This window comes from Thamnophis elegans, chromosome 1 (assembly GCF_009769535.1).
Source record: "Thamnophis elegans isolate rThaEle1 chromosome 1, rThaEle1.pri, whole genome shotgun sequence".
NCBI classification, from domain to species: domain Eukaryota; kingdom Metazoa; phylum Chordata; class Lepidosauria; order Squamata; family Colubridae; genus Thamnophis; species Thamnophis elegans.
In genome coordinates, this window is record NC_045541.1 from 173,374,085 (window position 1) to 173,497,715 (window position 123,631).

General features: G+C 44.5%; 1 protein-coding gene across 4 annotated transcripts; it reads right to left on the reverse strand.

Annotated features, from left to right (window-relative positions):
* Window positions 1-2,134: 2,134 nt before the first annotated feature.
* CRTC1 (CREB regulated transcription coactivator 1) lies at window positions 2,135-108,794 on the reverse strand. 4 transcript variants are annotated; one of them, XM_032217375.1, is made up of 14 exons: window positions 108,647-108,794; window positions 36,647-36,763; window positions 36,089-36,226; window positions 35,464-35,525; window positions 32,655-32,749; window positions 30,814-30,899; window positions 29,585-29,628; window positions 27,761-27,981; window positions 24,948-25,084; window positions 23,276-23,530; window positions 19,655-19,756; window positions 8,682-8,768; window positions 4,918-5,098; window positions 2,135-3,664 (listed from the first exon to the last, which is right to left on the reverse strand). In XM_032217375.1, exons 1-14 carry the CDS (start codon window positions 108,776-108,778, stop codon window positions 3,453-3,455), a joined length of 1,869 nt encoding a protein of 622 aa, XP_032073266.1. In that variant the 5' UTR covers window positions 108,779-108,794; the 3' UTR covers window positions 2,135-3,452. The 4 variants fall into 4 exon arrangements, with proteins under 4 accessions (XP_032073266.1, XP_032073193.1, XP_032073437.1 ...); XM_032217302.1 differs by having other exon boundaries at window positions 4,918-5,113; XM_032217546.1 differs by lacking the exon at window positions 19,655-19,756.
* Between the last annotated feature and the right edge of the window lie 14,837 nt (window positions 108,795-123,631).

Below are 123,631 nucleotides of genomic sequence, written 5' to 3' on the forward strand. Positions count from 1 at the left end.
AACAAAAACACAAAGTGGAACCCGAAAAGGTAGAATGCAACTTTGGGGTTTCTAAGCCCTACGCGTAACAAGATTCTTTTGCCTTCCTCCCACCCTGCATCAGTTTTGGCAAATTGCAGATCCCGTAACTTGGAGCTCTAGTGCATTTCTTTTATTATATTTCTCCTCCCCGCCCCCCCAACCTCCTTAATCTTTAATGCAGATTTTACTCAAGAATTGAAAGGGGGGGGGGGAATTTTCCATTTTATAAAGCAACAGAAAGTAAGGTGCAGTAAAAAGAGATCACCATCGGGCCCATAATTACTACCTCAACCAGCAAAATCAGATCCACAACACCAGCTTGGTTGCTGTTTAAAGTCTTCCATTTCTTCCTTGTTCTACGACTTTTTTTATTTTATTTTTAACGTGTACTTCCAGCTTCCCCCAGCCTAACAAGGGAAAGCTGAAATAATATTTGTTGAAAGCAAATGGTCCCTGATGCTCACTATTTCAAATTAAATTGCATTCAGATCAGGTTTTGTCTGTTTGTGTGGATGTCTCTGTGTGTGACTGTGTGCACTCATAGACATGCACAATCACACACCCTTATGTATATACATAAATAGTAAATTAAGGCCATTTTGAAAAACTACTTACAATTTATCAATACACAAGTTTTCCTATGTACATGTGTAAATCTAAAAAATGAGAGAAAGAAAATAGCCATTTATATCTCCATGTAAAAACAAAAACAAAATCCAGCTCAAGAAACAATGAATCTTTCCCAAACCGGAAAGGGATTGAGTCAAACTGAGAGGATTCTGCATTTTTGCTTTCCAATTGCCCCCCCCCAAATTGCAGGTCAAAGTTCAAAGGAAATTTTTGGCATGCTGATGAAATAAGACAAGAGACCTGACTGAAAACAAACTAACTGTGTTGTCGGAAACCAGAGAGAGTTGCAAACGGCCTGCTTAGTACCTAGGGGCCCGTGTTTAAAGCAGGATAAAGCAGCTTTTATTTTAATTTTTCAATCGGTGAATTTCCTCTGAGAAACAGCCATAGAAAATTTGAAATAAGCAGACCACTAGGGGTATTTAGAGGCAGTCAAACTAAAATACTGACAAGGGTTATGAAATGGAGAGAGCGGTGTTTTTTTTTTTAATCTTCTAGAATTTAGAAGATGGGGCGGAGGAAGGGGGAGAGGAACACATCACAGCAAAAACATTACACAAAGAACCTACAACACTTTAAAAAAAAATCCATCTTTTTTTAGTGCAAAAATTATAAACTGACCATGGCACAAACAAAACGCAACCGAACACGTACTCAGAATGGATTTCCTTGCTACCTGCACTTGTGAGTGTGTATATATACACACAAATATCCAGCTATAATTCAATGGGGAAGGAGAGGAGTAGAAGTCTGAAAATAGGGGGAGCAAAGAATAGTAGGAGGCATTTGGGGGGGGGGGGTGTAAGAGAGAAAGCAGGGGCCTCAATTCTTAGATTCAGAACATATTGTGTGTTTGTGGGTGAGTTCAGTCTGGAGACCCACCCTCCAGCTTTGGCCAGAAAGATGGTACTACAAAGCTAGAAAAAGCAGAGTTGGAAGGAACCTTGGAGGTCTTCTAATCAAACCCCCGGCCCAAGCAGGAGACCCTATGGTGGCTGAGGAATTTTGGGAGTTGCAAGTCTGCAAGTTGTAAAAGTTGTGAAGATTGGAGACCCCTCGGTTTATGGGCCACTGAATCCACCACTAGCCAGACAAATCTCAGGTTGGTTAGCCTAAGGGATGCCCTAACCTGAACATGCCTCCTTGGATGAGCGAAGCCACTTGACAGGATTTCCATCTAACCAATTTGGAGCACAAAGATAATAATAACCAGACCCTGATTTGGTCAGAGGCAGATTATTTCATGCACGAAAAGGGTTTTGTTTTTGTTTTAATATACGCAGAACAAGAACTTCTTCCTAAGCAAAAGGGGTGGGTGGGAGGAAGAGGAGGGGGAAAGATTGCTGCCTTAGACCAGTGTTTCTCAACCTTGTCAACTTGAAGATATCTGGACTTCAACTCCCAGAATTCCCCAGCCAGCATTCGCATTCGCTGGCTGGGGAATTCTGGGAGTTGAAGTCCAGACATCTTCAAGTTGACAAGGTTGAGAAACACTGCCTTAGACAAAGTTATTTAAAAAAAAAAAAAAAACGACCTGCAGGAGGCGACCCAGATCTCATTCCTTCAGACAAATTGCAGAATCTCCATGTATAATTAGGAAAATGTTTGTGCCTCCTTTTCCTCCCTTGGCTTGCCTTGCCTCTCCCTGAAAATTCTTTGAAGGAACAACAACAACGATAAAAAAAAAAATAAGAAGGAAAAAAATAAAACAGAAACAGTTTTTACACGGTCAGTTTGCCGAGAGGAATTATGTGTCTCATGCAACTAGATCTCCCAAACGGGGGGGGAGGAGGGGCGGGGGGGGGAGAGGTGGCGGTCAGACAGCTGTTTCTGAAAGCTGCTGCATGCACACAGGCAAATGAGCTAACAGGCCATGATGGGATTCCAGAAAACAGTCAAGGATCGGAGAATCAAGCGGAGAAATTGCAAGCCACTCTTCCTCAACAACCCCATCCACCCCCACCCCCCCAATGCAAGCGGCGGCTTTATGGAGTTTTATTCGGAGAGCCACAGCGGGCTTTCCTCCACCTCTCCAAGTCCAGTCCTTCTCCCTGGAAAGGCAGTGGTATTCACAAAGCAGCTTTAGAAATCATGTCCTCCTCTTTCTCCCCGCCCCCAACCCCCGCCTCCCCATTTTCATTGAACGGTCCACCCCAACTCCCCCGGAGGGTGGGGGGGGGGAAGCTTTCAGCTCCATGCGGGATGTCTGTTTTTTTGTAACAGAAGCCAAAGGTCGGATAGTTTACGTACACAGGAAAACAAAACGATACACCTATTTTATCTTCTGAAGAGCTCCTCTGCCTTGGAAAGAGGAGGAGGAGGAGGAGGAGTGGGGGAAATATAACTTTCGCTGCCACGCCACTTCCCGAAGAACACAAAGCCCAAAGCTTTTAGGGCGAAGGACGAAGAAAGAGGACCAAAAATGCTGGAACTTTGGTGACAGAGGGAGGGGGAGGTAAGGGGGAGGGGGAGGCCTGGGGTAGAAGAGACGGCTCTTTTGAGGAACGTTCTCCCAACAGCAAGGCATGAACCTTTTAAGTTGGTGCTGGGGGAGGAGAGGCGAGCAGGACGGCTGCCGGGCAAGTTGTAGAACGAGCGATCGCTAAATTGGACACACTGTGGAGCCGCGGCTCTCCGGGGACCCTGATGGGATGCAAGAGATCCGAGATGGGCTCGGCCTGATCTCCCTCCAAGCACCAGAGTGGCGTGGACGTTCCGGGACTTGGTGATTTGGAGGTGCTCCTTTGGACTGCGCGGCACACACGCCCTTTCCGTTCTCCACCCCCACCCCCCACCCCCCACTACAGCCGGTCCATCCGGAAAGTGTCCTCTGTGGCGGCATCCGCAAGGACCATGTCAGGGTCGTTGAGCATGTGAAGCCCATCCAAGGTCAAGGGGTCGATTTTTAGTTCGTCCAGAGGGAACTGGGAATCTGAGTCAAAGCCGACATCCCCCACCCCGGCCAAAGAGCTGGTGAGATCTTTCGACAGACTGGGAGGCGATTCCCCGGTCACTACAGAGAGAAAGAGAGAAAGAAAAAGAGAGCAGGGGAGGGAGGGAGAGGGAGGGAGGGAGGGAGGGAGAGAGAGAGAGAGAGAGAGAGAGAGAATTTTGATCAAGTCTGCTCAGTTTCTCTTTCAATCTGAGCTATTTATTCTCAACTAATGAAGCCACTAAAGAAAAAGAAATTAGTACATGGATTTTTTTTCTTGCCTAGCCTATCTCCCCACCCTCCCCAAATGGCATAGGGCAGGGATGGTGAACCTTTTCGATACTGAGTGCCGAAAAGGTCACACGCAAACGTTGCACGCCCGTGCTCTCGTCGGGGCCGCGCTCCAGAAAAGCTGAACTTCTGGGTCCTGGCGCACATGCACACCCAAAAACCAGCTGACCGGCACGCATGCGCACCCTGGTTTTCAGCACTGCTGCACACATGAAGGACAGCTAATTGTTGCGCGCGCACATGCACCAGAAACCCGAGAGACAAACAGGCAAGGCCATGCGTGCCGAGCGACATAGTTTTGTGTGCCAGAGGTTCTCCATCACGGTCATAGGGCCAGGCTATCGTGGGAACCTTTACATCAGCCTATCCCACTGAGTCGGGCAGGCAGGGAAGGTCTGTTGCAGACCTTATCAGCTAAAGAATTCAACCAGTGGGGACTCGTCTCTTTCTGAATTGCCTAACTTTTTATTACTTGCTATCTACTTGCTTTTAGGATTTTAGTACCTTGCTGTGCACTCTCCAGAGTCCCTCTTTGGGGGAAGTTTATTTAAAAGAGTCATCAGGGGACATAACCCTTGCTTGCCAAATGCCTCTTTCTCCAAGCAGGGTTGGCCATTTCTAGGCTACAGGAGTAACCAGGGGCCCTTGGGCAGCCCCCTTAACCTCCAACTCAGAAGACTTTTCCGGTTTTTGATGGTTATGATGGAATCTAAGAAGTGTGATTAGTGATTTGACCTCTTTAAAATAAAATAACAACAAAAAAAAAAGAAAACCAGGCCATTTTTCCCCCTAGGGAAGGGGACAAAACAGATGCCCTGAAGTTTCCTATAAGTTTTGAAGTACTCATTTCAACCCATTAACACAATTGCCTGGGGGGGAAAAAAGACTCTTATAACACCACTATTCACCAAATTGATAAATCACTTAAGCACTCCCCCCCCCGGGCCGGGTGCAAGGAAGTTTACCTATCCCTGAAGGTACAGGTTTATCAGGCCCTGCTCCCTGCATTTCCCAAGGAGGCTGAAACCAGGGCGTTTCGTTACCTGTAAGGATGATGTTTGGGATGTTCCCATGGCTGGTGTAACTGAGCTGATGTGGGTCCTGGAGACTCCCGTGGCTCCCGGTCAGCCCCATCATGGCTGCCTGGGAGTAGTTGAGGGTAGAGCAGGGGCTGTACAAGCTATTGGAGCTGATGGCGTTTTCAATCATGTTGAACTGCTCGAGCTGAAGGAAGGAATCCTGGAGATCAGATCAAAGGCCTATTTCTAAGGCCACCAGAGGTAGGATGTGAAGGCCACCATTCCTTCCCTAGTTCTCCTCCCCAACCTCCTTTGAGATAGATTGCCTCTAAAGACACAAATCCCGCTTGGCTCCACCATTTTGCCCTCTGCCGGGGGTAGGGAACGGTGGCCCTTTTATGACTTGTGCTGGCTCAGGGATTCTGGGAGTTGAAGTCCGCAAGTCATAAAGGAGCCATAGTTCCCCACCTCTGCTCTAGAGCCTTGGAAACTTTGAAGATATTGTGGACTCCAATTCCCAAAATTCCCCAGTTGGAGTAGAAGTCCACCCCACTTTGAAATAAGAGGACTTTTACAAGCAGCGGATGAGGGGAACCAGCTCTCTTCCAGATTTTGCTTTTGGTTCTGGAGGAGGCTGGGAGGCAACCAGACACTAAGAGTAGTCAAATTGAATATCTAGCATCCAACCACATGGTCTAGTGGGGTGTCAAACTCAAGGCCTGCGGGCCAGATCTGGCTTGCAGGGTGCTTAGATCTGGTCTGCGGGGCCTCCCTGGAAACAAGGAAGGACTGGCCTGCAGTGCCTCTGCTAGCAAAAATGGGCTCCTGAGCTCTGTTTTTGGCTGGTACCACCTCTTGCAACCATCTGGCAGTGAAAACGGAGCTCAGGATCCGTTTTCACTGGCAGAGAGTTGCAGGAGGCTGTACGAGCCGAAAACAGAGCTCGGGAGCCCGTTTTCGCTGACAGGGCACTTGGGCCGCCACAGGTGCCGATACGAATGACGTTAAGCTGGCCATGCCCACCCTGGCCACGCTTCACCCACCCACAAGATCAAACACAACCCTGATGCGGCCCTCAATGAAATTGAGTTTGACACCCCTGGTCTAGTCCATGATAATTTCCATGGTTCTTTTCTTCTGAGTAAATGGTGCTTAACATTGCTTCTGAAAATGAGGCAAATGACCTTTTCGTAGCCGAGGGCGGCACTTGTCAAATGTAGTAATTAAATCTAAACCACTTATCAATTAATTATTAGTTAAAAGTAATGAAAGATCATTCATGTCAACAGAAAAGCAGAGCTCTCAATTCTGAGGATCTTTTTACATTTGGAAGTTGTTATTAAAATCTGTGCTTTTCAAACATTTTTTTTCAAGGCCGCAGAACCAATTACTTTAAAAAAAATACACACTCTAGAATTCCTGGCCAAGAGGCAAATCTCTGGTGATTGAGAATTGGCTGCTCCGAGTTAACGTTTTTTTCCCCCTTCTCCTTAAGTCTCCTCCAGAACCCCACCAAGTTTTTGTAGAAACCTGGGATTCCCCCAAACACAGCTAGAAAAACCGTGGGCTAAGCCAGCCTGTAGTGGCAATGCAGAAGAATGGTGTTATTGCGAGGAGTTAGTGACATAGTTTGATTTCTCCTTTGTGTGAAGGAAAATCTACAGTTCATTCTGAGCCAGCCTGTTTATTTTTCACTCTACCTTGCTGAAAAAAGAAGATCCGGGGGAGGGGGGGGACAAAGGGGGGGGGAATTTTCCCGTAACCAAACAGTGTCTCCCACCGTGAAAGTCTCAGACTTTCGATGCCCATCCCAGGATCATGTGTCACCCAATCAAGATCAGATTTTGCAGCCTTCTGAGGCTATGAATTCATAATGTCATATTTTGTTAAAAACTGTGGGGTGGTTATTATGGGGTAGAGGGGGCTTACACATGGAACCTAGCATTCGAGTCTATGGAGATTCTTGGTCATCCTGATCATGGTTGTCTGAAAGGTGCTACTTTCTTGGTTTTTCCTTGAAGATGTTTCGCTTCTCATCCAAGAAGCTTTGTCAATTCCAAAGAACTGAAGAAGTTTCTTAGATGAGAAACGAAACGTCTTCAAGGAAAAACCAAGAAAGTCCAGCTGCCTTTTGAAAAAAGCACTTTTGGGGACAACCTAGCGTTAGAGAAACTGGCTGCCCTTAGGATATCCCTGTTGTGGTTATGAAAGAGCTCCTGACATCCTCTAAGAGATTTGGGTATCATCTTGCTTGGTATGTATGTCTTTTATTTTAGACTTTTTAAACGTTATACTTTAACTCTGCTTGAGCTAATAATGCTTAAAATCCCTTTATTTATTGGAGTGTTCATTGTCTTAGGATCCAAAAGAACCCAGTGGGCACTGAACACTGCCCTGACAGTTGGCAAAACACAGCCAAAGTCTTCCCGTGTCCACTTTGCTACATACTTTATCACAGCTTTAATGGATCTTACTCCAAAAGCAAGCATCTCAGCCCAAAAGTCTAGCGGGCATCCTTACTTTCTGCATCTTCCCACCAGAGGGCAGCAATGCTCCACGGCTGGACAAAGGAGACCTTGAATTATTGCCCTAATTTTTACTTCATTAAATTCGTCTATCCTATTTATTTCTCAGCATTGGCTGACCTTGTCTGGATTTGTAAATTAAGAAGGATCAGGCCTCACCAGTACTTGGATGAAAAACCACCAGTGGTTTCCAGAGCTTAATTGGGGAAAAAAAATCGCACAGGGCAAAAACAATCTATATCCACATTGTTGCCACAAAAATTGCATGGCTGGATCTGTGTAATCCCAGGAATCAAGGTCATTTTTTAATCTTATTTATCTTTTTGCATTTATACTTTGCTTACTCGCTCTTGTGATGCACAAAGAATGGTAGTCAGAAGAAACATAAAAGTGCAAACGGTTTTAACCACGAGATTTGCACTTCAAAGGTCTTCAAGATGGAGATAGCAGAATGAATGTGGTTTAGCCAGTGACATATGCTATAATATTTCAAATTAAATTTAATTAAAGATACTTTTTGTGTCTTCTATTGTTCAGCTGCAGCAAGGCACCAATAACCTCAGAACTGTAGAAATCTTTAAAAAAAGGTCAACTTAGGAAACATGGGGCCATCCATTCATTTTAATTTAGGACATAGGGGAATCTCTGAAATAATTTATGTGACGTTTATCAAGACTGCCAATGGATTCACGTAATCACACTCCCCAATGCAAATAGATTTACTCAAAAAGTGTGCTTTAGAAATGTGAAGCGGTAAAGAATCTCTTCTTAGAGAAGTCAATTTTCCCCATTATGTTGCAGAATTCAACAATAAGCAACTCTTTCAGGATTTCTGCGCTGGGGAAATTCAGTATTGAACTTAATGCAGGAAAGGAATCCCTGTGGAAGCTGCTTGGAAAGAGGGAAAATCAGAATGGCCCCTCGTGAAATTAGCTCCCTGTCGACCCAACTATCTGCTGAGATGGTTGGTACATTTCTGCTGTAGACCAGGCCTTGGTTGCTCAATTCCATTACAAGCAGTTCTTGATTTACGACCACAAATGGGACCCGAATTTCAGTTGCTAAGCAAGGCTTCCTACACTGACTTTGCTTGTCTGAAGCAAAGCACCTGAATTCTGATCACATGATCACAGGGGATGCTGCAACGGTCGTTAAGTGCAAGGACTGCTTGTAAGTCACGTGCTGTAATTTTGAATGGTCGCTAAATGAATGGCTGTAAGTGGAGGACTACCTGTACGTAAACGAAGTACATTTCCCACTCACCTGATGGGATAAAGCATTTGCTTGTCTGGCAGTCATCTGCTGATCGTAACAAGAGTCGCCAAAGACACTCCCTAGGATAGACGTTTGCTGCAAGAAGAAAAACAAGAATTAATGTAAAGTCAAGCCCATCCAATTTTTATAAGTTCAGAGAGGAATTTGGCTATCGCTTTTTCACCCCAAAATGGTGCTCCCAGGTTAAGAAGCTATTGACTGACAAGGCAGTGTTCTCAGAGTGATTAACCGAAACAGAACGCTTATAAAAAGGGAGGGATAATTTGGGAGTGGGAGAAAAAAAAAAGATTTGGGAAATAGAGAAAACAATGCGTTTACAGCCCTATCCATCCTGGATAATGACTGCAGAAGAAAAACGTAGATTGGGGAAAGAACACTACCATTCAGAAACATTTCTGCATATATATTTTAAACACTTGGGAGTGGGATAGAGAAATGTAACCTTATGACATTACAAAAGTAGCGGTTGCTAAAGGGGACAATTATATGCTGATGGGTAAATTATATATGGAAATTGTTGACCTACATCAATCAAAGTTTCAGCCACCTTGGACAATTCCTGGCCAATCCCCAACCTTTCCTTTCTGGTAATGCAGCTTCAGTTTCACAGAGTTCTTACAGGAAACGGGATGGGCAATTCTGGCCCATTTTGACCTGTGGACTTCAACTCCCAGCATTCGTAAGCCATCTGGCTCAGGAATTCTGGGAGTTGAAGTCCGTAGGCCGTAAAGGGACCTGTTCTGACCTTGGCTTCCCCAAACCACGAAGCAGACTCCTTGTCCTGACAAAAAAAACCTTTTTATTATAAATTACTGTGAATTCCTCTCATTCACATCCAGCAAAGTCTTTCAAGGGTGAATTTTACAGTCACAAGCCTTATCTGGCTTGGAGACCTGCCAAGCCAATATTTTCAAAACTTGGCAATGACCCTCCGGAGTCACGAATCAATTAAGCAAACTAATTGTCTGCTGCAAACTCCCCTCCCCTTTCGCTTCTCTTTTATTCCCAATGGGAGGGGGCCATTTATTGTTCACCTGTGGCCTTACTCCCAAGTCGGCACTTGTTCCTTAGCCGTTCCCTTTGTCTGGCAACTTTGGGCATGTGCACACTGGGAATAGGCTCCAGCTGTTCATCTGCCTCACTGATGTCTGACTCTGAAGCAGCTGATAACTGTTGGACGGCCGCCTCTCGGTCTCTGACGCAGAGCCCTCGTCCAAGCCTTCCCCAGACTCCAGGACTGGCCCATGTTCCTCCCCAACCTCCTCACTGTCTGAATCTGCTGCCAGCTCTGCTGGCGGGCCACAACAGAACCACAGTAGCTCACCCCTGATCTAAAAACCTTTCAGTTGACCATGGTCTCTCTCTGGATCATCTGGAGTATCTACTAGGGATGGGGTTGAGGCATAATTCCATTCTTTCCTAATTGGGAGATTCCAGTTGGAAAACATGGAACAGAAATACCCAACGTGGTTCTGCCTGTCCCAATATGGGGTGCCACAAGGGCTTGGTCCTCTCCTCCATGTTATTTAATATCAGCACCGACGATGTCACCTAGTTTGGGTAACAAAACGTCTTCCAAAAAGCAAAGCAAGCTCAGAGAGCAACGAGGACCCCTCATATTTACCCTCTATACGAAACCACCAGGAAAGGACATACATTGATTCTGAGTGAAGTATCATTAATATCCCAAAAGATATGTAGATATCCTCATGCCAGAACTGGACCAGATATGCTGTACATGTCCTAAATCTGTGAAAAGCATGCATGCATCTAAAGACGTTCCCGCTCCATGGCAGCAAAATCCTGTTGCTGTTTGCTGGTGATAAGTTAGAATTGCTCCCAGCCTGTTGGTTTTTCGCAAAGCTTTAAAAACTTATCTGTGTACACGCAGTCATTAGGCTCGGAAGGCATTAGAGGGCCTGTTACTTGGCCTTTGCGTGGCTGCCGCTCTGTTTATTTACTTGTGGATGTTTCAATGTCGTTTTAAATTCTTGTTTGTAGCCCCCTTCCCTGGTTGAGTTGTAAGCCGCCCTGAGTCCCCTTCAGGGGAAAAGGGCGGCATATAAATAAAATCAATCAATCAATCAATCAACCAATTGTTGCTTTTTTTAAATGTTTTATCATGTTAGAATTGTAAGCCGCCCAGGGTCTCTTGCTTGATTTGGGTGGCTATAAAACTGGAATGAATGGCCCAGGATTCAGTTTCTTGGCCCTCTGATCAGTGGTGGGATCTGCCTGGTTTAATGACAGGTTCAGTGATCGTGTGCTTTGTGCATGTGTGCTCCGCACAGGTGCGCAGTTTTAACAAAACTTACCTTCCAGGTTAATTCTGGGGAATAACACAGCTGAGGCACGGCAATCCACTCTGCCGAGTGAATCAGCTGAGAGGGTATAGGTAAGTAATGCGCAGGGGCGGGCAGGCGGGCCCACCTGATTGTCGGAGCAAACCGGTTCGCCCAAACCGGCTGAATCCCACCCCTGTCGGTGATGTATGTGTGTTACTATGTCAGGATTCTGCTGTGAGAACTAGAGGATGGAAGGTAGGGGCTTCAAGGTGGGGTGGGAACATCATGGAAATGACAGGGATGGGGGCAGAAATGGGGACACACTGGACGGCTGCCTTCTGCTCCAGACCTACAGGCTGGGCCCTCAAAAGCTGAACGGGGCTGAGGCAAAGGGGGAGACGCTGCGCTGGAGCCAAGTCTGTTGCTCTGCTGCAGTGCAGCCCTGGGACATCCGCCTTCCCTTCTGGAGCACCGCTGTCGCCCCTCTTGGCCCCAGTACAGTGGCAGAAGGAAGAAAGCGAGTGGGGCCGGTGCTCTGGACAAGAGGGTGAGTGGATGTCCCACCAAGCTCCAAGCGGCGGGGTATTGCACCCCCTCCCACTTACTCTGCCGCACACGCGGCTGCAAAGGTTGCTGGGCTGCCCCCTTGTTCTCGCTGCGGCTTTGAGAGACTACTGGCTGGTGGGGAGGAAGGGAGGTAGGCTAGCGGAAATGCTTACCTATGTGTAGGCAGCAGGAAGCGCTGTGAGCACATGCTCAGTTCAATTAAAATTGAAAATTCAATTAAAAACAAGATGGCGGAGAACCGGTTTGGGGGCGTGGCCGGCATGCAGGTACTACCAGTTCGGAGAGCCAGCCCCGATTTTTACTACCAGTTCTCCTGAACCGGTAGGAACCCACCTCTGCCGGTTGCCAAGCAGGCGAATTTTAATCAGGTGACCATGGGGATGTTTGCAAGGTTTGTTGTCAATGTGAAAAACAGTGATAAACCCCTTTTTTCAGTGCTGATGGAACTTCAAAAGAGTCACTAAATGAATGGTTGTAAGCCAAGGACTACCTGTACTTGAATCTGTTCCCAGTTGGATGCTGGTTTGGATATAGGTGCGATGGAAGGCCAGGGGTGCAGTCTAGCCCAGTTATCTGGGAGCAGTTTGAACCTCTCGGGCCTAAGGAAGAGAACAGGGCCAAGACAGCTGTGAACTCAGCCTCCTGTTCCTTAAATCCTGGGTAGGCGGAGGGGGGGGGAGAGAAAGTGGGGGGAACATGGAGAGGTTAGAGATTCTAGCGGTCGTTAATTGCTCTTTGGGAAAAGGGTAATTCCACCGTCCTCAAGAAGCCATTGCTGGACAATTTTCGTCCTGTGTCTAACCTCCCTTTAGGAAAGATTGTGAAGACAGTTGTGCAAAAGCCTCAGCAGGCATGGAATGAAGCTAATTATACGGATCCTTTCAAGTCAGAATTCCCCTCAAGGTGAGATTGGGCTCCATCCCCATTAGTTTTCCATCAGATCCTCTAAAACATGGGTTTTCCAGCAATCTTGGGAAGCCTATGGGGAGCCTGCGAGGTGGTTCTATGATATTAAGTAGTGGTTATTCTCTTGTTTTTTTTTCATGTTTTTATTTTGACTTATATATTGTTTTAACTATAGCTGTCTTTGTACGCTGCCCAGAGTCACGTTATGTGAGGTAGGCGGAGATACAAATAGTGCTAAATAAATAGATACATAAATCGAATCATTTTGTGAGGGCCACGTTATTCCTTATTCTAGAGTCTAATCTTCAGAATCCCCATCTGTCCCGTTGGTCGATGCCCACACATTTGGAAAGCATCCAGATTTTTTTTGGGGGGGGGGGAAATGACCATATGCTGTATAATAATGAAAAAACCTGCATCACGGGTAAGGTAGAATAAAGATTCTGAAACAGTATTAAATGCATGCATTGCAAGCTTCTGCAACAGAAAGATTCCCCACCACCACCGCCTTTTCTGCTTTGATGAGTGAGTCTTTTTGCCATGCAAGTACCTTTTGTTCCGTTAGAAAAACAGGAAACATGGAGTGGGTGACAAAAAGTCCTTTCCCTGCTTCGTTAATAAATTCTGCAGGTCTGTATCTATAAGGATCAATACCAGGTATATTTTAAAGGAAAGGGTTTGGAATAAAATCAAGGAATTTATACCAAGGCTCAAATCATATACATCAAGCGTATTGAACTCAAGGCCCAGGGGCCAGGGCCAGCCATATGGCTCTGGCCCACTCTCTGCCTCCGATGCAGAGCCCTCATCGGAGCCTTCCCCAGACTCCAGGACTGGCCATGCTCCTCCCTAATCTCCCCACTGTCCGAATCTTCTGCCAGCTGTGCTGGCAGGCCACAAAACCTGCCTTACTTAGCAACAGAAACCCTGGACTCAAGAAAGAGTGCAGAGAAGAGCAACGAAGATGATTAGGGGACTGGAAACTAAAACATATGTTGCAGGAACTGGGTATTTCTAGTTTAATGAAAAGAAGAAACTTTGTCAACTAATCTTTATTTAGAATACGTTATAAAGGTTTAAGGCTATTGGATGATTTTGTAATAATTAATGAAATGCCATAAAGGTGGTTGTGTTTTTAACTATGGATTATTTTAGGCAAAAGGACACTAAAACAATTTCAGTCAAATGAGAACTATGCCATGTTGATAGTAAGACCCATTAAGACTCTTTGACATTTGATATGAATATAAGTAATGCCTGTGGAAGAGATGCACAAAAGCTAATTGTAACCAATCGACACACTTTCTACAAGATGTAATATAAGATTATGATTTTTTTGTGTGTGTTGTTTGTTTAATAAAAATAAAAATTTCTTGCAAAAAAAAAGATGATGTTGGATAGCCATTTGTCTGAAATGGTATAGGGTTTCCTGTCTAGGCAGGGGGTTGGACTAGAAGACCTCCAAGGTCCCTTCCAACTCTACTATTGCATTATTGTATTGGTCCCAATTATGATTGTAAGTTGAGGACGATCTGTATATTTGCTCTTCCAGTTGACAAAAAGCTGATAAGCCTCCACTATTCTAAGTCACAGATGCCGGAAACAGCATCCCCATTGTTCGATATAGTTTCAGAACAGCTACAGGTAGTCCTTGACTTACAACAATTCATTTAGTGACCATTCAAAGTTACCACGGCACTGAAAAAGATTGACTTGCGACACCATTTTTTCGCACACAGGACTGCTGCAGCCATCCCCATGAAAATTCAGATGCTTGGCAACTGGTTCATATTTATGACCATTGCAGCGTCCGGGGATCACGTAACCCCATTTTGCGTGGAAAGGTCGCTTGTTCAGGGCAAGGACAAATTTTTGAATCCAAATCTAGAAATGCATTGGAGCAGCTACAGCACTGCACTTTATGCCTCTCACAATTTCCTTAAAGAAGCTGCACCTTAATCTGGTCCTGTTGCACAATTGCATGAATCTACAATCTGAGTTAACATCACACTGGAAATCACTATCCTTCTTCGTGGTGGTGGTGTTTGGGGGGGGGGGGGGGGAAATGCCTAGCTACTTCACCATGTTGGGAAATAACGTTTTTAGAATCTGCTGGATTATCATTTCACCGGCTAGGGTCCTGCTCCCCTCCCAGCTATTGGAAAGCGTTCAATTTTTATGACTAAGCAATGATGCAAAACCGTGTTATAAATGCTTCCAAGCAGCTCAGTAGATCAGCAAGAATAGATGTAGAATTTATCTAAATTTCCCCCCACGGAATCATAAATGCAGTTTTAATAACTACCGGTAGCAAAAGCTGCTCCAAAGATATTAAAACTGGGACGTTTTTCACTGGTTCAGCACTTCAGGATCCAAGATTAGTCCCTTTGCTGCCTTTGCAAAGAGAGCGTTGGGCAAACTGGAGAAGTATTTGCTCGGTCAACAGTTTTCCTCTTCCCCTTTTAATACAAACTGGCTGAACACCCGCTATAAGGAAATCAAGAGGGCCACCGCTGCTTTGTCAGGGAAAGAAGCTGATTTTTAATGCAGCTCAGTCCTTGAACTGAGTCTAGGACCACGAGGCCTATGCCAGCCTAAGGGGCATCTGTGCCTTAACCCCACTAGCATAGGGCAAGGCACTCAAACGGAGTCATGCAATTTGCTCTCCTGCTTCAGAGACTCTGTTGCAAACCTCAAGCAGAACCTTTCACATCTCAAAAAGAGCCTGGATGCAGCTAGCTTTCTCTCACACACTCATTTTCTTTCTTTCTTTCTTGCTTGCTTTCTTTTTCTTTCTTTCTTTTCTCTCTCTCTCCCCCTCTCTCACACACAAGCACACACATACACTCACAGACAGGTAGTCCTTGACTTAAATCCACCATGGAGCCCCACATTTCTGTTGTTAAGCGAGGCGTTTCCTAAGCGGGTTTTGCCCCCCATTTTACGACATTTCTTCCCACCGTTGTTAAGTGAACCACTGAAATTGTTAAGTTAGTAACCCAGTTGTTAAGTGAATCTGGCTCCCCGCCCCCAATGGAGTCTGTTTATTCAATGATTATAAAAGGTAGTCACATGACCCAACAAGACACAGCAATGGTGTGAACCAGTTGCCAAGCACCTGAATTTTGATCACGTTGACCATGGAGATGCTACAAAGGTTGTTAACTGTGAAAAATGGCCAGATGTCACTTTATTCAGTGGTGGTGTAACTTTGAAAGGTCACTAAATGAACTGACGTGTGTGTGTGTGTGTGTAGAGGAAGGGAGAGAGAGAAAGAGAGAGGGGGGAAGAGAAAGAGAGGGAGAGAGGGGAGAGCAAGAGAGGGAGAGAGAAGGTGGGAAGGAGAGAGAGAAGGAGAGGGGGGAAAGAGAGAGGGGGGAAGGAGTGAGAGGAAGGGAGGAGAGAGGGAGAGAGAGAGGGTGGGGAGAGAGAGAGAGCAGGAGAGACAGAGGGAGAGAGATATCTGTGTGTGTATGTAGTTGAGTGGGCCATTTCTTTTTAACTGTGCCACATGGAACTGTCATGGGTATCGATAAAATCCCAAGTGGGTAAAAAGAAAATCATAAGAGTTGGAAGGATTAATTGGGTTATTGAGTCCAACCCGCTGAATAATAGAGACAATAAAAAAGCAGCCACTGTGTCTCTTGTGTAATTTGTCCCATTATTAAACTGTTCTTATTATGAGGAATTTCTTCTGTAACATTCAGTTGTTTTGGGGGTGGTGGGAATAGGAGGTGGAAAGGATACTAAATTGCCCTCTTGAGTTGTTTATTTAAAAAAAAATTTTTTTTGAAGGAGGGATAATAAATAAAGAATAACCTTCCTTCTTGTAACTTAAATTCATTATTCTGAGTCTTGTACTCTGCAGTGACAACAGGAAAACTCTTCTGGGTGGCATTTAATTTAAACCTTAATTTCTAGTTACCCAATCATTCTAATTACCCTTCTCTGATCTGGGTCAGAACAGAATGAAAAGAATGACTCCTTCCAATGATTTGGAAATTATGGTTCTATGGAACATTTGCCATATTTTCAGCCATGTCTTATTGCTTGCTTGTATTTGGTTTGCAATCCACTATGATTCCAAAATAATTCTCATAAATATGACAGGTAATCTTCAACTTTGCACCATTAATTAAGCAGGTGGAAACTAATCAAGGAGAGAAGCAACTGAGAACTGAGGAGAAATTTCCTGACAGTTAGAACAATTAATCAGTGGAACAGCTTGCCTCCAGAAGTTGTGAATGCCCCAACACGGGAAGTCTTTAAGAAGATGTTGAATAGTCATTTGTCTGGAATGGTATAGGGTTTCCTGCCTAGGCAGGGGGTTGGACTAGAAGACCTCCAAGGTCCCTTCCAACTCTGCTATTGTATTGTATTGCACTGTATAAGTGTTGTGGCCTACCCCTGGCCAGCAGAGCTGGTGGCAGACTCAGAGAGTGAGGAGGTTGGGGAGGAACCTGGGCCAGTCCTGGAGTCTGGGGAAGGCTCTGAGGAGGGCTCTGAATCGGAAGCAGAGATGGGGCCAGGGCCATCCAACAGTTATCAACTGCCTTCAGAGTCGGAGATCAGTGGGACAGAAGAACAGCTGGAGCCTGTTCCCGATGTTACCCGCAGAGCTGCCAGGGAAGGCAACAGGGGAGTAAAGGCACAGGTGGACAGTGAATGGCCCCTCCCATAGGGAATAAAGAGGAATGAAAGGGGAGTGGAGTTTGCAGGAGAAAATTAGTTCACTTAATTAGCGTGAAGATTTGTTCGTGACTCTCTCAGATTCCTTGCCAAGTATTTTCTTGTACAGGATTGCGAAGATATCGGCCTGGCAGCTCTCCAAGCCTGATAAGATCTGTGGTTGTAAATTCACCCTTGAAAGACTGTTTGCCGGGACTTTGCTGGTTGTGAATGAGAGGAATTCATATTAGCTTAATAAAAAGGGGTTTTGTCGGCGTCTGCTTCGTGATTTTGTGAAGTCTAGGTCAGAACAGTAGTGACCTTTCAAAGTTACAACGGCACTGAAAGATGAGACTTGGAAACAGTCCTCACATGGGGAAACTGATGCAGCATCTTTACAATCACATGATTAAAAGTGGGTTGCTTGGTGTCTGGCATGTATTTACAATGGATGCAATGTCCAGGGGTCCTGTGATCGTAACAACCAGCTTTCTTAACAACGGAGATTCTGGTCTCAATCGTGGTCGTAAGTCAGGGACTACCTATATTCCCATCCCATACCAGTGCATTTTTGTTTCCTAAGTTAAGAATCTCAGAATTTTATTTCTTAAATATTAAACTTCAGTCAATTTATTTTTTTCAATCGAAAGTCCATCACAACTGATGTTTCTAACAGGATCAATCAAGAAGCCTATAAACCAGGAATAAAGACAAGAAATCTCTTCCAATCATGACCCCACAATCTGATATCTGAGAGACCACCTGCTGCCAATTACCTTCACTAGACCGATTAGATCCCACAGATTAGGCCTCCTCCGAATTCCATCCGCCGGCCAGTGTCGACTGGCGACTACTCGGAGGAGAGCCTTCTCTGTGGCTGCTCCGACCCTCTGGAACGAACTCCCCGTGGAGATTCGAACCCTCACCACCCTCCAGGCCTTCCGCAAGGCCCTTAAAACCTGGCTGTTCCGACAGGCCTGGGGCTAAAGAGCTGTTGCCCCCGTCTCGAATGGTATGACTGTTGTATGTTTTTAAATTATGCATTGTGATGCTTTGTTTTTTAAATTTCTTTTGTCTGTATTCCCCTTCCCTGGTTGAGTTGTGAGCCGCCCTGAGTCCCTCTTCGGGGGAAAAGGGCAGCATATAAATGTAATAAACTGAACTGAACTGATATCTAGTATACCCTGTTTTATTGTAGCTTTCAATAAATCTCTATTTTTCCAGGTATAAACATGTTCTCTGGTATATTCAAGAGTAGACCACATCTAAATATGGAGACTTATTCTAACTTACATTTTATCAAGATCGGCTGATTGAAGATGTGTGGACTTCAACTCTCAGAATTCCCTAGCCAGCATGGCTGGTTGGGGAATTCTGCGAATTGAAATCTACACTTCTTCAAGCTGTTGAGAAACCATGTTCTAATTTCTTCAACAAACATATTCTTTTTTTAAAAAGCTACCTAAATTAAAGTTAGCGCTGTACTTTGTGGTTCACAAAAGAAAAACACATATTCATTCACATAAAAGTATTGGAGAAAATAGACAAAATTCATCAAGGAGACTTGCCTTATATACACTGGCACAGTTCTGCTACGTTTGTTCTATAAACGTTTTAAAAATTCAAAAAGCACAAAAACCACACCGATCCATACTTTCCCATATATCCCCTCCCCTCCACTGTGCACCTGTTAATCAGAGGTGGGATTCAGCAGGTTCTGACCAGTTCTGGAGAAATGGTAGCGAAATTTTGAGTAGTTCGGAGAACTGGCAAATACCACCTCTGACTGGCCCCGCCCCCATCTATTCTCTGCCTCCCGAGTCCCAGCTGATCGGGAGGGAATGGGGATTTTGCAGTAACCTTCCCCTGCCATGCCCACCAAACCATGCCCACAGAAACAGTAGTAAAAATGTTTGCATCCACCACTGCTGTCAATGTATTTCGTATGCAGCCCAGAGTTCACGAGAGTTGGGCAGTCAAAAAAAAAAAAAAAAACTGAAATAAATAAAATGTATTTAAAACCGTACTTTTAATTCTGCACGGTGATATATCTCGGCCTGCTTTTTGAGCCCAGAATGGCATCCTAACCTTTTTTTTTTAAAGAAGAGGGCAACATTAGAAAGATAATGAACACGAGGAGGCAGACATTAGTATGGGGGAGAACAGGTTCAGGTTCAGATAAGCATCAGATTTTAGCAAGAAGGAATCCCCACCCAAAGGATCCCAGTCCTTTAACGCAGTGTTTCTCAACCTTGGTGACTTTAAGTCCTATGGACTTCAACTTCCAGAATCCCCCAGCCAGCATAGCTGGCTGGGGGAATTCTGGGAGTTGAAGTCCACAGGACTTAAAGTCACCAAGGTTGAGAAACACTGCTTTAACGCAACCCACCCAACTTGACCGAGCGTTATTATTATTATTATTATTTTGAAACCATTCAAAAAGCTGGATGGGGGAAAAAAAAAGTTAAGAAGAGGGAAGAAAATATATGAGAAGCATGGACCCCCAAAGGCCTTAGAAGCATTACAGTCCCTTACTTGAGGGGAGCTGCCAGGAGAGAAAGCTTGATTGGAGACAGGAGAAGTGGGAGACTGGTTGGCTGGGGAGCCAGCATTGCTGCGGTACTGCTGGAGTGAGCCCTACAGAAGGACACAGTGTTAGAGACTGCGGGGGAACAGGAGGAGAGGGAGAGAAAACACAGGTTTCTTTTCATGTACAGGGAGGGGCGGTGGGGAGGGTGGGGGGGAAGGGGGGAAAATGAGAAGAGAACAGAAGGCAAGAATAGTCCTGGGTGAATTCAGCAGCACACAGTACGGTTCAACAATGCTCGGAGAAGTCATGAGCCTATAAAAGAGCTTCTCAAAAAGGTGTTTTTTCAAAAGGCAGCTGGACTGGGGGAGGGGGTGTTCCCCCTTGAGGAAGGAGAAGACATTTCGCTTCTCATCCCAGAAGTATTTACAATGCAGTCTTACAACGCATACGATGTCTACAACCCTTTCAGGGTTTCAAGAAGATTTTCCCTATTTGCACTCTGATACAGGTGACCTGATATACAGGGGACGTGGGGACTCGGTGGCTAAGACGCTGAGCTTGTCCACCAGAAAGGTCGGCAGTTTGGCGGTTCGAATCCCTAGTGCCACGTAACGGAGTGAGCTCCTGTTACTTGTCCCAGCTTCTGCCAACCTAGCAGTTCGAAAGCACGTAAAAATGCAAGTAGGAAAAATAGGGACCACCTTTGGTGGGAAGGTAATAGCGTTCCATGCACACTGGGTGTTTAGTCATGCCGGCCACACGACCACGGAGACGTCTTCGGACAGCGCTGGCTCTTCGGCTTTGAAACGGAGATGAGCACCGCCCTCTAGAGACGGAAACGATTAGCACACATGTGCAGGGGAACCTTTATCTTTACAGGTGACCCCCAAGGGCACAGAAAAAAGCCCCAAGAGCTGTCAGGGAGAGTGCGAACAACCAGGTGACTCTAAATAAATATGAACCTTCCAACACCCCCCCCCCCCCCAATCCTGTCAGACCTAATCCATCGCCTCCACCATTATTCCAGAACTGATGAGGCTTCTTGGATGGGGAGCACAAAGTCGTCTTCTTCTTCCTCAAGGAAAAACAGTCCAGTTGCCTTTTGAAAAAGCACCTTTGAGACAACTATGACTGAGAATCTCCACAGACTAAAAAGGGATTCTGTTACAACCCAGGTTGATTCCGGTTGCCTGTTTTGAGATGTTTCTTCCAGCTTTGGGGGGACTGAGTAACCACAATACCCTGAAACCCCAGCTTGGAGGTGGGGGGGGGGGGGAACCCTCTACGTCAACCATTATGTTTCTTTCCTACCTGTGCAGCCCATAAGGCGGAACACATCCACTTGCACAAATTCTTTTTTGGAGGAGCCTGTGGAAAAGGTTATGGACCTCGCATGCATTCTCATGCTTCTGTTTCAATTTGCAAAAGATTTATTGGGTGGAGAAGGTGCCACCTGATAAAGGAGAAGGTGCCGCCTTCTCCAAAGGATGGGACCAAAACACTTCAATTCTACATAGGGGTATTAAAATTGATCCGAAGGATGGCTTGCTTTAGCTTGATGACAGATTCAGCTCTAACACCATGAAGCAAGCCTTACTGCAAAGATTATCGCTTGGAAAACTTGCACAGACTAGTGGAGAATGGTGAAAGATTCATATAGTGTGCAGAAAGCCAGCTTTCCCCCCCCCCCACATACATGTGAGATGCAGAAGAGGCACAGCAGTGCAAACTGGGAAGGTATTTAGGACAGCCAGTGCCACAGAAACACAGTCTTTCTTTCTTTTTAAAAAAGCCACCAGGCATACCTAATGCTTGATATATGGAAGGCAGAGAAATAGGGAGGCCACATTTTGTCACACAAACAGCCCTGAAATCACTGGTACCTTGGCTAGTGGTTGTGTCTAAACATCATGAAAAGCCTTTGCTTACTGCAGGGGCAATTTATTCCGAGTGAAAGCCACAGTCTAAGTTAGGGATGTCCGGCCTTGACAACTTTAAGACTCGTGGACTTCAGCTCCTGGAATTCCCCAGCCAGCTATGATTTTTGATCTTAATGATTTTGCAGGTTAGGATACAATTAAGCTGAACAGGTGCAGTTAATGTGAGGCATGTATTTCCTGGCTTGCGGGCTCATTTCAAACCGTTCAATGTGGTTCAAGGATTAGCTATTAAGCTACAATTAAAATGGAAATGTCCAAACTCCTTTTGCAATGACAGAGAAAAGGGGGAAAGTCTGCAGAAAATGGGGAAGAGAGATGCAACCATTCATCCCAGTTAAAAGATGGTTACCTATTTTGACAGATTAAAAGAAAACTTCTTTGGGGTTGGAAAAAAACAGCAAATACATCAAGCAACTCTGTGTGTGCAGCTTTAAGAATAATCTGCTTGGAGTTAGTAGGCCGATTGAAGGTTCTAGCTAGCTAGATCAATGTATCTCAAACTTAGACACTTGAAGATGCTTGGACTTCAACACTGGTTGGGGAATTCTGGGAGTTGAAGTCAACGCATCTTCAACTGGCTAAGATTGAGAAATACTGGACTTTGCAGATTCAAACCCAAGAGAAAATTTTGTTATGGCTGGGCACTGATCTCACCTGGCTCTAAGGCTCTCTGAATCCAGGCTGGGGGACTGGCTGCGAGCAAAAGGAGAGGTATGGAAAGGATTATGGTTGGGGAACTCATGGCTTGAGATTTTCAGGGGAACTGCCATGACCAGCCACAAGTTAGGGGATGGAAACATTTTCAGCGTGAAAATGACATGGCATGAAAAAGTAATGGAAAAAACATAGCCGTGATCTTGTGAGATTGTGTCCATTTATAAATTAGACCTCTACGAAGCCCAGCTGAGATTGCAGGTGAGGTGTCATTTTCTATTCTACTCCGAGAGAGTAGAATAGGAAAAATGTCAAATCACTCCATAATTGTTGGACTGGAGTGAAGGAGCAGACTTCCCTCACAGATGGCAGCACCTTGGGCAGGGGGCCAAGTTTTAGATCATAATTATCTTGATTGATTATACATGCAGTCAAGCTGTTGTCAACTCTTAGCAACCACACAGACAGATTTTCTCCAGGATGATCCATCTCTAACCTGATCCTTCAGCATTTCCCACATTGCCCTCACCGCCGTTGTAACGGAGTCTATACGGTCTATACAATGGATGGCTGAAAAAAATATTCTGGAAAATGGCCCAGACAAACCATTTCTATGTTGTTGCCAAGAACAACTTAATGTGGAGATATCTGCGTGGTCATCAAGAGTCAATCTCAACTTGCTGGAGGTATTGATTTCCCTCCAGGTGGAAACGATCTCAAAATTCTTCAAAAACTCAGGTCTCTACCCAAGGCTTTTGAGAACCATATTTATCTCTGATAAGATTTGTAATTCAGTCCCTTCATGGAAGTCTCTATGATATTTGGAAGACTACGTTTTCCAGAGGCTATGAGGGAGGACTGGCAATGAACCACATATTTCTCTGCAGTTTTCAATGGCAGCCTCAACATATCCAAACCACACACTTTTCAGAAAGCAGACAGCTCTGACCAAGCCTCTTCCTGTTTCCTATGTTTTTGTCTGAGATGTCTAGGAAGCTGGAGGTCCCAACTCCTCTTCCCCATCAAACTTACTGAATTGATGTCTATCCCCATGGAAGTCTGGGTTTGGCTGCCTGGAGGAGACTGTGGGATTGTGGAAGGGATAGAGACCGAGAGTGGGGGCAGCTGAACGCCCCGCTGCAAGCCGGAGGTCTGCATCAGAGAAGCGTTGGGTGGTAAAGCACTTGCCACTTGGGTCTGTGACTGCTGCTGCTGCGCGCTTGTCTGTGTGAAGAACGGGTAGGGGGGAAGCTGCTGTTCCATGGAGAGCGCGTCCAACGCCACAGCCTTAAGAAGAAAAGGAGAGAAAGGACGTCAGGGCCCCTGGAATCAGATTTCTTGGGGTGAAGACTTCAGAAGGAAGCACTCAGCCCGAATTATGCTAATCTTGTGGGGAGGCAGGAATGTTCCTATTCTATCTGGCTTTTTAGCATTTCCCAGGCTCTATGTACGTACGTATTTATGGAATGAGTGTGCTTGCAATGGAATGGTACAATTTGCCGTGGCCAATTTGCAATGCCCAACTCGCAATGCCCAGCTCGCAGTGGGACAACTCACTGTGGCCAACTCACCGCAGGACAATTCAACAATTCAATTTAAACGTATTTAAACTATTTTAAAAATTATTTTACTGTCTGTCATTCACAATTCATTTTGTCCCTCCTTTTGCATCCTTTCTTAATTCTATTCTACCATTTCTTCGATATTAGTGGAACTCTTGTCTTGCAGCGAGTTGTCCCACAGTGAGTGACAAGTTGTCCCGCAGCAGGTTGTCCCGCAGTTGGCCGTGGTGAATTGGCCATGCTGAATTGCCCTGCACCCACACACAACACTGTGCAATGCTTTATTTAACCATAGTTTGTTAAAGTGGTCCTAAATGCTCTCGGAGGTTGGTTGTTTTCTTGCCGATGTTTCATTCCCCAACTGGGAACATCATCACTACGATGATGTTACCTTGTTGGGTAATGAAATGTCTGCAAGAAAACAACCAAATTCGGAGAGCACTAAGGATCCCATAGTTTAACCTTGAGCTACAAATATTCTCTTCTATCAATAGTTTACTGACTATGGATTAACTACAGTTTACTTGGCTAACACAATATGAGCCGCAAACCATCACCTATAGGCCAAATCCTGGGATTCACAGAGCATGCTAAGGTCTAAGTAAGACTAACAAATTGACTATTTGATTTGCTTGCTACTCATCATGACTCAATCACTGTAGCTGAGTTCAGATGATGAGTCAATGCATTGGGCACATTGATTTCTAATTAAATAATTGATTTCTTACTACCTGCAAATAGAATTTCCGATTCTCTCCCCCCCCCCCCCAAACCACCAAGTACATTTAAAATGGGTCAGTGCAAAGATAACCAGAGGTTGGCATTTTGGAAGGCAACTCTCTCATGATGGTTTATGAAATCCAAAATCTGGAGGGCAACAGATTGCCCATTATGGTTTGGCATTCCACCTGGATATGGCTAAATAACCTCAATCAAAAGTCCAACATGGAATTATACCTGGCTTATCCTTCCCAAAACCACCAAATCTACAATTGAAGGGAAAAGTACGAACTGAAGCAACATTATTATCAGAGTTGCTATACTGGTAAAAGCTCCCAGTTTGGAGCGTTTATTATGGACTGGGTCTATGATGTTATTATGCAACAGCTTTCAAGGCCACCTCTGAGAATTCCCTCTTGTACCTGAGTAATCGGTGAAAGGGGTGAAAGCGTAGGAGACATTTGTTGGGATTGGCTTCTCCTGGAATCTGTATTCAGTGAGAGGGGACTGACGGTTGGCTGCCGGTGTTGCTGGGAAGAAGATGACGTTGTTGTCATTCCTGTTGCCGACAAGAGAAAATTAGCAGGAGCCATAAGATTTAAGAGGGATTTCCCAGATGGATTTTCAAAACTACAGGTAATCCTTGACTTACAATAGTTCATTTAATCACCATTCAAAATTACAACACTAAAGCACTAAATAAGTGACTTATGATAGTTTTTCATGCTTATGACCATTGCAGCATCCCCTTAGTCCAGGGGTGTCAAACTGGATTTCTACGCGGGCAGGATCAGCATTGTAGTTCTCCACAGGCCAGAGGGGGGGAGGGACAAACGCCTCCTGTAGCACCCTGCTGGCCAAAACAGGGGGGGCGCGCGCAGTGGGGTGCTGTGCCCCCTGTTTTAGCTGTCAGGCACTATGGGCCGGTCCTTTGCTATTTCCAGGCCGGCCCCACAGGTCAGATTTAAGCACCCTGCTTACGGATCTGGCCCCGCTTACGGATCTGGCCCACAAGCCTTGAGTTTGACACCCCTGCTCTAGTCATCTGATCAAAATTCGGGTGCTTGGCAACCAGTTCAAACCAGTGTCCTGAGATCATGTGGTCGTCTTTTGCGAACTTCTGACCAGCAAAATTAATGGGGAAGTCACATTCAATTAACAACCGATTTAACAACTACAGTGATTCACTTAACAACTGCGGCAAGAAAGTTCACAAATGGAGCAAAATTCACTTAACAAACGTCTCGCTTAGCAACAGAAATGTTGGGCTCAATTATTGAAAGTCAAGGGCTACCTCTGTTCTTATGTGGCTGACTCAGAATACCATTAATATTTCGACCACAGCTTTTCTCTAGGAGCTCACAAAACAAGCTGAAAAACAGCTTCTGAAAATGCCCTCGGGATCGGATCGAATCAAATCGATTCAAAGGAAGGAGGACCTGAGCTTTGTCCCCCCTCCCATCTCTAGGGTCGCTTGATTAGTGAGATGGGCAGCATATACACTTAATAAATCAATAAAATCTCTCTGCTAAATCACTCTTCCCCAAATTGGTACTCTCCAGAGCTGCTGTGCATTAAAGTATCAATGATTATCAGGCAGCAGCATCTTCCTTTAATGGCCCCACTAATCCCTTGCGGGGTGGAGCCTGACTGAATGGAACTGAATGGAATTGAAACTGAATGGAGTTGAGCGTTTACTGGCCGGAGGCCGTTCCTGTCACCAATGCGGAGTTATATTCAGCAGATATATTCTCATCATGCCCAGTGAGAGAAATACCTGGCTCTACCTAGGATCAAACCCAGAGCCTCCCGATTGTGAGACGAAAGCTCCACCTCTGGGCCACCGGACCAGCTCATTATTATCAGGCAGCACGCTGAATAAGAAATTAGTCCAAGAAATCTGGAGGGTTTCAGGCTGGGAATGGCTGTAGCATTTAATATTAGGTATGTTCGTGCCTTGAGTTATTTATAAAAATAAAAAAAAGATGGGATAAACAAATATAAAGCAGGTAGCCCTGAACTTACCATTACAATTGGGACCAGAATTTCTGTTGCTATGCAAAGGGATTTTTAAGTGAGTTGCGACCGATTTTACAGACTTTGGGCCACTGTTGTTAAGTGAATCACTTCAGTCAAGTGAATCGCACGATCATTAAGCATATCCAGCCCCCCCCCCCCCCCCCCCCAGCCTTTGACTGTGCTTGTCAAACACTAGCTGGGAAAGTTGCAAATGAGGATTGCCTGATCCCAGGATCCTGCAGCTGGTATAAATACACGCCAGCTTGCCCAAATTTTGGTCACAGGGCTGTGAGACTGCTGCGATGGTTGTAAATATGAGGACCAGTCCTAAGTCACTTCCCCCCACCCCCCCAGTGCAGTCGTAACTAAGAAAACAGTCCCGCCTGGGTGAAAATAAATATCCTGGACAAGACTGGAAGAAGATGCTGTGCTAGAAGGCATTTGTACATGCATGCAAACCAGAGGTGGCATTCTGCCAATTCTGACCAGTTCATCCGAACCAGTAGCAGAAATCACGGGTGGCCCCTGTTGTGGCCCAGCAGGAGCTGTTGGAACTGCAAACAGACTCCGATAGCGAGGGACCCTATGAGTCGGCTCTGGAAGATGTGAAGGACCCTGGAGCAGGGACCAGAGAGGCTGGTTGGTCACCAGGAGGCGCCTGAGGCATGGAGCAGTGGTGAAAGCCAAAGGGAGTTTGTCCCAGACATCAGGCCCTGGAGCAGTGGGGAGGAGCTAAGGGAGATGGACGCCAGGCAAAGACGGGCAGATAAGCGCCAACAGCAACTACGGAGATATAGAAGATAATTGGGGCCAGGTGGTTGTGATTAGGCTCCTCCCAAGAGAGTATATAAGAAGAGACTTTGGGAGGAGGCTTTTTGCAGGACACAACAGTTATACTAAAGCAGGAGAAGCTCTTGTGTGTATTTCTTATCTGTGGAAGTCTGGGTTGTTGCAAAAATCTTGTTGGTGTGTTAATTTATTGCGAATAAATTGTCTAGCAGTACTCTTGTGTCGGCGTGACTCACCGTACAGAGGGGGGTCAGAACAGCCCCACCACCCACCCCACCTCTACGGCATCCCATTAAGGCTCTTTTTGAAGGCAAAGCGCAGGCATGGAAGGTCCGCGGACGTGGTGTGTTTGAGCACACGCACACACTCATGTTTATGAACCGATAGGGAAGGTAAGTGAATACCAGCCCCGATGCAAACGCCTTACCCTGATTGGCTGTGCTGATCCCCATGTGCGTCAGATTGGCAGTGAGGTTCCCGGTGCTGTTGGAACTGCTCAAGGAAGGGAAAGTGGACTCTTCTGGGTCTAGCGGTGTCGGGAGAGGAGAAGGGAAGTGGATATTTGTCAGGTCTGGCAGTGAGCCCCCTGTGTTGTGAGCCGCAGGGATAAGGGCAGTAGTGTTTTCTTGGTCAGCTGATGGAAATATGCTGTGTTTATGACAAAGACAGAGAAAAGGATACTTTGTTAGATGCAGGCCAAGGCCTTCTGATTTTATTGGAATTCAAAAAAGTAAAATAAGGTGATCGTCTATGGAGATTCTCAGTCATCCAGGTCATACTTGTCCCACAGGTGCTTCCCCCCACCCCTCCAAGCGGCAAGTGGGCTTTCTGGTTTTTCTCTGACGTTTCATTTCTCATCCAAGAAGCTTCTTCAGCTCTGACTGGATGGTGGGGAATGGAAGGATTATACAACTTCCGGACAGGCGGCCATTTGCATTCTTTTAGCAAGTGGTTAAAAAATAATCCTCCAGGTGGCCTTAATGACTCAGTAAAAGAATGCAAATAACCAGCTGTCTGCAAGGAGTATAAATCCTTCTATTCCCCACCATCCATTCAGAGCTGAAGAAGCTTCTTGGATGAGAAGTAAAACGCCTTCACAGTGCTTTATAATTGTCCCCAACAATCTGTTGTCCTCATTTTACCCCCCTCAGAAGGATGGAAGGCGCCACCACAGCTCTTATAAACAAGACAGTCTAGTTGCCTTTTGGGGGGGGTGGGGGAAGCACTTTTGGGATAAACAGAGTGATAATTCCTGCCTGGAATCATGACAGTTTAATCTATTGCCGCCTCCTTTCTTGCAAAGTAAGGATTTTTTTTCTTCAAGGCAGCACTCAACCACCATCTTAACAGAAGTTAGCTATCTAATACAATGGAATTTAAAAAGATAGGTATTTAAAACATAATTTTCTAGAAAAGGATAATTACTTTTAAAGATTTTTCAAAGAACCTATTCAAAGCTAAGCATCTATTACAGAAATGAGAGTGTTTCTATGAACAAGATGTGCCCTGAGTACAATTTAAAACCCAGTTCATATTTATCCCATAAGAAGTCTTTAAGTTATGGAGATTTTTTCAGCCAAAACTCCTATCAATTAAAATGTCCTATGTTTCTATTCAGCTGGACTTCTGGGCCACAATCACTTATTTCAGGTTTGAAATAAAGCAACATTTCTATTTTGTGCACGCCCTTAATGTCAAATCTTATCTCTATCACAATAAGCCACAATGTTTGATTCGAATGATAGAGAACTGTGTTAAATGTGAATGGTTTGATGCAACAATTGTTTTTAATAGGGAGCATGACTTGCAGTCATATCAAAAACCATGGTTTGTTCATTCACGCATTGCAGAAAACGTGCTAAGCCAAATATCAAAAGAGGCATGATCTTGCTTTGCGATTCTTCATACTCCTTATTGAACAGCAACTACTAAAATTATTGCAAGCCATTACATTGGACTTCTCAGTTATTCCACTTTACTAAAAACACACAGACCCAAAAGAGCAGAGATTTGTTTTCCCAAAACGATGGTGCTGGTTTCATATTTACCCAGAAATCAAATATACCCGTGATGGCAAACCTATGGCACGCCTGCACCCCGTTTTTGTCCCAGGAGGCTTCATGGAGGTCTGCTAGGCCCAAAATGGGGCGGGAGGAGGCACACACAAATTTCATTATGGGTGTGGGCACACACACACACACGCACTTTCGGCAGGTGAGGACAAAAAGGTTACCCCTCCCCTTAAACATACTTGATTCCCGGAACTTCACAAGATTTAGGCCTTGAGGATCCTGTCTGAAAGAGGACAGAGAAGAGTAGGTCAGCATGAGATACTCAGTTGTAAAAACAAACAAACAAATAAATGTCATTATATCAAAGGTTGCTACCTGAAGCTCCTGCCCACCTGGATCAACCCAGACACCTGTACTACACCTGTACTTTTTAAGTACAGGTGTAGTAGAGGTAAACATGTCTCTATGGAAGAACTGGAAGATTCTCCTAGTCCACTTTCTCCAATTGCAAACTCTTTCATGCAGTCAGGCGCAAGAAAACAGGATGACAGGTCAGCCGATCAGAGAAGTTTCTTTATTGCTGCTTGCCTATTTACAAGAATCTCACCAGACTGACTTCACTCTCGAGACCAACCAGATAAGCACTTCGAGGATTTAGAAGAGTGGGGGAGGGTCTCCATCAGGAATTCCCTGAAGGAATTCCAAGCTTACTAGTCCCTTAACTCCATCCCCCACTTCAGCTGCCAACTACACATGCCTCCACATGAATGGAGAGAGTGGTGGATGAAAAAATATTTCTGGAGAGCTAGCTGGGCTGTGAAAGGGGGGGGGTTCTATTTTCCCCCCTTCTCCCTTGAAAAACCAAGAATGACAGAAAGCCAACTTATGGCAATGTGCTGTAACTAGTGGTGGGATTCCAAATCTTTTCCTACCGGTTCTATGAGAGCGCGTTTTGTGCTCGCACTGATGTTTTGCATGTGAGTGCGCCTAATACGCGCTTGCAGCACTCAAAGACCATCCTCGGTGTCAGTGCTGGTGAGCTGAGCTATTATTTAGCGCAGCTGAGGCGTGGCAATCTACTCTGCCGCGCGAATCATCTGAGCTAAAAAAAGGGACTATAGGGCAGGAAACAACGGGGGTGGGAGGGCGGGGCCAACCAGAGGTGGTATTTGCCAGTTCTCTGAACTACTCAAAATTTCCGCTACCGTTTCGCCTGAACCGATCCAAACAGGCTGAATACCACTTTTGGTTGCAAGACAAAATCCAATTTTGATGCTTGAAAACTAGAATTAAAAAGTGTTCACTGGGTATTTCAGCCCTGGTTTATACACCAATCATACCATTCACTTTAAAGTCTGAAATAACCCCCTTCATTTCTAGATATGTGCTGCGCTCTAAGAAGAAAGCTTTACAATCTCTGGCAGCTCAATGGTATCAGTAGCTCATATACGCTGCGAAAATTAGATACCTTCTTAGTATCCCATCCTTGTTTTGAAAGGTTTTTCTCTGTCTCTGATGGATCTTCCTCCATGCCTGGAACCGTCAGTAATAAGACTACAGTGTGAGAAAGAATATATCAGCCAAGTGTGCTCTGAAAATCCCTGGGAAAGAGGAGAAGTGAGTAGAGAGGATCCTTTGTAGGGCTATCCCATCTCCTTTGTTCTCAATGAGCTCTCTAACTTTAGAGTTCTTGTGCATGCTGAAAGTGGAGGCAGGCTGAGTCACCCACCTCACCTCCCCAGTTTCTGATCCCCAGATATTGAAGGGAGGAGACAAAAGGGATTCCCCCAGCATTTGAACAAAAGAAGCAGCTTCAACACAGTTGAGGGCTCTGCTTTTATTAGGAAACATTTTCCTCACTATCAAGCAAATGTTAAGGAGAAATCCTTTTAGAAGGACAGTGAGGACAGAACTGGGAGGCAGCTTGTGTATGTGTGCACAGCCCCTCCATTCTTCAAACTCCTGTGAACCAAGTAGACAGCTGTGCAGGGCTACAGTGGGAAGGGAAGAAGATGAAGACTTCAAATCACTCTTATCAGGAAAGTAGAGGCAGCTGCCACTCGGGTAGTTACATTCAGCAGAAGGCATTTTTCAAAGCTTCTTAAGGAAAGGTCACACACAGCTCAGTGACAAAATTACTGGCATCTTCCATTTAAAAAAAGATAAAAATCAAGAAGTTCAGGAGGGCTGCTACTTGTCAGCAAGAAACAAGTCGCAGGCCAAATCCAACTTTAATACTAACTTGGTATGAAGTTCAGATATGATGGACACTAGATTACCTAAATCATTATATGAACCTTGAGAATAGCTGAAAGTTCAGAGATGTACTATTCAATGCTGATCCACTCAGCATATCCCTGAAAGTCAGAGAAGTCTAAGAAGTTGCCTTGGGCTTGGTCACGTTACTACCATGCTTCCCCCCAAAAGAAGACCCTGTCTTATATTTTTTTTGCCACCAAAAAAAGGCACCAGGTCTTATTTTCAGAGGAGGGGGAATGTCATCCACTGACTCACCTCACTTGCATGCATTGCCCTGGGCCTCCTTTTCGCTGTCAGAGGCCTTCAAGAACTTCTGTGGCCGGCAAGGCTTTTCTGAAGGCCTCTGCAGCTGATAACAGAGCTCCGGATCGATCTGGAGCTCTGTTATTGGCTGTAGAAGCCTTCAGGAAAGCCTTGCCAGCTGCAGAAGAAATGGGCCGGCGAGGCAGCTGTCGGGATGTGCGAGGTGTGGCTGCAACTGTCCGAAGGTTAGTAGTAGGGCAGCTCCACCCCACATGCCCACCCTAGCTTAAATTTTACCTGTGCACCCTGGAGTGGGTGGGGTCTTAATTAAGGCTTATTTTGGGGGGTAGGGCTTACATTGGGCACACGAATAAAAATCAAGCTAGTGTTTACTTTCAGGGTAGATCGTATTTTCGGGGAAACATGGTAGTAGTCCATCTAACTCTATTTATTTGATTTATTTGGAGGGCAGGAGAGGAACCCAACTATTATTTGTCATGATTTGTTATGATACATTATCTACATTTTGTACGAATATCAGCATTAACATACTTTCAAGGGTTTTCAGCGAGTCCATTTCTATCTCGATTCTTCCTGTTTGGGATCCAATACACAAACAGCCAAAATAACTTCAGCTTTTGGATAATATTTTTCTAATGTGAAATTTCACAATCTTTGCTGCATCTCTCCAATTCTTCCTCCCCCCCCCGCCCCCCGCCAAGTTTACAGGCAATTTTGCAGCTTTCTTCTTTTTTCTTTCTTTCACAACTCCTGGATTGTGCTTGCTTTGTTTATTTTTTAAATCACCTCTTTTTTGCTGCATATCCTGTGACCCAGCTGAGAAAGGCTCTGTCTGAGTGGGGGCCATTGTGCTCTGGTGCAGGGCAGAATCAGAATTGGTCCTAGTGACGAAGGGGAAGAAACTGTTAAAATATTCGCCAAGTGTATAAAGCAGTTGCAATGAACGTGTTTTTTTACCAAAGGCAAACATTTAGCTCCCAAGCTGCTAAGCATTCCTCATATCCCTATAATATTCTCTGCCTTGGATAGAGTTTATAACCATGGCTCTTCATGAACTGATATCCTAGCATAATGCAAGTAAGACTAATGGAGAACTATTGGAATTCCTAAAAGGACTGTTTTCACCTTTGTGAGCACAGTAAGCCATTCAAGCTGACTGCAGAGGTTGGCTCCAAACTCATAGCAGCTGAAGTAAAGTGGGTGATAAAAAAAAGAACAGAATTTTGCCATAGCATGTGTGTGTAGTGTGTCTGTGTATCTACATATATGTGTATGTATGTATTATATCCACACACACATGTGGATATAATACACATACACAGTAGAACCTCTAGTCATGAACGCTTCTGATCATGACCAAATCAAGTTCCAACCAAAAAAAATCACAACTATCCCCCCTCCCTGCAGCCAATTTCCCCTTCTGTGCCATTTTTTTTTTTTTTGTAAATACCAAATTTCCAAAATTAGTTTCGGGTCACAACCAAAACAGTTTGTGATCAAAGTTAAGGAACAAATTATGGTTGTGACCAGAGATTCTACTCTGTGTGTGTGTGTGTGTGTGTGTGTGTGTGTGTGTGTACGCGCACGTATTGAGATTGCGCAACAGAATTTCATTTTTTAATGCTTGCTTTTGTGTTCATCAAAAAAAGTGACAATAAAGGTTATTTCTATTGTGAAAGTCCCTATTTTATGCATATATGTCAGCAATACTAAGTGCATTTATGTGACTGTGTCTTTTATAACTATCCTCATCTTGATTGCAACTCTCTTCCTGACAATACCTGATTCTTTCTTGCAACATTCAAAATGTAACTCCTTACATTCAACATTCAAAATGTTGCTCCTTACTTTTACAATTGTATGTACACTGAGATCAGAGTACGTGAAAGACCAAGTCACACATATGAGGCTGCCCTTCTACTGATATCACCCTCAAAGTTATTTCGGAAGTTCCAGGCAGATTGCAACTTGGAAGCTGTTTCTGTTTTTTGTCTGTCTTAGAAATGTTTAAGGACTGTCTTTAAATATGTGAAGGATTGTAATGAAAAAGGTAGAGCAATCTCCATTGCTTCAGTGGGTGGAATTAGGTAGGGGGACCCTACTGGGAAGAAAGTTAAAGAAGCATCGTAAGCCAGGGAAATGTTTAAACATCAGGGAAGTGCTACTGGCGCTGGAGGGTTTTCCTGATGGAAATATTTCAACAGAGGCTCTTTTGAAAGCACAGAAGATGAATTCTGGACTGCAGAATTTGCTTGGACTTAGATGTCCTCCATGATTATTCAACTTGGGGTCAACATGTGGCCACTAGTATATAAACAGAGACTAAAGCCCATTCCCTTCTAGCACTGAAGATGTTACCTACCGTATTTTTCAGAGTATAAGACACACCAAGATTTTGAAGAGGCAAATTAAAAAAAAGTTTTTGCACTCTGCAGACCTCCCAAAAATGGCCTGTTTTTTGCAAAAACAGGCCCATTTTTTTTTCAAAAACAGGGCATGCATAGCCTTTAGGAGTACTATGTAGAGTGCTCCTTGGGGGTGGGGGTGGGGGAGACAAGCAAAAAACAGCTCATTTTTCACTCATTTTTGCCCTCCCCAGCCCCCAGGAGCACTCTGGAAGCCTCCTAAAGGCTATGCACGGCCATTTTTGCAAAGGGAGAGGGTTTTGGGAGGCCAAAAATGTTGTATTCAGTGTATAAGATGCACCCAGATTTTCACTCGCTTTTTTAAGGGAAAAGGGTGCGTCTTATACTCAAAAAAATACAGTAGTTAAATAATGAAACATCTGCAAGAAAACAACCAAACTCAGTGAACACCAAGATCCTCCCTGTGGTCAACCTGTCCTATCTCTGGAATGCTTTGGAATGTTTTTCCCAAATTATGTATTAGGGAAACAGAATGTTCAGAGAGATTAATTTCCTAGGCTTTTAAAATTATTTCATTCTGCCGCTGTGGTTTTTAATTTGTTTTGTTAATGTTGTTTTGACTATGTGAAAACAATATTAGTACTAATTGTTACCTGCCTTTGAGTCGAAGTAGTGAGGAGAAAGATACCAATTGTCATGAACATGCAGTTAAGTTTAGAATAGTAGATTGAACCATTTCAGATGCTCTTTAGGAAGGACTGCCCACATTCCAAGCCCAGATTTAATTATGGTAGTTACTCAACTGTGATAGTGAACCATTACTAGTCCTAACCTGGGTTCTTCATTTAATGCCGTGCTTCATTTAAATTTAAATTTAAATGGTAAATTTAATCAAATAAGATATGGTCCAGGAATTTCAGTCCACTAGCTTTTTAAGATTTTTACTATAAGGAGCATATAGTTAAACATGCGGACACATACCTAATCGGTTAAGCTAATAATTATAATTGTTTTGTCAAATAAATATTTTTTTATCTGAATTACATGTCTGCCCATCTCAAAGAGTTGACTTTGGTTGGCAGCACAAATTGGATAGGTAAATAAACATTTTTTGGATGATATGATATATACTGTAATATATTCTTTACTGGGTAAAAAATATGCTTTTAGAGATTGCTGTGTAAATTGAAAAGTTAGACTTTTATATTTCAAAATTATTGTATACATACCTTCTCCAGCTTGTATCTGAAGGAGGAGACAGGTAGACAGTACCATATGGACAGCTGTCCACGTAAATCAGACAGTCAAGGGAAAATGTTTTTTAGATGTTTCTTTCTCTCAAGAAATTTTTTTTTTTTAAAAAAAACAACACTTTTTGCACTATTCGTTCTCTTCTTTTGGAATCAAATAACAACTCGTTGCTAGTGTGATGCCATTATTTTTCCAGGACCGTTGTGTTCTCTTACTGATCCCAACCAGCCAGGATCACATAAAACAATGATATATAACCAAACAGAAGAAGTCAGGTGACAACACTGCAGAATCAGCTAGAGCAAAACCTCTTGACTCTATTTATATGTCCATTAAAAGCATAAAAGACTGATTAAAGAACAAAGTGCCTTGAAATTCAGGCTTATTTAGGCCTAGGAATAATTTTTGAAATAACAGAATAAAAGTCTATACTTCGTCCTCCCCAGCTTAATTTAACTGCTCTATTTTAAAGAGGAGAGGAAAAAGCATTTTTGTCATCGCTATTGTTCAACCCTTTCCCATCTAATAAAAATCATCTACAGGTCTAAGACTATTCCTGCTTACCCCATCCTACTCATGCCATTTTATCAAATCAAAGGATATCTGTCTGCCATGCTTATCCACGGAGAGAGGGCGCCGATGCGGTGAGCCAAGGCGATTCCTGTCACGATATACCCTGTCTACCAGCCCATGGTGTCGTGTTGTCCTACTGGTGTCCAACCCAGATGGCTGAAAGGGAGTCTAAAAAAAAAGACAGAGAAAGAGCTTAAAACATAACCTACTGGATGTCCCACCATAGGATCAGGCTGCTGGAGGGAGATAACCAGTGGTGGGTTCCGGATCCGGTTTGCCAAGCCTGGCTGACTGTGAATGAAAGGAATTCCCAGTCGTGTAAATAAAAGAGGTTTTGCCAAGTCCAAGACTCTGCTTCATGCTTGTTAAGGAAGCCTGGGTCAGAACAGTGGCAAGAAAAGTGATGAAATGGGGCAAAGATCACTTAACAATTGTCTCATTTAGCAACAGAAATTTTGTGCCCATTGTGGTTGCAAGTCGAGGACTGCCTGTAATTTATAGGGATACATTTAGCTTTTGGTACAGAGCACAGACGCTGGTTTCTAATGTTCCCGTCATTCTTCCGAGCAGAGGTGGTATCAAATTCACCTGGAAGGGCATGTCCATCGCACTGCTGCCAATCTGATTGACGTTTGGCAAGGATCCTCCATAGTACTGGCCACGGCTCTGCCCCAACTGCAAATACTGGGTTTTCTGTAGCTGTAACTAGAAAACACAAGATGGGGAGATTAAGCCAGAGGAAAGGAGTGAGCGTGCTCATGCTAATTAGGAAGAGATAACTGAAAGCTTCCTGTGAAATTTTCAGTAGAGGGGAGACAGCCCTGAATTTAGCGCTGAGCATAATGAATGTGCACGATTGAGCAAGGTTCAGGTTCAGTTCCAGGCTGTCAGAGATACAGCTATCAAGACCGGCAAGTTAAGGTACTCACAAACAGACTTGGAATAAAGCAGCTTATTATTGTTTATTGCTAACTGACATTTTGGTTCCACCACAAAACCGCGGACGACAAAATCGCGGTCGACGAAAGCGCGTATGTGACGTCATCACAGCGCGACGAAAAAGATCGAAAAATGTAAAAATAAAGCTAAAACCTTACCCTAACCCCCCCCAAACCTAACCCTAAACCTAAACCTAAACCTAACCCTTAACCTAACGAAAAACCTAACGCTAACCCTTAACCTAACGCTAAACGTAACGCTAACGCTCTAAACCTAACCCTAATCCTTAACCTAACCCTAACCCTTACCTTTATGTGAATCGGTTTGCTGTAATTTAATTTTTATTTCAATTTTTTTATCTTTTTCGTCGCGTTGTGATGACGTCACATACGCGATTTCGTCAACTGCGCTTTTGTGGAACGCGGTTTTGACGGGTCACGGACATTTTTACCCTGATTGTTTCTTGTAAACTGCCCAGACTGACACTGGTCAAGTTGAGCAGTCATGCAAATTCTTTAAAACAAACAAGCAAACCGAAAGAGATGTTTAGAGTTGGAAAGTGGGGAAATGGGTGAAAAAGCTCAATCTTATCACTGGTTCAAAAATAAAACACACCCATACACGCACCACAGACACACCCCACCTTAAACTGTTGTCTGCTGTAATTCAAAAGTATACTGCAGCACATATGCCTTGCATTATGGATGCGCAAGAAATGCGCTTTGTTTTAAACCCAGAATAAATCAATGTGCTTTGGAAGTCCGGCTATGGAGGGATCACAGAATTATTTGGGGCAGGGGGGGGGCGGCAGTTGAAGGCAGTGGGTGAGTCTCAAAAGCAGAAGTGGATAACTATGGCAACTGTGGACTTCAACTCCCCAAATTCCTGACTGAGCATGGTTGGGTTCAGGAGTTTGAAATCCACAGATTGTAAAGTTGCTGTGGTTGCTCACCCCGCTCAAAAGGCATATTGTCAAGAAAGGAGCATCACCCTACAGATGCTAGGAGAGTCATATTCACACCTCTGGAACGAACTCCCCGTGGAGATTCGTACCCTCACCACCCTCCAGGCTTCCGCATAGCCCTTAAAACCTGGCTGTTCCGACAGGCCTGGGGCTAAAGATTTGCTGCCCCTATCTCGAATGGTATGATTGTTGTGCTTTTAACTATGTATAGTTTTGTGTTCTTGTTAAACTGTTTGTATCCCCCCTTCCCTTTTTGAGTTGTGAGCCGCCTTGAGTCCCCTTAGGGAAAAGGGCGGCATACAAATGAAATAAAACTAAAACTAAACTAAACTAAACCTCTAGAAACTCATGGGAGAACAACACATCTTTTTTAGGTTTCCTTTTAGAATAGAATAGAATTCTTTATTGTCCAAGTGTGATTGGACACACAAGGAATTTGTCTTTGGTGCATACGCTCTCAGTAGTACGTAAAGAAAAATAAAATAGAATACATTCATCAAGAATAAAAGATGCAACACTTAGTGATAGTCAAGGTTACTAACAAGCTATCAAATCATACTAGGAAACAAATAAAAACAGTATAAATTGAAAGATACAAGCAAGATGGTAATACTCATAAGTGGGAAGAGATAACACACTAGGAAGGAAGAGAAGATTTTTAATTTTAATCCTAGAAAACATGCCCACAGTGCATCATATCTCAGAAGCCTTGAGAGAGATAAAAAATCTCCCCTCCTTAATGGCACCCAGCTGTTAATAAGGAAAAAACTGCCTCTTGATGCTGGCTCCTTGCAGTAGACACAGTTAATGGTTGCTAAGCTTCTCCTGTCTTACACACAAAAACTCTTCTCTCATTCTTACTATGCAACTCAAACAATGTGGTTCTTTTTTAAAAAGATGCCTAGGATTATGATATTGAGAACCGTCTTTCAAAAATTTAGATTTTTCTCAAAATTCAACCTGATTGTAAAGATTCCAAAGATCTACTGCAGTGCCTCTCAAAAGCCAAAAGAAATCTGTTTTTAATGAGTCTTTAGAACAGTAAGAGTAGGAGGAAGATGGAAAAACAATGTTCCTTTGATTTCAAATAATCCAACTACTTTCTTTTCTTCCTTTTATCTCTCTCCCTCTCTTTCTCTCTTATGATGTCTCAATTATCTCTTAAGCCATTAACAATCTATCATACTAAAATGGATTTTGGGATAATTGCTATCCCCATTCTCTCAAAACATTACAGATTTTCACTCATTATTTTCATTGTAATAACATACAGGTTATTTACAAGCAGTTCACTTACGACCATTACAAGTTACAGCATCACTGAAAAAAAGGGACCGATGTCCACTTTCCAAACTTACAACCATTACAGCATTCCCATGGTCACGTGATCAAAATTCAGGTGCTTGGCAAGTGGTTCGCGTTTATGACATTTACAGTTGTCCAAGGGTCAGGTGATCAACCTTCTGACAAGCAAAGTCAACAGGAAAGACAGATTCACTTAACAACCATGTTACTAACTTTACAGCTACGGTGATTAACTTAACAACGGTGTCAAGAAAAATAATAAAATCGGGCAAAATTCACTTAAATGTCTCACTTAGCAACATAAATTTTGGACTCAACTGTGATTGTAAGTCAAGGACTTTCTGTATTTGTCAGCACCCAGATAACTATCAAGTTTGTATAAGCCAGTGATGGCTAACCCTTTTCCCATTGCGTGCCAAAAGCAAGGGGGAGCGCAGGGGGGTTGTGCGCGGGCATGCCCACACCCTCAATTCTATACGTCCTCCCCCTCCCGCTTTTGGCATGCGGTCAACCCATTTTTCGCCCTCCCCAGGCTCCAGAGGTTTTCTAGGAGCCTGGGGAGGGCGAAAACGGCTTCCCCTGCCCCCCCAGAGGCCTTCAGGAGGGTTTCCTGAAGCCCCCGGAGGGTGAAAAATGGCCGAAAATGAAGGGCGAAGTCAGCTGGCCAGCGCAAGCATGCATGCTGGAGCTGACAGGGCAATACCACACATGTCCTAACAAATGGCTCTGCATTCTACCTATGGCACGTGTGCCATAGGTTCGCCATCTCGGGTATAAGCCATAAAGGTTTGAGCCACCCTCAAACCTTTTAACAACTATTTTATTGTCACAAATCTTGGTTATACAACTGACATTGCTTTCTTTCACACACACAGTCCCACCAGAAAACCAAGTATCTGAAAATTTTCACCGATAAAGAGACAGAACCTAGCCTGTACTCTTATTTTAATAACATCACACTGCATGTGGTTTATAATAAAATAAAATAAAAATATTTCAATCTATGTGCCTCAACTTTTCATCTCCTAATTTAGTGTAAGGGATGCAGCAAAATCACCTGCTTAAAAAACAGCATTTTTCTTCCCATGAACCATCAGACCATCCATGGTGTATGGAGCGCAGGTGGTGGCTCAGAGGAGAATATAACTCATCCCTTATCCTGCATCTTCCTGTGCAGAAAACAAAATCTTGCAGTTCTACCTAGAGAAAAAAAATCCCTAGTAGAACCTCCATCTCTTTGGTCTTGTATAGAAATTTGAGAATGCAGAATCAAGAGAAGGTCTTTGAACAATCCATTTAACTCCCTGAGAGAGAGCGAAGCTCATTATGCTACTGTTATGGCTGCCTAATTAAAGCTTCAATTGGTTTTAGTTGAAATATTTTCTCCAACTGATGCAGGAAAAGAGAATTTCAAGGCCAGAAGCTGGCTTGGAGCTATCCATGGTTCTGGTTTTAGCTTTTGGCTTGCTCTGGCCTGTTGTGATGGAAATCTGTAACTTGACCCAACCTTGACTGCAAAGATTTGGGTGTTTTATTAGGTCTCTCTGTACTAAAATCCAATCTTGCCTGATGTTATTTCTGTCAGCCTCAGATAATTAAAAAAAAAACTTTTAAAATTCACTCAAGAATGGGATTAGATGAATCTTTACTTCTGATCCAGCAAAGTAAATGAAGACTAAAGGAAGCTTGCTCGGTTACTTATTTATTAGCAATCTCTATAATCCACCCAAATCCCAAAAGACTCTGGGTACAACAGCAAATAAACCAAAACAAAATAAAGAGTGATAACAAACATCACCGGCTATACACCCAATGTAGATTCTATCAATCAGACCACTTAAGAACTGAGTTATTTATTTACTCAATTTAAGAACTGAAAGAGTTATTTATTTACTCAATTTATAAGCCACCTCAGTCACCATAGCAACTTTTAGATCATGGGAAATCATAAATAAATTAAAAACAACAAAATGAGAAAATAGTCACAATAAAAGTATTAAGAGCCTGCATCAATGAAACAACCCAATGATCGCACAGCCTACCAACAGAGCCTTAACAGCCTTTCTGCACAAAAATAAGTCCATAATATCATCACCTGTAGATCAGGGGCTGAGATACACAACTGGGTATTGTCTGCACACTGATGCTCCCTGGCCCCACCCAGCCAGAGAGGCTCAGATAAGGGCCTCATATGGCTTTTGATTAGGAGCGGGGAAATGTACTCAGTCCCGAAAGCCCAACAATGCAAACAAGAGTAGCCAGTCCCAGCTGATCAGGCGGAAATGGGGATTTTGCAGTAACCTTCCCTTGGAGTCGGGCGGGAAGGGAGATTTTACAGTATCCTTCCCCTGCCACGCCCACCAAGCCCCGCCCACCAAGCCACACCCACAGAACCGGTAGTAAAAAAAAATTGAATCCCACCACTGTGGGACATGTACATTCGTGAGTAAAATAACTACATGTTACCAATGAAGGAGAACATTTGTAGCTCAGGGCCTGAAGTGAGGAGTCCTTGGTACTCTCTGAGCTTAGTTGTTTTCACATCCTTGGGTGACACAACCAAGCTTAGAGAGCATTAAGTACCCCTAACGACATGTTGCTGTTTTTATTACCACAATGTAGGTCCTACTACAGCAGGGGCCGGCAACATTAAACACTCAAAGAGCCACAAAGGTCCTAACAAGAAGCCCCCTGTTCAATTCTGGAGCCGAACAGAAGTCCAGTTCCTCCACTATAGAGTCTCCTCCTAGCGTGGTGTCCTTTTTCCTTTTACAAACCGGCAACAGGAGCCACAGCAAACAGTTGAAAGGGCCACATGTGGCTCCAGAGCCGCAGGTTGCTGACCCCCGAACTACGGGCTTGTATATGTTTTTGTCTTTTTCCAGAGGCTCTAGAAATCTCCACAAATGCCCTCTGGAAGCCAAGCACATTTATCAGGCACCTTGTGCCAACAAGCTTGCTCTGCAGTCTTGCTGAAAGGATATGGATTTAATCTGTTTAATGTAACACAGCAGAAGTCATTTATACTTCTGGAGGAAGTTTTATAAAGTGGCGGAAACTATTATCCTGACCACACCCCATATACTAGAAAGGAAAGAGACCCTTAATAGGTCCTAGGTCAGCTGACTGGACAGGCAGAGTCAGCTTTACCTGATGGATTCTGGTGCTGTGCCATGCATATTTTTAATATAATATTAAACCAATTTTGCTGTATTTATTTTGTACAATGACAATAAAGGATTTTCTCTCTCTCTCTCTCTCTCTCTCTCTCTCTCTCTCTCTCTCTCTCTCTCTCTCTCTCTCTCTCTCTCTCTCTCTCTCTCTCTCTCTCTCTCTCTCTCATTGTAAAGTAGTGCCTTACTCCTCAATGGATGACGTCCTCCCCCGCACTCCTAATAGGCTTAAGGTTTCCCAAGGATGTGTGAAAATGTGATCCATGTACTTGGTTGCTGTCATTCTGGATAAAAATCAGCAGCTACTATGCTATGTTTGAGACTGCTTTTTTCTAAAATTAAATAAATAAATAATAAATCCCAATGCTTAAGATTGTAGAGAAGGGGTCCTCTTTTTTGTGACCCATGTCTATGGAGATTCTCAGTTGTCCAGGCCATGGTTGTCACAAAGGTGCTTTTTTCAAAAGGCAGCTGGACTTTCTTTGTTTTTCCTTGAAGAAATTTTGCTTCTCATCCAAGAAGCTTCTTCTGAAGAACTGAAGCAAAACATCTTCAAATAAAAAACAAAGAAAGTCCAGCTGCCTTTTGAAAAAAGCACCTTTGGGAGCGGAGTGATGCCTCTTATTTCATTTGCAAATGGCTAAGATAACTTCAAACAGGATCTTGGATTTAGGTTACCGTTCCAGCAACTAAGAAAAAAATCTCATGGATAACAAAGGAACTATAAAGAGAGAAGCTGACACATAAATTTTTCAGATTATAGTAGCGTTTAAGAGCCTCAACAGTATTCCCCCTGAGATCTGTAGAGCCCAAACTCTGCTGGGCTTTAGAAAGACTATTACATCCTGACTTTTCAAGAGACCCTTGAGTTAGATATGTGATGGATTTTCGTCCCTCCTTATTATTTGGAGTTTTACTTTAATGGGTTCTGGTATTGTTTCTTCGAGGGTGAAGTGTAAATTGATGCCGTTGTTATGCATATAATCAACCTTATTTACGGAGTAGGGAATGTAAGCTGTTCAAAGTTTGGAATTCTTGAATAAGACATAAGAAGTGCTTCAGGAAGTTTTCCAGAAGATGGAAAACAACAAGCAGAGAGGCCGAAGAGAGAGAGGAATGCAGTGGTGGGATACGACCGGTACGCCCCAGTACAGGCATACCAGTGCCTGCTGGGAGCACCAGGTACCATTCTGGTACTGTGCTCCGGAGGGCCACCTGCCCGCCCGCACTCCTTACCTGTATTTGAGCTGTTCAGGGCTTCCGCGCACGGAGCATACAGCGCCTGCACGATGCTCTGCCGAGCAACTGGAGCGTCGTGGAGGCATCGTGGGCAGTAAGTACGCTGCAGGCGTTCATGTGGTGGACGCCTGACCCTGTTTGCACCGTACTAGTCTCTCAAGAATAGCTCTTATACTCTGGAGATTCAGAATCTATTCCAGGGCCTCAATGTTAATCACATTTCTAGAGTCCTCGATAAAAGCATGTCAGAGTATGAATGTTCATAGATTGGAATAGACATGGCAACAGGTCAGCCAATGGGGACTGTTTGGGAACTGAAACATAGTATTTTTTTGTATGGCCATAAGAGACTATTTGGAGTCTGGGTGTGGCTTGCTGAACTGTATATAAGAGTTGGTTTGGCCTCTGTAACTTCGCAGCTTCTGTATAATATAGGCCTCTATCTCTCTACTCTGTAATGACTTGCTTCTATGAATGTATTCCTGATTTTGTATGTTGACTTCTGCTGTATGGTACTGTATATAAAGAAGTTTCTTATGTAATTGAATCCCTGCTGAAAAGAATAATTCTCCTATACACAAAGAATAATTCAGAAATCACTGAATAACTAGGCATATTTACTTACTTAATGGCTTTATATCGCTGCCTAATTTAAAAAAGATATGACCTCAGGCTGTGTATAGGAATAAAAGCAGAATTACAATACACAAAAGAGAGGCAATGCAAAATCACAGCCACAAGACACACTACACTGTTAAGGCACACCAACCTATATTACACAATAAGCTTATCTAACCTCCTGGCCTCAATACCCCAGGGAATAGCCAGGCTAACAAGGTCAAGGCCAGCCACAATAATAGCAGCCCACGAACTGTGAAAATCCCTCCAAAGCATCTTAAGCAAAGAAACTCAAAGATCCAACTTTGTTTTTTAAGACCATGTTTATTGTATGACTTGGAACTTAAAATGTTGTGAACAAAGATGGGGTTATTTTTTGTATTCCAGAAGTAGCAAAAAGAATAATGCTTTGGAGATGGAAAAGTATTGTGACTTCAGATATAAAAGATTGTTAAAAATGTGTTATCTAACAATTTTTGACAAAATTATATATCCTGTCAATCAGAAAATGTTACAATATTTTTCTCTCTGAAAACAAAACTATTGAAAAGCCTGATGAATACTGAAAGTTTAGTTTCCTTTTTTTGAAGATGTATAAAATCAAGTGAACTTAGAATATATTTATAATTATGGGGTTTTTGTCTTTTTCTATGTTTTTATTTGTTGCACTGCACTGTTTTTTCCCTTTTCAAGTGGTGAGTGGTTCGTTTTTGTTTTATGCATATTGTTCAAAAATTGACTCTCTCACGTAATGAAATTAATAAAATTGTGGAAGAAAAAAAAACTGCCATTTCCCTCCCCCCAAAGATCCAAACATAAAGACAGAAGAATTATTATTTATAACATATGCAAGAACTGGGAAAGTCACTAGTATATTTAAACAGAATACATATCCATGAATATTGGAGGCCACTTCAACTGACTGTTATCTGCAGTTCAGCGGTTCTAATCTCACCGGCTCAAGGTTGACTCAGCCTTCCATCCTTCCGAGGTGGGTGAAATGAGAACCCAGACTGTGGGGGCGATATGCTGACTCTGTAAAGCGCTTAGAGAGGGCTGAAAGCCCTATGAAGCGGTATATAAGTCTAACTGCTATTGCTAATATCAATTAGCTTATGATAATTCTTTAATTTCACAAACACAGATAAATTCAACCAAGAAATGGCAATTGTTTTTGATTAACCCAAAATCCAAAAATGCAAGAGAATTCCCAGAAGCCTGGAATTTTGGTAGATCAGCCAATAATATCATGAACATCAATTATTTCTGGTCTTTAAATTACTACAAAAAGCAAGCAAAGACCAAGGAAGAAGCAAGCAAGGGGATGTCTTCCTTATTGCACACTTAGCAATAGATGAGCAAGAACACAACAGGCAGGAACCATCCAGGATGAAACAATGCAACCCATCAAGCCAGGTAGGCCAATTGGAAATAGGCACAAAAACTAAATAACCCAGATCCAGACAGGTAGGACAATCGGTCACATATAAAAAGCCAGCTATTGCTACGTTCTTGCGCCAAAGCATTGGCAATGTTCCCTAGTCTGGTAATTGTGTTTTTGCAGGAATGTCTATGGAGATTCTCAGCCAGGTCATGGTTGTCCCAAAGTTGCTTTTTTCCAAGAGGCAACTGGATTTGTCTTTGTTTTTCCTTGAAGATGTTTCACTTCTCATTCAAGAAGCTTCTTCAGTTGTGACTGAATGGCGGAGAAGGTAAGGGTTTATATTCTGTTGCAGTCATCCGGTCATTAGCATTCTCTTGAGTGTCGCTGAGGCCACTTGGAGGTTTATCTGTGCCCTCAGGGTCACCCTGAATAGTGCCAATGGGTGTGGAACCTTTTTGGAACTGCTGAATGGGAATCCTTCCATTCTTCACCGTCCAGTCAGAACTGAAGAAGCTTCTTGGATGAGAAGCAAAATGTTTTCAAGGAAAACCAAAGGAAGTCCAGTTGCCTCTTGAAAAACCACCTGTGAAAGCACTTTTTGCAGGAAGAAAACCAAGAGCTCAGTGAACAGCAAAATCCCAACATCTCCACCCTGAGCTATACATACAGAGAGTCTTAGTGTTCGCCACTATAGCAAATACAGTTAGTCTTTCCTCATTGACTTCATTTCAAAGTTATGATGGCAAAGTTTCAGCCAACGTAACATACCACCATCATGTAATTGTCATCTGTGACTTTTGCAGCCAGTTATTGACAAGTCAAGTCTGTCAGGCTACGGTCGGAAGCCTGACAAAGTCGACTTTGTATTTTTTTTTCTCCTTTTTATTAGTTTATAATATAAAATACAAAAATACAAAAAGCAAATAGCAAATAGGGAAGAGAAAAGTGTAGAGAACAAGAGAAAAAGAAAAGGGCATTGATACTTCAGATTCCTTTTGGTGCAGTAGAATAAGGCATTAACATAAAACCACAACTTTTTACTTTCACGTAATAGTATAAACCAGCCACTTTGATAACAAGAGATCTATCTAATCAGCAAAACCCAAAATCAAAGTTTCATTTTTTTCAACCTCAAGCACAAAGTCCAAGAGCGGTTTCCAACAAAAGTACTTGCGTTTTTTTTTCTTTTATCAAAGCAGCAGTCAATTTAGCCATTTCATGCTAACTCTATCAGCTTTTGCAATCATTCATCGACTGGAGGGATTAAAGTATCCTTCCATCTTTGTGCATAAAGTAATCTTGCTACCGTCAACATATATAAGTTCCCCCCAAAAAATATTTCCAAGTCTTTTCACATTAAACCCAAGAGAAAAGTTTCTGGTTTTATCTTTACATTCACTTTGAGAATCTAGTAGAATATGAATCCTACTCCAATATTTCTTTGCTTTGTCATATGTCCACCATAAAAGATTAAAAAGTCCCTTCTTTACATATGCATTTCCAACATACATTTGAAATACCTTAACATGTTCTGGATAACTCATCTGGTATTAAATACCAACTATACATTATCTCATAAATTGTTTCTTTTACATTGTAATTTAGTGTAAATTTTAAACCTTTCATCCACATATTCTCCCATTGTTCAAGCTTTACATTGTATCTGAAGTTCCTTTCCCACTGAAACATACAATGCTTTACATATTCAAATATGACAAGCAAAGTTAAGTTGGAAGCCTGGAGAAGTCGCAACTCATGGTCATATGACAGTGTGTTTATTGACCTGCATCAATTCACCTAACAACTGCAGTTAGAACTGACATGAAGTCTGTGCAATCAAGCAATGCCACAAATGACCCAGTTGCTGCTTCCTCTTGCAGTCGCTTAACAAGGGATACCCTCCCACCACAAAAGGTATTTACTCCATGGTTCCAAAGGCTGCCATTCCCAGGATCACATGAATGCATTTGGACTACTTGGCAAACTGACCTGCATGTATGGCCATTATCAGTCCCACTCAGCCATATGACCACAATTTAAAATGGTTTTGCCAAAAATCAGCATTTACTTTTGGTTTTCAGCAAAACGGCCACAGAGCGAACCATGGGTATACTGTATTTTTTTGGATTATAAGATGCACCAGTGTATAAGATGCACCAAGATTTCGAAGAGGTAAGTAAGAAAAAAAAAAAGCTTTTGACCTCCCCAGCCCCCAGAAGCACTCTGCAGGCTTCAGCAGAGCTGGGGGAAGGCAAAAACACTGTTTTTGCAAAATAACGGGTGGAAAATGGGCCGTTTTTTGCAAAAACTGGGGCATTTTTGCCTTACCCCAGCCCTGCTGAAGCTTGCAGAGTGCTTCTGGGGACTGGGGGAAGGCAAAAACCATTTTTTGGAGGCCAAAAATGGCTGTATTTGGTATATAAAACACATCAATATTTCCATGCTCATTTAGGGGGGTGGGGAAGGTGCGTTTTATAATCCGAAAAATACGGTACTTAATAACTGTGCCTTCTGCATATTTGTTTAATGACCGTGGTGATTCGCTTAACAGCTGTTGCAAAAAATAAATAAATACAGTATTGTAAAATGAGGTCTGTTGAGTGATGAGCGCTTTACAACCATTACGACCATAATAGGCAGGCTCCATGATGGTCGTAAATCAAGGACTTAACTACCTGCCTTTGCACTACTGCTTATAGTCAATAACGTGTACAGTAAATGGATGGAACTGCCAATAATGTCTAATTGCAAATACTTAATATTTTCAGGAAAAAGTGATAGGGACAAATTTTTAAAAGGTTATAGATTTTTTTAATTGATTGGTCAGTGCACCACATTCTGGAATAAAAGCATAAATATGTGCAACTTGAGCTCCTAAAAAAAGCTAACCGCCATGAAAATGGCTTTTTAAGCTATTTCAGTAGTAAAAGAAAAGTAAAAAAAAAAGACGAAGACCTACAGTATGATAGCAAATGAAGACTAAAAAATTGAAAAACTGTTCCAAATAGGTGTCCATTTCAGAAGAGAAAAATGCCATTCCATTAATGGGGGTCTTGTGGATCGCAGGGTGAAGGGAAGCCAACAGTGTGAAGCAGCTGAAACCAAGCTCATTGCCATTCTGCATTATATAAGTGGCCTTCAACTTACAACCCAAATTAAGCTCAAAATTTGTTGCTAAGCGAGACAGATGTGAAGTGAGTTTTTTTGCCCCATTTTACAACCTTTCTTGCCACACTTGAATCACTGCAGTTGTTAAGTTAGGAAGTGGCTAAGTGAATCTAGAGACCCCCTTGACTTTGCTTATCAGAATGATTACGACTCCAAGACAATGAAACGGTCATAAATATGAACCAGTTGCCAAGCCTCTGAAATTTGATCACATGACCATTGGAATGCTGCAATGGACATAAGTGTGAAAAATGGTCATTAAGTCACCTTTTCCAGTGCTGTTGTAACTTTGAATGGTCACTAAACAAATGGTTGTAAGTCAAGGGCAATCAGTATAATGAGTGTAACATCAAAATCAAAAGAAACATATTCCTGTGTTCATCAGACCATACCTAGATTTATATATTTATTTAGCAATAGCAACAGCATTTAGACTTATATACCGCTTCCCAGTGCTTTACAGCCCTCTCTAAGCAGTTTACAGTCAGCCCCTTGCCCCCAACAATCTGGCTCCTCATTTTACCGACCTCGGAAGGATGGAAGGCTGAGTCAACCTTCAGCCGGTGAGGCTTGAACTGCCCAACTACTGGCAGTCAGCAGTCAGTAGAATTAGCCTGTAGTACTGCATTCTAACCACTGCGCCACAAGGGCTCTTAATCAATTCAATCCATCTTCCAAATAAATCTCCCTCCAAATAAATACGTATAGGTTGCCCATCTCGAGAAGGGGTTCTGAACAGCAAACAACATTAAGAGAAAAATAAAAAAACAATGACAGTAAAAAGTACAGAAATTAAAAATACACAGCAGCTGAGAACATGTGATAATCAGCGACAGCTTACAAAGGCAAGAGATTTAATCTCTTCACATGCTCAGGGACTCAGGCCCCGGCACATCCACCTCTAGGACCATTGGAGGAAAGATACTGTCAGGGAAGAAAGCAATCAAACTGACAAGGGCTCTGAGAGAAGGGGAAAAACAGAAACCGTATGGGAATGGTTGCTGACAGCGGGTGTATTTAATCCGGAGAAGAAGAAAAGATTGTGGGCAGACATGTGCGGAGGCTACTGCAGAATGTAGAATTTAGCAGAAGAAAATACTATAATGCATTTGCCACACAATGACTAAAGTTTTAAAAAAAATGTCCCAGTCAACGCAGTTCATCAACTGTGATGGTAGAATATTTAACGTGTAACTTCACTGAAAAACGGTCATAAATCATCTTTTTCTGAAATGAGGGGGTGGGGTGATATTGTGATCCAATATGCATGCAGAAAAGCTCAGCTTACCTTCTTGGCATCTGCAATTAACAGGCTCTTAAGTACAATAGGAAAGATTACATGCCCCCCCACCCCAACTTCAGAGAACCAAAACCTGAAACTACTATCATGTTTCCCCAAAAATAAGACCTCGTCTTATAATTTTTTGCTTCCAAAAGAGGCACCAGATATTATTTTTGGTGAATGTTTTGCCCGTTATCCTTAGGATCAACCAGGCCTCCCATACCCGACATCTGTCATGCTACTGCCTGACTTCTGCGACCGCTTGCAGCAGAAGGCTGCGTGGCACATCGCGCTGATGCCGCTGCTCACGACAGGAGGCCATATGGCACGCTGGTGCCACCACTTCCGGCAAGAGACCATGTGGCCATTGCACGAGCAAGCAGCAGCACCATGCAGCACTTGGCATCCTGCTGCAAGCAGTGGCATTGGCATGATGTGCCACGTGGCCTCCTGCTACCAGCGGTGGCACCAGCGTGACACAGCACGTGGCGTCCTGCCAAAAGCCGTGGCACCAGCACAATGATCCAAAGTTGTAAAATGGGTCAAAACTCACTTAACAAATGTTTCACTTAGCAACATAAATTTTGGGCTTGACTGTGATCGCAAGTTGAGGATTACCTGTATAGTATTTTACTGGAGAAATTTCCATTGGTTTTTAAACTATCATTCTCATTCAGTCATCTTACTCATGGTGCAGACATTAAGATGCAAGCCATATTAGTCTCCTTGAACTCAAAAGATGCTGCTTCTGAATAGTCTTCTTCTTCTGCAGTCATTATCTAGGATGGATAGTGCTGTAAATGCATTATTTTCTCCATTTCCCAATTCTTTTTTCTCCCACTCCAAATTATCCCTCCCTTTTAAGAGTTCTGTTTCTGTTAATTACTCTGAGAACACTGCCTTGCCAATAACTTCTTATCAATAGAATTTGAGCAAATCAACCCTAGAATCAACAAAATGTAATGGTAAAACCTGGAAGCACCATTTTGGGGTAGAAAAGAGATAGCCAAATTCCTTTCTGAACTTTTAGAATTAGAAAAATTAAGGGGGGGGGGGAAATCCTGTTGTTTTTTTCTTGCAACAAACATTTATCCTAGGGACTGTCTTTAGGGAGTCTCGTTATGAGCAGCCGATGATTGCCAGGTAGGCCAACGCTTTATCCCATCAGGTGAGTGTAAAATGTACTTCATTTAAATACAGGTTGTCCCCAACTTACAACCATTCATTTTGTGAGTGAAACAGCACTAAAAAAAGAGACTTACAACCAGTTCTCACACAACCATCACAGCATCCTCAAAGTCCCATGGTCAAAATTTAGGTGCTTGGTAATCAGCATATGGTAGTAGCATCCCGGGGTGATGTGATTACCATTCAGAGTAGTGGCAACCTTTTGGGCACCAGGGACCAGTTGCATGGAGAAAGGTTTTCTGTTGCCCAAGGATGGGGTTTTGCTTGTTTGTGTGGCCCAGTTTCTGGCATGCTGCGGATCAGTGCTGGTCCATGGATTGGGGACCCCAGATTTAGAGAATACAAAATAAGAGCTGGAAGAGCTTTGAAGGTCTTATAATCCAACCCCCTGGTCAAACATGAGCCCCTAAACTATTTGTGATCATCCCAGCTGGCTTCAGAAAAATAAACACAATGGGAGCCAGATTCGCTTAATGGAAATGATTCACTTAAAAGCTGAAGTGGTTCGCTTAATAACTGTGGGGGAATAAAATTAGGCACGACTCACTTAACAACCACCTTGCTTAAGCAACGGAAATCCTGGTCCCCATTATGGCTGTTGAGGATTACCTGTACTGTAGCTTCAGATGTCTTATTTCACATAGAAGCCCTTTGATTATGCAACACAGTATTTTTTAAAAAGTTATAAAAGCCGCACTACACGCAAGCTACTTCACCAAGAATTGCGTATGAAACATCTCCTCCTACCCGTTTCAGGCAAGGATTGAGAAATGTTCAAACTGCTTTTGTATTATTAATGCAACCTGGTTAAAAATAAGAGAGATCGATGCAGATTGCTGAAAGGCAGGAGGAGCAGATTGAGAGCCAAGTATTTTGTCAATCAGGCCATCCTGCCAGCTTGAATCCTGAACCTAATGAGGTAATTGTGGTGCGCTCCCCATCCCAAAACAAACAGAAGGCTCTGTCCTTTTCATCGACTCACCACACTGCATGTCTGATCTGCTAAGGATAAGGCGTCAAAGAGGGCCTTGTGGGCGGACAAGAAAAATTGCCTTGTATCAGACCAAGGTCCACCCACTCAGACATTCTGCTTTCTAAAGCAGAGCAGATGCCTCTGGAAAGCTTGCAAGTAGAGCCGTAAAGGCTACCCCGTTGGCTGGGGCCGGACATCTGGTGCTCCTTGATTTGGAGAAAGAAGCCTGGTTTACGGTAATGTTTTTCTTTAACTAGAGTTACGCAATCCCTCGATTGCTTTATTCTGGAAAAGAGAAATGGGCATCTTCAGCTTCTGACAGCTTAACATGCTTGGAACAACAGGGGAGGGGAAACCTAACTCCCAATTGGAGAAGTGAGGTGGGGAGAGCTGGAAATTGCATTGTCTGCGCGCGTGCACACACAGACACACACACAACCAGTTTCTAGGAAATAGCTTTATTAGATGTCTCAAAGTTGCTTTTTCAAAAGGCAAGGGCAAAATTGCTCGGTTTCGGTCGGACTTGGACTCCACCCCTGCAGCTCCAGCCGAGGCACAGGAGGATCAATTTGAACAACTCTGGGTTGAGTTTCAAGACGTTACCCCCGGGGATGTGGACAAGGCCATGAGGGCTGTAAGTACCTCCACCTGTGTACTGGATCCGTGTCCCTCATGGTTAGTTACTAACTGCAGTGAGGTGACACGAGGCTGGATCCAGGCGGTTGTCACCGCCTCACTTCGGGAGGGGAACTTCCCCGCCGCACTGAAAGCGGCGGTGGTGAGACCCCTCCTGAAGAAGCCATCTTTGGATCCAGCTATCCTTAATAATTATCGTCAAGTCTCCAACCTCCCCTTTCTGGGGAAGGTTGTTGAGAAGGTGGTGGCCTTCCAGCTCCAGCGGTCCTTGGAGGAAGCAAACTATCTAGACCCCTTCCAGTCAGGCTTCAGACCCGGTTACAGCACAGAAACCGCTTTGGTCGCATTGACCGATGATCTCTGGAGGGCCAGAGATGGAGGACACTCCTCCATCCTGGTTCTCCTCGACCTCTCAGCGGCTTTCGATACCATCGACCATGGTATCCTTCTGCGACGACTGCAGGAGGTGGGAGTGGGAGGCGCCGTGTTGCGGTGGTTCTCCTCCTACCTCTCGGACAGGTCGCAGTCGGTGTTAGTGGGGGGGCAGAGATCGTCCCCTAGGCCCCTAACTTATGGGGTGCCTCAGGGCTCGGTCTTATCCCCCCTACTATTCAACATCTACATGAAACCGCTGGGTGAGATCATTCGCAGGCACGGGATTAGATACCATCAATATGCGGACGATACTCAACTGTATCTGTCCGCCCCGTGCCAACTCAATGAAGCGGCAGACGTGATGAACCGCGGCCTTGAAGCTGTTATGGACTGGATGAGGGTTAACAAGCTCGTGCTCAACCCAGAAAAGACCGAGTGGCTGTTGTGTTTCCCTCCCAGAGATTCGACCAATATTCCATCACTCAGGCTGGGAGGTCAAATTCTACACCCCTCAGAGAGGGTTCGCAACTTGGGAGTCCTCCTGGACTCACAGCTATCGTTTGACCACCATTTAATGGCTGTGACCAGGGGGGCATTCGCCCAGGTTCGCCTGGTGCGCCAGTTGCGACCCTACCTGAATCGGGAGGCTCTCACAACAGTCACCCGGGCCCTTGTGACCTCTAGGCTGGAATACTGCAACGTGCTCTACATGGGGCTGCCCTTGAAGAGCATCCGGCGACTTCAGCTAGTACAGAATGCGGCCGCGCGAGTGATTGTGGGTGCACCTCGGTTCACCCGCATAACACCTATCCTCCGCGAGCTACGCTGGCTACCTGTCGATCTCCGGATGCGCTTCAAGGTGCTATTAGTCACCCATAAAGCCCTACATGGCAGTGGATCTGGATACTTGAGAGACCGCCTTCTGCCAATTACATCCCTGCGACCAATAAGATCACATAGATTAGGCCTCCTCCGTATACCATCGGCCAGCCAGTGTCGGCTGGCAACTACAAGGAGGAGGGCCTTCTCAGTAGTAGCCCCGACCCTTTGGAACGAGCTCCCCGTAGAGATTCGAACCCTCGCCACCGTCCAGGCCTTCCGCACAGCCTTGAAGAACTGGCTCGCCCGTCAGGCCTGGGGACAAGGATAGTTCCCCTCCCGAATGATGAATGTATGTTGTTTACTATTTTATTATATGTCTTATCTTAATGTCTGTATTCCCCTTCCCCGATTTTATGTGAGCCGCCCTGAGTCCCCTCAGGGAAAAGGGCGGCCTACAAATATTAATAAAATCTAAATCTAAATCTAAAGGGGGTTGTTTTTTTTTCCTTGAGGAAAAAGACGTTTCACTTCTCATCCAAGAAGCTTCATCAATTCTGGCAGGATGGTGCAGGTGATGGAAGAATTGTTGCTACATTCCGGATAGGGAGGACCATTGGTTTGAAAGAGGGGTAAAATTGGCCATTTATGTTAAAGTTGAGCAGCCCGCTCTCAATAAAGGGGGGGGGGATAATACACCGTGGATCTCCTGTCTACAACACCATCCTTTCAGCAGTTCCAAGAAGATCCCACTCCCATTTGCACTCTGATATAGGTGATATCAACTGTCCAGTTGGCGAATCCAGAAAAAGGAACTCCTGGGACATTATTTTACCATGAGTATAAACCTTTGCTAAATAAACCACATTGGCACAGAAGAAGTGGAACCAGCTCTGGGTTTCCTGCACAAAAGTAAGCATGGTTAATTTCCCCTTTTCCCAGTCCAAACCGTCCACCAATCACTCCTGTTCATTTTGTTATGGGAAAACAGCCGCACCGGGACATCTGCTCGGTGTGTCCTTGGGATGCCAGCAATGTCCCACTGTGTGGGATGCCTGAATACCATTTGCCCTCCCTTGCATTCCCTCTATCCCCCTCCCTGGTATTGTCAAACTATGAGAGAAGGAAAAATGTAGGAAAAAAGTGTGAATCGCTCTTGACAGGTGACTCTGAGGGCATAGATAAACCCTCCAAGTGGCCTCAAGAACTCTCAGGGAGAGTGCTAATGATCAGATCACTGCAAAGAAATATGATCCTTCCAACACCACCACCCCCCTTCCTGTCAGAACTAATCTTTCCACAGCTCCCACCATCCTGCCAGAACCGATAAAACTTCCAGCATCTCAGACACAACAATTGGTACCGTTATTAGTTGTAGTGTGGAGGACAACAAGCTAGCCATCTGGCCCTAAAATATTATTCAGTGATAATTTATGACATACAGTAATAAAACTTGCATGTTATTAACTTACAAGTATTAAGTAGGACCTGCAAGTTTTTTTAGTTTTTGAATAGCACGTTATGATTCAAGACTTATTAAAAAAAAACTAGGTATAGAAATAACACCCAGATATATAGTTCTATTTTCTATCTGTCCCATTGGGTAAATTTTACATAAGAAAATAAGTGTTCAAGCCATTCCATCTATGTAAGGCTGTAATTTTCATAATTCCTTGTAAGTATTATTATCCCCCTATTACAAGCGGGATAACTAGTGATTTGCGTAAAGTCACCAAGGAAATATCTAGCAGAAGAGATATTCAAGCTGAAGACTTCATCACTCATAGCTCAATTTGCAACCATTATGCTCTATTATCCACAGTCAACTTACCTACCCTATTAACTAAATAATCTATTCAGCATACAAAATAACTCAAAACGAAAATCCAACACAAAAAAAAGCAGACATGCCCACTGCTGAGCAAGATTAAAATAGCTTTTCTGCTCCCATTTTTATTTTTAGCAGCAGAATAAATATGCACTTATGTAACTGAGCATAGTTCTGATATGAGCAAACAAGGGATGTTTATATTCTTTAGGGCAGTGTTTCTCAACTTTGACAGATGTACGATGTTTGGACTTCAACTCCCAGAATGCTTCAGCCAGCATGCTGCTTTAGAGCAGTGGTCCCCAACCCCCGGTCCGTGGACCGGTGCCGGGCCGTGGAGTACCTGGCACCGGGCCGCGCAGCGGCCGGGGGCCATGATCGCTGCAGCGGCCAGGGGCCATGATCCCTGCTGCCTCTTCACCCACACGCGCAGCCTGAGATCAACCCCGGGACTCGAACCCGAGAGCCGCCTCTCCGGTCCAAACCCCACTCCCACCCCGGCCGCCCGCCCGGCCGCCTTGGTAGCCCGTGGAGACGGAGCGCGTTCGGTTCGCCGCTACCTGGGGGCGCCGTCCCCATGACGTCACCGCGGAGTCCTCGCCTCCTTCCCTGGCGAGGCTTTCTCCCCGCCAGCCAATCAGAGGCCAGTCCCCGGGCAAGCGGGGACAAGTTGCTGGCCGGTCGAAGCAGAAGCAGGAGATTGGAGGGGGGGAGAGAGCGAGAGAGCGAGTGCTGGGCGGGTGGCAGCGCGTTCCACAGCGGACTAGGCGCGCCGCGGGCTGCCAAATCCCCCCCCCCCACACACACACATACACACACTGCCTCTCTGGCAATTGGCTGCCCAGGAAGGGAGCGGGGAGCTTTCACAGATAGGAACGTGATGGGGTTTGTTTTCTTCCCCCACTCCTGAGCCCCCCCCTTTTTTTTTTTGCTTGCCTTCTGGGGTCTCCGCCGTGGAGCAGCCGAGGTCAGATGGGGAGGCGGGGAGAGAGAGAGAGAGAGAGAGAGATGGGCGGGTGGCAGCTGTCTGTGAAACATCTTCCCCTCCCCACCTCCTGGGCAGCCAATTGCCAGAGAGGCACGGTGGGGGTGGTGGGGGTGGTGGGGGTGGAAGGAAATAAAAAGAGAAGTTGCCCTTTCATTTTGCAATCTCTCTCTACGACCTTGTTTCATTCTCTTCCCTTTTGTTTCGTCCTCATTTCTCAATCTCAGCAACTTTAACACTTTTGGACTTCAACTCCCCAAATTGCCCAGCCAGCTAGAATAGATAGATAGATGGTGGATAGGTGATTGATAGATAGAGAGGGATGGATGGATGGATGGATGGATGGATAAATAGATAAATAGATAGATAGATGATAGATAGATAGAGGATATATACACATACACGCATACACACATACATACACAGAGAGAGAGAGAGACAGAGACAGACATGGATGGATAGATATCACAGAAGTGAGTACACCCCCTCACATTTTATCAATATTTAAGTATATCTTGCAGCAGTTTAGACATTAATGGCTGGGGGCCATGATCGCTGCAGCGAACAACGCCCCTCCACCCCTGCGCGCGCTCAGCGGGCCACGGTAAAATTATCAAAGGCTGACTGGTCCGCGGCGATAAAAAGGTTGGGGACCACTGCTTTAGAGTATAGTGGCTCTGCAGCATTTGTAAATAGTGTTGGGGTGATGGAACACAATTATCGTTCCATTACTGGATGGCAGGAAGCACATAAAAAATAAAGACGCTATTGACAGTGGGCCGCTCCCCATGAATTCTTATAGCAATAGCCACAGCACTTAGACTTCACAGTGCTTTACAGCCCTCTCTAAGCAGTTTGTAAACTGCTTGCCCACAACAATATAGGGCAATTTTACTAATCTGGGAAGGATGGAAAGCGGAGTCAACAGTGAACCAGTGAAAATTGAACTGCTGGCAGTTGGCAGAATTAGCTTGCAATCCTGCATTCTAACCACTGCGCCTTTCCCTCTCTCACACACAGACATACACACACACACTCTACATCCAGTGAAATATCAAAACCAACACTTCAGAGACATTTATCTCTCACAGCTCAATATCTTTTTTTATGACTATTTATCAAATCAGTTCACCAGCACCATTAGCCCAGTCCTTGTCTCCTCTAACTGACAGTTATTCTTCAAATCTAAGACACATAAGCCTTATTATAAAGAGCTTTGGTGGTGCAGTGGTTAGTATGCGGGATTGCAAGCTAATTCTGCCGATTGCCAGCAGTTCGATCCTGACCAGCTCAAGATTGACTCAGCCTTCCATCCTTCTGAGGTCGATAAAATAAAGACCCAGATTGTTGCGGGCAGTAGTCTGACTCTGTAAACTGCTTAGAGAGTGCTGTAAAGATGTATGAAGCGGTATACAAATGCTATTGCTAGGTGCTATTGCAATTGGAGACAAGTTACATGAGGGATGCTAAGAACTGAACTTGAGAGTGTGAGATATTCATTCACTTGATGAGTTGTGTAGCATTTTCACTCTGAATGGTAACAGTTTTCTAAATCCTGAAGGGGAGAGGCAATCTTAACCAAGGATGCCAGAAACTAACTTCTGCATGCAAAGCCAGGTGTTCTGTCAATCTATTAAGCGTTTTCTATGGAGTCAGCCTTTCATACAATTGAGCCAGGCAGGGTTTCTCTGCTTAGACTGGCTACAAATAGGCTGCAATAAAAGAAGGTAAGTGAGCTGTCTGGGTATCTTTTCAGACAATACAGGAGCTTAGTCAGTAGGGCCTAACCTTCCTTTTTGAAACCTGCCTCCAGTTTACATGGTACATATTGGCAGGGGTGGGATTGAAAAATGTTAGCAACCGGTTCTCTGCCTGGTTGCTGGTGTGGGTGTGGCCATGGTGGGCAGGCCTACCTGGCCACCTGCATCACAGGGGGGGATGTTTTCATGCTCCCCAGGCTCCAGAGGCTTTCTTTGAGCCTCCAGGAGGGCGAAAACGGCCTTCCACAGGCTCCAGAGGCCAAAAACAGGCCTGTTTCAGGATGGCCTATTTTTTGCCCTCCTAGAGCCTCCGTGCGGGGCCATGCACTTACCTGGCATGATAAATAGGTCGCGTGGAAACTACTGGAAGGCGCGGGGTGGGGTGGGCGGGGACAGCCAGTCCTTGCAACTACCAGTTCAGCAAACCAGATGTAAAATTAAGATCCGGTTCGCCCGTACCGTCTGAATCCCACCCCTGCATATTGGGCACTTAAATATATGAATCCAAGAGAAAATCTGGAAGCAATTAAAGGTAGTTCTCGATTGATGACCACAATTGGGACTAGAATTTCCATTGCTAAGCTAGGTGGTTAAGTAAGCCACGCCCAATTGTACAACCTTTTTTTGCCACAAGTTGTTAAGCATATCACCACAGTTCTTCAGTGAATCACATGGTTGTTAAACAAATCCAGGTTCCCCCATGGACTTTGCTAGTCAGAATCTGGCTGGGAAGTTCACAAATAGTGTCCATATGGGACACTGCACCCGTTTTAACTGCATGCCAATTGCCAAGCACCCATTTTTAATCCTATGATTGTAAGGATGCTGGGTTGGTTGTAAGTGAGAGGACCTGTTGTAAGTTACTCTTTCCAGTGCTGTTGTAACTTTCACTAAATGAATAGTTGTAAGTCAAGGACTGCCTGTAGTCACTATCAGAACTTTAGGCTATGACTTTCTGGATTGCCTTGACTGCCTGGAAGCCTGGATGGCCTTGATACCCCAGGACTGCTGCTAAATTTGCAATGAGTAAATGAATAAACTGGCGTTTTTCCCGGCAGTCCTCAATTTATAACCACAATCAAGAACAGAATTTCTCTTGCTAAGCAAGGCGGTTGTTAAGGGAATAATTAAGCGCAATTTTTCAACCTTTTTGCCATGGCTGTTAAGTGAATCATTGCAGTTGTTAATCATGTGGCTGTTAAGCGAGTCCTGACTTTCCTTGTTGAAAGCTGGCTGGGAAGGTTGCAAATGGCGCTCACTTGACTCCAGGACGCTGAAACCTATGTAAACAGATTCTGGTTACCGAGCACCCGAATTTAGATCACGTGCCTATCAAGGTGCTACAATGGTGGTAAGTCACTTCTTTAATGCGGTTGTAACTTTGAATGGTCCCTAAACACGTGGCTGTATGTTTAGGACTACCTGTATACATTTGAAAAGATTGAATGTGGGGCTGATAAAAGGGGAAGACAGTGGCATGTCTGCATTTCTCCCTCCTACCACTGTATAACTCAGGAGTATTAAAGTCAAGGCCCAGGGGCTGGATCCGGCCCGGGGGGGGGGGGGGTACTTCAATCTGGCCTGCGGAGCTACCCTGGGAATAGCGAAGGAGTTGTCCGCGGTGCCTCTGCCAGCGAAAATAGAGCTCAGGAGGGCCACATGCAGCCACCCCAGGCTCCATTTTCGGTCGCGGCTCCGTTTTTGCTGGCAGAGGGCTGCAGGAGGTCATTGCGGCTGAAAACAGGGCCTGGGAGCCAGTTTTTACTAGCAGAGCCCTTGGGCCACCACAGGCGCCCCTGACACGAGGATGTCATGCTGGCAACACCCACCCCAGCCATGCCCACCCTGAGATCAAACACAACCCTGATGCGGCCCTCAATGAAATCGAGTTTGACACCCCTGATATAACTTCTACATCTGAATTCCAAGAAATAAACCAAGAACTAGCTATTTATAGCTTCCTCTCTGCTGAAGTTCATTTACAAGGTAGAAAATCCTTCGCCTCTAATGACTCTGGTACGGTGACCTCTTGACCTAAACAAGCTGTCCTCTTTTGAGCAGTGTAAGAAAACGTATTAAGGAATGCCATTTCAGCAGCAACACTGGCGTCCGGAGCAGTCACTCTTCTAGTTACTAACAAAATATATTGCCTCTTCCTAATCATCATGGCGAGAAAGTTAGCTCTTTAAAATAGACCTTTTCACCATTATCCCATTTTTTAAAAAGGTTGCACAGTAATAAACATAGCAGAAATGAAGTATTTTGTTCACATTTGGCTTATACATCATTTATAAGAATTTACTGGCAAAGGGAGGTAGACCATATGTGAGGAATGCGAAGTCCCACGCTTGCACCAAGAAATTACTGTATTTTTCGAAGTATAAGATGCACCTTTTTCCCTCAAAAAAGAGGCTGAAAATCTGGCTGCGTCTTATACACTGAATACAGCATTTTTTGCCTCCTGAAACCCCACCTCCTTCACCAAAATGGCCGTGCATAGCTTGTAGGAGGCTTTCAGAGAGCTCCTGGGGGCTGAGGAGGGCAGAAATGGGAAAAAATGGGCCTTTTTTTGCTCAATTTTGCCCCCCCCCCAGCCCCCTGGAGCACTCTATAAGCTTCCTAATGCCTGTTTTTGAAAAAAAATGGGCCATTTTTTGCTTGTTTTTGCCCCCCCCCTTCCAGGAATACTCTACAAGCCTCCTAAGTACTATTCATGTCCTTTTCTTGAAAAAAAAATGGGCCCGTTTTGACGAAAAATGAACCGTTTTTGGGAGGTTTGTAGAGTGCAAAAACATTGTTTTTTAAATTTGCCTCTTCAAAACCTTGGTGCGTCTTATACTCCAGTGCATCTTATACTCTGAAAAATGCGGTATATCAAGGAAGAAGCAGCCAGAGTGATCAGCTACTTTCTACTCCTGAAGCGAGTTAGCAAACAGGGTAATGTGGAATCCAGCAAACTCTGGCTCTGCACGAGGTTACATGAGGTTTTGCAACCTATACCATAATTGCACATTTCTTTTCATGCAGTTAAAATAACCCTTTGTTCTTCACCCAATGTTACGGACAAATTGTAGCTATATAGAACTTCCTCCTGGTAAAGATTCATTTCATTTCCATCTCTTACAAGACAGAAATATGAAGATGGAGTCCAGGTTGCAAAAAATAAAAAAGTCAAGGAAAGATCTAAGTAACTACCCAAAGCAGGGAGGATGAAAATGTGGGCGAAAATCCTCAGTGGCAGGAAAGCCCTTTTATTGTCAGTGTGAGGTCTTATATGTTAATATTAAGTGTTTCTCAACTTGACAACTTTAAGACCCGTGGACTTCAATACAGTTCTAGGCCGCATAAACAGGGATAGAATCAAGATCACGTGAAGTGTTAATACCACTTTATAATGCCTTGGTAAGGCCTTACTTGGAATATCTTGCATCCAGTTTTGGTCGCCACAATGTAGAAAAGATGTGGAGACTCTAGAAAGAGTGCAAAGAAGAGCAACAAAGATGATTAGGGGTCTGGAGGCTAAAACATATGAAGAATGGTTGCAGGAACGAAAAGGAGTGGGGGAGACATGATAGCAGTCTTCCAATATCTCAGAGGCTGCCACAAAGAAGAGGGAGTCAAACTATTCTCCAAGGCACCTGAGGGTAGAACAAGAAGCAATGGGTGGAAACTAATCAAGGAGAAAAGCAACTTAGAACTAATGAGAACTTTCTTGACAATTATAACAATTAAACAGTGAAACAACTTGCCTCTAGAGGTTGTGAATGCTCCAACACTGGAAGTTTTAAAGAAGATGTTGGATAGCCATTTGTCTGAAGTGGTTTAGGGTTTCCTGCCGGGGGGGAGAGGGGGGCTGGACTGGAGGACTTCCGGGGTCCTCCTATTATCCACCATTATTAGCAATGTAATCTCGGGAACTCCTGGCTTTCCAAATTCAGCTTGTATGCCCAGCTGTTCTCATTCGATGTAAAATGGAAAAGTCTGGAATGCAGAAACTGGAGTGTTGCCTTACTACCATGCGAGATAAGGGCAAAAGTTTGGCAGCTGAACCTTCTTTTCATTGTGCTTTTTTGGGGTATCAAAATATAATGTGATCTTTTCCAGTTCTTCAGCCTCTACTTTATTTTCCATCCCAGTCATTAACTGTGTCATCGTATAAGACCGTGATGGCGGACCTATGGCACGTGTGCCAGAAGTGGCACGCAAAGACATCTCTCCTGGCATGCCAGCCATCTCCCATTGCTCTTCCGGGTTCTGGGGCACACATGCGTGCCGGCCAGCTGGTCCTCGTGCATGTGGGAATACTGAAAACCGGAAGAGAAGCTCCCTGGCACACATGTGCATACGCTGGGAAGCTTAGCTTCTGGTTTCTGGCACACGCATGTGCACTGGCCAGCTGGTCTTCAAACAAACATCAGAAACCAGAATACCAGGTTACCGGCACACCAGGAAGTACATGCACGCCAAGGAGGTACCCTTCCGGTTTCCGGCGCTCCCCTGGATGTGCGCACTCCTATTTCTGCACGGTGCCAAAAAGGTTTGCCAAAAATGTTGTAAGATTTAAAAACATTCTACTGCAGCATTGCTATTTAATAGCGCACGATTCACTTCACTTTCCAGAAGGTCTAGCCTAAACTCCTCTTTTTTGATCCCCCATGCCAATATTAACCAGATCCAGTTCTACTTTGCTCCTGAACCCAGACAGTCAGCCAAATACTGTCACCTTCTGAGACATGAATGGACCTTTTTTCAAAACCATGGACAAGAATTCAAAAGAACTGCATTATTAAGCCTCCTTTGCGGAGTTCATTTATCAGAGTTTGGTTATCCTGTATTTATAAGATTGAAAAGAAGCTGCCGTTTGAAATGAAAGCTTTAATAACAGAATCAGAAGGCTAGCTAAGGTAGATTAATGAACTGTCTTAAGGAGCAATGGCTCAGATTATTTCCCGTCAGAAAGAACGTTGGTCCTTACCTGAACGTTTCTTTTCTGCAGCAAAGGAGGGAGGGGCTACAACAAGGTTAAGTCACAACCTGATTGGTCCAGAGACTGAGGGAATTTTCTTCAAGTCACCATCCTTCCCTATTGGCTCCCAGTTTCCTCGAGGTCGAATGGAAGAGCTATAATCTTATGTAAGGCAATAACCGGAAACACATACAGACCATACATACGACATTTCCCCCCCCCCCTCCAACCGCCCCTCACCAGGCTTATCTGCACTACTTAGAGTGGGATGTAGTCCCTCCCGCCTTTGCTGCAGAAGAGAAACGTTCAAGTAAGGACCAACGATCTTTTTCCTGCAGCTCGGCGGGAGGGGCTACAACAGGGACATACCCAAGCTAAGTCCCTGGGTGGGATGAAGACCCCGGGGGAGGGGAGGTCTCCACCTGCTGAAGGACATGATGCCCGAAAGACCCATCCACCGAGGCCAAACGGTAGTGTCGAATAAAGGGTGTCGGGGAGGCCCAGGTGGCTGCCCTACAAATGTCCTCCAGAGGGGCCCTAGTACCCCACGCGGCCGTGGTAGTGGCACTGTGGGTGGAATGGACCGTGATCCCTTGGGGAGGGGCCTTACCCGAGGCTAAATAGGCCTCGCTGATGGCTTGTCTCAACCATCTACCAATGGTGGCAGATGAAACCCTAGCACCCAGTGAGCTGGGCTGAAAGGATAGAAAGAGAGCCTCTGACCGGCGGAAGGGGGATGTCTGCCTAAGGTAGATACGCAAGGCACATCGTACATCCAGCCGGTGCCATAGGTGCTCCCTCTCATGAGAAGGGGATGGGCAGAAATTGGGAAGTATAATTTCCTGCGAAATTGGGAAGTATGATTTCCTGCGATCTATGAAACAGAGTGTTAACCTTCGGGATGAAGGTAGGGTCTAATCTAAGGATGACCCTATCCTGGTGGAATTGGTAAAGGTGGTCCCTGGATGCCAAAGCTCCCAACTCTGATATGCGTCGATCCGAGGTAACTGCGACGAGAAAAACTACCTTCAAAGTGAGGAATCTGAGGTGAACTGTCCTCAGAGGCTTGAAGGGGGTGCCTGTGCGGGCCCTGAGTACAGTAGAAAGGTCCCATGTCGGAAAACGATGTACGGGGAGTGGACGCAAGTTCGCCGCCCCTTTGAGGAACCGCTTAACTAACAGAACCTGGGACAAGGAAAAACCATCCCCTGCCAGGGCGGAGGAGAGGGCAGCCACCTGCCTACATAGGGTGTTATGGGAAAGGCCGAGATCAAGGCCGTGTTGGAGAAACTCTGGGACCTGGGCAACGGATGCATGGACAGGGGAGAGACAAAGTCTCTCGCACCACGAAGCTAACGCCGAACACGTGGAATTATGTATCCGTGTGGTCAATGATTGTCTGGCCACTTCGATTGTGGAAACTTAGCCGAGAGGTGAACCCTCCTTAGGAGGTGCCGCTCAAGTGCCAGGCGGTCAGTTGGAGCCACTGCGGCTCCAGATGCATTAGGACCCTCTGGCACAGGGCAATCTCCTCGTAGGGGATCTTCCACAGGGGAGAAATGGACAGCAGCTGGAGGTCTGCAAACCAAGGCCGCCTCGGCCAATACGGGGCTACTAAGATGATGTGTGACCTCTCTAATATTACCTTCCTCAGGGTCCCTTGGATCAGGGGAAGGGGGGGAAGGCATAAAGAAGTCTCAGAGGCCAAGGGCTTCTGAGTGCGTCCGTCCCCTCCACATTGTATGCTGGAAAACGAGAGAAGAATCGGGGCAGTTGTGCATTGCTCGGACTCGCGAACAGATCCACCAGTGGGCAGCTGAAGCATTGGCAAATTTCGTGGAACACTTCCAGAAGCAGTTGCCACTCCCCGTGATCGACTGTCGCCCAACTCAGCCAGTTGGCCTGATGATTGGCAATACCCGAGATGTGGTCTGAAGAAATTGAGACCAGGTTCCTTTCCACCCAGAGGCCGAGCCTCTGAGCCTCCAGCCAGAGACATCTGGAATGGGTCCCCCCCTGTCGATTTATGTGCGCCTTCGCGGCCACGTTGTCCGTCAAGAGGAGGACATGTTGGTAGGCAATGTATGACTGGAAATACAAGAGAGTCAGGCGAGCTGCCTTCAGCTCCAACCAATTGATATTGTAGCGAAGGTCCCTTTTTATCCAACGACCCTGTGCAATTCTGGAGTCCATCAGGGCCCCCCAGCCATAAAGGCTCACGTCTATGATGATGGTAATGCAATCCGGTTCCCAGATGTTGGAACCGTGAAGTATTGCCGGAGATAACCACCACCTCAGGGACCAGCAGAGGTCTGGGGGCAGTCTGATCAGACGTAAGGAGTTGCTCATGCAATGACATTGGTAGGGGATGAGCAACCACTGAGTGGAACCGTGCCCAGGGAACTATTCCTATGCACAACACCATCTTGCCCAGGAGGCGGGCCAAGGTCAGGATGGAAACTGACCGACTTGCACGGACCTGTCGCGTCATGGACTGGAGACTGTGGAGTCGCTCCTGAGAGAGTCGAACAAGTCCTGCTACAGAGTCTATCACTGTTCCTAAATGTTGGATTCTTGTCGAGGGAGAAAGGTGGCTTTTTGGAAAGTTGACTGAGAACCCCAGGGAATGGAGAGCTCGAATGGTCAGCTGCAGGTCGTGTATGGCTTGAGTGAGGGAATGGGCCAAAAGGAGCACATTGTCCAAGTAACAATGGAGTCTCACCGGATGGGAACGTAGGTGAGCCACCAGAGCTGCCAGAACCTTTGTGAATGTGCGTGGGGCGGAGGCTAGACCGAATGGAAGTGCCCTGTACTGGAAGTGCCGACCCTTGTGGGAGAAGCGTAGGAATCTGCGGTGAGCTGGCAGTATGGGAATGTGAAGGTACGCCTCCGTCAAGTCTATGGAAGCCATGAAGTCACCTCATCGAATTCCCAGGAGGATAAACATGAGGGATGCCATCTTGAAGTGCCTGTAGACCAGGTAGGAATTCAGGCGCTTCAGATCCAGAATTGCCCTCCAACCCTCCAAGCTCTTCGGGACCACGAACAGGTTGGAGTACAGGCCTAAGCCATACTCCTGTCCTGGAATGGGTTCCACTGCTCGGATGTCTAGCAGATGCCTGATGGCTAGGTCCATGAGATGGTGGCGTTCCGGATCCCGAGATGGGGGAAAGGTCCTGAAGTGTCAGGGGGAGGGAGAGAAACTCCAATCAGAGGCCATACCTGATTGTGGATCTGACCCAAGCGTCTGATGTTATCTGATCCCACTGATCCGCGAAGGATGCCAGGCGGCCGCCTATGGGTTGACTCTGATTGGAGTCATTTCCCTCTGCGGAAAAGGCGGCCACCCCCACTCAAAAGGGGTGCTTGGACTGTCCCTGAAATCTACCCCTATCCTGGTAGAAAGGTTGCTGGCCCTGCCTGTCATACTTGTAGGGGGCGTAGCGTTGCTGTCTGAAGTCGGGCTCAGGGGGTCGGTACAAAGAAGGTCTCCTCTAAGAAGAGGAACAAGTGTCCTGCTTCTTGGAATTAGAAGGGAGAATCTTCTTCTTATCCCTGTTTTCCACAACGATTGGTTCAAGTGAGTCCCCAAAAAGGTTCGGATCGGTAAAAGGAGCAGCAGCCAACCCCCACTTGGACTTGTTGTCCATTTGCCAATTGCGAAGCCACAAGAGGCGTCTAGAAGTGACAGAAGTGGCCAACGCTCTGGATGCAAACTTGATGGAATCTAATGTGGCATCTGCCGAAAACTGGGTGGCCGCAATAATTTTTGCCAGGTGCTGATGGACCTGTTCATCTTGGATTGGGATACGATCCTGCAACTGGCACAGCCACATGTCCGTTGTCTGGTTAAAGTAGGAAGCAGTGGCCGCTGACTTAATAGCCCAGGCGGAAGCTGTAAAATCTTTGTGTAAGGTGAGCTCCGCTCGCTTATCCTTGGGCTTAAGTTTATCTGCTACATCACCGGAGACAACAGTGGAGGTGCTGGCTAGGAGTGCAATGGGAGGATCTATGGTCAGTAACTGAAGGGCCTTAGAAAATGCCTGCTCCATATTGTAGAAGCAGCGGTCATTGCTTCCTGGAGTGGGCAAGGAAGATGGCCGGGACCATTGGTTCTGAACTACCTCCAGCTAGAACCTCCTCCTTATCTGTATTTGGATTAATAAACATAGCGAGGTTGGGGTCCCTCTGTTGAGAGACTGGTGGGGCCCCAGTGCCAATCTGAGTAGTCTTACTTGGCCTTGTGTAATAGGGGCTTGAAGGCCGGAGGTGTAAAGAGGCCTGGGAAGGCCTGGGAATCTGGAGGGATAGCCTCATCGTCTGAGAAGCCTAATTCTGGATGAGCACCCTCCCCCAATGCAGAGGCCTCACTGACCACCGATGGGGAATGAGCCCTGGCCTGGCCTAGGCCACGGGCCGGGGAAGGAGATCTGTGGCATCTATTATCAGAGAGGGATCTAGATGCTCTTTGGGATGACTGGTCCCTTTGGACTAAGCCTGATGTGATGCTTCTAGAGATTGCTGAGGCGATAAGCCTCCTGATGCTCCCAGGTAGGAGGTCTAAATCCTCCAGGTCCTCCTCCAAGGGTCACGTGGCAGAAGGACCTTGTGGGGCTAGGAGGGAGGGAGGTAGATAATCCCTGGATCCAATTTCAATTTCATAAAATTTGTATGCCGCCCACTCCCTTGGGACTCTGGGCGGCTTACAGGCAGATAAAAAAAGCATTTAAAAATTTAAGATAAAAGATACAATTATTAAAATTGCACACCATCCATTCTGTCTGAGTGGGGCTGGATATTGATCAATAGCCCCAGGCCTGCCGGAACAGCCAGGTCTTGGTGGCTTTATGGAAGGCCAGGAGAGTGGTAAGGGTCCGGATTTCTACGGGTAGATCATTCCACAGGGCCGGCGCAGCTACAGAGAAGGCCCTCCCCCAGGGGCCTGCCAGCCGGCATTGTCCGGTCGACGGCACCTGGAGGAGGCCCAACCTGTGCGATCTTATTGGTCGTTGGAAGATAAATGGCAGGAGGCGGTCTCTCAGGTAGCCAGGTCCTAAACCATGTAGGGCTTTAAAAGTAACGACTAGCATCTTGAAGCGCATCCGGAGACCAATGGGAAGCCAGTGCAGCTCGCGGAGGATGGGTGTAACATGGGTGTATCTAGGTAATAGCAACAGCAATAGCAGTAGACTTATATACCGCTTCATAGGGCTTTCAGCCCTCTCTAAGCGGTTTACAGAGAGTCAGCATATTGCCCCCAACAACAATCCGGGTCCTCATTTTACCCACCTCGGAAGGATGGAAGGCTGAGTCAACCCTGAGCCGGTGAGATTTGAACCGCTGAACTGCTGATCTAGCAGTAGCCTGCAGTGCTGCATTTAACCACTGCGCCACCTTGGCTGCTCGCGCGGCTGCATTCTGGACCAACTGCAGTCTTTGAACACTCTTCAGGGGCAGCCCCTATCAGAAGGCTCGCCACCTCCATCCCTAAATGATCTAGGGAAAATAGGGGGAGAAGGGGAGGTCACCTGCCTGCCACGTCTGGCTGGGGAGACAGAAGGGGACAAAGGACTGAAACCCCTAGGAAGAGAGGGAGAGGGGGGAGGAATGTGTCTCACCGGAGACCTGGATCTGTCTGGAGAAGTGGGTTGAACATGGTGAGATAGTTTCTCAGCCCTGGCCACTCTCTTCTCCAAAGCCTTCTGTCTGCGGAGCTCATCTCTCACTGTGGCTCTAGCGGGACGCTGATCCGCAGATACCTTAGAAGTCGTCACCCTAGGCCTCAACCTCGTCTGACCTTCTTCTGTCTCCTCCCCATTGCTCCTTTCAGGGGCCTGCGCCACCCCGGTGCTTGTAGAGGCCATGCCTCACTCACGTGGCTAGTCTGGAAGTCAAACCACAGCCCTTTCAGCCTCGATATGCGGTCACGCTGCCGGTCAGAAGGGCTCTTGCCGCCTTGGAGCCTGCTCATGATGTAGGCCTTGCCCATGCGGAGGTTGCCACCATGAGGTCGCTCCAAAATGGCCGCCACACCTCGTGGCAAAGAGAGAGAGAGGCCGCCCGGTAAGTTGACTCTGAGGTAGAAGCCTTCCGGCGAGTCATTTATTAGTGCTGCTCGAACTTGCTTTTGCCGCGTGGCCACGCTGCTGCACAGGCTTCCGAAGTGCTCTTAGGAGTCGCGTTCAGCGAGGCTAGAATGACGCACCCAATTTCCTCCGCTGCGGCAAGCTGTTAAGTTGTGGTGGCTTTAGGTCGTATCTGGGATAATCCCGGCGACACGGCTCGCATTCCGTTGCCTACCTCGTCACCTTAAAGCCTTTAAGAATCTCGGCTGCGAATGGGAGCTCGTCATCCCTGCACGCCCCTTTGGCCCAGAGGCAAGGACCGGGAGCCCTGCCTTCTTATGAGACTGACTAGTAGATGGCCGGCAGTCTGATAATTTAGAAATTTTGATTATCCAATTAATCAAATTAAAACAGCAATTATTAGTATCTCAAGGAGCCAAAAACCAGTGCTTGGACCAGGAGACTGAGAGGAAACTGGCAGCCAATAGGGAAGGATGGTGACTTTAAGAAAATTCCCTCAGTCTCTGGACCAATCAGGCTTTGACGTAACCCTGTTGTAGCCCCCCCCCCACCCCCCCGAGCTGCAGGAAAATAATGGTGACTGATTTTCACATATTCACCTCCATGGAACTGAAGTGATCGTATAAGCATATGTTTTTTAAAGGAATTCTGCTAGTTTGCAGGTATATCATCTATTATTATTTACATCTCACAAAAAAGTGAAAAGCTAGAGAAAAAATTAAAATGCAAAGGTATACGTGCAAGTGTATGAAATACCTACAGGAGCTCAGATAAGTGATAGGCAGGAGGGGGGGAATCATTGTCACTGATGCCAAAAGCTCTGTAATTTGGAAACACAAAGCACAATCACCTACACACATTCAGAGATCTGCTTTTCTGTTCCATGCCATTCAACCTAAATGGATTATCCTAATTAAAAAAATAGGATAAAAATGTCATCTGGAAGCCCTATGAAATTACCATAATGAATGCTGCACAATAAAAGGTCTGCCTGGAAACAGCCCAAAGGAGTTTGTTGACATTATTCCATTTACTTCATGTTCGATAATCTCTTGAGGTGCAAGGCTGGAGATGATTTATACGTTCCCTCCCCCCTCCTTTCCAACAAGAAAGAAAAGCTGGCCTTGGGGAAACGGTAAACCAGTTAGCTAATGTCAACACTGGGAAGAATACAGAAAAAGAGTGAGAAAGGACCTTGGAGGGTTCTCCTGCTTCTTGCTCAAGCAGCAGACCCTACACCATTCCAGATCAATGGCTGTCCAATCTCTTCTTAAAAACCTCCAGTTGTAGAGTACTCACAATCTCTGGTGGAAAGCCATTTCACTGATTAATTGTTCTCAGTGTTGGGACATTTCTCCTTAGGTTCGAGGTTGGATCTCTCCTTGGTAAGTTTCCATCCTTTACTTTTTGTCTTGCCTGCGGGTGCTTCAGAAAACAGGTTGACACCCCCCCGCCGCCTTCTCTGTGAGAGCCAGCTCAAATATTGGAAGACTGCTATTATATCATCCCTGAATCCATCCCTTTGTCAGACTAGATATAAGATATACTCACTTTCAACAACCGTTTTTATAAATTGCTTTGGTCGCGCTGATCGATGATCTCTGGCGAGCCAGGGATGGGGGTTATTCCTCCATCCTAATGCTCCTTGACCTCTCAGCAGCCTTCGATACCATCAACCATGGTATCCTTCTGCGACGGTTACAGGAGGTGGGAGTGGGAGGCACCGTCCTAAGGTGGTTCTCCTCCTACCTCTCGGACAGGTCGCAGTCGGTGTTGGTCGGAGGGCAGAGGTCGACCCCTAGGCCCCTCAACTATGGGGTGCCGCAGGGTTCGGTCCTGTCCCCCCTCCTATTTAACATCTACATGAAGCCCCTGGGTGAGATCATACGACGGCACGGGATCAAATACCACCAATATGCGGACAACACTCAATTGTATCTGTCTGCCCCGTGCCAACTCAGTGAAGCAGTAGAAGTGATGTGCCAGGCCTGGAGGCTGTTAGGGTCTGGATGGGAGCGAACAAGCTTGCACTCAATCCCGACAAGACTGAGTGGCTATTGATGCTCCCTCCCAAAAATGGTCCAGCTATTCCATCCCTTAGCCTGGGGGGTGAAACCATACGCCCCTCAGAGAGGGTTCGCAACTTGGGAGTCCTCCTGGATCCACAGCTGACGTTAGAACATAATTTGTCGGCTGTGACCAGGGGGACCTTTGCCCAGGTCCGTCTGGTGCACCAATTGCGACCCTACCTGGACCGGGAGGCCTTTTGGATAGTCACTCATGCCCTTGTGACCTCAAGACTGGATTACTGTAGCGCTCTATATGGGGCTGCCCTTGAAAAGTGTCCGAAGACTTCAGTTAGTCCAGAACGCAGGCACGCGAGCGATCGTGGGTGCACCTAGGTACACCCACGTTACACCTATCCTCTGCAAGCTGCACTGGCTACCCATTGGTCTCCGGACGCACCTCAAGGTGCTAGACGTTACTTATAAAGCCCTTCATGGCATCGGACCTGGGTACCTGAGAGACCGCCTCCTGCCAATTACCTCCCATAGACCGATCCAATCGCATAGACTAGGCCTTCTCCAGATTCCATCTGCCAGCCAATGTTGGCTGGCGACCCCCCCCCCGGGGGAGAGCCTTCTCTGTTGCAGCTTCGGCCCTCTGGAACGAGCTCCCCGTGGAGATCCGGACCCTTACGACCCTCCAGGCCTTCCGTAAAGCCACTAAGTCCTGGCTGCTCCGGCAGGCCGGGGGCTGTTGAAGTACCAGCCCCACGTTAACTATGAATGTTGTTGTATTTTAAATTTTCTGTTTGTCTTATTTATTCCCTTTCCCCTTTTTATTGTAAGCCGCCCGGAGTCCTTCGGGAGTGGGCGGCATACAAGACTAATAAACAGAACAAACAGAAACAGAAATTCTAGTCCACTGAGGGCTAACCTTTTTGATGTCGTGTGCCGAAAGCACATGCAAGCCCCGCCCCCGCGCTCAGACCCCCGCTCACGCCCCCGCACACGTGACCCCACACATGCACATGTGACACCCCCCCATGCCTCCTTTTGGGCCTGAAAGGCCTCCTGCACCAACCTAGAAGCCAAAACGGGGCATGGGGGCACAGCACAAGCCCCCAAAATGCAGTGCTAGCACCCCCCCATACATGTGCCCCACTCCACCCCGTGCATGCCCTTGCATGTCCCCTGCATGTGCCCACACACATGCGTGGTACAGATTCAAAGACCAGCTGGCCGGCGGGAGGCGCACACGCTAGGGTGACAGCTGGCGTGCCCGCATGTCACCTGTGGCACGTGTGCCATAGGTTCCCCATCATGGTTCTAGTCCCTCTAGTCCCCTATTCATCTTCATTGCTCTTCTCTGCATCCTTTCTAGAGTCTCAATTTCTTTTGTATTGTGGTGACTGAAACTAGCCACAGTATTCCACGTAAGTATTCTTATTTAAATGAACTTTGAAACAGATCATTATGGATTATTTTGATCAGTCTCAAACAAGGCTCGCCATATCCATGACTTAAAGATGAGAGGGTTGGCCAGGCATGCATTACTTGATTACTTGACCCAATTGGAGCATAGAGGGAGTGGCCATTTGAATTTCCAACTATTGTGCCAGATGCAATTCCTGGAGCAGAATAGGTCAACTTGCCTCAGGCAACTCGCCATGGCCAACTTGCTCTGGCTAATTTGCAAGGGGCAGCTCAACATGCTCAATTCACTGTGGGACAATTCAACAATTTAATTTTATTTTTTTTAAATACCGTATTTTTCAAATTATAAGACACATATTTTTCCCTCAAAAAAAGAGGGAGAAAATCTGGGTGTGTCTTATATACTGAATACAGCATTTTTGGCCTCCCGAAACCCTGCCCCCCCTTTGCAAAAATGGACGTGGTTTGAGAGGCTTGCAAAGTGCTCCTGGGGGCTGGGGAGGGCAAAAATGAGCAAAAAATTGGCTGTTTTTGCCCCCCTCAGCCCCCAGGAACACTTTACAAGCCTTCCAAATATTCTGCTTGCCCCCCTTTTTTTTCCAAAAAACGGCCCATTTTTGCAAAAAAAAGGTCATTTTTGCTCATCATTAGGGGGGCCCCACAGCCCCCAGGAGCACTCTAAGAGCCTCCCAGGTTCTACATGCCTTCCCCCCCCCCCCAAAAAAATGAGGCATGCAGAGGGTTTGGGAGGCCTGCAGAGTGCAAAACCCTTTTTTAAAAAAAAATTACCTCTTCAAAATCATGGAACGTCTTATACTCCGGTGCGTCTTATAGTCTGAAAATACGGTCATTAGAAAAATATTTTTATTTATGTCATTCCCATTTTATTTTGTCCCTCCTCTGCTACCCTTTCTTTAAAGATTCTATTCGACTATTTCTTTTTATATTAATGTAACTCTTGTCCCGCAGCAAGTTGTCATAGCCCCTTCTAGGAGAGGGGCAAGGGAGTAATTATGGTTGTCTGGGAGACTTTGGAGGCTGTCAGGGCACCGCCACGCAGATAGGTGAGCGTGAAACCCTACATGTAGGATTAATCATTAGGAATCATTTAGGGCTGCTGTTTGGCACTTGGTGGATAAAGTTACTTGGCTTCACAGAGATCCACTTCAAGCCACACAGGTCCTATGGAGTGGATTGAGACACAATTGTGCTCAAATACCTGGGAGGATTTGACCTTGTTAATTTTAAGGAAGTAGGTTGCCAGGATCCTTCTTGACAATTTTTGCTCTTCCTGGAAAGTGAGAATCCAGCGTTAGTGATGCCAGAGTGGCTGCTCAGGTACAGTTCTCCTGCTAATGATATTACTGAGAGCAAGAGCCACAATCAGGCAGCAAATGTTTCACATAGTTTTCCAGGTAGAACAGGGCAAATTAGATCACTAACACCAGCAATCTATAAATAGGTAACTTTTCACACCACCAAATTATCTATTCAGTATTACCTGCAGAGCTTTCTCCTCATCCCAATTTTTAGGTTTTGCGTTCCAAAATTTTGGATGGCAGGCACAATATCCCTTTTGCACAGTGAACCTACTTCTATGGCTGGAGGAATCTGAAATTCTACCCCCTTTACTTCTTATGTTCTCTCTGTAGTAAGCGGCACCCAAGCCTTATAACTCTGCTTACTAATTGTTGTCTCACTAGTTCTGGGAACTATTTAATTTGTTTCTTACTGTCAGATAGGAACCGTAACATCTATAAGAGAACTGCAATTTTTTTTCAGCCTCCCCTGTTTGTACAGAAAAAACCACTTTTAGAACTCTACCACAATACAATTTCATTTATAAAAATGTTTTTTAACTTTCTTTAACTTTTAGTCTTCTGCTGTATTTTACCAATCATTGACTTAGTAAGATTTATATCCAATTACTATATGCGTATACTACCGTGTTTCCCCAAAATTATGACATGTCCCGATAATAAGGCCATGCCACATTTTTCTGGTGGGAAAAATATAAGCCCCCCCATGCAAATAAGCTCCCTGGACAACCCCCCACCTCCGGCCAAGCAGAGCCCCGCTCACCAACCTAGCGGTATCCCGAAGGTGCCAGGCCGCGGGAACAGGGGGGAAGGCAAAGGTGATTGCGTTGTTTGGTGCCTTTGGGATACCGCTAGGTTGGTGAGCGGCTCTGTGCCCAGCTGAAGAGGGGGGTTGCCGGGCGGCTGCTCTCTTGAGAGCAGCTCCCAAAGAGCCGGGCACAGCCTCATGGGCGAATGGCTGCGTTGCGCTGTTGCAGCAGCGCAACACAGCAGCCATGAAGCGACCAAGCTCATGAGCAGCCACCCGGCAAACCCCCTTTCGAGCCGGGCACAGCACCATTCACTGACCTAGGGGTATCGTCAAGCCACGTGAGCGCCTATTCACCGCCGTCCAGCTCCCGTGGCATGGCGCCTTCGAAATGCCAGTGAATGGCACTCTGCACAGCTGGAGAGGGTGGTTACACGAGCAGCTGTTCCACTCTCGCTCACGTGCCTCCCAGCCTCACGATGCCCTGACCCAGTTCTCCCCGCAGAGCCAGGGCACCTCCGTTACCGCCGTTGCATGGCTTTTTCTGTGGCTTCCAAACAGAGTATTCCGGCAGTGGCCGCTCGGGGCGTACACTCTATGGTTGTACACTCTGCCGGCAGCTGGCCCACAACCACAGAGCGTACGCCCAGAGCAGCCACTGCCGGAAGACTCGGTTTGGAAGCCACAGAAAAAGCCATGTGGCGGTGGCGGCAGTGGAGGTGCCCTGGCTCTGCAGGGAGAGCTGGGCCAGGGCATTGTGAGGTTGGAAGGCGTGTGAGCGAGAGCAGAACAGCTGCTCGCGTAACCCCCCCTCTCCAGCCGTGCAGAGTGCCATTCACTGGCATTTCAAAGGCGCCAAGCTGCGGGAGCTGGGCGGCGGCGAACAGGGGCTTATGCGCCTTGGCGATATCCCTAGGTCAGAGAACGGCGCTGTGCCCGGCTGGAAAGGGGGTTTGCCGGGTGGCTGCTCGTGAGCACGGTCACTTCATGGCTGCTGTGTTGCGCTGCTGCGACAGTGCATCACAGCCATTCACCCATGAAGCTGTGCCCGGCTCTTTGGGAGCCCGCTCGCAAGAGAACAGCGGCCCGGCAACCCCAAAACAATAAACCCTCCCCTCATAATAAGGCCCAATCCATATTTTGTGGGTTAAAAGAAAATAAGACCCTGTCTTATTTTCAGGAAAACACAGTAGTGGCTTAGTATTAGTGTGTTGGCATTTTAGTTTCTATTCATAAAGCAGTTTTATAATCCTATTAATTATATTATATAGATTATTTGGTATTTATTTTCCATATTCACAGAATTGTAGTGAATTATTTTGTTTACTTCTATTGAGTTTGGAAAATGTTTTTTTTTTAGCTTGTAATGATAATAATTGTACAAAATGCTGGTGACAATAAAGAAGCTAAATGTCAGGGCACAGGTTAACACAGTGACCCAAACCAGCATGAAGACCACATAAACCAGCCAAGGCCAAAACATCAAGAATGATACTCATGGAAACAGTAGTTTCTGGAATGGTGCGCTTTCAACACAGTGCTTTCACCAGTTCCAGGAAGGCTCCACACCCATTTCCACCACTCAGGTGACCCTGATGACACAGATAAATCTCCAAGTGGCCTTAAGGACTCGCTAAAAGAATGCAAATAACCAGCTGTCTGCAAGGAATATCCATCCTTCCATTCTCCACAATTCTGTTAGAGCTGAAGAAGCTTCTTGGAGGAGAAGTGAAACGTCATCAAAGAAAAACCAGTAAGTCCAATTGCCTCTTGAAAAAAGCACCTTTGAAACATGCTTGCTAGTAAAAATTTTTAAAAAGGAATGAATGTGAAAATAATGTCATTTCACAAAGGCAGTGGCTGAGCTCGGCAAGCACGCGAGAAGCTGAAAACCCTACAAGGAAGAATTCTAAAATCAAATCTGGAAGAAGGCATGGCAAACTAGTCTTGGCACGAGATGGGTGGCAAATAAATAAATGAAATAAACTTCTTCAGTAGTGTTGTCGTGGGTTTACTGCTAAATGATGACAGATGATACTGAACTTTCACAAGTGGATCTGATCATACCCATAAGAAATTATCATCAACGATGGTGCCATTGCTGGAAAAGAAGTTGCTTTTATATACATATATAATTGGAACACTGAATGCGAGAAATATAGACCAGAGGAAAAACTTGTCAAAGAGGAAATGAGCTATACCAAATAAAATATTCAGAAATCAGTGGACCAAGATAGATTGGAACAGGACGCTTTGAAAACTAAAGAATGGAGCCTTGTCAAAAAATAAATCATGTCAAACCCATTTGATCTTTGAGAGGCTGACTGTAAGAATGCAGGCAATACAGCACACCTTGCATTCAGTAAAGAACTCACTAGCTTCCGTAAGATTCTAATTAGCAAAATGATTCAAAACAAGTGTATTCAATGGCTCATCAACCTGGAAGGCCTGTGATCACGAAACTGTGGCACACGGAGCCATTTCTTAGGGCACATGAGGCGTTGCCCTGTCAGCTCCAATGCGCCAGCTGATTTCAGCCTTCATTTTCAGCAGTTTTTTGCCCTCCAGAGGCTTCACCTTCGGAGGGCCAAAAGCAACCCAACACGCAAACCAGAAGTTCGGGAACGGACTTTTCTGGTTTGCGCATTGGGCCGTTTTTCTCCCACCGAACCCGGCTGAACCAGGAGCAACTCATCTTTGAAGACACCAGAATTCTATGGTAAATTTCAACAGGTGCTAAATACTATGTCTGTGTGCCTCTCAGTTCAGTTTTTGATGTCTGGACAAAATTCTGCCATTTTTTTGACAAAATCTTGAAAATGGTTTGCCACTGCCTCCTTCTCAAGGTTGAGAGAGACTGAATGGCCAAAGTCACCCAGCTTGCTTCATGTCTAAGGTGAGACAGGAACTCAACTCTCCAGGTTTCTAGCCTGGCCCCTTAAACCACTATACCAAAGTGGCCAAATAAATACTACTTTAAAAAAAACAAAACCTGCATTACTACTAATAGGTGATCAGAATATTTAAACTGGATACACAAAGGGACTTCGAATAACAGAAAGATTTGGAATGGCAATAATATAGAATATAATTTGAATTTTGTGAAGAAAATTCTGTTTATTAGCAATAACTACTTTAAGCAACACAAACAGAAACTCTCAAGTCTAGATTTAAAACATTAAACTCAAAGAGAAACCAGCAGATAGACAAGTCTATTTTCTCCAGCATGATCTGCCTCTAAATTGACCTTCAGGTCTTCCAATAGTGGATCCACTGTGACTGTAATTGAGTCCATCCACCCTGTGGCTTATCATACTTTCTTTCCCCCTTCTAGTATCAAAAATGGAGATTCTCAGTCATCCAATTCATGGCTGTCCCAAAGGTGCTTTTTCAACAGGCAACTGGACTTCCTTTGTTTTTCTTTGAAGACGTTTTGCTTCTCATCCAAGAAGTTTCTTCAGCTCTAGCATTAAAAAGTTTTCCAGAACCTTTAAGCATAAGGTATGATAATCTGAGCCTGTTGCTTCAACTGCGAAGTTTGGATTGATTTGTTCAATGATCCATTTTTTTGTTTCTTTTCTGTCCACAGTATTCTCAGAAGACTTCTCCAATATTAAAGGTCAAAAAGCATAAACATGGCTTCTATAGAGTATCAGTAGAAACAGTATAATTGGTTTAGATAGGAAAATGGGTGGCATATAAATTTAGTCAAGCAATCAATCAATCCCCACCAGGGAGGGTAGATTGCTTGCATTATTCTGAAGTTTGTAGGTATTGACACATCACACCCCTGAATACCTTTTCCAAGGCCTTCATGTCTGCTCTACTGTCTATATTGAGAGTCCATGACTGGAGGAGACATGGCAACAAGTTCAGTCAATGAAGAGACATGGCAACTGGGTCAGCCAATGCGGGCTGTTTGGAAACTGAAACAGTATTTGTTGTGTGAACAAAAAGGAGACAGCAAGGAGCCTGGGCGTGGCTTAGTTCAACTGTTCTGTACTAAAGCTCTGAGTCTGTGCTGAGCTCTAAATTAGTCTGCTGCTCTGAACTGAAACTGTTCTCCTCTCCCTGTGTTTTGCTTCTATTTGCTACCGCATTGGAAAATCTGATTTTGATGTACAATTTTGGTATTGTACATTTACTTCATGTGTTATATTATATATAAAGAGAAGTTAATGAATCCTGCTGAATCAGTTACTTGTGTGTGCTTTCTGGATGTGATTGCTGCTGCAAACTCTGATATCTACTAGATGGCATTTTTCTTGACTGCTGGTTCCTTTGTCATTGATACGTGATCCTAAAAGGCAGCTCTTCACCCTTCAGTATTTTTACGGTAAATTCTAAGACTGCTTGCTGTACTTGTCATTTGTTGGGTGTTATTTATATTTAATCTTAGTCCCATTTTTTCCTCTTGCTTCTCGACTTTCATTACCACAGCTTGCAGTTCATTTGCACTTTCAGCTATCTCTATAATGTCATCAGCAGAGTGTTACTGATGTTTCCTCCTCTAATTTTAAAACTATATATCGCATAAGCTGAATCAATAAGGGGAGATGATGCGGGCTTGTCTCACTCCTTTGCCAACCTGAAGCCAGTCTGTCCATATTGTGGTTTCCTGATTGTGTAAAGGTGCTGCACAAGAACAAGATGTCTTTGGGTTCCCATTTTTGTAAGCACATTGTACACCTTGCCAACGCTGACACAATTTAAGGCCTTTCTAAAATTGAAGTACATACTGACTTCTTTGGGATGTTCTTTGGCTTTCTCAACTGCAGGTAGTCCTCAATTTACAACAGTTTGCTTACTGACCATTCAAAGTTACAACGGCACTGAAAAAAGTGACTTATGGCCATTTTTCACACTTAAGGCCACTGCAGCATCCCCATGGACATGTTATTTACATTCAGATGCTTGACAACTGACTCGCATTTATGACGGTTGGGGTGTCCAAGGAGCATGTGATCATCTCCTGTGACTTTCTGACAAGCCAAGTCAATGGGGAAACCAGATCCACTTAACAACTGTGTTACTAATTTAACAACTGCAGTGATTCACTTAACAAATGTGGTAAGAAAAGTCGTAAAATGTGGCAAAACTCACTTAATTAAGGGTATGACGACGATCATAAGTCAAGGCATCCACATGACTGCCCCTGATTTTATGACTTTTTTGAAGAGGTCATTAAGTGAATGTGGTAATTGTTAAATTATTCTTATGGACATTTTTGTCTGGACACCACCACAATCCTGGTCATATGACTATGGAACTGCAAAAAGCCACAAAGGTGAGATGGTTGCCAAACGCTTGAAATGCAGTCATGTGACTACAGGGGTCGGTGCAGCCATTGGAACTCTGGAATCCCATCATAAGCTTTTGGTAGGTCCTTCGTAATTTTGAACAGTTGTTAAGAGATTGGTCATTAAACGAATACTACCTGTAAGAGAAAGATCCATCTGGTACCCATATCTTTTAAACTCAAGATTGTTAGGATTGGAAAAGATAATCGCTGGAATCAAAGAGGAGTCTGAAAAGCCTAACAAGCTGAGATAAATAAATGATACCTGTTTATTGGGAAAATGTAAGAAAAACTGAGATGATTTCACAAAAACAAAAATGAAAAGTAAAAAATCCAAGTTAAGATTAAACATTAAGAAGATAGAATACAATTAGCATATTTAATGAACTTTCGGGTGTATAAAAAAGCGAAGGTGTGGGTAGTTTTATTTTCTTGGACTCAAAACAGGTGACGAGGGCTGTTAAGCAAAGCAGGGATTAATCTGAGGGAGGAAACAACAACAACCTTATGCAAGATCACAAAAGATAAGGCTATTTCTATGACAACAAAGATCAGGATAGTTAAAGCACTGATTTTTCCAATGGTAACGGATGGCTAAGAAAGCAGGACAGAGAATGAATGAAACGGAAACCTGCAAATTATGGATATGGAGACAGTTACTGCAAGCACCAAGGTCTGCCAGAAGAACCAATCAATTCTCCACCAAATAAAGACTGATTGCTCCCTCTACGCAATGATCAGCACACCTAATTTGGACTGTGAGCAGGAGGATAATAGAGTGTGTGTGGGGGGGGGAATTCATGGCAAGGCTGAGGGAATTAAAAGGGTGGGCAGGAGACCTCTACTCTCCTGATCCATGAGCTGACTACTGTGGATGAAGCAGTCTCTCTGGAATTCAGATTTAATGTCACGGTTAATGTTATTTTAATATTTCCTCAAATCAATTTTTCAAAACTATCTGAACAAGCCATCAGAAAGATCCACATAGACAGGAACGACTTTTAACATGCTTGGATTTAGCAGAAATTGAAAAAGTAGCACATTAAGAACCAGCTGTTATTAAATAAATTGACAAATAAGTCATATTTTATTCTACACTAGCTGATAACCTGGCATTGCCCAGGTATTATTTATAGGGGGGAAATGTTCGAACCAAATGTAATTTCTAATGTTGGATTTTCCCCCTTACCAGAGGGAGCCCTCCTTGTCGAGTGCTGTGAAGCTGTTACCATGGCAACTCCAGAGCACTGTATGGTAGAAGCCATTTTATGGCAGTACAGTAGAAGCCATTCTAAGGCACAACAGGCTCTATCTTAACAGAACACACACCCCGAGGAATGTCTTACCCCCACAGTATTTTTTTCCGGAGATTAAGTCATCTGTGTACAAAGTTTGGTTGAAATTGCTCAAGGCGTTCCAGAGTTATGCTGGAAAATATGCGCATACACACATAAACACACACACATAAACACACACACACAGAGCCATTTATGTATAGATAGATTGCAAGAAGTTTATGTCTTCAAAAAACTTACTTGGTATTCACTAGGTTTCCTAACACCATTTTAAGAATTATCAGAATTAAACAAAATTACACAGAAAACTGGGATAAATGGATCAAAGCACCATTTTTCACCAACATATTTATTTGCAGGAATGCATTTAGTCCTCATAAAGAACTACTTCAGCTTCTGGTTACCAGGCATTTTGTAGAATGCTAGAGGCCTTTTATGGCAGCCATCTTGCGATTTGGGAAATCTCCCATGGCAGTTATTTTGTGACTATATTCTTTACATGCTTTCAAAAAGGGCGTTGGTACTTACCTGATACGCCTCTTCTCATAGTGCGGGGAGGAGTATCCAGAATGGGGTTGACTTTGTCCTCTCATGATTGGATGAGTCAGATAAGCTCTTTGGGTAACGCCCCCTGGCCAGCAGGACTACCCATTCTTTTGACGAAGAGCTCCATCCGACTCGTTGCACCATTCACTCCAGACTCTTAATTCAGTTCTTAGCTTTTATCGTATTCAACATCAATATTTATATAACTTCATAAAACTGTGAACATAAAACTTAGTCGTACAAACATAGTCAGGGAGGGACTGGATACTCCTCCCCGCACTATGAGAAGAGGCGTATCAGGTAAGTACCAACGCCCTTTCTCCATAGTGAGGGGGGAGGAGTATCCAGAATGGGACGTACCAAAGCCTGCACGTCCCTAGGGAGGGAGACCCCAGAGGCCCCATGTCCCCCGCTTGTGCCAGTTGAGGCGTGGGCTCCGCCCTGTGAACCACCTGCAACGCCCTGCGTCCAAGAGGCCCTGCGTCCAAGAGGCTTTTGCCCTGCGGGGTAAAAGAGTCCAGTTTATGGTTCCTAGCAAAGGGAGAGGGGGAAGCCCACGTGGCTGCCCTGCAGATTCCGGCCAGGGCTGTCTGCGTGGCCCAGGCCCTGGACGTGGCTGCGCTCCGCGTGGAGTGAGCTGTGATATGATTGGTGTCTGTAAGCCCTGTGATTGGTATGCAGTGGCAACGCAGGTTTGCAACCACCTACCTATTGTGGTGGAAGTCACCCTGTTACCCAGGCCCCTATTTGGAAGGAAACAAACAGAGCTTCGGATTTCCTGACTGGCCTGGTTCTCCTGAGATAATCCTCAGGGCCCTCCTTATGCCCAGAGTGAGCCACTTCTTTCCCCCCGTCTGGACAGAAGTTGGGCAAATCAGTTCCTGGGTTTGATGGAAGCAGAAGCCCACCTTGGGATGAAGGGCGTAACCCCACTCTGTCTTAGTGGGGGAAGCAGAGACCCTCCCCGGTGGAGAGCTTGCAGTTCATATATCTGCCTGGTGGGGGGGATGGCCGCCAGAAAGGCCACCGTGAGAATCAGGAACTTAAGGGAAGTTGTTCGTAAAGGCTCAGATGGAGCGCCTATTGGAGCGTCCCCTACCCTGTGTAAGTCCCAGGAATGGTACTTGAACGCTGCGTGCGGTTTGGGGTTGGAAGCCCCCTTGAGGAATTGTCTGACCACAGGATGGTGAGTCAAGCCCTGGTTCCTGCCACGCAGGACAACTGGCGAGAAGTCTGGGACCTGTCTCCTAATTGTGTTAGAAGCTAACCCTCTGTCCCGGCCTGCCTGGAAGAGGTCCAGAATCTGAGGCACTGAGGCCTGGCTAGGATTGTGCCCCAGGGAATTACACCATGAGGCAGAGGCCTGCCACATGGAGCCATACATACGCTCTGTGGAAGGTGTGCGGGCAGTCTGGATAGTCTGCATCACCCTGGGGGGGGGGGGGGAAGGGTCTTTCCCCAGGATGCTCCGTTCCAAAAACTAAGCGGTCAGCTGGAGCCATTGACGGTCTGGGTGCTCCAGCGACCCCTGTTTAAGGGATATTCCCTCCTGAGGGATTCTCCATGGCCTCTCCGTTGAAGGCGACTGGAGCTCTGCAACCACTGTCTCCGGGGCCAGAGAGGCGCCAACAGAACCCCTTCCGCCCCCTCCCGAAGGGTTTCCCATATGACCCTGGGGATCAGGGGTAAGGGCGGAAGGCATACCGACAACCCCTGGTCCAGGGGCTTCGCAGATCGTCCGCCCCTTCTGCCCCCCCCCCCCATGTCTGGTACCTGGAGATGACCCTCAGGAGCTGAGCGTTGAGGGGCGTGGCGGATAAGTCGATCTCTGGGTGTCCGAAGCACTCTGCCATTTCCTTGAAGATTGCTGGCTGCAGCTTCCGCTCCAAACTGTCCCCTTGGTCCGGCTGAGCCAGTCGGCTCTGATGTATCCCACCCCTGCTATATGTTCTGCCCTCAGCGAAAGTTGTCTAAATTCATAGGCTATCTGAGGTGCTTCTGCGATCTCTCATAGTCGGGCATCCCATTCTGAGTTTGTGGTGGGTTCTGGCATGGGGACCAGCCTGTCTGACCCTTTTTTTCCCCCCGGCCATAAGGGTGCTATGATTCTATGGCTAGGATTAGCGCAGAGATATTCTGAATGTAAACACCGATGGAGTTTAATGGACGGCCACTAGAGTGTGTGTAAAGATGGAGTGAGGGAAGCTAAGGCTCACAATAAAGGCCTGCCACAAAGGTAAATTAATAATAATAACAAGAATCACAACAACAATAATAATAAAATAAAATACAAAAGGGGGGCATCTTCCCGCCTGATAAAACCAAGAAAGATTAAGGAAACAATTGGTCCCTTGCTGGGAGAAAGTGGCCCGAAGGTGACAAGCAGCAGGGGTAGAGCCGAACTATTTAACTCATGCTTGGCATCTGTCTTTACCAGCAGGGATAAACTATCCAACCTATTAAAAACAGCACCCCAATTTCAGATTAGGAACCCAAGATGAGATAGGGAAGAAATGGTAGCCTGTCTATCTTAGGCAAGGTCCAATTCCCAGGACCGGGTTACACCCCAGGGATCTGAAGGAGCTGGCGGATGAGATCTCCAAACAACTGAAACTATATCTATCAGAGCTCCTGGAGTACCGGAGAACCACTATAGAATTGCTGATGTGATTCCCCCCCTTCAGAAAGTGAGAAAACCGGCTCGAGAGCCCAAAGCCATAATGAATGTTGTGTTTTATAGTTAATTTTTTATTCACGTTTCTTTTATGTCTTGTTTTGCACTCCCTTCTCCCATTGTTGTAAGCCGCCCTGAGTCCCCTCAGGGAAAAGGGCGGCCTATAAATGTTCAATAAATCTAAATCTACAAATCTTCTTAGATTACGGTGACAACCCTAGTGGACCATAGGAATGCCATTGATATAGTTAACTTGGACTTCAGCAAGTCCTGATAAGGTAGACCATAACCTACTACTAGATAAAGTAGAAGACTGAGGATTAGACCTAGTCACACCAGGTGCCTTGGTAACTGGTGCACACACCTGTACTCCTCAATGGGACTGCCTCTTCATGGAGGGAAGAGTGCAGTGAGTCCCCCAAGGCTCAGTGTTGAGCCCAGTACTCTTCAACATCTTCATCAGTGATTTGAATGAGGGTGTTAGGTGTGTAAGCTAACATTTGGGATAGCAAAATAAATGCCATGATAGTAGTACTGTTTCTTTAAGAACTGCTGTTATCTCAAGCGGTCATAAGAAGGAGCCAGAATGACTGTTAGCTCTCTGTTTGTTAAATGCTGATGGGGGGGGGGGTCATCAGGTTAGCAGGTGACCCCAAGCTGGCAGGAATAGCCAACACTTCAGAATACAGGCTAAAGATACAGAAGGATCTTGGTACCCTTGAACATTGGGCACTACCTAGGGAAAATGGGATTCAAAGAGGTAAGGTTCTACCTTTAGGCAACGAAGGTGAAGTGCACAGGTACAGAATACCTTGCTCCACAGTAGTAACTGTGAAGGGGATCTTGGAGTCCTAGTGGACCACCCTTTAATATGAGCCAGCGGTGTGCAATAGCTGCCAGAAAACCTAACACAGTTTTTGGCTGCATAAACAGAGGAATAGAATCAAGCTCCCGTGAAGTGTTCATCCCACCTTATAAGGCCTTGGAAAGGCCAGATTGGAATTCTGCATTCAATTTGGTCACCATGATGTAGAAAGGATGTGGGGGTTCTAGGGAGAGTGCAGAGAAGAGCAACAGAGGGGATCAGGCTGGAGGCTAAAGCCTATGAAGAACGGTTGCAGGAATTGGGCAGGTCTAGTTTACTGAAAGGAAAGACTAGTGGGGACGTGATAGCAGTGTTCCAATATCTCAGGGGTTGCCACAGGGAAGAGGCAACCTGATTATCCTCCAAGGCATCTGAGTGCAGAATTAGAAGTAATGGGTGGAATCTAATAAGGAGAGAAGCAACTTAGAACTGAGGAGAAATTTCCTGACAGTTAGACAATTAATCAGTGGAACAACCTGCCTCGGACGTTGTGAATGCCCCAACAGTGGAAGATTTTTAAGCAGCTGTTGGATGGTAATAGCAATAGCAGTTAGAATTATATACTGCTTCATAGGGCTTTCAGCCCTCTCTAAGTGGTTTACAGAGTCAGCTGTTAACCATTGAGCTACAGGGCTGACTAGTAATGATAGCCATTTGTCTGAAATGGTGTAGGAATTTCTGCTTAGGCAAGGGGTTGGGCTAGAAGACCTACAAGGTTCCTGCCCCCTCTGCTATTGTATTGCATAGTATTGTATTGTATAGCATTTGCTCTTTGCCTATTCACCCCCACCCTTGGAAAGCCTTGGGGAAGGGGGGTAATCTCTAACCTGATTGGAGGTTCTTCTGTCTCTCCCTGGGGGCTGAATACTCTTCATTGGCTTGGGCCACGTGGGGCCCCTCCCCCCTTCTTTCCAAATGGTTTTGCAAGGCAATTGCCATTGCCCCGCCCTCAGAACTTAGCCACAAAAAACAGCTTTTGTTTTGCCTCCTACTCAGGGACTTCCCGCCCCTCCCCCCTCCTTCTCCTACTCAAGGAGAATTTTCTTAAGGGTGAAGGAGACTTAGCCCCCCCCCCAAAACGCAGCTCTTGCTGGAAGCCTTTTTCTGATGGCATTCTCGCCAAGTCTCTTTCTCCTACTTAAAGGAGAGTGTCCTTAAGGGTGGGGGGGGGGCTTTTCCTGTTACTATGCAGTTAGAAAGGGAGAGAACGGGCTTTTAGGCAGGATTTCTGAAGCACCAAAGCCGAAGGGAATCCTCCTCTGGGAGGTGAGGAGTTCTCAGGTGGGGGGGGGGGGGGGGAGATGGTTCTTCGTGCAGTCTTGTGGCAGCTGCCTCTGTGATTCATCTAGGAAGTAGGGGGGGGAGATCCACCGCCTGCCTCTAACTCCCTTAACAAGCCTCCTTTTGGCCCTTTGCTGCATCCCCCGCCCTTGGCTAATGCCTCTGCGATGGTTTCTCACCTTTCAAGGGCTCCACAAGCCTCCGGTTGTGGCTGGAGGGCTGAGAGTTGAGGCTCTGCCTGCCTCCTCTGAGCTGCTGGGGGCAGCCATCTTGGACCACGTGGTTTCAAGATGGCCCCGGCTCCAAATTCAAACGGCTCCTCCTTGCTGGAGCACATGGAAATGGCTTTTGCCTTTGCAGGCTTGCCATGGCTGCAGCTCTCTCCCCTGCCTCCCGCAGCTCTTTATAAGCCTTTCCGGCTCTCACCTTGTCGGCTGCCAGCACAGGTGTTCCAGGGTATTTTAGCCAGCTTCGTGGCTCAACCCGAGGGGAGCAGAGGAGCGCTTCTGCTCCTGATTAGCCTCTGCATCAAGGGCTGCTTCTAGGAAGCATATTGCCCTCTCCTCCTGCCTGCCCGGCAATTGTCCTCCCTGAGTGACTCCGTCTCACTCAGTGGCCAGGGCAGCGTGCCGCCCCAGGGGGCTTGTGGCAGTCCAGTCCTTGCAGGAGGAGGCTGTGTGCGATGAAGGGAGGCAGGATTCGCCGGGTCCAAGTTTATTTTCCTTACTCCTTTGTAAATTACTGGAGTTACTGAGTAGTGCAACTTTTCCTTGAGGATGAGTCAGAAGAATGGGTAGTCCTGCTGGCCAGGGGGCGTTACCCAAAGAGCTTATCTGACTCATCCAATCATGAGAGGACAAAGTCAACCCCATTCTGGATACTCCTCCCCCCTCACTATGGAGAACTCCAGATGTATCCCCAGCCAAAAACGTTTGCTTACCTCTGATATATTATAATCAGCAGGATAATATATGACACAGAAAGTTGTTTTTCTATTTTTCTTGCATTTCTTTAAAATAATAATTAAGGGGAATTGAAGCAGGGGGCCTAATTGTTTTGTCAATTAACTGTGACAATAGGAATTTCCTCATATTTATCTACTGGTGGTGGTGGTGGTGGTGAGTTCTGATAATAAAAAGTAAATGAACAACGGCTTCTCTTCCAACAAAGAATGGACGTTTTGCTCTGTTCAGCTGCATTCAGTGCTATATTTCCTGCAATAAGAACTCATTCTGCTAACACAGCAATATCTTTGGTCACAATTCTTATGTTTCCTTACTGCAGGAAATAAAATATTCTGAATGTAAGCACATTAGTGTACAGTTAACTCTCTAAATAGAAGTAAAGCCTCATCAAATGCACTGAATTAAAGGAACCTTTTCAAAGTGAAGATAGAATCTATTTGGCCATTTTTCAAATGTTTTTCACACTTAAATACCATTTATCAAGCATAGGCACTTTATTTTCATCTGATCTAATCTAGCCAATAATAATCAGACCCTATTTTGCTCTATTAGTCATATTTTGTTTGCAATGGGGAAGACGCTAAACTAATCAAACTATCCAGTTCACAAGTTCCTACCTGTACATATTTAACTTTGTTTTCTCTCTTCCACAAAGATCTGATATAAAATAACTTAAAAGAAATTCCTTCTACAAATAAAAAAGAAAACATGCAGAAAAATACAAGGCAGAGAAGGCAGTGCCAAGAGTAAACCTGATATAAAGTCATATACTGTAGTTAAATTGGGAATTATTTTATTATTCATCAATTTGTAAGGATAACCAGGGTAATTCTAACAATGGCATTTAGTCTAAACCGCTAAGCCTTTCTTCCATTAATTTCTCAAACTTCTCTGAAAATTGTGTAAGCTATTACTGTATATATCGTAAGATTACATGGCACACTTTGAAAAACTAATTTCAGCACCCTACCAGCATGGAGATATAGGTAGTCCTTGGCATACAATCACAACCGGGACTGGAATCTTGGTCACTGAGTGAAGCAGGCATTAAGCAAGATGACACGTAACTGCTTCTCTCAATGATTGCAACCCTGGCACTCCCGGTTGCAATTGTTGAGGGATCCCATGGGTCATTAAGCTATGGAGTACAAAGTGCCTCAGGGGGTGGGGGGGAGACACCCACACACCGTCTGTAGGAAGCCTCCCAGGGCCTCATCCACTCTCCTGAGGTACCTGCCACTGTCTCTGGTGCTGAAAATCCTCCTTGCCAAAATCCAAGCACTCTAAACTTTCATAGGCAAGTCTGCTTAGGAGAAATTGGAATTTGCTTGAATAACTTTGCAAAAGAATCTTGACTTCTAGCCAAGAAACAGTTGGGGGCTGGTGGCCGCTGCTGCATGGTGCTACCTTCTCCATTCTCCCTGAGGAACAGTGTGTATCCCTTCAGCTTGAACAGCTAGAAAGATACAGCCATACCGTGGGGGGGGGGGTGTTAAGGAAAAGAGTGACTAAGCATACTCCCTCCCCCTTCCTCCCCCCCCCTGTTTTTTCTCTTCGCCCTTTGGCTAGTCTCCCTCCCTCCTCCACTACTTTTTTCTGCTCTTCTTGCTCACTCTCAAACTCACCCATTCTCTATTCTGCCATGCTTAGGCAGGAGTGGAAGTGAGATGACAAGAACGGAAGGAGCTGAAAGACCTGGCTTGGTGCAGGAGGGCGTTCAAGCAGTGTGTGCATGCTGCAAGGGCATTTGCGATACTGGTAGACCTCGCTTTATGACCACAATTGAGCCCAAAATTTATGTTGCTAGGTGGAACATTTGTTCAGTGAGTTTTGCCCCCATTTTCCTGCCACGTGACTTTTCCTGCCACGGTTGTTAAGTCAATCATTTCAATTGTTAAGTTGGTAACATGGTTGTTAAGTGAATCTGGCTTCCCCATTGACTTTGCTTGTCGGAAGGCTGCAAAATAGCAATAGCAGCAATAGCAAAAGCTGGATCACGTGACCCCAGGACCCTGCAACCGTCATAAATATGAACCCATTGCTAAGAATCCAAATTTTGATCATGTGAACTTTCTTTGAGGAACTTAAACACTGTTGGGAGAAAGGAGAAAGAATACAAATCTGTTCACTTGATCAAAGTTAAAATAATCAGTTGCTATCTCTGATTATGTTTAATGGTTTTTTAATTGGGTCTAGATGGTGATGTCTTAAAAAATGTTCATTTGAAGAGAAGAAATGGGGGATATAAATAGAAATGGAGGTGTAAATATAAATACAAAAGGAAGGATTGAAACAGTGTAATAGGTATATTTATGTTATTTTTGATCATCCTTAATGGACTATTGCTGATTGACATGAAGAAATGGGCTTTAAAAGAATGTAGTGAGATACGGGATGAAGAAGTGTTTGGTTTTATTTGAAGAGATAGTTATAATTGGTTAATGCTGATTATGCTTGCCCAAGATGAAAGGGGGAGATTTCCTTTTCGCTTTTCCTTTCTTTTCGGCACTTTTTACATTTAACTTTCTCTTCCATGCTATGAAGATTGTCTTGGTTTTACTTGTATAATATCAGAATATCAGAGCTGGAAAGTTCTTCTAATTCAACCACCTGCTCAATTAGGAAACCTTATACCATTTCAGACAAACGGTTGTCCAATCTCTTCTTTAAAACCTCCAGTGTTGGAGCATTCACAACTTCTGGAGGCAAGCTGTTCCACTGATTAATTGTTCTAACTGTCAGAAAATTTCTCCTTAGTTCCAGGTTGCTTCTCTCCTTGATCAGTTTCCATCCATTGCCTTTTTATTCCTGGCTTTTGGTGCTTTCAAGAATAAGGTGACCCCCCCCACTCTTCTTTATGGCAACCCCTGAGATATTGGAACACCGCTATCACGCTTCCCCTAGTCCTTCTTTTATAATATAATCTTCAATAAAAGTATTTGGAGAGGACCCAAAACTGAACAGAGAGTATATATTAACCTCCGTTCTACAGACAAATTCTTTTTAGGAATAGCCCCTTCTTCCTCCTGATAACCAACCCTCCTATGTTCACTTCAAAGCAGTATTTCTCTCTCAATACTCCCACTGTGACAAGATGGATTCCCGCTACTTAGAGATGTGTACCACAAAAGCAAATCCCTCCTCTTTCAAAGCATCCTTACTACTGCACGGTCCTGATCATCAGCCATCTGCCTCCCACACTAAGTAATACAGCAGAATGTCAGAATACTCCCTGCTAACACTTAGCCGCCTCCCCTCCACCCCCTCACTCAAAGGCTTATCTGTTCTTCACAGTGAAACTGTTTCCAGGGAAAGAGGATCTGAAATAAAGCTCTGCATTTCTAATCAAATCATAATAAAGGGACCAAATAAAAAGATATCACCGCCCACCAGCACAAGATTGCATCCACAATCATAACTGGGGTGGGTGGGTAGCATTGAGGACAACGAAAGAAAGCAGGCATTCGAGATTGAAGATGAAGAAGGCTGTAGCGAGACAGCAGTCCACAGCCTGCGCTGTAATGAGCGAGAGTAAAAGCATGATGGTAAACAATGCTTAATGAAGAAAAATGCTCGGGGGAGAAAGACAAGACATACACAGGCAACTAGGAAAAACACTTGAGAGCAAACTCTGATGCACCATCCCAGAAATGGAATAGCAAAGCATCTTGTTGCCAAAAAAGCAAGAAGGGTAAAAAAAGAACAATACTTACCCACAATTAATGTCAATAGAGTCTAACTTCGTATCATTTTTATGGGGGTGGGGGGAAGCATGAAAATAAAATTAGTTTAAAGACATCCAAGGGTGGAACTACCACCGCCCATCGTTCCAAAAGCCAAGTTTCATCCATTGCAGATAGTCCTCAACTTACAACCACAATTGAGCCTAAAATTTATGTTGCTAAGTGAGACATTTATTAAGTGAACTTTGCTCCATTTTACAACCTTTTTTTGCTGCAGTTACTAAGTGAGCCACTGCAGTTATTAAATTAATAACATGGTTGTTAATGTGAATCTGGTTTCTCCATTGTCTTGGCTTGTCACAAGGTCAAAAAAAGTGATCCCATGACACAACAGTTCCCAAGTGGCTGAATTTTGATCATGTGACCATGGGGATGATGCAACAGTTGTGTGAAAAATGGTCATAAGTCACTTTTTTCAGTGCCATTATAACTTTGAATGATCACTAAATGTACTTTTGTAAGTTGTAGACTATCTATATTGTATCCTGATAATGTCTCAAGAAAAGAGTATTTTACACATTACTAGATTCATATGTTAAAGGCATCTTATATCCAGATTTTCATGTGTGGAAATCCAAACATCACAGAGATGAAAGCAGTTATCATACTTTCTCCATATTTCTGTCAGGAAATCACCGCTGGCCACACCAACCTAATCCATTATGAATAATAATAATAATCGAGTAGTGGAAACATCACCAAAGCCATCAATACATACTGTGATATGTATCATATCACAGGCTATACCTGTGATATGATACACAGCTTGAATTATTAAGTGGGCACAAGCTGAACTGCATAGTTTGGAACAAAAAAACAAGAATACTGATGACTATTCACTGATGATATTCTGCCCTACAGAAATGGAAGCAGAAGTTTACTTCAGGTCAAACAAACTATCGAAAAAGAAAAGCGTGCATTATCTGATTATGTAAAAGATAGCCAAGAATAAGCATTGATGCAGGTTAAAAATTGGAACCTACGAAACGTGCAGAAAACAAAATGTGAATATTGAACTAATGTAATAAAAGCACGAACAGAATGCTGGCAAGAAAAAGTATTACATGGTCAATTTCTACAAAAGATTGAGTGGGGAAAATGATAAAGATAAAACCTGGCAATGGCCTCTCAACTGGAACATTAAAAAAAACCCTGAAGATTTGATTCTGGCTGTGAAAGAGCAAGCTATTTGAACTAATGCAATCAAGGCCAGAACTGAAAAATCGTCAAATGATTCAAAGTGCAGATTGTAGAAATAGGCAGAAGAACAGTAGATTAGCTTATGCAAGAAAATAGCACAAACTAATAATTATAAACAAACAACTGTAACACAGCTGCCAAAATGATTCACTGGGACATCTATAAAAGTTATCATGTTCCAGTAATGAAAAATTGGTGGGAAAATAAAGAGTTGAAAAAGTAGTCAAAATTGCTCAGGTTAAAAATATTGTGGAATTTCCGAAGATGAACTGGTTAAGTCTTGTCTCATAAAACACCATCTTTAACCGTGCTTGAAAAGAAGAAACTATGCATAACCGATGTGGCAATATCTGTGGACAGTACAATAGAAAATAAAGATTTAGAGAAGATCATAAAGTATTAAGATCTGAAAATCAAAATAGAAGGATTATGGGATAAACTAGCAGGAGTGGTTCAAGTGGTTATTGGTACACTGGGTGCCATACCAAAAAATCTTGGATTGCACTTAGAAAATACGCACATTGACAAAAATCTCCATCTGTCAATTACAAAAGGTCGCACTGCTTGGATTCACGACGATATCCAAGGTTTTTGGGAAGAACACCAGCTAAAGAACTGGTAGCTGTGACAGTGTTGCGAACAGAAAATATAAATAACAAGAATGATTACAAACTATGGCAGGACAAAATAGCAATAATAAGTACATTGGAATATCTGCAAGAAATACCATTTGCTTGTGGGACCACAAAATAGACAAAGTAATTGAAAATGAAGAAGCTAAAGTACTCTGGGATTTTATAATTCAAACAGACAAGCAAGTGCCCCATAACATTCCGTATCTAACAATTGCCAATGGGAAAAACAAGAAAGTCTGGATAATAGATATGGCAATATCTAGAGACAGCAGAAGAGACGAGAAAGAACTAGAGAAAATCACAAAAATACAAAAATCTGCAAACAGAAGTAGAACTGTGGCAAAACAGAGGAAAGATAATCCCAGTAGTAATAGGTGCCTTGGATGCAATTCCAAAACGTCTGGAGCACTTCTTAAAACACCATCATCGCCATTGATAAAATTATCATCAGTCAATTGCAGCTTTACATGAAACAGCTAACATCCTGCGACAATGCCTTTAATACCATCAAACATCTGCCCAACCTAGATTCAACAGGTGGGGAAGGATTCAACAGGTGGATAAAAATGCCAATCCAGTCCAAACATCTGGCTGATTGTGCAACAAACCAAAATAATAATTAATCGTCTGATGGGGTTGAGAGCTATTCTGGCAGTAGTGTATTCTACCAGAGAGTCCCCATGCCAGATAAGTCTCAGTGGAAGAGCCAAACTAAGTGCATCCATTAATGCATTTAACATGATGAGAAAAAAGATCAACAAGCATTGTGTCTGATGTTAACATTCCCAAGCATCTGTCGACAAGTGGGCAACAAGATTCAAGAGCTATGGCTGAGCAACTAAGGTCTACCAATGTAGGATTACTGAAAAAACAACCACTGTTTGAAAATTACACCCTTATTGCCTGTTATTAAAAATTGAAACCAACAAAGTGGGTGGGAGATACTTAAAGTGAATGTTTTGAGCATTGGAAAGTAATTTATCCAGAATCAAATATCATTGAACAACTATTAGTAGACAAAAGGAGATTCATTACCAGAAACAAAATATTCAGGGATGTGGAACTGGGACAGATTCAGAAAAATAAAAAACCACAAAATAATACTAGACGACTAGTAGTGGGAACTCAGATTTCAACAATTGCAAGTACCGTATATACTCGAGTATAAGCCGAGTTTTTCAGCCCACTTTTTGGGCTGAAAAAAGCCGGCTCGGCTTATACTCGAGTCTACAACTGGATCCGGCAGTGCTGTTGCCTGTTGGAGGAGGAGGGGATTCCTTCCTGCGAGACCCCGTCCAGAAAAATGCGGGGAGCGGCAGCGGAGCCCCGGGGCTGCTTCTGCTCCATCCGCTGGACTGTTTCCTCGCCTGCCCGCCCGCCCGCTCATTCATTCCGTTTCCTAGCCTGCCTGGCCACTTATTCGTTTCGTTTCCCTCCCCTGCCTGCCCCCTCGTTCATTCCATTTCCTAGCCTGCCTGGCCACTTATTCGTTTCGTTTCCCTCCCCTGCCTGCCCCCTCGTTCATTCCATTTCCTAGCCTGCCAGGGGAAGGATACTATGAAATCCCCCAAATCCTCCCCACTCCAGGGATAGGATACTATGAAAGCCCCAGGATCTCTTGTCTTGCTGGGCAGTCTGCGCCAGCCATTCCCTCTCCTCTGTTAACTCCCGTCCATTCCACGTCCGAGTCAAAGGACGGCCGGTGGCTGCTGGACCTCCTGATGGGCCAGAGGTCTGTCTGTCTGTCTGGATGTTTGTCTGGATGTGTCTGTGTATGCGCGTGTAGTCCGCTGACTTCCACGCAGGTGAGCCGCTGCAAGCCTCCCAAACGTGACAGGCTCCCAGCTTGGGTGGAAGAGTTTGACGCCCTTCCCGGCTTTGCTCTCCTTCGGGGTTAGAATCGGAACCCGAGGATGCCGGGTTCCAGTCGCCCCTGGCGTCCGAACCGAGAGTTGCCCGGCGAAGTTCCTCGGTGGGAACTCCGGCCGCTGCCCACCCGTGGGGAGAGAGGGAAGAGCCCCGAGCGAGCCGCCTCGGTTTGGCAACCAAACCCATCCAGCCTTTTACCTCCCGTCCCCCCGCCCGCCCGCTCGCAGCCCCCTCCCCGGGCTGGCGCCAACTCCTCCCCGTGCCCGGCCTCCAGCCGAGGCAAGTCGGTGTCTCTTTAAGCTAGAGAGAGGAGGGGAGGGAAGGCAGGGACCAGCCGGCTGACAATGGGCCGGAGCGGCTGAGTTGGAGCAAATTCCACGGCGGAGGCGGCGTCCCAGCTCCAGCGGCTCCGAGGCGAGCGGCTTGGCCCTTCCGCTGGGCGCTCGGAGATGAAGGCGCGCTGGCGCTGAGTTGAGCAGCGAGCTTGCCGAGCGCGCGGCTCCGGGAAGCCCCCCTTCTCCTCCCTGCTGGAAGCCGAGCGAGCCCCGCCGCCCACGGACTCCCGCGGCCGCCCCAGGGTTCCGGGAGGCAGGACCCGGAGGCAGCCCAGCCCTGCCGCCGCCCCGCGCCCTCCACCCGCTGCGCGAGAGGGGACCCCGCTTTCCCCTTGCCGGATGCGTCCCTGGCGGAGCTGAGCCATGCGGCGGAGGCTCCCGCTCTGGTTCCGGAGCTTGCTGTGCCTCTGGCCGGTCCTGGTGGGACCCGCGGCAGGTAAGAGGCGCCGTCGAGCGCCTCGTACAATGATTTATGTATGAGGTTTAAGTGACTGAGACACACTCCTGGCTACGCAGCAATGTTATTTCTGACTTAGTATACTATGAAATCCCCCAAATCCTCCCCACTCCAGGGGAAGGATACTATGAAATCCCCCAAATCCTCCCCACTCCAGGGGAAGGATACTATGAAATCTACATTTCCTCCCCACTCCAGGGGAAGGATACTATGAAATCCCCCAAATCCTCCCCACTCCAGGGGAAGGATACTATGAAATCTACATTTCCTCCCCACTCCAGGGGAAGGATACTATGAAATCCCCCAAATCCTCCCCACTCCAGGGGAAGGATACTATGAAATCTACATTTCCTCCCCACTCCAGGGGAAGGATACTATGAAATCCCCCAAATCCTCCCCACTCCAGGGGAAGGATACTATGAAATCTACATTTCCTCCCCACTCCAGGGGAAGGATACTATGAAATCCCCCAAATCCTCCCCACTCCAGGGGTAGGATACTATGAAATCCACATTCCCTCCCCACTACAGGGGTAGGATACTATGAAATCCCCCAAATCCTCCCCACTCCAGGGGAAGGATACTATGAAATCCACATTTCCTCCCCACTCCAGGGGAAGGATACTATGAAATCCCCCAAATCCTCCCCACTCCAGGGGAGGAAATAAATATTCAAAAACATTATTGGTATCTATTTTTATTTTTGAAATTTACCGGTAGCTGCTGCATTTCCCATCCTAGGCTTATACTCGAGTCAATAACTTTTCCAGGTTTTTGTGGTAAAATTAGGTGCCTCGGCTTATATTCGGGTCGGCCTATACTCGAGTATATACGGTGTAAAGGGAAAAGCTGATATGAACTAAAGCAGGGGTCTCCAACCTTGGCAACTTTAACCTTGGTGGACTTCAACTCCCAGAATTCCCCAACCAGCTTTGAGGAGTTGAAATCCTGCAGGCTTAAAGTTGCCAAGGCTGGAGACCCCTGAACTAAAGGACTGATAACTTAGAAGAAGCAACAAGAACAACAGTGGAGTACAGGGTAGCACTGATTGAAACCACTCATGAACTGACTCTCCACCAAGAAAAATTAAAAGAAAAAAAAACTATGGTATGCAGAATTACCAATAGAAACACAAAGATAGACAGCCTCGAACATAGCCTCAAGAAAAGACCTTTCACCTAATGAAGGATGTGAATAAGGTATGTCCAGGAGTTAAATAATATCTATCAAAAAGAATAACCAGCTTGCTTCAGTACAGCACTTGTGATGGTTACAGAACTGGATAATGAAGTGAGAAATCCAAAATTAAAATCATATTCAATTGCAAAGATCAGACTGTAGGTCAAGGTAAAGGAATTAAGATCAGATGTGAGTAATTTAAAGAATACGAAAGAACAAAAATTGAAGAATGTAACAATCAAGTCCAGCCTAATAAAAAAATATTGGCTCAGCAGCAGAAAAATTGAAGCAACTTTGGCAATAATAAAACAGCAAATAACTGCAATAGCAGGCAAAATTTAACATTAGGAGGCACAAATCCAATTTAAGCAAAATCAGCTATTTCAATGAGAGTAGAGATAATTTTACCAAAGTATAAATGGCAATAAAAATTCTGAAAATGGAAAACCAAACAAAAAGGGAACAATCCAGTTTTGGAAAGATCTATGGAAGACTCAGAAAAGCTATAATAAAAATGCTGGATGGATAAAAGAACTTCAAGATGAACTTAATAAAAATCAAATGGAAGAACAATAACAGCAGCAGAAATGATTAAAAATCAAATGAAAAGAATTCAAAACTGGACATCTCCTAGAAATAACTAATTGCATGGCTTTTGGATCAAGTATCTGATTAGCTTACATACAGTTTAGCTTCAGGAACTATTGCATAAAGGCGATATCAGTGACTGGTTAATTGATAAAATTTATCTGATTCCAAAACATAAGGAAAGGAACAACACCAGGAAACTACAGGACGATAACATATTTGTCTACAATATTTAAATTACTCACTGACATAATATTATAACAGACAACATCCAAGATTATTTAGATGAAAATAACATTATCCCAGTAGAAGAGAAAGAAAATAAATGAAAAGTATAAGTACCAAAGATCAACCACTGATTAGTAAAATGATTTTACACAATTGCAAAAGGTGAAAAACATATATAAGGAAAGATTATAAAAAGACATTTGATTCATTGCACATAGCTGGATCATAAAATGTTTGGAAAGAACTGGTGTCAGTAAAACTTTACAGTGTTAATAGAAAAAAATAATGGATCAGTGGAAGACAGAATTGGTGGCTGTAGATGAAAAAAATATGGATTTGTCAACATTAGGAGAGGCATCTTCTGGAGTGACTCAGGATCACTCTTATTATTTGTCTTTGCTACGATCTCACTTTCAGTGATTTTGACAAAAACAAATCCTGGTTAACAAACAGCAAAAAGTACTACTAAATCTCACATTTTGCTTTATATGGTTGATCTGAAACTTTATGGAAAACCAGAAACTGAAATCCAGTCATATACCGGACAAATACCGTAAAATTTTTAGCACAGATATAGCAATGGAATTTGGCCCAGAGAAATGTGCTACAGTAACATGATTTAGGAATATTATGAATAGTAATGGAATTTAAATACTGAATGGCCAAACCATCAGGAGCCTTCAGGATAAAGTCTACAAGTCTACAGCATTTTACAGTTGGATAACATCAAGCATGGTCAGGTAAAAAATGTGATTAAATAATACATACGTGAGAAAAGTATTAAAATATAATTGAATGGTGAAAACACCACCAGAACTATCAGTATCAGTGTCATACCTGTGGTACAATACACAATTGGAATTATTAACTGGACCCAAACTGAATTAGGTAATCTAGACTGAAAAAAGGGAAGGTAATGATATCCTTATGAACTATATCACGCTAGTAATATTGATGGATTATACCTGCCCAACAAAAATGGAGATGGAAGTTTACTTCAGGTCAAAAAAACTGTCACAGAAGAGAAAAGTACATTGGCTGATTATGTAAAAGACAGTCAAGAGCAAGCATTGATGAAAGTTAAAATTGAAATTTACTGAATGTGCAGGAAACAAGAAATGAATATCAAAATAATGTAATAAGAATGCAAACAGAATGTTGGCAAGGAAAAGCATTGCATGGTCAATTTCTACAAAAGATTGAGGGGAAACAGGATAAAACCTGGCAATGCCTTACAACTGAAACATTAAACGTAAAAAAAATCAGAGAGCTTGATTTAGGCTGTTCAAGAGCAAGCTATTTAAACTAATGCAATCAAGGTCAGAAAACTGAAAACTCATGAAATGATTCAAAGGGCAGATTGTGGAAAGGGCAGGAGAAACACCAGATTATATGCTCAGGTCATGCAAGAAGATAGCACAAACTGATTATAAATAACAACATAACACAGTTGCCAAAATGATTCACTGGAACATCTGTAAAAATGTATCATGTTTTGGTAACGAAAAATTGGTGGGAATATAGAGCTGAAAAAGTCATCAAAAACAAGCAGGTTAAAATATTGTGGTATTTCTGAACACAAACTGGTAAAGTCTTAACTCATAACACACTGTCTTTAACTGAGACTGAGCAGAAGAAAGCAGGGGATAGTGGAAGACAAAGAATTGGAAAAGATCACAATGTATCAAGATCTGAAAATCAAAATTGAAAGATTATGGCATAAACCTGCCATGGTGACCCCAGTGGTTATCGGCACACTGGGTACCATACCAAAAAATCTTGGATAGCACTTAGAAAAACTTCACACTGACAAACTTTTCATCTGTCAATGCCAAAAAGACCACACTGCTTGAATCTGCACATACACTATTTTGATACATTAGGACATCCTAGGTCAGTACTGGCAAACCTTTTTGACATCAAGTGACAAAACGGGAGCGCATGCACATTTTCTGGAAACCGGAAAAGCAGCTGCCCGGTGCGCATGTGCACACCAGGAAGGTGATCTTCCGGTTTCCGGCATCTACATGCACACCAGCCATCTGGTCAAGCAACTTTATCTTCTTAACCCATCCACACTAAAGACACAAATAACAACATCCCTCTTTTACCAAGTTCATTGTAGATTCAAAACTCCCATTAGAATTAACAGTTCAAGTGCTAAAGTAAAAGCCTTTCTCATAATTTGTCACCTAATCATTTGGAGACTAAATTCAGGCATGCAAACCTGTACTTAGCACTATGCTGAAGATGCCTCTGCAGACCTATTCTCTTAAATATTATTGTGCAGAGAAAATCCATGAAACACAAAGAATCCATGCCAAGATGAACCAGGTGTGCATATGATGCCCCCCCCAAAGAAAACATGATTTTTTTTTCTTTCACTGACTTTTTTGTCAGGCTCTTTTGTGAAGCTCTGCTGACTGTTTACAATATATTTTCCTACCAGGAAGATGAGAGGATACACTACAATTGGCAAAGTAACCACGTGAACGTTTATGCTCTCTGTTCAGTCATGAAGAAACAATTAGTTGGCAGGACATGAATGGGGATAATGTCCTAAAGCACCTACTGTTCTAACTAGCAATATTTTACCTAAACACAGTTGAAGTCAAAGCAAGGCAAAAGCCTTGCTGTGCAGAGCTGACAAGCAATAAAATCCCCAATGCAAGGAGAATAAGAGCTCCAGTTTCTGACACAATAGTTTTGTATGTTTGCCATCAATCCCGTCAGCCCGTAGCCCAACTATCTGGCACCATAGCACAATCAGATTCACCAAATGATCACTCAATGGCTAGATTCAAAATCTCCTCAACAATACGAAGTAAGGCTAATTCTACAGAATATGGATCAAAACTGAATCCTTAATTAAGAAGCCTTGGGACAATACTTATTAGTCTAAACTACCTCAAAGAGTGTCTGTGACAATTGACAGAGGGATGAATTATGCATCACACCCTAACCAGAACTAAGGAAAAAGTCACAATGTCTGACTAAGGAATTAATGTCACAATTTGAAGAGGGTTTTTTTTGTGTAGCTAGCATATATTTCACTTCTATTTAGGCAGCATTCACACGACACATTTAAAAAAGAAAAACTCCTACCTTTAATGTTCCAAAGCTGCTTTTTCAGAGGCAACTGAACTTTCTGGTTTTTCTTTGAAGGCATTTCACTTCTCATCAAAGAACCTTCTTCAGCTCTGATAAGAGATGAAGAAGTTTCTTGGATGAGAAGCGAAACATCTTCAAAGAAAAACCAGAAATTCAATTTGCCTCTTAAAAAAGCAGCTTTGGGACAACTATGACCCAGATGACTGAGAATCTCCATAGACATCCTACCGTTAATATTTTGTGCAATATAATTGTTACACTTGTGCCAATTAATACAAGCTTTATTTATTATTGCGTTATTTTTAAAGTACCGCTATTTTAAAAATATGCCAAGTATTTTTTAATTCATGGATTATTTGACAGAATTCAAAAAAATGCAGAATGCCATTGCTAGTGCCTCTTTATTGCAAAAACTCTAAATGCTTGAAATCACTAGTAAAAACTTCCTTGTGCTTGACTCTTGGTGATAACATGAATAGCCTACTCTTTGTTGGCACAGAGATTCATAACTGGTCAAACTCTTCAGGTGGAATGAATGGGAAAATATGCAAATGGATACCGGACTGTTCCTTTGTGTTTAGTTGGCCGTTTATGGCATGCTGTTTAGAAAAATTATTTTCTAAAGATGAATAGAAGAAGCACCAGTTTTATAGTTAAAAAAAAATCTGGAGAAATCTTAATTCAAGAGAAGTCTTGAAACAAATGGAATTTTCTATCCCCAAAATATGCCTGGCCCATTCTCCTTTTGGCATTTATGACGATGCTAAACCTTTCTTTCTAAACAAGATTTTGGCGCATAACTATATTGATGAGCCACAATATAGTTTAATTGTATATGGCTTTATTATCCCCTATGTATTATTTTTATTGTTGCACACTTACCAGAGTTTTACGATTGGGTGATATAATTTTGGTTTTTTTGCAATAATAAATAAACAAGTATGACAATAATAAAAAGAACTGATTCCAATTGCTTTGAGCACGCATCTTTAAAATTCTGCATAAAATGACAAATAAAGCTCTATGCAGCATACATTGTTTTTCTCTCATGAAAACATATGAATCAGTTGCCCAAATGATTCCCAACCAAAATTTCAGAGCCTTTCAAACAATGTGAAGGATTTGCATCCCCCTAAGAGCCTTTCAAGGGATACAGACAAAAAAGAACATAGCACTGCAGCAACAGCAGAGATTGAAAAGGTGTTGTTTCTCCCACCACCACTTTTGCCATTCTAACAAAAATAACTGCATATTAGCATGCTTCAATCATAGGGCAGTGGATAAGGGATTTTACTGAAGGAAGCATGGAGTTGATGAGTCATGGAAGGGATTAATTCTTCTGAAGATCTTCCAGAACAGAAGCAAAAACCAAGTTAGCAGAACAATTAAGATACTTCTAATAAAGAGCTACCAAAAAGTACCATTAACAATATTAGCAAGCAGCTGAACCCTGGCAGATCCATTTATAATATTTATTACTTGGCTATCTTAGCTGCTCAGAAGAAGCACACAAACACACTAATGGGCATGAACACGAAGCACAAGATAATACAGAGAAAGGAATGACAGTGAAAAAATGAGGCTCCATAAAATTTAAGAAGGAAATTCGTTTTTCAAAAATTCACGTAAAACTGTTCCTGGATGTGTATAAAGCCAGACTCACAGATTTAATAATCACTCTTTTTTTTTTCTGCAATTACCACAAGGGACTAGGAGGAGCTAGAGGAAAATGTATTTTCAAGCACTGGATGCCAATTAAGATATTACAAGAATATTACAGTACAGAATCTGCACTGCATTTTCCATGGATGCTACAATTCCATGTTTGAATTTATTCAATATACAAGAACAATCAGAAAGATTTGCTTAAGAAGGGGGGGGGAGGTATGAGAAACCCCCACAACTCTTACTGATTTGCCAAATGCAGTAATAGTAAGTAGCACACTGATTTAACAATGTTATCAATGACATTAGGAACTCATAGGAAAGGGCACATTAAACAGCACAGAGCTACATCACTTTCATCAGCCATCTATAAACCTCTACCATCAATATGGCCCAATAAATGTCTCTACACCCTACAGCACGTCCTGTTTAATTCTCCACATCAACTACATCTGTTCTTCTGCAACAATGAACACCAGTGTGAAGGTAACAAGAAATGAAGAGTCCAGACTGGTTCAAATAGCTCACACTGTGTAGCTAGATATTAATTTGTCGTCAGATACTATGGGACATAACTGGAATTCCCTATCATGGGTCTTATTCGGTTTTTCAAATGCATAACCTGATCTTCTTTCAGAAATCCAAAGTAACATATATCGTTTTATCCCAAATTTTTAAAAAAGCCCTATATCAGCCCTATAAGGTAAATTAGACATGGCCCAAAATCACCCAGCAAGCTTCATAATCAGGTGGATATTTTAAATCTGTGTTGCCTTATTTCTAGCCCAGAGCTTTTCTAATCCTTATATTCTGACACATGATACATTTCCATAATAATACAAGATAGCATTTGTATTGAAATATCAGTATTAAGAATACATCTGGCCAGCAAAAATTTAACCAAAATGTGAAAAGGACTTTATATATATAAAGGAATTTATTATCTTCTGCATAAAGACTTCAGGCTACACCAAGTTACAACAACAATAAAAGATCCACAAACGGGAAAACATACACACTCAACAGAGAAGTATGTGCTTCAATTCAGGTTTTTCTTCTGTTCCAATTTACACCACATTCCAAATTACCTCATTCTTAGTGCCTTCTTTTGAACTGCCCCTAATAAATTAGATGTCTTTACACTAACTAGGATCCCAAATATCCTGCTAGCATTTACAAGCTGATCATCCCACTTCTCTTACAGGGGGGAAAAAATCAAGCATTTTTATCTCAACTCTGAAGGAACTTTTATGGCGGCTGTAATCTTTACTATGTGGGAAGAACTTGCAGGTTGGCCCTTATCAGCATGAACCTTCAGTGTAAACACACAATGTGGCTCCATCAAAAACTAGACCATATGTATTCATTTATTATAACTATATGTTCCCCTTCGGTTGACATGTAATAATAATAACCACAATAACCATTAAAAACAACAATTGGTAGCAAGATTTTTCTTTGCCAAACAGGAGATACTGATGAGTTGAGCCATGCAGAGCCTTTAATTTAATTCCAAAAAGGTGTCTAGAGGCATGGGTTCACAATTCTTAGCTAATCTATCTTTTCTGAGGTCACATGGCAGCTGCAGAAGCAACACAAACCCAGGAAAAGATACTGCAATTTTAAAGTGTTGCAGACAGATGCTATGTTCACACCTCCTATATACCTTGAAGCACCTTTTTTTGTATTATTTCAAAAAACGCTGCAGTGTTGATGACCTTTTTATGGGATAGCAGGCTATAACTTGATAATAGCAAAAGTAAAATCCTGTTATGTTCATCCTATCCATTTTCTGAAACAAAGTCATCGGTTAAATTATTTCCATTGTTAACTCTTTGTGAACATGCTACAAATCCCATCACTGAAAAGGTGTCCACTGGAAGTAACAAGATGATGAATCTTCTCCGCTGTAACCTCTGCTTTGTGGAATATTCTTCCATTGAAGATTATAATGACCCCAAGCCTGTGGGCTTTTTTTTTAATAAGGCTTTAAAAACTTGTTCCTGAACCAGGGGCTCCAAAAGTGTTAAGGGCCCCATTCCTTGCCTTTACTGTTAGTTGGCTAGCCACCTTGGCTGCTGTATTCATTTCTTGAATGTTTTTTATTGTTTTAATTATTTAAACTGTTTTATAGTTTTAGAATTTAAACCATTCAGTCACTTGGCTGAGATGGGTGACTATAGAAATTGAATAAACAAAGTTGCATTTGTAAAATAAGCATTTATTAAACTTATCTGCCACCCAACTCTCAATGATTTTGGGAAGCTCACAACAAAGAAATAAAGACATTAAATACAATCAGTAAAAGGTAAAAGATGGAAAGGACAGACCAGATGGAATGAAACAAAGGTGTTCATTCTCCCTGGATGTGTGAGGAGCCAGGTATTTACCATTTTCCTCAATAATAATCTCTGAATCTTCTCTTCTGGGGGCTATTCAGATGTCTGGGGAAATGCAAAAGTGCTGCAAAGAATGTGTGATTCTGGAGTCCCAGTAGACAAAACTGTTTATGGAGTGTGCCAACCCTGAAAGAACAAAATGGTTGGGCACATCCTATGAGAAACAGGCAGTCTCCCAAGTAACCGGACCATGCAGAATTTTATAGATGACAACCAGCACTTTTAAGGGAAAAGGTTCATTTTACCCCACTGTAATATTTCTAATTATGACATTTATAATCATCTAACTGCATTGCAACAGACGTTCTCCCATCTTAAAGTCATTTCTTAGAAGATGATAGTTGATCATTCTGTTGATATTTTGTTTAGAAAATGTAACATTCCCCTTTAGTTAATAACACAACACAAAACCAATCTTTCTCACTGAAAGAACAGTGACTTCAGAAAAGAGCTACATACTACAATTCAAAGTTCTAGTCGCATTTTATACTAATATAGCTATACTAATTTAGCTACAAACACGCATTGCGAACTTCTAGCAATCTAATACCTAAGCCAACTCCTAAGGAATCAACTAAAGTGCTATTTGTCGCATAAATATTATATACTAAAATGATATAAGCACTATCTTGAACTCTGATTTTACACAACATTGCAAGGATAGGAAATAAAATTATTTTCTCCGACATTTTCTTTTTCAGTAAGAACAAGTGGATATTAAATATCCTTGATCTCATATATTTCTATCCAGAGGCAGACAGAACACAAAGGAAAGGTATTTTTCTGTTTGTTCAAATCCAGATACTCCACCCAAGCAGAAGAGCATTAATTGCATTCTAACATGGAAAAGAATGATTCTCCCTGATATAACAGCAGTGTCTTGATGACAATCCATGCTTCATTAAATGTATTGTGATACCTGAACACGCTGACCCACACTAAAAAACCATGTAGCAGATTCTTAAATACTGGATACCTGTTTCCTTAGATGAATGAATATCCCAGACTATAGACTGGAATTTCCTTGTAATTCTCCCTGCTCATCTTAACATTAAGCAGTTGTTTAAACAAATGGAAAGAGAGCCTCTTCTCACAATGCCTTCACAATTTCCTACAGGAAAATATATACAACTTTCAACAATTCACACACAACCATGTAAATTAGATGTAAGCATTTTCTAATTTTGCATTTTCCTCATTTTCACCGTTCTCTTTTATCCAGGAAAATATTTTAACTCCTTTTCTTAATTTGCTCTAAATGTACACAGGGAGATTGAACTGATTCCCTTATGAATAAATTAAGGGCTAATTAATTTCCTCTCCATTTCCATAAATACACAGTACTGCTTTATCCCTCAATACTGCCCTTTCTTATATACAAATTAAAAAATGGGAGCCATGAACCTCCTCACTGCAAACATAACAAGATGAGATGTAATTACCACACATCTTGAATGTCTTAATTAAACATTCCTCCCAATATAAGCATGACTCTTCAATTCCCTGTCCATAAATTGGGAAGAAGAGAGTTGTTATTATTTCCTTCCCATAAATATGGAGGGGATTTCCTCTACAACTTCCTCATATACTTATAAGGAAGATTTATAAATTATTATCTATACATTGATAATGTATCAATGCAGGGAAATATCTGCCTAAAATTATAGGCACTGCTAAACTCCTCCCCGTATTTACCATTATACAAAATATTTTCATTGGCCAAGTGAGATTGGACACACAAGGAATTTGTCTCTGGTGCATAAGCTCTCAGTGCATAAGCTCTCTCACAAGCAACAAAATGATAAATCATAAGATACAATCATAAATCATAAGATACAATCAACAAAGTGATAGTCATAAGATAACAATAGGAGTAGGTAATTGCAAAGATGAGCAGGATAATAGTAATACAGTCCTGCTACTTGGTTGGATATTAAAAATATTAATTTGGCCCATCCCTTGAGGAAAGAGGAGTTCGTCATTATAACCTCTTTTATCAAAATCCACTCATTCTTTCTTATCCTCTGATGTTTAATAAAAGACAAAAGTGTTATAATCCCTTCTGTTTTGGAGGTTAACTCCATTCCCGTGCGCCCCTACCCCTATTTATTAATTCAGTATCCCTCACTTGAAGCAGAAAGGAATTAAGATTCCTTCTCCTGAACCACTCACCTTCCAAGCTTGTCATCCATCCATCCATCCATCCACATACCTTGTCTACCTACCTACCTATCATCTGTCTGTCTGTCTGTCTATCTGTCTGTCTTGGGAAAGCGCAATTCCCTTCCTTGTCCCAAGATTCAGTGCACAGGTGGGTCATTTCATCCCCCTTGACCTCCTTTCTTTAGTTTACCCATCTTTGCACTCCCATCACTCACCCTTATGGACCTTTAATTTCAATGTCTTTAAACCCAATTTCTTTTGCAAGGAGGAGAAAATGCACCCATCGTTTTTTTACACGCATTAACGACATCCTCCTGCTGTGTTTCCGATCACAAACACTTAAGGCCCCTGGCAAATAACATAAATAAGCCATTACTTATAAAGGGTAATAATAATCACAACACTGAACGGGATTTATTTAATTTTTTTTTAACCGGGGGTTTAACTTGTTCCTAAACAGATTTTTTTTTAAAATTCCCAGCTCCATCCCTAATCAGGGGGCATCAGCTCCCCCTCCCTCTATTGTCCCCCTCCCTCAACTTGAAGCGACGAGCTGGCCACTCATTTCTTCTCCCCCCCCCACACGCCGCACTTGTTTTAATCCCCTTCCCTCACCCTCCCCCGCCAATTGAGGGGGTGGTCTTTAATATACCTGGCCTTTTTCTCGGGGAAATGGGGGGGGGAGAAAGAGGGTGCCCTCCCTAGACACCACCACCCCCGACCTCCCCTCAGGAAATGGCACTTTTAAAAACGCCCCCCTGACTAAACCCCACAGGGAAGAGGGGCGAATTTCGATGCAAACCCTTCCACCCCCCTCCCGTTTCTGAGGGGATTCGGGCAGCGCGTCAGTCCCTCCCGCTCTCCATCCTTCCGCTCCTCCGGCGGGTCTCCCCTCACCCGGTGGGCGCGCGTCAGGCTGAGGTCTTTCATGACCTCCTCGAAAGCCGCCGTCTCCTCGGCCTGCTTCTGGTTGTGCAGCGCGATCTTCTCGCTGAATTTCCGCGGGTTGTTCGACGACGCCGCCGCCATCTTCCCCCGTCCGCATCCCTCCTCCTCCTCCTCCGATTCCCCCCTCCCCCACCCCGATTCCCCCCTCCCACCGGGCTCCAGACACCGCCACCAACCAGGCGGCGCCGACTGCGCAGGCGCGCCAAGGAGAGCGACGAGGCCGAAGCGAAGCGCCTTGCAAGGCTAGGGCCGCGCTTCTGCGCGTGCGTTCCCTCCCCGAGCAACAACCCCCCCCCCCGCCAAGGCAGCCGAGGGGTCCGAACTGCGCAGGCGTAAGAACAGGCAGACTAGGGAAAGGGAGGTGGGAAGGAGTGCTGAATCGCTAGTCGCGAAGCCAACCTGGAGGACAGGCGCTTTGGCGCACGCGCGATTGCTTTCCTCGGTTTCGTCGCAACTCCTTCAAGCAGGCGCACAATGGACTTTTTTTCCCCCTATCTCTATGGGCCGAGTGCTTCTTTCTACGCTTGCGCGAGGGGTCTTCTCGGGCCCCCTTCACATCTAGCAGGCTGTGTTACGCATGCTCAGAACTTCTGTCCACTATTGCTCGTTTAAAGAGCAAAGCTGTCTGCTGTTTCTGGTTGTCCTTTCCTTTGGGAGGGGGGACTTTATTCTCTTTTAAATGCCCCTTCACATGTCTCTTTCCTATTCCTCAGTAGCTGCATTTATCCAATAGCTTTAAATTGGTGCCTGGATTTTTTTTTGATACTTTCTCCATTTGCACCATCTTCAGCATCTTAGTCGAAGTTCAGTATTTCTAAACCTTGGCAGCTTGGAAATGTGTGGACTTCCAACTCCCAGAATTCCCAAGCCATTCATTATCTATGCTGGCTGGGGAATTCTGGGAGTTGAATTCCACCTATCTTCAAGTTCTCAAGGTTGAGAAACACTAGATGAGCCCCACAAGCTTAGTTTGCACCACCCCTAAATAGATATTTTAGGAAATATTAAAAGGACAGAATATTTCCCCTAAAAGGGGGCAGAAACTCAACCCCCCACACCTTTGTCAATGGGCAATTAAGGCCTGAGCCAGTCTATTCTACATAACAAGGATCTACCTCCTTCAGGCAGAGCCATAATACGAATCCCAAAGCCTTTTCATCATCACCCAGAAAGAATCAACCAAGCTTGGGACTCAGGGCAGCCTAAAGAGTTGCTCCTGCGTGGCCCATGGGAGTCTGACAAGCAATCAGAATAGAAGCTCAAATTCAAAGCCCAACAGAGGATATAAATCTCTCTTCCTCTCTCACCACTCCATATGCCTTTTTGCCCAGGACCTCAAGCCATGTGGTCCTGTCCATCATTAAAACCATCTTTCCAAACAGACATCATTGTTTCCAGTGTCTTTCTCCCCACTTGGAACTGAATGCAGATGGACATTTTTCTTCCAACAAAGTTAAGGACAATCCCTTCACCAATATTAAACTCTGGGTATGGAATGGATTCAGAATAACACCAGATACTGCATACTTTCAAGTGTGGGAAGTTATCATCCAGCCTTCTCCCAGAAAAATGAAATATCCTAGGAAATATTGAAAAGGCAGAATATTTCTCTGGATGTGAAAAGAAACATGTTTTAAAAGACAGAATAGTTGCCTATAGCTTTCTGCCCATCCCCAGCTAATGGGCCATTAAGATGGCCCGGCTAGCCCACTTTACATAATAAAGACTTCTCCTCACTGCAGCTGTAAGGGGAAGGGATATTACTCAACTGACCACAAGGCATCTGAGAACTCATCACAGCCTAGAGAGTAGCCCCCTGCATGGCACCATGGGAGTTTGATAACCAGTCAGAATACATTTCTTACACAGGAACAGGAAACAGAGAGGTGGGACTAAACAGGTTATAAAAAGCCTAGCAAGCCCCTTCCTCAGCCCTTCTCTTCTTCACCTACATTGAAACGTGATCACCTTTTCTGTACAGGGCTCAAGCCATGTGGCCCTGTCCAACAATAAACCATCTTTCCAAGCAGCCTCCATGTCTCCAGTGTCTTCTTCCCCACTTGGAGCTGAACCCAGAAGGACATTTCTTTCAACACAAGATTTTTGAAAGACTCTCCTTTCATATCAACCTAGGCTACCATGGCTTGTTTAACAAACGTAGAACAAACTAACCTGGCTGATCAGTTATGCATTAATACAGTACAGCCATTCTCTAACTATGGGAGGGTCTTTCCATGGATTTATTTCACTCAATTTCCAAAGCTATCAAATAACCCAATGTTTCTCAATTTTGGGAACATTAAGTTGTGTGGACTTTACTCCCAGAACTCAGGGAATTAAGATGGGATCTCAGAGTCCCATGCTAGTTAAGGAATTTTGGGAGTTGAAGTGCATTCTTGGAGGGAGATAAGACAGTTCAAAAATGTGAAAAGAAATAAATACATACATACATACATCTGGTTGCTTCGATTCTTCATTTTACTCATTCTGATCTCTTGGAAACTTTGAATAATTTAAACTGTAAATGAATAATTCAGAAATAAATAGCCAATGATAATAATCAGGATTACTGTAACTACAAGAAGCACTACTAGACAATATCCAGATTTGTGTGCTACTCCATATGTGATACGGCTAATAACAGTACAGTGATGGTTGGTTAACCTATTGTGAAATACCCGTGGTTCGCCCATGAGGCCAATGTTGAGAAAAGACACGGACACGAGCTTTCTCGGGATGAGGCGACCCAGATTGGGGGTCTGGGAGCCCCTTTTATTGAGATAGGACAAAGGCAGGAGGAGCAATCAGCATGTGATTTAAGACAGCCTGTCAAACTACAATTGCTAATCTACTGCTCAGGGAAGTTCTGTCTATATATGTTCATATCCTGGTCAGGATGTTTTATCTTTTGGGACTTGTTTTTTCCTGTGTGGTTCAGCGTGGCTGCGCATGCCCTGTTATGCACTGGGCCATGGCTGACCACCACACCTACACAAGGAGTTATATGACAACAACCTATTTTGGATCGTGTGCCAAAAGCGGGGAGAGCGCAGGGAGGAGTCCTGCACAGGCGTGCCACACCGATAACGCTATGTGCGTGACCCCAGCACACATGTGTGCGCGACATACACACACCACTTTTGGCACGCTTTTGTTGCCCTCCCCAGGTTCTAAAGGCTTTAAGGAGCCTGGGGAGGACGAAAATAGCCTCCCCACCCCACCCCCGGAGGTCCTCCGGAGGCTTCAGGAGCTTCCCTGAAGCCTCCAAAGGGTGAAAAACCAGCTCTACGGGCAAACTGGAAGTTCGGGAAGGACTTCTGGTTTGTTCATAGGGCTGTTTTTCGCCCTCTGGAGCCTTCAGGAGCCTTCCCTGAAGGCTCTGGAGGGCAAAAAACGGCCCTATGAGTGACTTCCGGTTTGGCCGTAGGGACGAAAAATAGCTCTACAAGCAAACCAGAAGTCCATTCCTGAACTTCTGGCTTGCCCGTAGTGTCAGTTTTTCGCACTTTGGAGCCTTCAAGGAGACCTCAAAAGAAGGCCGAAGTCCTCTGGCCAGCACGCGCATGCACGCTGGAGCTGACAGGGCAACGCCTCACGTGCCCTAACAAATGGCTCCACGTGCCACCTGTGGCACACGTGCCATAGGTTTGCCATCACAGACATAGTACTTTTACATCGTAACACTGATCAGCATTTATATGCTATATTAATCCTTCTGGATTAAAAAAAGAATACTTCTGAATTTCAGGGGCTAGCAATGGAGGAAATATTTGCCCAGAAGACCACTGAAACAAACTGGGTTTTCCTGTGCAGTAAGGGGTGATTAACTATGATTCAGGACATCCACTCTATTAGACTCATCCAATCTATGACCAGCCACAATTCTTAGTTAGGATTCATCAAAAGCTTAAAAGAAGACAAAGGGGAGAAATTGTAGTGTTCTCAGCATCCCTTTCTAGGTGAAGAGTTCTTCACAAGCTCGGTCCGAGTTGAAGGCACTGGAGACAGAACAAAATCCTTATTGGTTTATTTTAACCCAGGGTTGATTTAAATTGATGACATAGATTTATTTATTTTTTATTTTTTATTTTTATTTCTCATATATACATTCACAATTATATGATCTCATAACTGTTATTAATAATATGTATTTGTAACAATTTTTCTCCCCTACAGTTGACAATATACTTGAAATTGCTTTCTTACCATCCCATAAACCCATCTTATATTACAACAATCCTACTTCTTCTTCCTTCCTTCCCTCCTTTCTCTCCTTCTCTCCTTCCTTCCCTCCTTCCTTCCCTCCCTCCTTCCCCCTTCCCTCCCTCCTTTCTTCTCTCCTTCCCTCCTTCCTTCCCTCCTTCCTTCCTTCCCTCCTTTCTTCTCTCCTTCTCTCCTTCCCTCCTTCCTTCCCCCCTTCCTTCTCTCCTTCATTCCCTCCTTTCTTCTCTCCTTCTCTCCTTCCTTCCCTTTCTTCTCTCCTTCTCTCCTTCCTTCCCTCCTTCCTTCCCCCCTTTCTTCTCTTTCTTCTCTCCTTCCTTCCTTCCTCCTCTCCTTCCCCTTCTCTCCTTCCCCTTCCTAGATTTAATTAACGTTGTATGTAAGAATAGGGTTAGAAGAGGTTGTTATGGTGGAGTGATGAAAGGAAAGACTTCCCAAAAAATTATTTTTATTTTTTGTAGGGCAGAAACTTTATTATCACCGCACTGACCTTGTTTCTTCTTCCATTGCGGGTCACATTTCCGTTGTGGTGCTGGGTTTTAAGCTCCTATTGAGTAGCAATTTTGGCTTAAAAGTGGGATAGAATGACACCAAATCCAGACAGCAATATACAAGTTGTGTGCAAGGTCTCACACATCTGTGATATGACACCCAGAGTGACTCAGCCGCTTTGTTATATAAGGGGCAGAGAAGACTGCCTTTTTCATGCGTAGATTAAGCACTGGTGTCTTTGTAGACGCACATACACACCGTCCCATGGAGGAAAGAATGCATTTTGTGTTGGAGGAACAGGTTTTTTGTCCATGGGATACAATTCTACCGTGTTTCCCCGAAAATAAGACAGGGTCTTATTTTCTTTTTACATACACAATATGGCTTGGGCCTTATTATGAGGGGAGGCCTTATTGTTTTGGGGTTGCTGGGTGGCTGCTCTCTTCCAAGAGGGCTCCCAAAAAGCCGAGCACAGCCTCATTGGTGAATGGCTGTGTTGCGCTGTCTCAGCAGCGCAACACAGCAGCCATGAAGCGACCACGCTCACGAGCAGCCACCCAGCAAACCCCCTTTCCAGCCGGGCACAGCGCCATTCACTGACCATGGGGTATTGCCAAGCTGCGTGAGCGCTTGTTTGCCGTTGCCCGGCTCCCGCGGCTTGACGGCTTCGAAATGCCAGTGAATGGCACTCTGCACGGCTGGAGAGGGGGGTTACATGAGCGGCTGTTCCGCCTCACGATGCCCTCGCCCAGTTTTCCCTGCAGAGCCAGGGCACCTCCGCTGTCGCATGGTTTTTTCTGCAGCTTCCAAACCGAGTCTTCCGACAGTGGCCGCTCTGGGCATACACTCTATGGTTGTATGCTCTGCTGGCAGCTGGCCCGCGGCTGGGCACCTTCGGGATACCGCTAGGTTGGTGAGCAGCACTCTGCCTGGCCGGAGATGGGGGGTTGTCCAGGGGGCTTATTTGCAGGGGAGGGCTTATATTTTTGCCCACCAGAAAAATGTGGCATGGCCTTATTATCAGGAGATGTCGTAATTTCAGAGAAAAACAGTACTAACATAGTTTTGCCAACAGTTAGAAAAAGTCTACGGGAAATTGTTTGCTTGGCCCTCTTCTTGGTGTGATCATATAGCATAGGTAGTCCTCGACCTACGACCACAACTGAGCTCAAAGTTTCCGTGGTTAAGTGAGACACTTGTTAAATGAATTTTGCCCCATATTGCGACCTTTCTTGCCACAGTTGTTATGTGAATCATTGTCGTTGATAAGTTGGTAACATGGTTGTTAAGTAAATCTGGCTTCCCCATTGATTTCGCTTGTCAACCGACTGCAAAAGGTGAGCTGATGGTCGTAAGTATGAGCCAGTCGCCAAGCATCTGAATTTTGATCACATCATCATGGAGATGCTACAACGATAGTCAGTGGGAAAAATGGTCGTGTCACTTTTTTCAGTGCCTTTGTAGCTTTGAATGGTCACTAATTGAACTGTTGTAAATTGAGGAGTACCTGTATGTAACTTTACAGATGGCTAAAGATGACCTATGCCAGTGGTTCCCAACTGTTACGTTGCCACAGATTCTCCCCCCTTTAAATACCTTTTGTGGCCATGGAACGTGGACACAGACCACCAAAACATAACTCAAGAATTAAATCTTCAAGATATCTTCGTGGACCCCATGATGACCCAGAGGAGTCCATGGACCACAGGTTGAGAAACACTGACCTATGCACATAAGCTAAAGATGATGTATACCAAGGAGGACTTCAAAGAGAAAGAAAAGAAGATGAAATCTATGCAATAACAGCCAAAGGGGCTTTTTTGTTTTATTTATTTATTGGATTAGGGACTTTTTGTCTTCACTGAGAGTTGTATTGTGTTGGGAGGGGTGCACTGGGGGAACTCAACCAATCTCATTGTACATATGTTGTGCACTGACAAATAAAGTATTATTATTATTTAGTGCGCATTTGTCGGTGAACCGGTGAACTGTCTCCTGAGCCCAAAAGACTAGGGTGAGCAGTATTTCACTGAATGGCCTGTGACAAAGGGTCTGGGACTGAAGAGACTGGGTCCCATTGGCCGGTGCGAACAGCTAAGGTCCTTTCAGCGGAGGATAAATGGTAGAGGTGAATGGCTGGGAGCAGAACCCTGGGGGTGAAAAAGGAGTATGAGGCAAACAGTTCTATACTCCCTCCAGAGGGTCTCCGGAGCCCGGGCCAAGCAGTTTTCGCCCTCCCAGAGGGTCGAGGAAAGTCTGGAGTCTGGGGAAGGTGAAAACGGGGGGCCCCGACATGGTGCAGGAGGCTGACTAGGCCACGCCCACTGTGGCCACGCCCACCCAGCAACCGAGCCGAGAACCCGTTGCTGAAAGTTTTGAAGCCCACCACTGAGTCTGTCACCTGACCAATTACCGAGAAAATGTGACTGATACTTTCCCAAAACAGACGGCAGATCTTCCCAAGTGGCATGAAGTCATCAAGATGGGAAATGTCAATTAGCCCCAAACATCTGCTAGGATACAAAAGTCTTTTGAGCACGGTCCTTCCAGGAAATTCCTGACGTATCTCATTGACACGGCTTTCTCTTTCAGTGGGTGTTGGAAGCAGCAAACAAATCAGCCAATCTTGACTTGAAACCAATGCAGTGCACTTAATTAAGGAAATACCAAGTAGTTTGGGGGAAAAAACCATGAAATTCTTGTTTTAAAGAGAACTAAACTGAGTATGCTCTCTTTAGCAATAGCAGTAGCAATAGCAGTTAGACTTATATATCGCTTCATAGGGCTTTCAGCCCTCTCTAAGCGGTTTACAGAGTCAGCATATTGCCCCCAACAACAATCCAGGTCCTCATTTTACCACCTCGGAAGGATGGAAGGCTGAGTCAACCTTGAGCCGGTGAGATTTGAACAGCCGAACTGCTGAACTGCAGTCAGCTGAAGTAGCCTGCAATGCTGCACTCTAACCACTGTGCCACCTCGGCTCTCTTTAAAACAAGAATTTCACTCTCTTCAAACCTACTTGGTATTTCCTTAATTAACTTATTTGTATTGTATTTGTATTTAAAGAGAACTAAACCGAGTATGCTAAGGACACGGTGGCTCAGTGGCTAAGACGCTGAGCTTGTCGATCTGTAAGGCCAGCAGTTTGGCGGTTCGAATCCCTAGCGCCGTGTAATGGAGTGAGCTCCCGTTACTTGTCCCAGCTTCTGCCAACCTAGCAGTTCGAAAGCATGCTGGCCACTTGACCACGGAGACGTCTGGCTCTTCGGCTTTGAAACGGAGATGAGCATTGCCCCCTAGAGTCAGGAACGACTAGCACATAGGTGCGAGGGGAACCTTTACCTTTAAACAGAGTATGAAAGCCAGTTTGGTACAGTGGCTGAAGTACAGACGCTAGCAATATGGAGACAGTGGGTTCTAGTGCTGCCCTAAATCGTGGCACGACAAAACCGCGCTCGACTAAAGCGCGCCCGATTAAACCGCGTCACTGACATCATCAACAGGGCGACAACAGCGAGCGCGGAGAAAGGGCGCTTTAAATAGCGCTTTGAAAGCAAGCCGATTCAAGTTAAGGTAAGGGTTAGGTTTAGGGTTAGGTTTAGGGTTAGGGTTAGGGTTAGGTTAAGGGTTAGGGTTAGGTTTAGGTTTAGGGTTAGGGTTAGGTTTAGGGTTAGGTTAAGGGTTAGGTTTAGGGTTAGATTTAGGGTTAGATTTAGGGTTAGGTTAAGGGTTAGGTTTAGGGTTAAGTTTAGGGGGGTTAGGTTTAGGTTTAGGGGTTAATTTTAGGTTTAGCGTTTACAGCGTGCTTCTGTCTCCGCGCTGTTGTCGCCCTGTGATGACGTCAGCTACGCGGTTTCGTCGAGCGCGCTTTAATCGAACGCGGTTTTGTGGTGGAACCACCCTAAATATGAAGCCAGTTGAGTCACCTTGAGCCAGTCCCTCTCCCTCAGCCCTAAGAAGGAGGCAGTGACTAACCATTTCCAAAAAGTCTTGTCAAGAAAACTGTAGGGAGCAGGCACTTACTAGGAGTGAACACAGACTCAAATGCATTTTAAAAAAACAGAGTATAATCATGTTGATTTTAGCAAACTCAAAACACAGCAAAACAAGTTAATAGGAAAAGTTGTGGGAAATTGATGGGAGTTCTTAAGCAAGGAAGTACTATAGTAAAAACACAATTAGAGCTAGTTCTTGATTACAAGTTAAGTGATTACAAGTTAAATGATCACAATTGGGCCCATAATTTCTGTTGCTAAGTGAGACAGTTGTCAAAGAATGTTTGCTCCTTTTTACCACCTTTCTTGCCACAGTTGTGCATCACTGCAGTTGTTAAGTTAGGAACATGGTTGTTAAGTGAAGCTGGTTTCTCCATTGACAATGTTTGTCAGAAGGTGACAAAAGGGTATTGGTATTTATTCGATTTGTAAGCCGCCCTATTCCCCGAAGGGACTCAGGGCGGCTGAACAAAAACCAGGGGAAGGGGAAAAACAAATACAGAAAGTAAGACAAACAGGACAGTGATACAACAGTTTAAAAAAGCACAGCAAGCACAACAAATTTGAGTGGGGGGGGGGACTCAATCCCAGGCTTGCTGGGACAGCCAGGCCTTAACGGCTGTCCGGAAGGCCTGAAGGGTGGCGAGGGTCCGAATCTCCACAGGGAGCTCGTTCCAAAGGGCCGGAGCAGCCACAGGGAAGGCTCTCCTCCGGGTGGTCGACAGCCGGCATTGGCCGGCAGATGGAATTCGGAGGAGGCCTAATCTGTGGGATCTAATGGGTCTATGGGAGGTAATTGGCAGGAGGCGGTCTCTCAAGTACCCAGGTCCAACACCATGTAGGGCTTTATAAGTAATAACTAGCACCTTGAAGCGTATCCGGAGACCAATAGGCAACCAGTGCAGCTCGCGGAGGATAGATGTGACGTGGGTGTACCGTGGCACACCCACAAACGCTCGCGTGGCTGCATTCTGAACCAGCTGAAGTCTCCGAACACTCTTCAAGGGCTGCCACATGATCCTGGTGCTGCAAGTCGTATGTGTGAAAAACGGTTGTAAGTCACTTGTATCAGTGCTGTTGTAACTTTGAATGGTCATTAAATAAACTGTTGTAAGTTGAGGACTAACTGTACAAACAACTGCAATAAGGAGGACAAAAATGGAAGATACCAAAGGAGCCAGTGTAGTTAGTACACCAAAAGCTTAGTAAAACCTGAAAAAGATTTTAAAACCCAAAAAAGGGAAAGGAGGCATAGTGGAAAAGCAAAGGATTTATAAAGGCAGAAGAATATAGACAGGTAGACCAGCCTTGTAGCTAGTAATAAGAAGAAAGTAAAAGCTGTGAAGTTGATTAGTATAGTATATCAAGAACAATGGTTTTCTTTAGAAACAATCCAAATTTAACCAGTACATCAGCTGTTCAGTGTAGAACGAAGATTGATAAGCTCGAAGAAGAAAAGCTGAATGATTCAATTCTTATTTTGCAATTCTTATTTTGCTCAGCCTTTTCTAAGGAAGAAAAAATGCGTTCCACCAATAAATTATGAAGGGCAGAATACAAAAGAACAATTTGAGTTTGAAATTTGAAAAAAAAAAGAGATTCCTCATTCTTTCAAATGTGTTTAAATCCCTGGGAGCAGTTGGACTGCAACTAGGGCAACGACGGAATAATTGATGCTGGAAGAATTGATCGTCTGAGACTGAACCGTCTGGAAAATCCAGATGATGGGAGGAGAGCAAATGTCCTCCCTTATCTTCAAAAGGATTGTGCAAAGGACAGAGAACAATCTTGACATTAAGACCTGGGAAAAGTCTGAAGTAGATATTAAAGATTGCCCAACCCAATTCTACTCATCTGGGTGAGGTCACTCTGTTCCAGTTGTGTCATGGCCCTGCCCATCTGTAGGAGACAGCCACGATAAGACTACAGAATCAGAAGGACATTCGGTAATATCTTATCAGACGAACAAGTTAAAAAATACCAGACACTTCCTGACTTTTGCTCTGTCCATTGTGTCTTTCATTTCCACCCAAGTGATCCTTCTGAACAAAATATTGCTATCTTTGCTGTACACTCAGCTGTCCATTTACAAACTGTAGGCGACATGCAAACCTCAGGTCGGAATGCAGTATTGCAGGCTCACTCTGCTGACTGCCAATTGCCGGCAGTTCAAATCTCACCCGGCTCAAGGTTGATTCAGCCAGCCATATGATTCTGCAGTCGGTAAAATGAGGTTTTACCCCAGGTTGTTGAGGGGCAATATGCTGAATCTGTACATCATTGTTCTGATCTAGGCTTCCCAAGATCACGAAGCAGACTCCTCGTCCCGATGAAACCTCTTTTATTTAGGTTAAAGGGAATTCCTCTCCAGCAAAGTCCCAGCCAAACAGTCTTTCGTGAGATTTCACAACTACAGACCTTCATCATGCTTGGGAGAGTTGCCAGGCCGATATCTTCCAAACGCCACGCTGTAGCAGCAATTGCTTGGCAAGAAGTCAGGAATAGATCTTCACCTTAAGGAATTGAACTAAATTGTCTCCTGCAAACTCCCCTCTCCTTTTGCTCCTCTTTATTTCCTATGGGAAGGGCCATTCACCGTCCACCTGTGTGCCTTTACTCCCGAGTTGGTCCTTGTTCCTTAATTGTTCCCTTCTCCTGGCAGCTCTGCACATGTGCACATTAGGAACAAGCCCCAGCTGTTCTTCTGCCCCACTGATCTCCGATTCCGAAGGCAGCTGATAACTGTCGGACGGCCCTGGCCCCCTCTCTGCCCTCGACGCAGACACTCATCAGAGCCTTCCCCAGACTCCAGGATTGGCCCACGTTCCTCCCCAACCTCTTCACTGTCTGAGTCTGCCGCCAGCTTCTCTGGCCTCTGGCACGCCACAATAATTACTTAGAAAAGGCTGTAAAGCACTGTGAAACGGTATATAAGTCTAAGTAGCAATAGCAATAGCAGTTAGACTTATATACAGCTTCATAGGGCTTTCAGCCTCTCTAAGCGGTTTACAGAGTCAGCATATCGCCCCCAACAACAATCCGGGTCCTCATTTTACCCACCTCGGAAGGATGGAAGGCTGAGTCAACCCTGAGCCGGTGAGATTTGAACAGCCGAACTGCTGAACTGCAATCAGCTGAAGTAGCCTGCAGTGCTACATTTAACCACTGCGCCACCTCGGCTCCTAAGTGCTCTTGCTCAAACCCTGTGTGTCTCTCCATTAAGTATCTTGAGATTTAATTGCCAAACATGATCAGGGTTGGAACACAGACATAAAAGATTCTTGGAGGTAAAACACTCCACTCCTCTCCTCTCCTTTAAGAACTAAAAGTCAACCCACTGTTTTTCAGGTCTGCCCCTCCTGATGACACCAATCTGCTATGGTCCGCTTGCCATTTTGAAAGAAGAACTTTAATGTCATGAGTTGGGACTAGGTTTCTATTTTGATTGGCTATTTCAGTGGTAGTCAACCTGGTCCCTACCGCCCACTAGTGGGCGTTCCAGCTTCCATGGTGGGCGGTAGGGGGTTTGCTGTAACTCTGCTTTATGAATTTTATAAAGTAAAGTTACTTCCCTACTTTATAAATCACCATTACTGTGGAACCGGTGGGCGGTCAGAAACTTTTACTACTAACAATAGCAATAGCAATAGCAGTTAGACTTATATACCGCTTCATAGGGCTTTCAGGCCTCTCTAAGCGGTTTACAGAGTCAGCATATTGCCCCCAACAACAATCCGGGTCCTCATTTTACCCACCTCAGAAGGATGGAAGGCTGAGTCAATCCTAAGCCGGTGAGATTTGAACTGCAGAACTGCAGAACTGCAGTCAGCTGAAGTGGCTGCAGTACTGCATTTAACCACTGCGCCACCTTGGCTCTTAACAGAGATACAAAAGTGGGCGGTAGGTATAAAAAGGTTGACTACCCTTGGGCTATTTGCTTTTAATGGGCGTTTTAATTGCTGCTTAAATCTAGATCCAATTTGAATTGGGCTGCACACTCCCAAAGCCCAATTGATTACAGTAACCTGCAAACATCCTAGGCTTGATTAAGGTAAAGGTAAAAGGTCCCCTCGGACATATGTGCTAGTCGTTCCCGACTCTAGGGGGCGGTGCTCATCTCTGTTTCAAAGCCTCAGCGCTGTCTGAGGACGTCTCCGTGGTCATGTGGCTGGCATGACTAAACGCCGAAGGCGCACAGAACGCTGTTACCTTCCCACCAAAGGTGGTTCCTATTTTTCTACTTGCATTTTTTACGTGCTTTTGATCTGCTAGGCTGGCAGAAGCTGGGACAAGTAATAGGAGCTCACTCCATTATGCGGCACTAGGGATTCGAACCACTGAACTGCCAACCTCCTGATTGACAAGCTCAGTGTCTTAGCCACTGAACCACTGCGCCCCTTGATTAGTATTTTAATTACTTTTTTTGATTAGGCTTGATTAGTTCATTATAAATTTGTTTAGATTTTTGCTGGCTTAGTGAGTTGAATACACTTAGCCCATTTAGTTCTTCAAAAACCCAGAAAATAGGTTAATACAGTAACCAGGTTAAGCCATGGATTGTACAAATTCACATTCTATCAAGGATGCTATTACACAGATTTTCTTTAATAATTATTATACATAATTATAATTATGTACTACCAGAACTGTTTTCCTTCATTTTAAAGAAATTGAAATGCTAAACCAATTAAAAGCAATTAACATTTGGCCATGCTTCTCAATTCATGTAAATGGATGTCCACCTTTGCTTCCTTAGAAAATACTGACTTTTCTTTGTTAATGAGATTTTAAAATTCTCTTTTGGGGATGTCACAACATTTCCCTTCTCAGCGCATGTTGTCTTTCACACTTGTAAACTACAGGTAGTCTTCAATTTACAACTGTAATTGAACACAGGCTTATGGCCATTCAGTTGTTAAATGGGCCACCATGTGATTTTTATGACCATTTTGGTGGCCATTAAATGAAACACCCTGGTCATTAAGTGAAAGCCACAGTCAAGCAAATGTTGCAGTGGGTAACAAATTCATTGTCCACAATGGACATTTTTGTTTTTGCAGGAAACAGGAAGTAAATGCCATTTTCCATCAAAAAAATGTAATACTATAATACAATAATTACAGACTTGAAGAGACTTTTGTTGTGACCCGCCAGTGGCCAGCAGAGCTGGCAGCAGATTTGGAGAGTGAGGAGGTTGGGGAGGAACCTGGGCCAGTCCTGGAGTCTGGGGAAGGCTCTGATGAGGGCTCTGCGTGGGAGGAAGAGAGGGGGCCAGAGCCATCTGACAGCCTTCAGAGTCAGACATCAGTGAGGCAGAACAACAGCTGGAGCCTGTTCTCAGTTTGCGCATGCACAGAATTGCCAGGCGAAGAGAGCAGCTAAAGAACAGGGGTCGACTTGGGAGAAAAGTCACAGGTGGAGGGTGAATGGACCCTCCCAGAGGAAATAAAAGCCTGTTGTGGCCTACCAGCAAGCCTGCCAGCAGATTTGGACAGTGAGGAGGTTGAGGAGGAACCTGGGCCAGTCCTGGAGTCTGGGGAAGGCTCTGATGAGGGCTCTGTGTCAGAGGCAGAGAAGGGGCCAGGGCCATCCAACAGTTATCAGCTGACTTTGGATATCAGTGAGGCAGATGAACAGCTGGAGCCTGTTCCCAGTGTGAGCATGCACGGAGTTGCCAGATGAAGGGAGCAGCTAAAGAACAGGGGTCAATTTGGGAGTAAGGCCAGACAATGAATGGCCTTTCCCAGAGGAAATAAAAGAGGAGCGAAAGGGGAGTGGAGTTTGCAGGAGGCAATTAGTTCGCTTAATTGGCCTGTGACTCTCCGAGACTCCTCGTCATCTTTTGCAGATATCAGTCTGTCAGCTCTCCAAGCCAGATAAGGTCTGTGACTTTAAATCCTCCCTTGACTTTGCTGGATGCGAATGAGCAGAATTCAGTCAATTAATAAAAGGTGTGTGTGTTTTTTTTTTGTGGAGACAAGGAGTTTGCTTCATGCTCTCGGGAAGCCTCAGTCAGAACAACTTTGGAGGTCTTCTAGTTCAACTCTCTGCTCAGGCAGGAAACCCTATATACTATTCCAGGCAAATGGTTGTGCAATCTCTTATGTGACCATGGACATTGCAAACGACTCTAAACATGGGCTGGTTGCCGGGTGCCCAAAATGTGATCATGTGACTGCAAGGGAGAAGGAGGAGGCAGTCATCACAACTTTAAACTAGTTCATAA

What these genes read in the sequence shown, in the direction of transcription:
- CRTC1 (XM_032217302.1), bottom strand. Translation starts at nt 108,778, where the DNA reads ATGGCGGCGGCGTCGTCGAACAACCCGCGGAAATTCAGCGAGAAGATC. An exon ending in CGATGGACATGCCCTTCCAG is followed by an intron (nt 36,227 to 36,646) that starts GTGAATTTGATA and finishes CTTTTTTTTTAG; the next exon opens with ACTCCCTTTCAGCCATCTGG. An exon ending in CTCCTGGCAGCTCCCCTCAA is followed by an intron (nt 8,769 to 19,654) that starts GTAAGGGACTGT and finishes TTCTTCTTGCAG; the next exon opens with CAAACGTCTATCCTAGGGAG.